At 42.4% G+C, this 144,179-nt stretch overlaps 7 protein-coding genes across 9 annotated transcripts in view; 1 reads left to right on the top strand and 6 right to left on the bottom strand.

The window, feature by feature from the left end:
• Positions 1-2,366, bottom strand: part of slc2a9l1 (solute carrier family 2 member 9, like 1) — a 6,980-nt gene extending 4,614 nt beyond the window's left edge. Inside the window, exons 1-7 of one of the 3 annotated variants that reach the window (XM_036950561.1) lie at positions 2,254-2,355; positions 2,100-2,159; positions 1,419-1,514; positions 987-1,147; positions 778-902; positions 508-637; positions 220-368 (exon numbers count right to left, since the gene is read on the bottom strand). In XM_036950561.1, coding sequence (XP_036806456.1) covers positions 220-368; positions 508-637; positions 778-902; positions 987-1,021 — 439 coding nt within the window. In that variant the 5' untranslated portion in view covers positions 1,022-1,147; positions 1,419-1,514; positions 2,100-2,159; positions 2,254-2,355. Of the gene's footprint in view, positions 1-219; positions 369-507; positions 638-777; positions 903-986; positions 1,148-1,418; positions 1,515-1,970; positions 2,160-2,253 lie in introns of those variants that run through there. The other 2 variants (XM_036950562.1, XM_021569612.2) reach the window with 2 other exon arrangements.
• Positions 2,312-10,117, top strand: LOC110494497 (26S proteasome non-ATPase regulatory subunit 6). Its single transcript, XM_021569613.2, has 8 exons — positions 2,312-2,612; positions 4,503-4,708; positions 4,984-5,129; positions 5,373-5,592; positions 5,877-5,985; positions 6,137-6,305; positions 6,521-6,598; positions 9,858-10,117. Exons 1-8 carry the CDS (start codon positions 2,468-2,470, stop codon positions 9,952-9,954), a joined length of 1,170 nt encoding a protein of 389 aa, XP_021425288.1. The 5' UTR covers positions 2,312-2,467; the 3' UTR covers positions 9,955-10,117.
• Positions 10,118-10,123: 6 nt separating this feature from the next.
• On the bottom strand, positions 10,124-47,543 carry LOC110494494 (ataxin-7). The gene is made up of 13 exons (XM_036950559.1): positions 47,315-47,543; positions 41,156-41,255; positions 37,233-37,442; positions 37,002-37,070; positions 31,265-31,369; positions 17,771-18,020; positions 16,821-17,104; positions 16,526-16,608; positions 16,105-16,376; positions 15,782-15,980; positions 15,446-15,567; positions 13,334-14,342; positions 10,124-13,130 (listed from the first exon to the last, which is right to left on the bottom strand). Exons 3-13 carry the CDS (start codon positions 37,432-37,434, stop codon positions 13,113-13,115), a joined length of 2,613 nt encoding a protein of 870 aa, XP_036806454.1. The 5' UTR covers positions 37,435-37,442; positions 41,156-41,255; positions 47,315-47,543; the 3' UTR covers positions 10,124-13,112.
• Positions 47,544-55,895: 8,352 nt separating this feature from the next.
• Positions 55,896-63,899, bottom strand: mx (interferon-induced GTP-binding protein Mx). The gene is given in 12 exon segments (NM_001171901.1): positions 55,896-56,627; positions 56,956-57,195; positions 57,346-57,422; positions 57,613-57,771; positions 57,947-58,088; positions 58,309-58,431; positions 58,531-58,609; positions 58,750-58,948; positions 59,045-59,183; positions 59,308-59,462; positions 59,668-59,805; positions 63,553-63,899. Coding segments are annotated over 12 exon segments (1,866 nt in total). The 5' UTR covers positions 63,743-63,899; the 3' UTR covers positions 55,896-56,402.
• Positions 63,900-74,402: 10,503 nt separating this feature from the next.
• On the bottom strand, positions 74,403-80,062 carry LOC110494493 (interferon-induced GTP-binding protein Mx3). Its single transcript, XM_021569609.2, has 12 exons — positions 79,756-80,062; positions 78,823-78,960; positions 78,471-78,625; positions 78,223-78,361; positions 77,928-78,126; positions 77,674-77,752; positions 77,452-77,574; positions 77,104-77,245; positions 76,759-76,917; positions 76,482-76,558; positions 76,084-76,329; positions 74,403-75,843 (listed from the first exon to the last, which is right to left on the bottom strand). Exons 1-12 carry the CDS (start codon positions 79,943-79,945, stop codon positions 75,619-75,621), a joined length of 1,872 nt encoding a protein of 623 aa, XP_021425284.2. The 5' UTR covers positions 79,946-80,062; the 3' UTR covers positions 74,403-75,618.
• A 17,546-nt stretch (positions 80,063-97,608) lies between these two features.
• On the bottom strand, positions 97,609-109,677 carry LOC110494492 (interferon-induced GTP-binding protein Mx2-like). Its single transcript, XM_021569608.2, has 12 exons — positions 109,376-109,677; positions 105,868-106,005; positions 105,537-105,691; positions 105,259-105,397; positions 104,945-105,143; positions 100,142-100,220; positions 99,901-100,023; positions 99,678-99,816; positions 99,207-99,365; positions 98,480-98,556; positions 98,063-98,347; positions 97,609-97,963 (listed from the first exon to the last, which is right to left on the bottom strand). Exons 1-12 carry the CDS (start codon positions 109,563-109,565, stop codon positions 97,739-97,741), a joined length of 1,908 nt encoding a protein of 635 aa, XP_021425283.2. The 5' UTR covers positions 109,566-109,677; the 3' UTR covers positions 97,609-97,738.
• Positions 109,678-119,287: 9,610 nt separating this feature from the next.
• mx2 (Mx2 protein) lies at positions 119,288-129,932 on the bottom strand (the record flags this gene model as incomplete). Its single annotated transcript, NM_001124751.1, is given in 12 exon segments — positions 119,288-119,636; positions 119,737-120,021; positions 120,154-120,230; positions 120,878-121,036; positions 121,350-121,488; positions 121,573-121,695; positions 121,814-121,892; positions 125,296-125,494; positions 125,594-125,732; positions 125,872-126,026; positions 126,218-126,355; positions 129,691-129,932. Coding segments are annotated over 12 exon segments (1,908 nt in total). The 5' UTR covers positions 129,881-129,932.
• Between the last annotated feature and the right edge of the window lie 14,247 nt (positions 129,933-144,179).

Below are 144,179 nucleotides of genomic sequence, written 5' to 3'. Positions count from 1 at the left end.
AGACTTTGCACACAGCTATATAGGCCTTGGCCAATCAGTCAGCTATGTGTAATAATATACGTTTATGTATTTAGATGCAGTGTAATATAGTACTGTACATCATTTCTACATTTGCACAGACAGTACTCAATGTTCTGAGTACGATTGTTGCTACTTAGGATGGATCCCTTTGGACATCAAGAATTTAAATCTTGGTGCCTATGAGGAAACACAAACTACCTTTTTTGCATGCCTCTGCATTGCCCTTTTCTATCAATAAGTATCTTGGGGCCTCAGGGAAGAAGGGAAGTGTTAGCAGCTGTACCACTGAGAAACATGTTGAAACACACAGTAGGATGTTCCAGCTATCCTCACGACCAAGAATCTCCCTGAGAAAGTTGAGATAAAGAATCAAGTCAGAGCATATTTCAGGATATCCAATTTGGCACACATTGATAACCATCAGTTTAATGTGATACTTGATGTTTTTGTCTTTTGAAATGTTGAAATTCAGAATGAGCACTGTACCTTAGTCCAAAAAATTGTCCTGACAGTTTACCAATGGAGAGGAAGGTAGCAGATGTTAGTGTTACCATGCCCCTTATCTTTTTGGGTGAACTTTCACCCAGGTATATTGCATGGATATTCACTCCTAAACCTGAGATTCACAAACAAGAATAAAACAAATCAATGCTATCCCATGCCATTCCATGATTTTATTTTACCATGGCTAAATGATCCATAGATTAAACTAATCTGCATGAAATGAAAGGTGCAACATCATCACATTGGTAGGACCTGCAGTGAATCCAAACAGAAACCGAGCAATCAGGATCATCTCAAAGGAGTTTGCCCCCCTACTGGTGAACATGATCACTGCAGCAACAATGTTGACAACATTGTTCCATATCATGGCTCTCTTCCTGAAGAAGAAATGAAGAAAAGTTTGAATGAAAAAGTAACTTAAATTGAGATAAATACAGATGATAAAAATCAGTGCAACTCACCTGCCAAACCTCCCAGCAATGCACCTGACACTCATCGAGCCCAGGAGACCCCCCACAGCGTACAGAGACACTATAGCTGACCAGAGGAGTTTGACTGTCTGTGCCGGTGGGGTTTCTTCATATCGCCCAATCCAACTGCTATTGATGAAGCTCCAGATGTACTGCAAGCAGACCGACATGGTTATGGAAACAGACAGTCTACAACCCTGGTGAAGTAGGCTAGGTGTTCATTTGAGCAGGGTTGAATATGCAGATTTAACTTGTGTGAGATGAAAACAAGATATTCATAAACCTTGAACACCATGTTATATTTCCTAGGTATTTCTTGCCATAGGAAAAGTAGTGGCAATTCCAGACTCATCCAAACATATTTAGTATCATGCTTTTAATAAAAATGAGTGTGTGGGGAATCAATGTGTTGATGTCTCTTACTGGTGAAGGGGAACTGATGACAGTAACATGGAAACCATTTTGAAAAGATCCGCCAATACCCAAAATGATTATGAAGACTAGAGCATTACCACGGGTCTGGAATGGAGATCAGAAATGGGTAAACATTTTACAATGAAAGTTATAGGTCGACACATATTTAATGTCAATGAGGTATATAACCTCAATCAATAATGTATCTTAAAAGTATTCTTAAAACGCTTTTAAAAAACATTGACACAGAGATGGCATGGATAGACTACTAATCTCTCGTCAACATTGCTTCTCTTCCCTGTTTAGCTGAGTCATTGTGCTCATAGATTTGTCTAATTTGTACCTATTGTGATTTTAGAACCCTTTCATACAGCAATTAATTATGTTATAGCTATAAACCTAATTTCGTAATAGATTTTTAACATTTTCAACAGTAACATTTTTGCTTATGTTACCTTTGGATAAAATAACAGGAAACTTACTAATACTTACTCATTCAGATATGAAAAAGTATATCCCGTTTCAATAATAATAACAATAATAATAATAAAGTTTGCCTACCAGGTGCCTCAACAAAGTCTCCATTCTGTATATCTTGAGAGTTCCATGTGACACAATTATGTCTAACGTTACATGTCCACCTGACAGTTGCTCTGTTAGACATTTTCAGGAATAAGATTAATATTTTACATCTCAGAGGGAGCTTAACTTTCAACCACTGCGTCGCTGTCACATTAGTCCTACTCGTCTCTGTAGAAAGTAAGAAAGCCTATAAACCATTTGTTAACATGTGTTTAATCTGAGTGAAAAGTTGTGTACTTTGACGTGAGATAAATTGGCATACTTCGTGTGCTCGGCGGACATTCCCTTATTAGCCAGACGAGGGCAGCACCATCTGATCTTGCCTGACGTTCTCGCTGTAGCGGAAGTAGCAGACCAGTGTTATCCGTAGTCATTGTTAGCTAGCTAGCCGAATATATCTCCCCCTTACCCTTGTTGTCCCAGAGAAGATATATCTGCTATTTAGCCAAGTCATTACTAATTTTATATTTGCCAAAATGCCGTTGGAAAATCTGGAAGAAGAGGGTCTGCCTAAAAACCCTGATCTTAGGATAGCACAGCTGAAATTTTTGCTCACGATGGATGGTCACCGACAAGATGCTAAAGTGAAAACCGAGCTCATGGACTCAATCAAAGAAAACGGTGAGTAGCTAACGTTAGCCAGAAAGTACCGGTACTGTAACTAGCTTCTGCCAAGCTAATAAACCGAAAATAGGAACGTTAGCTATCTGTTGTAAACCAAATATATAGCAAAGTGGCCTAGCAAGTCATGCTAGCTAGTGTTCTCCTATCTTAAAGTGTTGAAATTGCTAACGTTAGCTTGCTCCGGTAGATGGCTAACTCGCCTGGCACATTTGTCGCTAGCGAGTAGACTTGCTAACTAACGCGTTGACACGGGTAGCTAACTAGTTACACTACGCTGAACAAACATTTAAACGCAACATGTTAAGTGTTGGTGTCATGAATTGAAAATAAAATGTCCTAGAAATGTTCAATATACACAACATTTATGAATCTACAATTTTGTGCACAACATTGCATTTCTCATTTGCCAAGATAATCCACCCACTTGACAGGTGTGGCATATCAAGAAGCTAATTAAATAGCATGATCATTACACAGGTGCACCTTGTGCTGGGGACAATAAAAAGCCACTCTAAAAATGTCCTGTTTTGTCACACTTCCACAGATGTCTCATGTTTGAGGGCGCGCGATTGGCATGCTGACTGCAGGAATGTTAAAATTTTATGGCAACAGCTCTGGTTTATGTTAATTTCTCTACCATAACCCCGTCCTACGTCGCGTTAGAGAATTTGGAAGTAAGTCCAACTGGCCTCACAACCGCAGACGACCCCAGCCCAGAACTTCCACATCCGGCTTCTTCACCTGCGGGATCGTCTGAAACCAACCACCCGGACAGCTGATGAACCTGGGTTTGCACAACCAAAGAATTTCTTCACAAACTGTCAGAAACCATCTCAAGGAAGTGCATTTAAATGCTTGTTGTCCTCAACAGGGTCTTGAACTAACTGCAGTTTGGCTTCGTAACAGACTTCACTAGGCAAATGCACACCTTCGATGGCCACTGGCAGAAAGAAATGTCTTTCTTCCATGGCCTGCATACTTGTCAGACACGCTCAATGGGTGGTGACATGTTTGGGATGTTCTGGGTTGCTGTGTACGACAGCGCGTTCCAGTTTCCGCCAATGTCTAACTTCGCACAGCCATTGAAGAGGAGTGGGACAACAGGCCACAGTCAATAGCCTGATCAACTCTATGCAAATGAGATGTCACATTGGATGAGGCAAATAGTGGTCACAGATTGTTTTAAAGTATCTGTGAACAACAGATCTGTATTCCCAGTTGTGAAGTCCATAGATGGGGCCTAATGAATTTATTTCAATTCACTGATTGCCTTATATGGACTGGAAATCAGTGAAATTGTTGCATGTTATATTTCTGTTCAGTGTCGTTAGCATCACTGTCAGACATAAACCTTGCCAGAAGATACCGACCCTACCATTACGCTTGTTTCCACTGAGCTGCACTGGGGTTGGAACGCAGTCATGGTTACATTAAGACATCGTGGAGTCGGTGCAAGATATGGGTCGTAAAACGTACCTCAATGCAGGGATGTGATATGCCACTGTACTTTAGATTTGATCTTTATCCACACTGCTCCATCAAATGGAATACTGATAGTAATATGGAGAAAGGTACATTTGGAGTACAGTGCTATATCACATCTCTGCATTGAGGTACGTTTTCTGAACTGACCCCAGTGCAGCTCAGTGTAAACAAGCCTAACTGTAGAGTCGGTATCTTCTGGCAAACATAAACCTATCCATATCAAACTGCTACTTAGTCAGTTAGCTAGTAGCTAACTAGTTAGATACTCCAATGAAATTAGCTAGCTAACCAGACACATATGGAATAAAAATAGCTAGCTAGCTAGAATGTTGCGAAAGGTTACAACTGTCAGGTTAGCTAGCTAGTCACTAACGTGATAGCTGATGAATTGTCTTGTTACAGATATGGCACCTTACTACGAGAGCCTGTGTAAAGACCTGAAGTGGCAGCTTGACACAGACCTAATGAGTAAGATGAAGAAGGCCAACGAGGACGAGCTGAAACGTCTGGATGATGTCCTAGAAGATGCTGAGAAGAACCTCGGGGAGAGTGAAATTCGAGATGCAATGATGGCTAGAGCTGAATATCTCATCAGAATTGGGAATAAGGTGCTTTTGCATTCATAAGCTGTTACATTCAGAGCAGAGGCCAAAGAATCAGAAGTCATGTTAAATGTTATCAGTCATAGTGCCACGGTTGCACAGTGGACCTTATACAATATACACACAGTATCATGCTATACATACACATAAACCTCAAGAATCTACCCCAGAAAACCCCATTCTAACTTAGCCATGCATGTAGGTCATTAGCTTAACCAAATAACCCATCAACTTCACATCACCAGTATCTTAACGGTTTTTCTTGCTGTGTAATTCCACAGGAGGAAGCGTTGACTGCCTTCAGGAAGACCTTTGATAAGACTGTGGCCCTGGGACATCGGCTAGACATTGTGTTCTACCTGCTAAGGATTGGACTGTTCTACATGGACAGTGACCTCATCACGCGCAACACTGAGAAAGCCAAAAGGTAGTTTGGCTAAAAGGCACTGCTTCTCTCTGCATTCACTATTCTATGATGACATGTCATTAAGGGCCTTCACTAACTATTCTAAGTCTCATGTGTTAACTGGAACAGTTTAGATTTCATAGCAGCCAGCAACATTTTGCCTGCCGTGGCATTGTATTGACTTTATTGTAAGCTGTTGTTTTTTCTATATTCTCGTATTTTGTAAGCATCATCATTTCAATGTCCTTGTTTGTGTCTGCACAGCCTTATTGAGGAGGGGGGTGACTGGGACAGGAGGAACCGTCTGAAGGTGTACCAGGGCCTGTACTGTGTGGCCATCCGTGACTTTAAACAGGCTGCTGAGCTCTTCCTGGACACGGTGTCCACCTTCACCTCCTACGAGCTCATGGACTACAAGACTTTTGTCACATACACCGTCTACGTCTGCATGATTGCCCAGAAGAGGCCCGACCTCAGAGAAAAGGTTGGTAGCAGGAGAGGAAGATTCTGGAGCCACGGTGGTTGTGTTGTCAACAGGGCATCAATGTGCTTACATAATTCTAGAGGTGGTAGTTTTGCAGACTTCGTACTTACCCTGACAGACACTAAGACAAGTATGGTTGCAGAAAACCTGAATATGTTTATACAATACTTTCTACATGTCAGAACAGGTATATTTAAACTTGTTTTGATAAGGATAAATGTTTTAGACAACTGGCAGATTTCCAGTTCTGTCATGACTTTATCCTGTTGACTGTTCTCTTTCAGGTGATAAAGGGAGCAGAGATTCTGGAGGTGCTGCACAGTCTCCCTGCTGTCCGCCAGTACCTCTTCTCACTATACGAGTGTCGCTACTCTGTTTTCTTCCAGTCACTGGGTGAGACACCCCTTTTGCTCTCCCCTCATTTAGGCTTGTAAATAGTAAAGCTGAAGAGAATGAATGTCCGCAGACAGTGAGTGGACATGCATGTTTCACTATCCCCCATTCCTTAGTTGTAAACCTGTTTGTCTCTGTCCCCTCTTTGCAGCCACAGTGGAGCAGGATATGAAGAAGGACTGGCTGTTTGCCCCTCATTACCGTTACTATGTGAGAGAGATGCGTATCCATGCCTACAGCCAGCTCCTGGAGTCCTACCGCTCACTCACCCTGGGTTACATGGCTGAGGCCTTTGGAGTCAGCACAGAGTTCATTGACCAGTGAGTCTCACTAGCTCTTGTTCCATACCCACAATGCCGATTAGTGTTCCATTGTCTTACGTCAGACAGCGCAACGACTTAATCTGCACTGATGGTTGAGGACTGCGAGTCGCATAGGAATGATGCCACCCGTCAGAAGACAATTGGTGCTCTTGATTACACTGATACAGAAAAGGTACTGTGATAACTTAAATTGGTTTTTTCTTCACTCTCAGGGAACTCTCACGATTCATAGCTGCTGGTCGCCTCCATTGCAAAATCGACAAAGTAAACGAGATAGTGGAAACAAACAGGTAAGAATTACTATTCATTCAAGGGTTTTTCTTTATTTTTATTATTTTCTACATTGTAGAATAATAGTGAAGACAAACTATAAAATAACACATGGAATCATGTTAACCAAAAATATATTTTAGATTCTTCAAAATAACCACCCTTTGCCTTTGACAGCTTTGCATTCTCTCAACCAGCCTCACCTGGAATGCTTTTCCAATGCTTTACACAGTTGAAAAACCAATGATAGCGCAAACCAGATTAGATGGTGTATCGCTGCAGAATGCTGATTAAGTGTGCCTTGAATTCTAAATAAATCAGTCACCAACCAAGCACCATCACACCACCTCTTCCATGCTTCATGGTGTGAACCACATGCAGAGATCCGTTCACCTACTCTGCGTCACAAAGACACGGCAGGTTGGAACCAAAAATCTGGACAGACCAAAGGACAGGTTTCCATTGCTCGTGTTTCTTGGCCCAAGCAAATCTTATAATTGGTGTCCTCGCAGCAATTTGACCATGAAGGCCTGATTCACACAGTCTCCTCTGAACAGTTCATGTTGAAATGTGTCCGTTACATTTATTTGGGCTGGTAACTCTAATGAGCTTATCCTCTGCAGCGGTTTTCGCGACTGCACTCGAAGAAACTATTGAAGTTCTTTAAATTTTCCGTATTGACCATAGGGCTATCTCCTGTATACAATCACTACCTTGTCACAAATGCATTAATTTATGGAATTTCTTTCCTTAACTTCTTATGGCTGCAATCCTGTTAACGGGAGCGATTTGACAACAGCCAGTCAAAGTGTAGGGTGCCATTTTCAAAACATCAAATCTCATAATTAACATTCCTCAAACGTACATGTCTCATACCATTTTAAAGCTATTCTCGTTAATCCCACCAAAGTGTCCGATTTCAAATATGCTTTTCAGCAAAAGCACTACAAACAATTGTTTGGTCTCCACCACACCACAATAAGCACAGCCATTTTCCAGCAAAATAGCATTCAAAAAGCAGAAAGAGAGAAAATGAATCACTAACCTTGAATTATCTTCAGATGACACTCATAGGACTTCATGTTACACAATACATGCATGTTTTGTTTGATAAAGTTCATATTTATCAAAAAATCTGAGTTTACATTGGCGTATTAGATTCACTAGTTCCAAAAACATCAAGTGATTTTGCATAGCCACATCGTTTCAACAGAAACTCATAATACAAGTTATACACATGGAATTATAGATATACCTCTCCTTAACCTCTTGAACCTCTGTGGGCAGTATTTCATTTTTGGATGAAAAACGTTCACGTTTTAAACAAGATATTTTGTCACGAAAAGATGCTCGACTATGCATATAATTGACAGCTTTGGAAAGAAAACGCTGACGTTTCCAAAACTGCTAAGATATTGTCTGAGTGCCACAGAACTAATGCTACAGGCGAAACCAAGATGACATTTCATACAGGAAGTGAGCCAGATTTCGAATGCGCTGTGTTCCAATGTCTCCTTATATGGCTGTGAATGCGCAAGGAATGAGCCTACACTTTACACTTTCTGTCGTTTCCAGCATTGTGACGTATTTGTAGGCATATCATTGGAAAATTGACCAGAGACTACATTTACCAGGTGTCCGCTCGGTGTCCTCCATCGAAACTATTGCGTAATCTCCAGGTGCGTGCATTTTTCCATTTTGAACAGAGAAACAAAACTGCCACGAGTGATTTATCATCGAATAGATATGTGAAAAACACCTTGAGGATTGATTCTAAACAACATTTGCCATGTTTGTCGATATTATGGAGTTAATTTGGAAAAAAGTTGTAATGACTGGGTTTTTTTCTTAGCCAAACGTGATGAACAAAACGGAGCGATTTCTCCTACACAAATAATCTTTTTGGAAAAACTGAACATTTACTATCTAACTGAGTCTCCTCATTGAAAACATCCAAAGTTCTTCAAAGGTAAATGATTTTATTTGAATGCTTTTCTTGTTTTTGTGAAAATGTTGCCTGCTGAATGCTAGGCTTAATGCTATGCTAGCTATCAATAATGTTACACAAATGCTTGTGTAGCTATGGTTGAAAAGCATTTAATTTTTTATCTGAGATGAGTGTTAACAAAAGGCTAAGCTTGAGCGCCAATATATTTATTTCATTTGCGATTTTCATGAATAGTTAACGTTGCGTTATGGTAATGAGCTTGAGGCTATAATTACGCTCCCGGATACGGGATTGCTCGTCGCAACAGGTTAATGTAACCGCTGTGTCAGATTTCAAAAAAAGTTTACGGAAAAATCAACCCATGCAATAATCTGAGACGGAGCTCAGAACAGTAGCCAAATTAGCCGCCAGGTTGTAGTCAGAAACCAGAAAATGATATGTTTCCTTACCTTGGATGAACTTCATCGGAATCCCAGTCCACAATAAATGCTTGATTTGTTCGAAAATGTCAGTTATGTCCAATTAGCTACTTTAGTTAGCGCGTTTGGTAAACAATTCCAAAGTCCCGTAACAGTCTGTAGAAACATGTCAAACAATGTACTGAATCAATCTTTAGAATGTTGTTTACATATCTTGAATAACGTTCCAACCGGAGAATTAGAATGACTTCAGATGACCGGTGGAACGCAGGTCCTTCCCATGTGAACGTGCATGGTGAAAGCATGGCAGTGGTGACTATTTCCTGTCTCATTCGACCCCCCTTCACATTAGTCAGACAAAGTTCTGTTGACATCTAGTGGAAGGCGTAGGAAGTGAACTCATCCATATCTCGCTGTAATTTCAGTGAAAGCTTGGTTAAATCTGCCACCCCCAGAAAAAATAAACAGGAAGTGGAATTTCTCAGGTTTTGGCCTGTAATATTCAAACAGTTTTAGAAACTGTTTTCTATCCAATAATAATATGCATATATTAGCAACTGAGACTGAGGAGCTGGCCGTTTACAATGGGGACCTTTCATCCAAGCTACTCAATACTGCCCCTGCAGCCATAAAGTTAAAGGCACACATGTTAATTGAAATGCATTCCAGGTGACTACCTCATGAAGCTGGTTAAGAGAAATGCCAAGTGTGGCTACTTTGAAGAATCTAAAATATTTTAATTTTACTTTTGGTCGTGTGATTCTATAGTTGATATCTTCACTATTCTACAATGAAAAACAGTCAAACCCTTGAATGAGTAGGTGTCCAAACTTGACTGGTACCCTACATGTAAGACAATTTGTTTCTATATTAGAAGTGGCAGAGCTCAGTGTTGTATTTTCTTTCTTCCAGACCTGATAGTAAGAACTGGCAGTACCAGGAGACCATCAAGAAAGGGGACTTGTTGCTCAACCGTGTCCAGAAGTTGTCTCGAGTTATCAACATGTAAAATGGATGGCCGTGTTCTTTGGGAGGGAGAGCTGGATTTTGTACCAGTATCCAAACCAATAGTTTGAAGAATTGACCCTCATTGTGTATATAAAATTCTTTTTGGTGACTTCTTCGTTTTCCTTTGATACAGATTGAGTTAAATAAAATCAGTAAAGAAGCGAGTCAAGTTTTCTGTATAAATAGCTGTATAAATTATTTATTTACAGAAACCTGTTACAAAACAAATAGAATATACAATCTTCTTTAAATATTAAGTAAATCTAACCTACCATGTTTGTTCATGAATTACATAGCAGCCAATACAAGTCCAGCTGATCAAATGATTCTGATAATGTATAGAAAAACTGCACGCTCTTACTGAGGATATTTTCCTCCCACAAGCTGTGTTTCACATTCCAAGTCTGTGGTACTTGATAAAAACAAGGTTAGCGTTTTCAGTGGAGGTTGAGGGTAAACAAAACACTTTACTGAACCTGCTACAAGCAATTCATAATTGACCAGGAAGCTTCAACACCCCCTGGTCTGCACCTCATCTGGAAAACATAAATCAAAAGAAGAGTTAACACCAAGGTTTCATACCAGCTCGCTGACAAGCCTCTTTTTTTACACCACATTTAGGGTTCATAGGCAGATTTTAAAAGCAAGCTCCTAAAACACTGAACATTCAAGTAAGGTAAAACTAAAAAAACAACTGTCCTCAGTCAGTGTGAAACAAATTCAGGCACTTTCTTAATTTCAGCATTTTGAAATGCTGAAAACTAAATTTTCTTAATGCTGAGTTTCAAATTATGTTTGGCAACAATGATGCAAGCAGTTGCACTGTTTGAAGTGTTTATCATGATTGCTTAAGTCCCTTCAGCCTTAAAAGGAAAGTGTCAATTATGAAATGTTATATAGTCTACAGCGGTCGTGTTTACACAGGAAGCCCAATTCTTTTCACTAGATCAGCTCTGAAAAAGATCTGTTATTCGTCAAAAGACCAATTATTGGAGAAAAATCTAATCAGAATTGGGCTGCCGGTGTAAACACGAATGCAGCCAAATTAGTTGAGTGGATCCATAGAAATCGCTTAGACAACTGGCACAGCTTTCAGCCTGCGGGGCATTTCAGAATCAGGCTATTTGGGTCACAAAATGATAATTCTTTTTTTGATTGAGGCAACTTGAAAATAGTAAAAAGCCCAAGTAAGACCTTGGTGAGTTCAAACAAAACATATTGTCTATCACACAAACACATGCTACAGTGGAAACACTTCACCTTTTAAAGGATCCCAGTACATGATTCATGAGATGCTTCAACCTCTAGTTATAGGCCTATTGCGTTAGACTTGGCAGTGAACCACTTCAAATAAGTTTAGTTCTTAAACGTATTATTTCAATTACTAAATAAATAATCTCAATTGTACCAAAACATTTTGTATAAGAAAATGCCTGTGCAAAAATACATATTTCAATATGTACAATTCGTTAACAAAATATGTATTCTGAAATAGGGATACTTCGATGTTTGTTCAATACATACAAGAAAAAGCTAAAGTAAGATACAAAACACTCAACTTCTCTGCTGCCTGACATCAGGTGAGTTTACGAAATTTACAGGGGTTACAAAAAAGTAGTAACTTACTCTGAAGCCATCTCCATGAATCTCACACCCCCCAAAAACCACCACTTACTCCAAAGAGGCATCATCTCAGACAGAGGGAAGTATTGCCAGTTTAAGACTTCATGCTTGATGAAAGACTTACAAGTTTGATGTCAATCATTACAAACCCCTCTACTCACAAACAGTATTGTGACATTACTAAAGGTACCGGAATGGAAACAATAGCCATAGCTGGGATAGTGGTTACAGACTATGGTGGGAGAAACAGATGGCTGCCTTTGGCTAGCTTTTGGGGCAAATAAGCACAACTTAAATGTCCTAAAGCAAGTAGTGGGTCTGTGTTTGTTTAGTGCTGTTCACAGTTAGGGCTAGGTCTACTGTGGCTGTTCATTAGTAAAATGTTATTATAGGAATTACGACTTCAAGCTTGGGACTAAGGTAAATCTGCATTTTTGTTCAAATGTAGTTAGTTATTGACAGCCTTATTCTGTTCAATGTTCCCTACCTATATAGTACTCGAAATAACACAATTCATGTTGTTCAAAAGAATACAATATAAAAACTGCTTAACTTTAAAGCTAATTATCTCAGAATCATCTTTTTTCAGCTAGAACCTTATAGTCCCAAGCACTCAGCTGGTCTTTCGTGAGCATTAGTGCCTCTTTCATTACCATTCAATCAAATTGTCACATCAGGCATCCTTTTTCACATATGCATGCACAATTGACCCCCCCCCCCATCTGCTGTAGTTAAATTCAGTGAAAACATGATAAGAAACATAAAGTAACACTTGCATAATTGTTTGGGTCATGTATGGAACTCATATAGAATTGACTGGATCTGCTCATATCATTCATCTCTGGATACTGTACATAACATGGCGGTATCTACACACACCAACCAACCAACAAAATGTAGTGAAAGGATAAAAACAAAACAATGTGATTGAAGTTATGTAAGTGACAGTTTGTCTTCCTGCCCTCTCCATTCAAGGCTTCTGAGTTCAGGCCTGCAGGTGTAAGTTTGAATTTCCAGTAGTCCAGTAGAATCTGACGTGACAAAGTCAAACACTCTCTCTCACACACACACACACACACACGGAAGAGATCGTCAGATACCAACAGATTGCGGCTTGTTGGCTCTCCAGTCACTCCCAGTGGCTCTGCATCATGATGGTGGGTGGGCGGTGGCATGGCTGTTGTGCCAGCCCTTCACCCTCCCTCCATACCCCTGGAACTTCAACATGGAGGTCAAAGGGCAGGAAGGCTGCAACTCCCTCCTCTCCATAGGAAGACCTACCTCAGGACAACACTGACTGACAGGGGGACAGGTGAGACCCACCCCAGGTGCTAACGCCTGCCACCTCCACATGGCTTTAGGAGAAATAGTTCCACTATAGATGACATCACAGGGTTGTCCAGATCACCTCCACCCTGAGGATCATGGGAAGCTGAGAGTAAGGCATTAGAAGGCCTCGTGCAGTCCAGAGCAGTGTACAGGTTGCCCCCTTATCATCCGCCCCTCAGTTCCATACAGAGGACACAGCCACTGCTGTCAGGGGCGGGCCTTTGGCTGAGGGGAGAGAGAGAGAGTGGCAGGGTTTTTAAATTATGAGATTTTTAGTTTGTGTTTTGTCTAACGTCAATATATGTACATATGTTGAAGCCAGATAAGTCCTAACTGCACAGTAAATTTCTCAACAGATAAAGAGATTGACTGGTTGATGATAGGAAGCGTTAGCAGCCAGTGTGTGAGGCTGTAGGGGTCCAACCCACCTGATGGATGAGGGAGTTGTTGGGGAGCCCTGGGCCTCCTGGGATTGTGCGTCCATGTTTGCCGTGGATGTTGTTGATTGCTGGAGACTTGGCCACTTTGGGCCTGCCTGGTCCACCTCCACTGTTGACGGAGCTGGCAGCGGGGGAGCCCTTGCGTTTCTTCCCCTCCAGGCGGCCGTCAGTGTGGGCATGGCTGAACCTGCTGTGGTGCTCTGAGGCCTGGTGGACAAAAGGCCCCAAGGAGAGGGTGGAGTCACTGCTGTTCATCACCACACTCATCCTTTTGATGGACTCGGCCGGGCTGCCCGAGGGGGGGCCTCTGACCCCAGGCCCCGACACCCCCGCTGGCCCCGAGGGCTCTGCCTTCAGACTGAGGGAGTTGGTCCTGGCATTGGGGCCACAGTTAAGTCCCACACTGTGGACGCCGCTGTGAGATGAGGGGACTAGTGGGGCGTGGTGGGACGTGCTCCCTGAGCTGCCACTGTTTACCGTGCAGTTCTTCTTGAAGGAGGAAGAGGTGGGGTTGGAGGAGGACTCTGAGGAGTAGGTGGTAGCGTGAGACAATGTGAGGGAGCTGTTCTTCTTCTTCTTCCCCGAGCTGAGGCTAGTGCTGCCCCCACTGGTGGAGTTGGTTATGACGGCTGTGGAGGAAGACTCCCGGGGTCTGAAGGACTTGCCGCTGGATCTGGACTTGAGCGGTCGTCCTGACGCCAGGGTGGTGACCGAGGAGTGGGCTGAAGGCATCTGGGGCGACGAAGACACTTGTCTGGCCTGTGTTGCGCTGTAGGCAGGGTGGTCGGCCGTGCCCTGGGAGGCACGAGCGTTTAAGGTGGTCCCGTACGAGAGCACAGACTTGCTGTCGTAGGACTGGGTGTAGGGGGGCGGAGGGGGCGCAGAGGGGCTGAGGAAGCCTGAGGCAGGTGTGCTACCGTGGGATGAGGACAGGGAGTTTGTGCTTGTCCTGTGGGCCGGCGCAGAAGAGGAATTCTCCAAGGCCAAAGGGATTTTCCTATAACACAAACAGGCCACAATGAACATTCCCATCAGTAACATTTACACATAGAAGAGGAGTCAGCACAGGACAGTCCTGGATAGAAACTGGAACTGCTTTACACAGAGAGGAGTCAGCACAGGACAGTTCTGGATAGAAACTGGAACTGCTTTACACAGAGAGGAGTCAGCACAGGACAGTCCTAGATAGAAACTGGAACTGCTTTACACAGAGAGAGGATTCAGCACAGGACAGTCCTGGATAGAAACTGGAACTGCTTTATACATAAGAGAGGAGTCAGCACAGGACAGTCCTAGATAGAAACTGGAACTGCTTTACACAGAGAGAGGAGTCAGCACGGGGTAGTCCTGGATAGAAACTGAAACTGCTTTACACAGAGAGGAGTCAGCACAGGACAGTTCTGGATAGAAACTGAAACTGCTTTACACAGAGAGGAGTCAGCACAGGACAGTCCTAGAGACACAGGATATAATACAAAGCAGGATCAATGTCAGCTAACTTGCCTAAATGTTCTGAAATATCTTTGAAACAAATAAAAGTTCAGCTTGAAATGGGCACGGTCTCATTGACTCAACAACCAAAAACAAATATCTAAGTTTAGCTTTCTTTATTAACCAGAAATCAATAGTCATTTATGGTTGTTCATCAAAATTAGCAGGCCAACTCATTGATCCTGCTTTATGGTATACCCCTCTGGTGTCCCAGGTCTGAATCAGTCCCTAACTAGGAAAGTATGAAAACCAGAAGTGTTCTGGCCCTCCAGGACCAGAGATAAATAGCCTAATGGTGTCCCATACAGCACTAGATCTCCCTTCACCACCCGGTGTCGTGGAAATATTCATTCAATAATATTTCTCAAATACCGGAGCCTGTGAGTTCAATTAGACTTTCTTACAAAGTGGTTCATGAACCAGCTCAGCTTTTTTACCTTGTTATAAAGTATAATTGAACTCACAGGCTCCAATATTTGAGAAATATTCTTGACTGAATATTTCCATGACACTGGCAACGCTATTGCTCCCTGCCTCAGTGATTTTGCAATAGGTTTGTGGATTAGGTAGGTATTATGGAACGCAGGTCTAATGAATGTACAGACTTACTTCCACATCTGAGTGTTGACGTGCTTGTCCATCATGGCGGTAAGAGCACATCGCATTCGATCCCAGCGCCGGTCAAACGAGTAGCAGCTTCTCCCAAATAGTCGACTTCCAAAGGTGCAGTACTGAGCAGCAAGGAGGGAAACAGTTAACACACACTGCACGGTAAAAGCTGCCACTCAATGGAGGTTGGTACTGTTTATACAGCCTGTAAAAACAGGTTGAAGACTTTTTCGTGCATCTGGCTAAGCTGTTGTTTCATTGTTTCTGTGGTGTGAATTTAAGGGCTCAATAAATGTAGAGCATATTCCTGTAAGAGTTAAATATAAAGTGACTTACAGCTGCCGGCCGTGGTTGGTAACCTGAATAGTGACAGTCCAGTTTGTCTGTGCCTTCCTCCCTTTCGTCGTTCTCCCCCTCGTCACTGGACAGGCAGGAGACCCCGTCGGGGGTGGGCGTAGAATGGTGGGGCGACTCGTGGACCAACGAGGGGTCTTCCAGGAAACCGCCACCTCCTTGAGAGATACTGCTGTTCAGTCTTAGAGCAGAGGAAACAGTGATTTACGAACACACATCAGGGATGCAGGTACTGGCTGTACCACATTGTAAAAAGTATTTGTTGGATGTTGGGTACCCAGAAAAGAGTACATGGAGTGACTCACCGTGGAAGACCAGGATTTTGAGGTTTGGGTTTGCCGAGCACCAAAGGCTTGGTGGCGGCGTCGGCGGCTCCGTTGCCTTGAGCGACCTGGTGGGCGTCGTGGTGGGGGGCGAGCCGGGAGGGGGAGGGGTGGGGGTCCCTGAGAGGGGGGATCTGCTGGGGGTGGGTGTGCTGCAGCTCCCGTTCCCGGGCTTTGCTCTTGTGCTCAGTCAACAGTGTGTCAAAGCGCTTCCTCCGGCCCAGCACTGCCCTCCGCTGGCTTAGGGAATGTGTCTGAGGGAGGAAGAAGGCCAAAGGGTATGTTAGGTCAGGATGAGCTGCACTCAGTCTGGAGGCTGCTGAAAGACCTAGGAAATGTGACAATGAATATTTCCTAACCAAACAGAACAGAGAGAAGGGGGGCAGAAGAGTGGGCTTGGTACCTTGCATGTTAGGGATCGTGTGCATGGCTTCCGAGCTGTCATATCCAGGACCCCACAGTGGATATCTGGATTAAACTCACGTTCTGATGGAAGAGAGAACAGGAGCGATCGAGCGAGAGAACAAGAAAGGAAGAGAGAGCGGTAGCAGAAAAACAGTATTCAGTGGCATTTCTGGGATAAAATCAGCAGAGATTTTACTGTTTGGCAATGACATGTCAGTACTTGGATAAATGACAGGTTCTAAATCTATTGCAGCAAACCATATTACAGACAATCCCTTATCATCTCCTCTCACCTGACAGTCTCTTGTGGAGGTGTTGTCTGTTACTGGCACTGTTGTCCTGCTTCTTGTCCAGGGCAGAGAGGGAGATGTGGCCCTTGCCATTGGGGATCTGGCCAGGGGCCAGCAAGGGAGCCTTTGGTATGGAGGGACAGTTAAGGCCTGGCTTCAGGGGTGATGAGGAGCTCACAGTGCTGCTGGAGGAGGACGATGTCGTGGCGGCCAAGGGAGCCTGCACCAGCTTGGCCCACACATCCACCTTCAGACGCATCTTCTCCACTTTGACCGCAGGGGTCAGGCTGGAAGAGAGAGATGGACAGATGGAGGAGAAAGTGAAGGATGGCAGGAGGAGGGAGTTAATTTATCTATAGCAGCAAAGCAAAGATCTCAGAGAAATCACTTCATTTCAACAGAACAGGTTTAGGTAGAGTTTGAAATGTGTTTAAATCCCCAAGTAGAAAGCCAACATGTGTTGAGTGGTTGCAAATGGAGTTTGATAAAGGATCTCTTTAACACTCTTTAAGGGGCTCATTCAGATAGAGGGTAGTACGGGGAGATGTCAGTCAGAGCTAGACTTCTTAGGAGCAGGGAGAGGAGGACTTGAAGAGAGAGAAGTAAACATAAAGCAGGGCTATCAGAGGCGGGGGGATGAAGTTCAACATGACAACACGTTTTTCTTGGGTTCAGCATGGGCTCCCGAGTGGCGCAGCTGTCTAAGGCACTGCATCTGCAAGAGGCGTCACTACAGTCCCTGGTTCGAATCCAGGCTGTATCACATCCGGTCGTGATTGAGAGTCCCATAGGGCGGCACACAATTGGCCCAGTGTCATCCGGGTTTGGCCGGGGTAGGCTGTCATTGTAAATAAGAACTTGTTCCTCACAGACTGCCTAGTTAAATAAAAATGAACTTAAAAAATAATAAAAGCTAATGGTTCAGCAGCTAGGCATGGCTAGGCATGGCTTACATTTTGTCATTGAGCTCCCTGAAGGGAGGGAAGTGAGGTCTCTGCTGAAAGCCTGGCAGCTTCTCTTTGGCTGGTTTGAGGATTTTGGAGTTGGACAAGGCGCTGGTCCCACTGGAGGAGCGGCCCATGGCCCCTCCACTGACACCCCCGGCCCCCGCCCCAGTCCCACTGCCCCTGCTCCAAGACAGAGGGCAGGCTGACGAGGGGGCCGAGGTGGAGGGGGGCATGCTGGCCGAGCTGTGTCTTCTCTCTAGGGGTCAGGGGAAAAGCAGGTTAGGGACGAACTACAGTCCACACAGAGACATGACCAACCTGCATCGACACAGGCACATAAATCAGAAGGTAGTAACTAGTGTTCCATTTCTTCTTGAAACAGGCCTTTGGACAGGTACATTTTTCCAATAAATGTGCATGGAATCAATATGTGAATAAACAGTGGGTAAAAATGTACTAAACACAAAGTCAAAAACAGGTAGTTTTAAAAACAAAAAGACTAGAAAGCCTTGCTGATCCAGACCAATTCACCTGAAATAAAAATACGGGTCATGAGCTTGATTTCCTGTCTGAAACAGAATGGAACGGTTAGGCTTAAAATAACTGATACAAGAAAATACTAATACCAGAAGAAAAAAATACAACTAGGAAAAAACAAGAGCTGCTGAACAGGACAAAAGGGAATATCTGCATTGCAGTATTTAGCCTAAACAGTTATTTCTAATGTTATTGAGCACTCACTCCACAAACTAACACAATCTGAACAAGCACACTACATGACAATTGAAAGTAAAACAGACAAAGAGAAAATGAAAGTTATACAGCAAGAGCAGAAGAAAGCATGTGAGAGAATGCGAGAGAATGCGAGAGGTTTCGCTCTTCATGCCGAAGCAACTGAAGGCCGTTCCAGTCCTGAGGGTTAATCTGACCATTTTACAGCCAGATAAGACACTGACTGCACTACCTCCTCCCAACCAGCAGAGCAGCACAACAAACATGTTTCATCTTCTATCCATGGAGAAAAGTGTGTCAGAAAGAAGAGACATAAGCCTACAGACATAGACAGAAACAGAAAATCAGTGAATGAGAGGGCAGATAACAAGAGAATGGAGCGAGAGGATGAGAGCGATAGATAGAGCAGATCAGAGCAGGATTAGTGGGAAATAGTCTGCCTGGCTGGCTCGTGGTGGCGTGGCGAGTTAAAACGAAACTCCAACTAACCTTCTGCTAAGCCCATGCAGGTCTGGGCTGCATGCCGAGGCTGTCTCAGTGGGAGAGCAGCAGTAGAGCAGGACAGAATGCACAGCTGCCACTCCCAGCTCCACACCACCCCAGCTAACTAACAGAGCAACAGCTCCAGGCCGTTCTTCTCCCTCCCTGAGCCAAGCTGGAGCTTCACACCTCTTCCATCCTGCTACCCATGACCCACTGCCTTCCTGCTAACAGGATAGCACCCAACAGCCTCTCGCCAACCTCCCCCAACCCATAGCTGCCACTCAGTCAAAGCCAGACGTCGCTGCATAACCCACACAAGCGCGAACAGGCTTCCCCAGCATGACGTTCCCACAACGCCTGCCAAATGCTGAGAGCCAGCCAGCCAGCGAGAGGTCCTGGCAGACCAATAGAACAGGAAAACAGAGACCGAGGAGAGGAGCAGCATTGCGGTCTATTCTCACACAGGCAAATAACAGTAGTCTCTCTAGAGGGCCGGGGAATCCCTGACGATGGAGGAGACAGGCTTGCTGGGGTACATTTTGGAAAGTGGGCCACAGCATAGGCCTACAGCACTCAGTGTAGGCTACACATAAAGCAGCTAGGGCCAATCAAAATTATTTACATGGTCCTGTCAACAGTGCAGGCCTGCCCTCCTCAGAGCATACTATAGCTCTGCTTGTGCTGATCCCAGATCTGTAGTCTCACAGTCACTGCTGAGTACTCACATATAGCTGTGAGGAGAGGGTCTTTGTTCAGCGACCGGATTAATAAATGGATGAATAAGAGGAGCGGAGCTGCCTGCCTAGTGCCTGTTTAAACTCCAGAGTGTCACTCCTGCCCACAGCGCCAGGCTAGCTGCTCCCTGTACTATACCTAGGGGCCCCACTGTTCAAACACAGCATATGGATGAGCTTCAAGCAATACAGGAGAATGAGGTGAGACAGTATAGATGGGAGAATCACAGTGCATTGACCTTCAGCAGACTCTCTCAGCTAATGGCCTTCCTACCAGCAGCAACACTGTGGCTTCATGGAGTGAAAGTCATGTAAAACTACACAGACTACATCCAGGGCAGAAAGGGAGGGTCCCTACACAGACCACATCCAGGGCAGAAAAAGGAGGGTCCCTACACAGACCACATCCAGGGCAGAAAGGGAGGGTCCCTCTGTGGTACCTTGCAGAGATGCGCTCATTATTTTAATAGAAATTCACTAGTGTTTCACTGACCAGACAAGTTCAGTCAGCTTCAGATAGAAACAGTTGAGTCCTGCATTAACACACGGTACACTGGAAAACCAATGAATGAACAGGCCTATTATGGAACTTCATAATGCCGAGCCTATCAAATCACAGAGATTATGCAGATGAGACTGACAGGCAGTCTGTGGTACCAGCGTGTGAGCGATCTGAATCAACATTATTGCACAACATTTAAGTAGAAAGTCCTGTTAATGAACTACACTGTAGTAGTCAGGTGCAACCACACCAGCACTAGGTTAACCTCAATTTATGTGGAAAGTACAAACTTCTGCATTTGCTCCTCTATTCACATTTGCTATTAGTCGATGATTGCTGTGACTCTTGCCACAGGACCAATGAGTGTCACCAATGACACTTGTCTCCCTCTTGTGGTCAATCCTGATCACTGTATTAACAGCAATAATCAGATGAAATATTACAGGCTTAGCTGTTTGTTTCTTTCTCAAAGGAAATGTTGAATAAACACTGCATTGTAAAGAGAGAGTAGTGATTCCACTGAAACCCATGGCCTTGACTGGTCAATTTAAATAGTATGGATCCCAATGTCCACACTAACATATATCTCATTTTATTTGACACATGCACTGAATACAACAGGTGTAGTAAACCTTACAGTGAATTCTTACAAGCCCTTAACCAACATTGCAGTTTAGAAAAATACGTTTTAAAAAAAAGAATAAAAACTTTAAAAATGCAAATAAATAATTCAAGAGCAGCAGTAAAATAACAATAGCGAGGCTATACAGGGGCTACCGGTACAGAGTCAATGTGAAGGGGGCACAGGTTGGTTGAGGTAATTTAGGAAATATGTACACGTAGGTAGAGTTAAAGTGACTATGCATAGATAATAAACAGGCAACGCAAATAGTCAGATGGGTAACCATTTGATTAGTTGTTCAGGAGTCTCATGGCTTGGGGGTAGAAGCCTTTTTGTACCTAGACTAAGCTCTCCGGTTCCGCTTGCCATCCATGTGGTAGCAGAGAACAGTCTATGACTAGGGTGGCTGGATGACAGGACACTTAGCCCCAGGGATGTACTGGGCCGAACGCACTACCCTCTGTAGAGCCTTGCGGTCGGAGGCCGAGCAGTTGCCATACCAGGCAGTGATGCACTCAATGGCGTAGCTGTAGAACTTTGAGGACCCATGCCAAACCTTTGCAGTCTCCTGAGGAGAAATAGGCTTTGTCAGGCCCTCGTCACGACTGTCTTGGTGTGTTTGGACATGATAGTTTGTTGGTGATGTGGACACCAAGGAACTTGGTGCTCTCAACCTGCTCCACTACAGCCCCGTCGTTGAGAATGGGGGCGTGCTCATTCCTCCTCTCCCTGTAGTCCACAATCATCTTCCTTTGTCTTGACCATGTTGAGGGAGAGGTTGTTATCCTGGTACCACATGGCCAGGTCTCTGACCTCCTCCTTATAGGCTATCACATCGTTGTCGGTGATCAGGCTTACCACTGTTGTGTCATCGGCAAACTTAATGATGGTGGAGTCATTCAGTCATAAGTGAACTGGGAGTACAGGAAGGGCCCCTGTGTTGTGGATCAGCGTGGCTGATGTGTTGTTATCTACCCTTACCACCTGGGGGCGACCCGTCAGGAAGTCCAGGGTCCAGTTGCAGAGGGAGGTGTTTAGTCCCAGGGTCCTTAGCTTAGTGATGAGCTTTGAGGGCACTATGGTGTTATTGTGTGAAGTAATGTGTGCATTAGTGTTGTCACGATACCATCATTTTACTAACTATACCAGGCCAAGCATCATGACACCAAGTAATATTGGTGATATTGGTGTCAACAAAACAAAAAGGAGATGATTGTGGACTTCAGGAAATAGCAGAGGGAGCACGCCCCTGTCCACATCGACTGGACAGTAGTGGAGAGGGTAGTAAGTTAAGTTCCTCGGCGTACACATCACGGACAAACTGAATTGGTCCACCCACACAGACAGCGTGGTGAAGAAGGCGCAGCAGCGCCTCAACCTCAGGAGGCTGAAGAAATTTGGCTTGTCACCAAAAGCACTCACAAACTTCTACAGATGCACAATGGAGAGCGTCCTGTCGGGCTGTAACGCCGCCTGGTACGGCAACTGCTCCGCCCACAACCGTAAGGCTGTGCAGAGGGTAGTGAGGTCAGTACAACGCATCACCGGGGACAAACTACCTGCCCTCCAGGACACCTACACCACCCGATGTCACAGGAAGGCCATAAAGATCATCAAGGACAACAATCACCCGAGCCACTGCCTGTTCACCCTGCTATCATCCAGAAGGCGAGGTCAGTACAGGTGCATCAAAGCAGGGACCGAGAGACTGAAAAACAGCTTCTCAAGGCCATCAGACTGTTAAACAGCCACCACTAACATTGAGTGGCTGCTGCCAACATACAGACTCAGCTCCAGCCACTTTAATAATGTAAATTGATGTAAAAAATGTATCACTAACCACTTTAAACAATGCCACTGTATACATACCCTACATTACTCATCTCATACGTATATACTGTAATCGATACCATCTACTGCATCTTGCCAATGCCGTTCTGTACCATCACGCATTCATTTTTTTTATGTACATATTCTTTATCCCTTTACACTTGTAGTAAGGTAGTAGTTGTGGAATTGTTAGGTTAGATTACTCGTTGGTTATTACTGCAATGTCAGAACTAGAAGCACAAGCAGTTCGCTACACTCGCATTAACATCTGCTAACCATGTTCATGTGACAAATCAAATTTGATTAGATTTTTATTGCAATACCACAGTGTAAAATTTTTTGGGGTGGCCTAATTAACTGTTGACCCCGACGCTTGTTGTAGTTTTTTCTAAATGTTATGCGCATGTGCTAAAACCTGTCACTGATATTCACACTTCTACTCAATACAACAAATTGCATTTAACTTCACACTGTACAGTTGTGGCCAAAAGTTGAGAATGACAAATATACATTTTCACAAAGTCTGCTGCCTCAGTTTGTATGATGGCAATTTGCATATACTCCAGAATGTTATGAAGAGTGATCAGATGAATTGCAATTAATTGCAAAGTCCCTCTTTGCCATGCAAATGGCATTTCCACTGCATTTCAGCCCTGCCACAAAAGGACCAGCTGACATGTCAGTGATTCTCTCGTTAACACAGGTGTGAGTGTTGACGAGGACAAGGCTGGAGATCACTCTGTCATGTTGATTGAGTTCAAATAACAGACTGGAAGCTTCAAAAGGAGGGTGGTGCTTGAAATCATTGTTCATCCTTTACCATTGGCTCATTAATCCCATTCTCCCCTGTAACTATTCCCCTGGTCTTTGCTGCAAATGAGAACGTGTTCAGTCAACTTACTTGGTAAAATAACAGATAAATAAATCTACTGTCTCTACTAAATCCTCTGTCAACCATGGTTACCTGCAAGGAAACACGTGCAGTCATCATTGCTTTGCACAGAAAGGGCATCACAGGTAAGGATATTGCTGCCAGTAAGATTGCACCTAAATCAACCATTTATCGGATCATCAAGAACTTCAAGGAGAGCGGTTCAATTGTTGTGAAGAAGGCTTCAGCATGCCCAAGAAAATCCAGCAAGCGCCAGGACCGTCTCCTAAAGTTGATTCAGCTGCGGGATCGGGGCACCACCAGTACAGAGCTTGCTCAGGAATGGCAGCAGGCAGGTGTGAGTGCATCTGCAAGCACTGTGAGGCAAAGACTTTGAGGGCCTGGTGTCCAGAAGAGCAGCAAAGAAGCCACTTCTCTCCAGGAAAAACATCAGGGACATGCGGCTATTCTGCAAAAGGTACAGGGATTGGACTGCTGAGGACTGGGGTAAAGTCATTTTCTCTGATGAATCCCCTTTCCGATTGTTTGGGGCATCCGGAAAAAAGCTTGCCTTGAGAAGACAAGGTGAGCGCTACCATCAGTCCTGTGTCATGCCAACAGTAAAGCATACCGAGACCATTCATGTGTGGGGTTGCTTCTCAGCCAAGGAGGTGGACTCACTCACAATTTTTCCCAAGAACACAGCCGTGAATCAAGAATGGTACCAACATCCTCCAAGAACTTCTCCCAACCATCCAGGAACAGTTTGGTGATAGACAATGCCTTTTCCAGCATGATGGAGCACCTTGCCATAAGGTAAAAGTGATAACTAAGTGGCTTGGGGAACAAGACATCGATATTTTGGGTCCATGGCCAAGAAACTCCCCAGACCTTAATCACATTGAAAACTTGGTCAATCATCAAGAGGCGGGTGGGACAAACAAAAACCCACAAATTCTGACAAACTCCAAGCATTGATTATGCAAGAATGGGCTGCCATCAGTCAGGATGTGGCCCAGAAGTTAATTGACAGCATGCCAGGGCGGATTGCAGAGGTCTTGAAAAAGAACGGTCAACACTGAAAATATTGACTCTTTGCATCAACTTCACATAATTGTCAATAAAAGCCTTTGACACTTATGAAATGCTTGTAATTATACTTCAGTATTTCATAGTAACATCTGACAAAAATATCTAAAGACACTGAAGCAGCAGACTGTGGAAATTAATATTTGTGCCATTCAATACTTTTGGCCACGACTGTATAATAGAACGTGGCATAAAATGGCAACTTTGCTCATATTTGCAAAGGCCTAGCTGTGATTTGGCTAGAGGAATGGGAGGAAGGAATATACATGCATAATGATCTGCATGTCATTGTGGCAGTAAAGGGAAAACAGGATGAAAGCTCTGCAGTTAACACACAGACCAAACACATGCACGCTGCCCCCAAATGTAAAAACGTTAGGCACCAAACAGAATGTAAAGAAAACCAGAAAGTAGTGATGCACCGATGACATTTTTGGCCGATAAGGATATCCTATATTTTCCTTGCCAAAAAAAACAACAAACAATACCGATAACTTATGTTTAAAATTTTGCGGCCTTTTAAGCATTCTGATACAATTAAATAGTTAACACACACACAGCATTCTAAGGCACTGCATCTCAGTGCAAGAGGAGTCACTACAGTCCCAGGTTCGAATCCAGGATGTATCACATCCGGCCGTAATTGGGAGTCCCATAGGGCGGGGCACAATTGGCCCAGTGTCGTCCGGGTTTGGCGTCATTATAAATAAGAATTTGTTCTTAACTGACTTGCCTAGTTAAATAATGGTTACACACACACACACAAAAAAAGTTTTTTTTGGGGGGGGCAATTACATGTGTCCCCATTACCAGTAAAACAAATCAAAACCTATTTCTTACTTGCTGTGCTGTTTCATGGGTTCATTTGTTCAGTCAATTCTCAACAGTGAAGTTTCAGCTCAGTCTGTGGCGCCTCTTCGTCACGGTGTCCGTTTCCATCTTGTCCAGCTGTGTATGTAACATTTCACGTAAACCTTGTTTGTCTGCATCGAAGTAGCGGTCCTTGTACATAGTATCAAGCACGGTGGCAACACAGTGAAGAGAGAACACCACCGAATCAATTTGTTGAGCAGGTGTTTCAATGCCATGACAGAGGTATCACGTCTGCTGCAGGCTAAGTTGATGAGCTTATTTCTCGAGTCGAGTTGTTCGAATGGAGCTAGCTAGTATGTTCATATTTCCAAGTTTCAAACATGTTCTCAAACAAATGCCATTGAAATGGCAGCAGCGGTATGACAACCAGCACATTCATAAGCATGCAATATAACCTTCCTCAGTACGAAATCCTCGACAATCCACTGTGCTGTCAGACTCAGCATGCTCATGGGGTTGATATCGGTGGTCCAATTGTCAGTCTTGAAGCTAATAGCAGTGACGCAATGTTTAAATATTTTTTTTTAGCAGTGACTTGATTACTGTGCAACTCCGGTAGGGCAACATCTGAAAAATAGCGCACTTGGCAGTGTACCAGTGCTCAACCAGTCAGTGAAAGCCAACATCACCCACGACAGAGAACTGTTGATTGTCAAGGGCAATAAAGTCCATTATCTTGGCGTTAATGGACTTTGCTATGGAGTTGTCTCACTGAAATGTTCTTACTCTTTCAAATGACTGCTGGACTTGTTGACTGCTCGATCCACACAGCAGACATTGTGGGCTAGGTTAGGAATGCTGTCTTGCACGTGTAGCGCTAAATTTTAAAGTGCCGCCATTACGTCATGTAACTATGCACATCAGCTTTGACATCAGTTTTGCCAATCAGTGTTAAACTAGACATTGGGCCGATGCCGATGTTAGCATTTTTAGATATACACTGAACAAAAATATAAACATGTAAAGTGTTGGTCCCATTTTCATGAACTGAAATAAAAGATCCCAGAAATGTTCCATATGCAAAGAAAGCAAAGTCCTCTCAAATTTTGTGCACACATTTGTTTACATCCCTTTTAGTGAGCATTTCTCCTCTGCCAAGATAATCCGTCCACCTGACAGCTGTGGCATAGCAAGCTAATTTAACAGCTTGATCATTACACAGGTGGACCTTGTGCTGGGGACAATAAAAGGTCACTAAAATGTGTTGTCACACAGCACAATGCCACAGACTTCGTGTTTTGAAGGAGTGTGCAATTGGCATGCTGACTGCAGGAATGTCCATGAGAGCTTTTGCCAGAGAATTTAATTTCTCTACCATAAGCCATCTCCAACATCATTTTAGAGAAGTATGTCCAACTGGTCTTACAACCGCAGAACACGTGTATGGTGTCGTGTGGGTGAGAGGTTTGCTGATGTCAAATTTGTCAACAAAGTGCCCCATGGTGGCGATGTGGTTATGGTATGGGCAGGCATAAACTACGGACAATGAACACAATTACATTTTATTGATGGTAATTTGAATGCACAGAAACACCACGACGAGACCCTGAGGTCCATTTTTTAAGGCATCTGTGACCAGATGTGCATCTGTATTCCCAGTCATGGGAAATCCATAGGTTAGTGCCTAATGAATTTATTTCAATTGACTGATTTCCATATGAACTGGAACTCAGTAAAATCTTTTAAATTGTTGCATGTTGGGTTTATATTTTTGTTCAGTATAGTTTAGGCTTACATTAGGCCTATATAAATGATACCTTTGAAGCACATCTCATGACAAGCAGACCCTTTTCCTTTCTACTGTGCCAATCAAATTAGCCGAGAATTACTGTCAAGTTACTAGGTTACTAGCTAGGTAACATGACTTCACAACATTGTTTGTCATCAAACCAATTATTAGTGGCCCAGGGTTAGTTTAAAACAGCAAGTGGCATAGTGTTTGAAATTTTATCAACAATTTTTTTCCCCGTTTGAGCTAGAGACAAGTTGTTTTCTTTGCTGTAAAGTTGCAAGCATGCCTGTCGCGAAGCTGTTTTTCCTCTTTAGCACTGCTGGGTGACATCGAACTTGCAAAGCCTACTTCAACTGCCTTGTGCAGGTGAGTGATGGCTGGAAGGGGATGCGCCTGGCGGGTTAGCGCTGCCACACATCAGCGGGTTAGCGCTGCCACACATCAGGGGGTTAGCGCTGCCACACATGATATGCGCATGAAAGTGAAGTGGACAGTATTGGACCAGCGCAAAAAAGAGACTAGTTTCTGTTTCTTACATTTTTTATTATTACATTTATAAGCCAAACTGAATTTATAGAAATGTTATAATATGTGCTAGCCAGTGGGTTCTTTAGATTGCTATGGCCAAAAAAATGTGATAGTATAATATGAAACGGTACTATACAGTATTCAAAAATGTTGGTATCATAAGTATCATGACATTTTGGTACCGTGACATATCAGTATACAGCGCAACACTAATGTGGAACTTAAGTGACCAGCCCAGAGTAGAAATTGAAGGAAGTGCCATTTTTTTTCAGACACCTAAAGGAAGAGAATACAGGCCAGAGGCTCACCTGGTTTACACTATAAAACTGGAGATATCAAATCTAATTTTATTTGCCACATGTGCCGAATACAACAGGTGTAGTAGACCTTACAGTGAAATGCTTACTTACGAGCCCCTAACCAACAATGCAGTTAAAGAAGAAAATAAATAAAAGTACCAAATAATTAAACAGCAGCAGTAAAATAACAATAACGAGACTATATACAGGGGGTACCGGTACAGAGTCAATGTGTGGGGGCACCGGTTAGTTCAGGTAATATGTACATTTAGGTAGAGTTATTAAAGTGACTATGCACAGATAATAACAGAGTAACAGCAGCGTAAAGGGGTGCAAATAGTCTGAGTAGCCATTTGATTAGATGTTCAGGAGTCTCATGGCTTGGGGGTAGAAGTTGTTTAGAAGCCTCTTGGGACCTAGACTTGGCGTTCAGGTACTGCTTGCCATGCAGTAGCAGAGAGAACAGTCTACGACTAGGGTGGCTGGAGTCTGACAAAATCTTAGGGCCTTCCTTTGACACCGCCTGGTATAGAGGTCCTGGATGGCAGGACCTCTATACCAGGTAGATCAAGTGAATATTCCAATTAAAGTTTAAAAAGCAAATTGCTTGCATGACATTTTACAAACTAATTTGCTCTAAAGACTGAAAGATCCATACTAAAGCTACTAAAAGCACGCCATTCACACCGTTCCTCTGCGTGAAGACATTGACATGTCCAACATAAAGTGCCTTCAGAAAGTATTCCCACCCCTTGACTTTTTCCACATTTTGCTGTGGTATAGTTTGAACTTAAAATTGAGATTTGCTGGGCACTGGCCTACACACAAAAAAACAATGTCAACGTGGAACTAGGTTTTTTGATTAAAATTAAAAACGAAAAGCTGAAATGTCTTGAGTTAATAAGTATTCAACCCCTTTATGGCGAGCCTAAATAAGTTCAGGAGTAGGAATTGGCTTAACAGGTCACATAATAAGTGGCATGGACTCTCACTGTGTGCAATAGTGCTTTAGTGATTTTTTAGATGGCTACCTTATCTCTTTACCCCACACATACAATTCTCTGTCCCTCAGTCAAGAAGTGAATTTCAAGCAAAGATTCAACCACAAAGACCAAGGAGGTTTTCCAATGCCTCGCAAAGAAAAGCACCTATTGGTAAGATGGGTAAAAAAACACACAAAAAAAACAGCATGATTAAGATATTAATTACTCTTTGGCTGGAGTATCAATACACTCAGTCACTACAAAGATACAGGAATCTTTCCTAACTCAGTTGCCGGAGAGGAAGGAAACTGCTCAGGGATTTCACCATGAGAACAGTGGTGACTAAAACAGTCAGAGTTATATGGCTGTGATAGGAGAAAACTGAGGAAGGATCAACAACATTGTAGTTACTGCACAATACTAATCTAATTGACAGATTGAAAACAAGGAAGCCTGTACAGAATAAAAATATCCCAAAACATGCATAGTTTTCAACAAGGCCCTAAAGTAATACTGCATAAAAATGTGGCAAAGCAATCAACTTTGTGTCCTGAATACAAAGCATTGTGTTTGGGGCAAATCCAATACAACACTTTACGAAGTACCACTCTTCATATTTTTAAGCATAGTGTTGGCTGCATCATGTTATGGGTATTCTTGTAATCGTCAAGGGCTGGGGAGTTTAAAGGTTTTAAAAAAAAAATTAAAATTTTAAAAAATGAATGGAGCTCAGCACCGGCAGAATCATAGAGGAAAACCTGGTTCAGTCTGCTTTCCACAAGATACTGGGAGATTAATTCACCTTTCATAAGGACAATATTCTAAAATACAAGGCCAAATCTACACTGGAGTTGATAACCAAGAAGACAGTGAATGTTTGAGTGGCCGAGTTACAGTTTTTACTTAAATCTACGATAAAACCTGAAAATTGTTGTCTAGCAATGATCTACAACCAATTTGACAGAGCTTGAAGAATTTTGAAAATAATAAAATGGGCAAATGTTTCACAATCCAGGAGTGGAAAGCTTAGAGATTTACCCAGAAAGACTCACAGCTGTAATCTCTGCCAAAGGAGCTTCTACAAAGTATTGACTCTGGGGTGTGAACTTATGTAAATAAGATATTTCTGTAGATCATTTTCAATAAATTAGAAAAACATGTTGTTTTCACGGAGTATTGTGTGTAGATGGGTGAGAAAATACATCTATTTAATCCATTTTGAATTCAGGCAAGGGTTATGAATACTTTCTGAAGGCACTGTATGCGTTATTAAACACATGGAAATTCTTCAAGAATTACACAAGATAGTGTTATCTGTCAGTTTAGACTAGGCCATTTCACAAAAAAAGTAATCTTTCAATGAAACAGCTCAATGAACAGATAATACCTTGCTCTTCTTTACTAGAGGTGTCAATGATAACTGTAGGGGAAGGTAGGACTATACATTTTACAGACTAAAATCTATTTTAAAAGGTCTCCAAACTTTAACCTAAAGCACCTATCATGGAGACAAATTAGCCAGAGAGGGAGAGAGAGTTTACACCACATTATCTAACCCTCTGCCTCACAGGTGCTCACTGTGTCTGCGGAGAGAGCAGTTCACTTAATAATTGCACTGCAGCACATGGGTGTATGTGTGCGTGTGAGACCACAGAGGGTTCACCAAGCTGGATTTAACGAGATACACAGCAAAGCGATCTCTTGATTCTAAAATCCATAATTCATCAATTCTTCCCGGCCAAAAAGCCAGTTTAAGAACTCACACAGCGGAGGGGGAAAAAATATACTCCTTTACTCTTTGTAGTACTTTTAAGACCTCTTCAGACATCTCAGGGACAGCTTAACATGCTAAAACAATACATTTGACTTCACTCACAGAGGCGTGGACTCGGAGGAGCACATCAAATATTAACAGGAGAATTGTAAACAAGTCTTATACGGTGGAAATCAAAAGCCTGAGCGCTCCTTTCTCATGTTACGTTATAGAGAGTGGAGAGGTGAATGGGAGGGGTGCTTTAATCCTTTTGAATGGGATAGTGTCTGAACATGCATGCACACGCACTCTATAGTTGTGTCATCCTGACAGAGATTAGTGCCGAGCAGGTTTCCCCAATGCACAAATCTAGAATATGCTCTCCCTGCCCAAACCCTTCAGAAGAGCTATAAAACAAAAAGCTATTAAACCCGACCCTGGATCAGCGGTTTGTGTGTGTGAGACTTACCGTAGTGTGCTTGGAAGGCCTGGGGCTTCACCACCTGACTGCAGTGGCTGCACATCACCAGGTAGAAGTCATCCTGTGCTGGACACTGGCCAAATATGGGCATGTCTGTGGTTCCATGGAGGGGGGGGACACAGATGAACAGGATAAAGACAACCAGTATCTATTGTAAACTGTAGGGAGGTAGACACAGGAAGTTTCTGAATGAAACATTTTGAAACCATGTAGTGTTATGGACAGAGGGAGATAAAGGCTAGGCAACTAAGCATTCAATACTCTAGGATAATTATGGTTAATACAGGTGTGAGAATCATTCCAGACAAAAACTGATTGTGTGTGTAATCTATACAAGTGTACAAAGAGGGTACCAGCCCAATTTCACAGTACAGGAAACAACCTAGTGATAAGAACAAGATGACCGAGTCAGCACTCCAAAGGTTAACTGCTGCAGAAACACACTGACAGGCTACCCACACGCTACACACCTAAGGGGTGAAGCAGGCAGGATAACTACAGCCAGTGGCAGAGCCTGTGAATGATCTGTGACTTCAAATAAACCAGAGAGGATGGAGAGCAAATGAGGCACAGACTGTCACTTGGGCCGTACCTGCAAATATTCAAATAAACTAAATCATCCAGGCAAAAAAAGAACACCTTCATTCACAGGAATGCATATGGCATATTATTATCTTATGTGACCAGAAAACTGCAATCCACTGTTAAAGTTAAAATGTTCAACCTCGGTCAGTTGTTGCGTTAGTTAAATGCTTAACAGAGGTAATTGGTTGGTTGGTGGATTCATTCATGTGCTCAACACCACCAGTCACAAATCAAATTTTATTTGCCACATGTGCCGAATCCAACAGGTGTAGTAGACCTTAGTGAAATGCTTACTAACGAGCCCCTAACCAACAATGCAGTTAAAAAAATATATATGGATAAGAAAAATAAAAGTAATAAGTAATTAAAGAGCAACAGTAAAATAACAATAACGAGACTATTAACAAGGGGGTACCGGTACAGAGTCAATGTGCGGGGGCACAGGTTAGTTTAGGTAATATGTACATGTAAGTAAAGTTATTAAAGTGACTATGCATAGATGAGAGAGTAGCAGTGGTGTAAATAAATAAAACAAATAATTTAAAAGGTAAAACTATGCAAATAGTTTGGGTAGCCGTTTGATTAGCTGTTCAGGAGTCTTCTTGCTTGGGGGTAGAAGCTGTTAAGGCCTTTGGACCTAGACTTGGCGCTCCGGTACCGCTTGCAGTGCGGTAGCATAGAGAACAGTCTTATGACTAGGGTGGCTGGAGTCTTTGGCAATCCCTCCAACACCGCATGGTCCTTCTATTCCCTTTCTCGCTCTCTAGGTGGCTGGAGTCTGACAATCATTAGGGCCTTTCTCTGACCACAAATATTGTTGTATGGTGGTATTATACACTTTTTTTCTTGTAGATATGTTGTGGTGTAATAATATTATATGATCTACTGTTTTATCTTTTGTTGTATGTGTGATGTAAGTGCCTTAATGTGTTTGGACCCCAGGAGGAGTAGCTGCTGCCAAGGGGGATCCATAATTAACACAAATACAAGACTCGCTCCTTTTTTGGTGAAAGCGCCATCATGGAAATCAGAGTGGCACACTGGGAGACAAGGAGAGCTCAACATTTACCCTCACAAGGAGAACAACAAAGAGCTAATGAAGGGGCTAATTAAGAGATCACCCAGAGTGCCCGCCCACACGCCTTAGCAGACAAGGCCCTCCAACACACGGCTGAGGACACTTGAAATGTCACCAACGTTTCCGAGGCTCTGGCTATTCAAGTCCACACAAAAGCCTACCTGTGCTCTTAGAAAAGTAATGTGCTGCTGTGTATGGGGGAATTAACAAGCTGACCTGTACTAAACACAGGGTTAGTGACTGGTCTAACTGGTCTCTTAAATGAGCACCATCTGACTCACCAGTCCACTCTGCATTCAGGACATTGGCAGTGGCACTGCACTATTGAAGCATCCAACATTAAAAAATTGGTGAAACTCCATGTGCCATTTCATTCCCCATTTTCTTGTGTGGTATGGAGATGAGAGAGAAGGAGAGAAAGAGTAGAATGCAGTTAATTTCACCTTCCTCTTCAATGGCAGTGATGAATGATCTAGGTAGAGTAGTAGCAGATTTGGATGCTCAGAGCACAGAGGCTGGCTGCACACAGACACAGGGCAGCAAGAACCTTGCTGATCTTTGATCCCATGTACCATCTCCTGCCGTGGAGCCCTTGGGCAAGGGACTTAAATCCCCACAATTTTTCTCCATCCATGGGCGCTGCATTGCAGCTGACCCTGTGCCTCGCGACATGTATGTGTGTACCTCAAGGGTGCTGGGAAAGGCAGAAGATACATTTCTGTTCTAACCAAAGGACAACACAGTTGTATTCTATTGATGTTTTAAGGACACGATCAGCTCTCCCATTTTCTTACATCTAGTCAGCAGTTTGTTGCACTTACAGTGCATTCAGACCCCTTCCCCATATTTTGTTACAGCCTTATTCTAAAATGTATTAAAAAAAAGTCTTCACACAATACCCCATAATGACAAAGCGAAAACATGTTTTTAGAAACATTTTAAAATTTATTAAAAATATAAATCAGAAATGCCTTATTTACGTAAGTATTCAGACTCTTTGCTAGGAGACTCAACATTGAGCTCAGGTGCATCCTGTTTCCATTTATCATCCTTGAGATGTTTCTACAACTTGGGAGTCCACCTGTGGTAAATTAATTTAGATTGGACATGATTTGGAAAGGCACACACCTGTCTATAAAGGTCACACAGTTGACGTGCATGTCAGAGTAAAAATCAAGCCATAAGGTTGAGGCCCATATCTGGGGAAGGGTACCAAAAAATGTCTGCAGCATTGAAGGTCCCCAAGAACACAGTGGCTTCCATCATTCTCAAACGGAAGCAGTTTGGAACCACCAAGAATCTTCCTAGAGCTGGCCCGCCCAGCCAAACTGAGCAATTGGGGGAGAAGGGCCTGGGTTAGGCTGGTGACCAAGAACCTGATGGTCACTCTGACAGATCTCCAGAGTTCCTCTTGGGAGATGGGAGAAGCTTCCAGAAGCCACTCCTCAGTAAAAGGCACAAGACAGTCCACTTGGAGTTAGCCAAAAGACACCTAAAGGACCCAAGATTCTCTGGTCTGATGAAACCAAGAATGAACTCTTTGGCCTGAATGCCAAGCATCACTTCTGGAGTAAACTAGGCACCATCCCTACGGTGAAGCATGGTGGTGGCAGCATCATGCTGTGGGGATGTTTTTCAGCAGCAGGGACTGGGAGACTAGTCAGGATCGAAGGAAAGATGAACGGAGCAAAGTGCAGAGAGATCCTTGAAGAAAAACTTGCTCCGGAGTCTCAGGACCTCAGACTAGGGAAAAGGTTCACCTTCAACAGGAAAACGACCCTAAGCACACAGCCAAGACAACGCAGGAGTGGCTTTGGAACAAGTCTCTGAATGTCCTTGAGTGGCCTAGCCAGTGCCCGGACTTGAAACCGGTCGAACATCTCTGGAGAGACCTGAAAATAGCTGTGCAGCAACACTCCCCATCCAACCTGACAGAGCTTGAGGATCTGCAGAGGATCCTCAAATACAGGTGTGCCAAGCTTGTAGCGTCACATCCAAGGAGACTCAAGGCTGTAATTGCTGCCAAAGGTGCTTCAATAAAGTAAAGGGTCTGAATGTGATATCAGTTTATTAATACATTTTCAAAAATATATAAATCCTGTTTTTTCTTTGTCATTATGGGGTATTGTGTGTACATTGATGAGGGAGGAAGAAAAACAATTTAATACATTTTAAAATAAGGCCTTAACGTAACAAAATGTGGAAAAAGTCAAGGGGTTTTAATCATTTCTGAATGCACTTTATATAATCCCATTGGATCCTGCAGGTCACACCAGCAGCATACCACCCTGCATCCCACTGCTGGCGTGCCTCTGAGGCTAAGCAGGGTCGGTCATGGATGGGAGACCAGATTCAGCTGGATGTAGTGTTGGAGGGCTAGCAGGGGGCACTCTGGTCTTGAGATAGAATTCAAATGCCCCGGGACAGTGAAGGGGACATATCCCTGCATAGGGTACCGTTAGGGATGAGATGTTAAACTGCTGTCCTGGCTCTCTGTGGTCATTAAAAATCTCATGGCACGAGTAGGGGTTTTAACACCGGTGTCCTGGCTAAATTCCCAAATTGGCCCCCCATTTCCATCATGGCTACCTAATCACCCCCTTCATTCCTAAATGGCATATATCAGTCCTCATCATGCTAGCTGATGTGTCGTTAGCATTCTGGCACAAAATGGTTCACCCAGGTGGGTGCCACACATTGGTGGTGGATGGGGTGAGTTTCCCCATTACTTGATAAATGCTTTGAGAACCTCAGTTGGTAGAAAGGTGCTAAATAAATCCAATACATTATTATTACACAAACAACTAGAAAAACTGAACATCTGGGTATTGTTCATGTCACATTCTCCTGTTCCTAACAAATATTTCCATTTTCAAAAATAAGTGACATGTCTGTTTAGGTTCATTTCAAATTGTTCCGGAACCTTAACTGCCTGACAAACAGGGCCCAGATTGAGGCCTTCAGAAGTTCAGACATGTAGCTGGTGCTGTTTCAGTGTCGACACCTTACTGTGAGACACTGCCACATTTCACTTCTGCAGAGTCAGCTGTCGGTGGCATTCATTATCAGTAGTGTGTAGATATTTGTATTTCATTTGTATGTTTAATCCCAGCCCCGTCCCCACAGGAGGCTTTTTTACTCTTGGTAGGCCGTCATTGTAAATAATAATTTGTTCTTAACTTGTCTAGTTAAATAACGGTTCAATAAAATAAATACAGATCGACTTAACTCTCACATTGGCACCAAACGTATCAAAACCATTTGAATTTGCATTCTCACTAATATGTAATTGTCTTCCAACCTTTGTCTTCGCCATTTGTATAGCATGGTAATTAAACATTTCATGACAGTCTTTATCAAATCACTGACACCAACCCATGTAATAATTCAATTATAAATCCAAACAAAAAAACAGTAAGGCCATTCTGTGGTTAATATTGTAAATATAGAGCACGTTGAATGTGCTTATAAAACTGATCTCAACAAATGTGAGTGTGTAGTAGTTTAGAAGCACTATAAATATTCAACTGACATAGGAAAGTCATTGGAGGTTTCAAGCAATTTCCATCAAGAGTAGCAGTTATTCTTAATGACAGACTCGTTGCTCCCATTTTAACTGTGAAACTGCTGTCACCACACTGAGTGTGCCCCTCCCCTAACGGTGCACATCAGGGCTTTTCAGGTGGGCACAATGATACAGAACAGCCAGACAGAAATGATAGTGTAAAACAGACAAAATAATTATCTGTTGTGTATAATAAACAATCATGTCAGCTTTATCACATTACATTTCTGTCTTTCTACCCCACTGAATAAGCCCTGGCTGGTTGTTAGCTGTGGTGTGCACCTATTTAGGAACAGAGGATAGAAGTCCCCTCTTCAAGATGTCAACTAGTGGCCATAGATTCCAGGGCTATATCATTGATTGATCAGACTTACGTTGTCACAGGTCAATCTGGTGCACTTGCTCAACAGAACAACCAGATTTCAGCTGGTGCATGTGAAGTGTGTGTGCAACCCACCAAAACACTCATTGGCTCTGACAAAAGAGAGAACACTCACCATCTCTGCACAATCGCATGGCTTCTCGATTTTTCCCGAACTCCTTCAAACTTTCCTCCGATTCAGCACCTAAAATGAGGCAATCGAATACAGACACAAATAGTTGCACTTGCTTGCTTCTGCTGTTGCTACCAGTAGCGTGTCTTCATATTCCCAAAACTGCACGCAATCGGAAAAAAGCTAACGATCATATCTCGACTACACACACATCCAGTACGCACGAGCACTCACCGTCGTTGCCTTTGGGTATGGCAGCATCGACCCAGTTGCTCCAAGACTGTCCCAACATCATTTCTGGACTAGGCAGGGATCTGCGCTCCGCAACAGTCGCCATTGCTGTGGAGCCTTCTCCCCGCTGGATCTGCTGCTGCTTTAGCTGCCTGGCCGCTCTGCGCTGCTCCCCCCTGACGTCATCATCGGCCCTTTCCGACATTCTTTCCGCTACAATGTAACACAACAGCAGTCAGCGTTGAGGTGGTGTTCTCAGGATTCCTTCATTGATCGACTCAGGCAAACGCATGTTTCGATAACACTAATCCCTTTGACGTTTTCAGAAGCTATAGAGAGTCACACTCCAATTAAATCGCTTTTTTTTTTTTAGACGGGAGCATGTGTGTGCGAGGCCACATACCGTCTGGGCAATCACAGAGACAACTTTAAAGGAGGGACATAACTTCACCTCCCTGAGCGCAAGAAACGTGGGAAATCCAGGTCACTTACAAGGGGTGTTAAAACGTAACTTCTTATCAATTCAAAAATCATGCAGTACCACATAAACTTCTTAAATGTAGCCTACGCCAAATTGATACATTTCACATTGTAGGCATTCGTTTGTTGTTGTTGGGTTTTTTTTATCGAAAAAGCGGCTTTGTGAAAGAGAACTAACCAAATTATAGGGACCCAAAAATGTGTTAAAATGCCCTAATATTGAGAAAATAAATGTGTCACTTCATGACAGCCAGAATATCACTCGCTCTCAACTTCAGAAACGAAGGTGTGTAGCATAGGGCTGAACAGTTCGTTTATATAAAAAAGTGCAACAATTATGACCGGGATTTTGTTTTATCGTCGACGGATGGGGGAAGAAATATACATTAATGTTATACTAAACTTCCTTAAAGCGCGACTGCTTTCCAGTAAATCGATTCATATTTCTCACAACATTTTGCGTCAGTGTCATGTGGCGCAATGACGATCTAGGAACTTGGAACACTTATTCACAAAACAAGCAGAAAGAAAGCTATAGTCCTTCCGTTAGAAAACAGTGATGGGATTATTACGTTCTAAAAAACTTCATTCCGATCTACAGTACTATAAGAGTTAAATAAAGCCTAACAAAAATGAAAGTTTAATGTCTCCAAGTTTGTAGAAATGAAACATTTCCTAAAGGAATTATCCCTTACATTCAAATGGGATTCTGAATTACATGGCGTGAGATATTCTCTAATGTTTGCAACTCAGCACTACATCACAACATAAAATACTGTTGGGCAGAATCAATATGTAACAGATAGTTAATAAGTGGCAAAATCCTACACAACCATTATCAGTTTTCAATATTGCTTACCAGTAGTAACCAGAAATTACCAAATGCATTTTCAGTGCATCCACCAAAATTCAAGCGCCATACCTCTACTGCCATTACAATAGGCATACAATGGGTCAACTAACAAGGGGGCAGAGACTAGCAATATAAATGACAACTAATCAGTTCACAAAATACTAGGTTATGACAGAGCAAAAACCCTCCACTCAAGATAACTTGTGGGCATGTTAAGAGTCTAGACCACATGTCATACTCATTCCATGGAGAGCCGAGTGTCTGCCAGTTTTCACTCCTCCTTGTACTTGATCGATGAATTAAGGTCACTAATTAGTAAGAAACTCACCTCACCTGGTTGTCTAGGTCTTAATTGAAATTGTGGGGGACAGCAGACACTCAGCCCTCTATGGAATTACTTTAACACCCCTGGTCTAGAGTTGTTGTTGAAATGTTAACATTTCTTGGCATATTAATTTCCAGACACATTTTCTAAAATATAAAAACTTTGCATCTTGTTGTTATGGTTATAGGGATGCTTGTGGATCCAAAAACCAAAAATGTCATACAAGACACACATTAATGCAGCTATCAAAGCATACATAGATAAGGATACTAAGCCTAACTAAATACATCACCCTGGTTCTATACCATATACACTCACCTTCCTCTGTATCATGGTACAGTGCAACTTTTCTTTTTAAAAGGAGAACGAACTTCTGAACCTCTTCCGCATTTGTATTTATGTGTGAATGGATAGGAGCAGAGGTATGGAGACAGAGGGATCTGGTTTTGGGTGAATGTATATGGTTCCGAAGGCGAGAGTGCTACCACTAAGCCAGACTCAGTGCAGCGTATTACAAAAACGAAGTCATTGTTTACATGTGTGTGCATACTAATCAATTATAAAATCAACATATTACTTGGCAAATTTTCTGCATCTAACAGACTGACATAATAAGAATAAGGTTGGGATTCTTTAAAAATGACAAATTATAAATATTACACTTCCATGGTGGTCTACGCAGCTGTTATACCATATGTATTTAGGCCTCCTGCTTATCTGACCAACAGGTCTTCTGTGCTTCAAAAGGCCTTGGGCTCGTTTGAGGGCTAAGGCAACTGACTGTAGACAAAAGTCGAGGAGTGAAGTCGGGGGAGGTGATGTGCATCTGCGATAGCTGAAAGTCTGACACTGATGTGGTTTTCCAACAGCAAGGCTCAAGGCAACATGGTAGTGTTGCCATTGTTTATAATTGTTCTTCTTTATAAGGTTGTCATAAACATGTCTCCGACCCCCATATCACACACTCACAAACCGAAAATATACACCGGGTGTACAAAACACCATGACAGACTGACCAGGTGAAAGCTATGCTCCCTTACTGATGTCACTTGTTAAAGCCACTTCAAATCAGTGTAGATGAAGGGGAGGAGACATGTTAAAGAAGGATTTTTAAACCTTGAGACAATTGAGACTTGGATTGTGTAGGTGTGAATGGGCAAGACAAAAGATTTCAGTGCCTTTGAACGGGGTATGGTAGCAGGTGCCAGGCGCAACGATTTGAGTGTGTCAAGAACTGCAAAGCTGCTGGGTATTTCACACTCAACAGTTTCCCATGTGTATCAAAAATGTGCCACCAACCAAAGGACATCCAGCTAACTTGACACAACTGTTGGAAGCATTGGAGTCAACATAGACCAGCATCCCTGTGAAACGCTTGACACCTTGTAGAGTCCATGCCGCGACTAAGGCTGTTCTGAGGGCAAAAAGGGGTGCAACTCAATATTAGGAAAGTATACAGTGTGTGTACATTGTACAATGAATTGGTGAGACAGCCTCAAATATCACATTAATTTGTACATATCCACTGCATAGACAAATAGTGGCAAAGTTGGTTCCTGTCAATCAGGTCTTTGGTTATGTTCCTGTTGGTAAAATAACAGCTTAATGATTGGTTGACAATAGCGCCTCCCACAATGCAGGTGATGGCTGTTTGTGAAGCTCAACTGCAGAAACTTGCAGTCGACAGCAGTCAAAACTTCATGACCTTTGATAGCATGGTTTTTGTAAAGTTCATGCAGTTGACATGTAGGAGCAAGTTGGACCATTTTTTAATCCCCACAATGCAACACACTTTGATGACTTGACAGAAGTGATCCACTCAAACAGACCAACTGACTCGGGGAGCCAACGCAGCTCTTTAGGTATCAAACATACCTCCATTACATTTCACCCCACTTTGACTTCTTCCTCCTTCTCACAGAGACCTATTGGGGTCACTGAACTAATGTGACCCACAGGGTTCAAACCCAGGTCTATGGTGCAGCAGAAGAGCGCATTAGCCAACTAAGTCAAAGCCCAACTCTTCAGGACTCAGGCTAGGTTACTCATATGTAAGTTTGGTCATCAAAACACTTCCGTTACACTTATTAATGAAGTATCAATATCTTAGAGATTTTGTAATGCAATGTCAGCTGAAAAACTGCAGTCCTGAGAGAAGAGTCTGACTGCAGCCATGTCTGTGGACTGTGGAGAGAGCCTCAAAACTGGAACCAGTGATGGTTAGAATTTCAGTAGAAAAACAGATCATTGTGCTCACTGAACCCTTACCTTGTCAAATGTGGAAAAGGGAACTCAATCGTAACTGGATCAGTAGAACCTCATCAGTTTGGGTGATCGCTGGTCGCCCCACACAAGTTGTGGAAGGAATCTGGGTGAGAGAAAGAGACGGGAGGAAAACATTTGTATCAGCTTCATTGTTTTCCTTGTCTTGATACCGTAATCACGGTTTAGGGAATTATGGGGTTGTTGGTCTGGAAGATAACACCGCCTCGCATTCTCCTGGTGGATCTGGAGCCGCAGCTTTCACGCTAGCACGAGCTACTTATGGAGCTCCTCCCGCAGCAGAGTAATCCAATCCAATAAGCACTATCCCTGGTTAACCACTCCAGATCCCTGCAGTTTGCAGCCCAATCATCCCTTTAAAGATTATATTTTTGTTTTAAAGAACTTTAAACCGTTGGTTTTACCATTGTAGGCTTCTCATCAATTCAACACAATGTGAATAATGACAACAGTATCACAAAGATAGATTATATAGGTGAATATGAAGCCCTTTATGAGATGTATTGCCCCGTTTGCTACAGTGACAAGAATGTGGAGGAATTTCTACAACAGGCGTTGGAATGAGGGGATCAGATTGTCTTGTGCCAGAGTTGCATACAGTATAGAGTAGCTTATGCCTAGGCTATCATACAACAAAACTGTTGCTTGCTAATAGAGAGTTGCATTTCGATGAAGCTTAGCTTAATCAAAAGGATGTACACGTTAGAGCTGGGACGATAACAGAAGTATCCATACCGAGCACTTCATGCAGGCATTTTTGCTGATATCATTCATTATGATAAGTAGCCTATACTAGAGAAATGTGAAGTTTGAAATGAAATAAGTTTGATAATATGGGTGATTGTTGCCATCAATTGCCCCATTAACAATCAAACTAGTAGTAGTAGTTTAAAGGGTAATAAAAAAACAGTGGCGCACATTAACGTTAAAAATCATTATTTATCGTTATGGCATCAATCCAGGCAATTTATCACAATATGGATTTTTGTCCATTTGGTCCAGCTCTAGTATACATCCATACATCACTAAACACAATAGGCCTAGGCTACATATACCACTGATGAGTCATGTCTTCAACTAGCCTAGGCCTACAAGGCAACATAATGTAGACTACATTAGAGGACTTAAGCCTAGTTAATGCAAAAGTCACATTTCCAAATTGAACAACTACCAAGTAATCTACTGAAATTCTGACACCAACAATGTGTCGGTTACTTTATTTACCAATCAGCTAGCATTAGCTGCATTATATGCAAACTAATAGTGAAAGAGTTACTTGTTAATTTGCTAAAACAATTACTAATCAAGAGCATTAGCTAGGTTAAATGTATTATTTGAGTGAACTACACGTGTTAAAATAATCTAAACGATTTACATAAGCAGATAAAAAAAAGGATTAGGCCAATTGTATACAATGTCTTTATGCTACATTTGGTTTTCAGTTACTCAAAATCCAATGCACTTTGGTCATGCAAATGATTGTTCATATGAATAACATTGTGGCACATACACACTCTTGCATGGTTCTTTGGAGGGTATTTCACTGCTCCACACCAATGTTCTCCGCACAAAATACATTTAACATTGTAAATATAATAAATGCATAGTTTAGACTCCATTGAGACACACCCAGAAGTAACACCATACTTATTTGAATATAATTTTATTTGTCACATGCGCCAAACACTGGGCCGTACGCACAAACCTCTATTGCTCCTTACGGTCAGATGCCAAGAAGTTGCCATACCAGAAAATGATGCAACCGGTCAGGATGCTCTCGATGGCACAGCTGTATAACTTTGAAGATCTGGGGACCCATGCCAAATCTTTTCAGTCTCCTGAAGGGGAAACGGTGTTGTCGTGCCCTCTTCACGACTGTCTTGGTGTGTTTGGATGATGATAGTTTGTTGGTGATATGGACACCAAGGAACTTGAAATTCTTGACCCGCTCGACTACAGCCCCCTCGATGTTAATGGGGGCCTGTTCGGCCCTCCTTTTCCTGTAGTCCAATGTGTCTTGCTCACATTGAGGGAAAGGTTGTTGTCCTGGCACCACACTGCCAGGTCTCTGACCTCCTCCCTATAGGCAGTCTCATCGTTGTTGGTGATCAGACCTACGACTGTTGTGTCGTCAGCAAACTTAATGGTGTTGGAGTCGTGCTTGGCCACACAGATGTGGGTGAGCAGGGAGTACAGGAGGGAACTAAACACGCACCCCTGAGGGGCCCTAGTGTTGAGGATCAGTGTGTGTTGTTGCCTAACCTTACCACCTGGGGGTGGCCCGTCAGAAAGCCCAGGATCCAGCTGCAGAGGGAGGTGATTAGTCCCTGGGTCCTTAGCTTAGTGATGAGCTTTGTGGGCACTATGGCGCTGAACACTGAGCTGTAGTCAATGAACAGCATTCTCACATTTGTGTGTTCCTTTTGTCCAGGTGTGAAAGGGTAGTGTGGGGTGCGATTGAGATTTAATCATCTGTGGATCTGTTGGGGTGGTATGCGAATTGTAGTGGGTCTAGGATTTCTGGGATGATGGTGTTGATGTGAGCCATGACAAGCCTTTCAAAGCACTTCATGGCTACAGATTTGAGTGCTACAGGCGGTAGTCATTTAGGCAAGTTACCGTTGCTTTCTTGGGCACAGGGACTATGGTGGTCTGCTTGAAACTAGAGGTTGACCGACTAAATCGGAATGGCCGATTAATTAGGGCCGATTTCAAGTTGTTTTCATAACAATTGGACATCGGTAATTTTGGACACCGATTTCGCCATTTTTTAAATTTATTTTTTACACCTTTATTTAATCTTTATTTAACTAGGCAAGTCAGTTAAGAACACATTCTTATTTTCAATGACAGCCTAGGAATGGTGGGTTAACTGCCTTGTTCAAGGGCAGAACGACAGATTTTTACCTTGTCAGCTCAGGGATTCAATCCTGCAACCTTTCGGTTAACTAGTCCTACGCTCTAACCACCTGCCTCACGAGGAGCCCGCCTGTTACGCGAATGCAGTAAGAAGCCAAGGTAAGTTAAGCTAGCATTAAACTTAATCATAATCACTAGTTATTACTACACATGGTTGATATTACTAGTTTATCTAGAGTGTCCTGCGTTGCATATAATCGATGCAGTGCGCATTCTTGAAAAAGGACTTTCGTTGCTCCAACGTGTACCTAACCATAAAATCAATACACAGAAGTATACATTTTTAAACCTGCATATTTAGCTAAAAGAAATCCAGGTTAGCAGGCAATATTAACCAGGTGAAATTGTGTCACTTCTCGTGTTCATTGCACGCAGTCAGGATATATGCAACAGTTTGGGCCGCCTGGCTCATTGCAAACTAATTTGCCAGAATTTTATGTAATTATGACATAACATTGAAGGTTGTGCAATGTAACAGCAATATTTAGACTTATGGATGCCACCCGTTAGATAAAATACGGAACGGTTCCGTATTTCAATGAAAGAATAAACGTTTTGTTTTCGAGATGATAGTTTCCGGATTCTACCATATTAATGACTTAAGGCTTGCATTTCTGTGTGTTATTATGTTATAATTAAGTCTATGATTTGATAGAGCAGTCTGAGCGGTGGTAGGCACCAGCAGGCTCGTAAGCATTCATTCAAACAGCACTTGTGCGTTTTGCCAGCAGCTCTGCTGTTTATGACTTCAAGACTATCAACTATCGAGATTAGGCTGGTATAACGATGTGAAATGGCTAGCTAGTTAGCGGGGTGCGCGCTAATAGCGTTTCAAACGTCACTCGCTCTGAGACTTGGAGTGGTTGTTTCCCTTGCTCTGCAAGGGCAGCGGCTTTTGTGGAGCGATGGGTAACGCTGCTTCGAGGGTGGCTGTTGTCGATATGTTCCTGGTTCAAGCCCAGGTAGGAGCGAGGAGAGGTACGGAAGCTATACTGTTACACTGGCAATACTAAAGTGCCTATAAGAACATCCAATAGTCAAAGGTATATGAAATACAAATGGTATAGAGAAATAGTCCTATAATAACTAACCTAAAACTTCTTACCTGGGAATATTGAAGACTCATGTTAAAAGGAACCACCAGCTTTCATATGTTCTCATGTTCTGAGCAAGGTACTTAAACGTTAGCTTTCTTACATGGCACATATTGCACTTTTACTTTCTTCTCCAACACTTTGTTGTTGCATTATTTAAACCAAATTGAACGTTTCATTATTTATTTGAGGCTAAAATGATTTTATTTATATATTATATTAAGTTAAAATAAGTGTTCATACAGTATTGTCGTAATTGTCATTATTACAAATACATTTTTAAAATCGTCCGATTAATCGGCAACGGCTTTTTTTTTGTCCTCCAATAATCGGTATTGGCGTTGAAAAATCATAATCGGTCTACCTCTACTTGAAACATGTACATTTTACACACTCGGTCAGGAAGAGGTTGAAAATATCAGTGAAGACACTTGCCAGTTGGTCCGCACATGCTCCGAGTAGACGTCCTGGTAATCCGTCTGGCCCCACGGTCTTGTGAAAGTAGGTCTTGCTCACATCAGCTACGGAGAGCGTGATCACAGTCGTCCAGCCAGCTTTGTGCTCTCATGCACGCTTCAGTGTTGTTTGCTTCAAAGCGAGCATAAAAAGGCATCTGGTAGGCTCGTGTCACTGGGCAGCTCGCGGCTGTGCTTCCCGTTGTAGTCTGTAATCGTTTGCAAGCCCTGCCACAGCCGTCAAGCATCAGAGCTGGGGTAGTAGGATTCAATCTTAGTCCTGTATTGACGCTTTCCTGTTTGATGGTTCGTTGAGGGCATAGCATGATTTCTCCAAATTAGTGACCCACTCCTTGAAAAAGTGGCAGCTCTCGCCTTTAGCTCGGTGCGGATGTTGCCTGTAATCCATGGTTTCTTGTTGGGATATGTACATACGGTCACAGTGGGGACGACGTCTTCGATGCACGTATTGATGAAGCCGGTGACTGGTGGTATACTCCTCAATGCCATTGGATGAATCCCGGAAGATATTCCAGTCTGTGCTAGTAAAATAGTACTGTAGTCTCTGTGTGGTGTAAAGATGGTCTAGAGTTTTTTTTCTCCTTTAGGCCGTTATTGTAAATAAGAATTAGTTCTTAACTGATTTGGCTAGTTAAATAAAAATAAAACCTCATTAGGGATCCTTGGGATGTTCCTCCCCATTGAATTTGAAATTTAAAAAGATTAAGGCACGGTTTCTCAAACTCGGTCTTCAGGGACCACGTTTTGGTTGTTGCCCTACCACTACACAGCTGATTCAAATAATCATCAAGCTTTGAGATATATATATATATATATATATATATATATATATATATATATATATATATTTATTTAACTAGGCAAGAACAAAATCTTATTTACAATGACGACCTACCCTGGCCAAATCCTAACAACGCTGGGCCAATTGTGCGCCGCCCTATGGGACTCCCAATTCGGGCCATTTGTGATACAGCCTGGAATTGAACCAGAGTCTCTAGTAACACCTCTATCACCGAGATGCAGTACCTTATCACCGAGATGCGGGAGCCCAAGTGATCATTTGAATCAACTGTGTAGTGTTAAGGGTAGTGTCAAGGGAAAAACCAAAACGTGCACCCCTTGGGGTCCCGAGGACCGAGTTGGGGAAACACTGGATTAAGGTTGGGTTAGGGACGTCCCAAGGATTCCGAGTAGCACTGACCATCTCACGCAAGAGGTAGGCCGTCAAAGACTATATAAAGACGAGATGTTTTTGACTAAGATGAAAACGTGTCAGTTTATCACTTTTACGAGGTTGGCGTAATAACATGTTCAACTACTTAAGACATTGTCTCGAATATTTGCCTTTAGATTTCGAGAAAAATAAACAACTAAGGACATTTTCTCTCAGTTTTTCACTCAAACACCAAACCCCGGCATGGTCTGCTTGGTGTTTCGCAAGCGTTCCCGGAAGTCTCGCGATGTTGCGTCTCTGGTTTAGAAACTCTGTGCCCATATCACCAAACTAGATAATTTCGCAGTCAATCGAGGAGTGGCTAGCTAGCTATCATTAGCGCTAACTCAAGTAAGCTAGCTTGCTGGCCAGCCATATATTCCAATGAACCTGGCAGAAGTCATTAACAGCCGACATAGAAACATGATGAATTTGCACTTACCAAGGTCCTGGACGTTGGGGATGCAAATGTGACGGCAGACAGATACAAATCTGTTGAATGTAGCGGATATTAAAGTATGGAGATCGTGCAGAAAGAACGAATGCAATGCTCACTGACTGTGGAGGTCTTTACCAGGTGCTTCCATGTCTGTTTACCAAACTGCATTCTGGGATGCAGACGTCACATTTTTTTTACAATCTATACCTCACGCACGCACGTCGCTGCCGTGCCAGCTAACTGTTTTACCCGTTATTTTATTCCGCAATGGGTTTCAAAGAGCTGAAACTGGTAGCATTTGGTGTCTTGTCATAGGGGCCAAGTAACAATTTTCAGCAAAATACATGCACCGTAATCGTGATCGAAGAGGAGTAGTTTCACGAGATTCTCATGCTGTCAAAATTAACACGAGCTGGTCTTTTGACCAATCCGTGCCCTTTTTTTCCCCAGAGGCGGGGTATTTCCAGTAGGCTGGGGTGCGTTCAGTCAGAGATACTTTTAAGGAGATGGGAAACTCCATTGGAATTGTATTAACGCCCTTGTATACGTTGCCCATACAGCATCAATGGGCCGCGCGGTGCATTATGGGTGATTATGGTACAGCGCTAGTACCACAGAGTTTCTAAACCCAAAGACGCAACACTGCGAGACTTCCGGGAACATTTTGACCATGGAGACCAGGTCAGGGTTTGGGGTTTGAGAAATCAATGAGGGAAGTGAACATTTTCTTCCTTAGCTGTTCATTTTCTCGAAATCTAATGGCACAACCTAGATTTGAGACAATGTCTTAGGTAGTTGAGGATGTTAAAAACAACTTTATATTGAATGAGTGGGTTTGAGTTGATAGAATGCACATGCGCAGTTCGACGCAAAACGACCGGTAGAGCTGAGTACGTATTTATGTGCATGCGCTTAGCTAACTAACGTCGCCATGATATCGCCTACAAGCGTGACTCGGGATTTCCATTGGAGAAGCAGTTTCTGCCTATCTTTATACTGAACTCTTTGATAGTACTACCACATAAATGAAGAAAGGATTAGGGACAACTGTGCCAAAAATCTGTCTTCTCCAGCAGGTGGTGTTGTTTCGTTTCTTTCGCTCACTAAGCGAGGAGTTTTTGTATGGAGGTCAATGAGAGAGTTGAATTTGGTGCTCTAAAAATTTAATGGCTTATTTTCTATGTGAGGTTTATTTGATCAAATATATATATAGGTTTTGTAATGCTTAGGTTGTTAGGAGTGTACTGGTGTAAGTAGGACACGTGACACCCCGGCAAGAAAAACACTATATTGGAGTTTCGAGATGGCTATGCATATTCATGACATGTGGCTAGTAGCATAGCATCTCTCTCGATTCAATACAGGCGGTTGACGTCAACACCCTCATCGAATATAAAATAACGAAATGTATCCACCAATCCAAAGAGAGCAATAGGTGGGAGCTTGTCTTGTCATTATATCCAAATCTCTGATTACTTCAAGGAATGAATGTGAGCACAGAGATCCAACACGAGCACGAATTTCATGAACAAGAAGCTCAAGATTAAAAAACTTTTCCAGGATTTGAGATAATTAACGTGTCCTCTGTAATATTGTATAGCTTTGAAATCGTGACATGACGTACTTTCGAGGAAAATAGACAGGTTTGAGGGCTGCACATGCGGCGTTTGGAGCAAGATGTCCGTTAGACCTGATGACGTTTCTACGCATTAGCTTTGCTGGAATCGCCTACAAGTGAGATCGGGGATTTCTATTGGAATATAAGTTTTAGCCTCGCAATCTTCATACTTTACTTTGGTTCTACTAGGTTTTTATCAAAGATTTGTATAACTTACCCTTAGCTCATTGTTCTGTACTTTTATGTTCTGAATGCAGACCTTTTTATTTCCTTTAACAATAAAGTTAAATTAAAAGAAGAGTAAATTTACCTGGACAAATGGGTGCTGTAACTGATATAGATTGTTCATTGTTTGATATTACCCAATTAGCTAGCAAACTAATGTGTTATTGAGATTGGTCTCTTAATCATACTACCTGCCTAAATAGTTCTGTGTATTTGAAGTGGCCACTTCAATCTAATTTTGAAGGCATCAGCTACATTGAATAACTGGATACAGAACATGTATTGTTAACTATGCTAGCTAGCTAAAATGCTAGCCTGTGGTGTGTTAGTGTTCAAAAACTGGAGAGTTGAGACCGAATCACAGACGCTGGACAGAGTGGATTTCAGTTGTAACAAAAGACAGTTTTAATGAGTCAGAGATATCTTGTCCCGCAGTTTTACGTGCACGGACCTAGTTCACATAACTCGGCAAGGAGCCAGGTGAAAAAGAGAGCCTATACAACGGTTACATTATACATAGAATAAAGTAGGTGGAGTCTTGTCGTTTCGGTCTTCTTGACTGGTCGGAGGGTTGGAGGCGGGCCTTGCTCTAGCCAGAGCAGAAGCCCCATTGGTGCACAGCAGAGCCTTATCCTGAGCATCCGACCAATAGAGGGGGTCAGTCTTGTGGCTGGGTGTATGTGTTCTTACGACGGAATGTCTTTGTTTATATGAGCTATGTGTATGAATACTTATATAACAAATGCCATTTAGCCAACTTAGTTTACTAGCTTGCTAGTGAACTATTGTGTACATTATTTATTCATGAGTGATTATAGTTGCTAGCTACATCTCTTGTGTTTAGCGACAATTTTACACAAGCATGACAGATCTTTTGAGTTCATCATCATGAACAACCGGTGTGAATGTGTTATCTAGCAGATCAAGCTTTGATTATTTGATTCTGCTGTGTAGTGCAAGGGCAAAAACCAAAATGTGTACCTAGGGAGGGTCCCAGGACTGCGTCTGGGAAACCCTCCTCTAGGAGGTGGTCAAAGTGCTCATTGGTAACGTTGCTTACTCATCCATTACAGGCAAAGTTATTTGGAAACGTCTTCTCATTGATGGAGATGGAGCTGTAGACAACCAAAGTATTAATGTTCTTTTGAAGAACTTTACTAAATGGTGCAATTCAACTGGGTTTCCTGAAGAAGGCTACATGTGACTGCTCTGCCCTGTGTGATAAGCCGTGGTTGCTACTAGCTAACTAGCTACCGCCAATCATTGCCTATTGTAGCTACATCAAAACCAGAGAGATTGATTTGACTAATGAAACATTTTCTCTTGGTCTTGACAAGCCTATATATGGCTAATACTGTTTCATTTAAGTTTACATGAGAGTTGATGTAAACTATCTTAATGTAAAATGATAATTATTCCTCTTTGCAGATTTACACAGTACCAGAGGATGTTGGGTACATCGGCATAATGTTAATTCTCAATGGGGAAGACCTTGCTGGTGTATGACATGAACCTCTGGGAAATGGAAAACTATGAGAAAATGTACACTGACATAAGTGAGAGAAATAAGACTGGCGTATCAGTCCATTACACTACATTCTACTGTCAACCCATACTTTAGTCAAAACTTGTAGTCACACGTATGATATACCATTTTCTAGCTCGGAGTCGCTACTTTTATCCAATGTTAAAAACACCATTTAAAATGTTGCTACATAAGACTGAATCGAGCCGGTCGGTCACATATACTATACCTGATATCTCCTTCAGCTTATTGACTGCAGGTTCCTCCAGTTTGATCTGATCCTTCACCATCACCTCAAAGGTCTTGTAGTTGATGAACCCTGGCAGCTCCCTTCCACGGTACGTCTTCTCATAATCAGCTAACTGCAATTTACAAAATGATGTCATTGTGTTGCATTACACTAAATAAGCAAGTGTGTGAGCCTTCCATGTCAAATAAAAATGATCAATGCAAATAGCAATTCCTTGTTATCTACCTCGCCCAAATTAGCCATTGTTTTCGATGGGTGCATGAAAATGGTGACTCACAGTTTTCTTTCAGAGCGATCCAGGTGTAACTTCCATTTCCCAAACCCTGTTCTGCGTAGAGAAGACATTGAGATGAACTACGCTCTTCAGCTCCTCCCTGATGGCATCCTGGGTGAATGCAGTCACTTTCTGAGATACAGAAAGAGACGTTATTAGATACATGGGAGGGATATGTGTAGATGTGTAAAGAGAAACAGCTATGGATAAGATTAACAACTTTCAAATTCTTTCCTGAATTGACAAATTTAGCTAACAAAGGATCAAATGGCTGTTGTGAGTTTGGGTTAAGGGTCAAGGCCAGAGCGTAGTTAAAGAGTGGGTAATTAAATAATCTGGGGGTTATAGGTTGGGGGACTCACATCGATCATGAACTACAACTTCAGGGGTCTGGTACCATATTTCTCCAGCTCGGCGTGTGTCTCTGCAAGTGGCTATTTTGGCATGTCAATCTTAGTGGGGCAACAACAACAAAAAACATTTGGGGGTGTAAAGTGACTGACTACACAACACTAAACAACACATTGCACTATAACGGTGACAAACGGTGCCCACAAACTGTTAAGGACTACATAAAGCTGTCCCAACAGAAGTCCCAACACCTTACCACTGCCATACCTGGCTATCAGCGGAGCCTTGTCTGGCAGTGAAACAGTTCATTTGTCACGCCCTGACTTTAGAGATCCTTTTAATTCTCTATTTGGTTAGGTCAGGGTGTGACTAGGGTGGGCAATCTATGTTTTCTATTTCTTTGTTGGCCGGGTATGGTTCCCAATCAGAGGCAGCTGTCTATCGTTGTCTCTGATTGGGGATCATACTTAGGCAGCCTTTTTCCACCTGTAGTTTGTGGGATCTTGGTTTTGGTACTGTGCTGTTTAGCCCTACTAGATGTTACGTTTAGGTTTGTATTTATTGTTTTTTTGGCGTTCATTTAATAAATTAAAATGTACGCCTACCACGCTGCACTTTGGTCCGATCCTTCCATCAACGAACGTAACATCATTTAGCCTAATTTACTGCCTTTAATTTTATTTAACTAGGCAAGTCAGTTAAGAAGATATGGCTGACTTCGTTAAACAAATATGGTTTCTACTGACAATTCAGATGTACAAGCTATGGCATAAGTGGACAACAAGCGGATCAGAGGCAATCCATAATAACTCACTCATTAAAGTCAACACAAGTCCACATGGTTTATAAGCACCATTACACAAGAGATTGCTTCATAATATTTCAGAACAACACAATGAGATGCAACAAATCTATTTTTTCTGTCAATGAAGTTTAGATTTTTTTGAGAGCAAAACGTCATTGACATAACTTTTTTTCATTACCATTGTAGGTTAGCCCCTCCTGTTGTGTTGTTGTTGTCCTCCGGTGGATGTGATTGATGTGAAGCAAAATCCAACTTGGCTTCCCTTGACACTTTCTCTTGGTGCGCAAGGACCATTCACAGTAAAACTGCAAAAAGACTAGAAATCATGGTGAATGACAATCTAACACAGGATGCTGTCGAAATAGCAATAGCCTTCAATTCCTACTTTGTTGACTCTGTCAGGGTACTGACACAGAACCCCTCCACTGGTTTCTTGGGCTCAGTGCTAGTGAAGGACACTCAACCTGTCTTCATCATAAGGAAGGTTTCTGAGTCAGAGGTGAACAAGGTGATTAGATCACTAAATAACTCTAAAGCCAAAGATTTGTTTGAGCTGGACCTTTCTTAAAAACCACAAAGCGTCATCTCATTGGCCCCATTACTAAGGTAACTAACATAATAACGGCCATCTTTAAATCAGGTGACCCCGCTGACATGAGTAACTACAGGCCCATTAGTATACCACTTGTGGTTGCGAATGTTGCTGAAAAGTGTGTAGCAGAGCAACTGATTGCCCACCTCAACAACAGCCCTTTCACATTACACTCCATGCAATTTGTCTTCAGAGCATAAGACTCCACAGAAACGGCCAACTGCTTTCTTCTGGAAGATGTGAAGTCCAAGACTAACAAAGACGGCGTTGTTGGGGCTTTATTTCTAGACCCGATGGAAAGCTTTTGAAACTGTTAACCATGAGGTACTCGTCACAAAATTCAACTTTTCCCCCGATGCCTTGAGATGGATGAAATCATACTTTGAAGGCAGAACCCAGTGTGTCAGAGTGGGCAATGAGCTCAGCTATGATGTGGGCGTGCCCCAATGTTCAATACTGGGCCCCCTCCTGATCAGCCTGTACATTAATGATCTGCCTTCTGTCTGTGCTGGGTCTGAAGTTCAAATGTATGCAGATATACTCTACAGTACTGTTCAAAAGTTTGGGGTCACTTAGAAATGTCCTTGTTTTTGAAAGAAAAACACATTTTTGTCCATTAAAATAACATCACATTGATAATAAATATAGTGTAGAGATTGTTAATGTTGTAAATGACTATTGTAGCTGGGAAACAGCTGATTTTTAATGGAACATCTACATTGGCGTACAGAGGCCCATTATCAGCAACAATCACTCCTGTGTTCCAATGGCACGTTGTGTTAGCTAATCCAAGTTACCAATTTTACAAGGCTAATTGATCATTAGAAAACACCTTTGCAATTATGTTAGCACAGTTGAAAACTGTTGTTCTGATTAAAGCAGCAATAAAACTGGCCTTCTTTAAAACTAGTTGAGTATCTGGAGCGTCAGCATTTGTGGGTTCGATTACAGGCTCAAAATGGCCAGAAACAAAGAACTTTCTTCTGAAACTCGTCAGTCTATTCTTGTTCTGAGACATGAAGGATATTCCATGCAGGAAATTGCCAAGAAACTAAAGATCTCGTACAACGCTGTGTACTACTCCCTTCACAGAACAGCGCAAACTGGATCTAACCAGAATAGAAAAAGGAGTGGGAGGCCCCGGTGCACAACTGAGAAAGAGAACAACTACATTAGAGTGTCTAGTTTGAGAAACAGACGCCTCACAAGTCCTCAACTGGCAGCTTCATTAAATAGTACCCGCAAAACACCAGTCTCAACGTCAACAGTGAAGATGCGACTCCTGGATGCTGGCCTACTAGGCAGAGTTCCTCTGTCCAGTGTCTGTGTTCTTTTGCCCATCTTAATCTTTTATTTTTATTGGCCAGTCAGATGTGGCTTTTTCTTTGCCCCACCTCTGGATTACCGACCTCTGCCTGACCTGACCCTGAGCCTGCCTGCCATCCTGTTCCTTTGCCCCTGTTGCTGTAATAAACGTTGTTACTTCGACATGGTCTGGTTCTGGGTCTTACCTTGATTCCTGATACATCCATGCTTCACGGTGGGAACCAGAGAGCGCAGATCATCCATTCACCTACTCTGCATCTCACAAAGAAAGAGGTTGGAACCAAAAATCTCTCATTTGGACTCCACAGACCAAAGGACAGATTTACACCAGTCTAATGTCCATTGTTCGTGTTTCTTGGCCCAATCAAGTGTCTTCTTCTTATTGCTGTCCTTTAGTAGTGGTTTCTTTGCAGCAATTTGACCATGAAGGCCTGATTTACTCAGTCTCCTCTGAACAGTTGATGTTGAGATGTGTTTGTTACTTGAACTCTGTGAAGCATTTATTTGGGCTGCAATATGAGGCTGGTAACTCTAATGAATTTATTCTCTGCAGCAGAGGTAACTCTGGGTCTACCTTTCCTGTGGAGGTATGAGAGCCAGTTACATCATAGCGTTTGATGGGTTTTGCGACTGCACTTGAAGAAACTTGAAAAGTTATTGAAATGTTCCATATTTACTGACCTTCATGTCTTAAAGTAATGATGGACTGTCTCTTTGCTTTTTTGAGCTGTTCTTGCCAAAATGGAGACTTGGTATTTTACCAAATAGGGCTATCTTCTGTATACCAGCCCTACCTTGTCACAACACAACTGATTGTCTCCAAGAAATAAAACAATTCCACAATTTAAGTTTTAACAAAGCACACCTGTTGATTGAAATGCATTCCAGGTGAAGACCTCTTGAAGCTGGTTGAGAGAATGCCAAGAGTGTGCAAAGCTGTCATCAACGCAAAGGGTGGCTACTTTGAAGAATCTCAAATAAACTTATCAAAATATATTTTATAAGTTATTTGGTTACTACATGATTTCATATTTGTTATTTCATAGTTACGATGTATTCACTATTATTCTACAATGTAGATAATAGTACAAATAAAGAAAAACCATTGAATGAGTAGGTGTATTCAAACTTTTGTCTGGTACTGTACATGTGTATTGCAGTTTTGAGGAGAGCATTTCGCTACAACGTTTGCTTCCTGTATTCAGGGCATGTGACCAATGAACTTTGATTTGATTTGATGACAGCCAGGGATAATTTTGAAAATGTACTGGGCAGGGGCGCAGCCTTGGGTGGGCCTCCACCCACTGGGGAGCCAGTCCCAGTCAATCAGAATGTGTTTTTCCGCACAAAAGAGCTTTATTACAGACATAAACACTCCTCAGCACTCGACTCATTTTCCTTTAATGGGTACAAAACCGCCATTGTCATTCCTGGAAATCGTATCTTACACAGTATGTTTCACTTTCATTTCTTCATTGAAAGTTAGTGCGACGGGTGAGTCATGGCATCATTCCCAGGCTAGACCAGTAGATGGACCTGTTTCACCATAACATTTCTACTTCAGATTGAGAGGTCTCATCTAGAGTGCAATAAAATTTGACAGTTCAACGTGTTTTTTTTTCTTCACACATTTTTTATTTGGCTTAAATGTTTTTAAAGAAATTATAAGAAATATACAACTTGGTTTAACATAGATAAACCCTAATTGTGAGGCCATTAGTTGATGCTCAGTGGTCCACAGGCCCACCATCCAGACATGATAAAAAGGAGACACAATAACAATAAAATGTATGTCAGCAGAAATATAAACCACAAGTTATACATTGCCTTTCAATAAAATGATTGCACTTCCTTCTCTGTTCCCAAATGTTATCAGGCAGGTTCCCACTCCACCTGGTAGACTAGCTGCTTGCGTTCATCAGACATTTTAGTTTAATATTCAACAAAAAAGGATAACAAAGGACTTGATTGCATAGTAACTTCTATTACATTTACTATGCAATGAACTGAGATCACAGAATCTACGCCAAACCCCACTGCAACACACCTGTAGGTCTACTTCCATTGACCAATCCATCTGGCATTAGTCAAGACCATCCTAAATGTTAACAAGCAGCTGTCCATACTAGAACTCAACTAGGTAGCTGCGTGCCTTCATCAGGCGTTTGAGCTTGCTCTGCAGTGCAGCCCTTTTGCTGCCGATGTCGATGTCCTCCTTCAGCAGCTGCTCGATGTTGTCCTTCTCCTGCAGAGTCTGAAGCATCTCCCTCTGCAGCTGGGAAGCAAACTCCTGCAGCACCAGGTAGCGGATCACCATGGGAATCTGATCAGCCAGACGCTGACTGGATATCTGTCAAAGATAAAGAGACAGACAAGACAAAACACCTATTAATAAAATAGATAGATATAGTGATCTAACATCACTTTTGTCCCATTCAAGTTTTAGTCCCCTCACAATGGTTGGTTCACACACACTCTGAATTGTATAATGTTATAGCACATTTGGTGAATGTGCACATTTGGTGAAGAAATGAGTTTAAGAATCAGCAGTTCCATTCAATCTCTGAGTTAGTGCCCTCTTATCCCTAGTCTGAAGAGCTGGTGGAAATACAGGTAGGTTCTTGTTTAGGGTTCTTGTTTAGGCCAGCATCTAAGATAGTGATTTACACAGTGCTTACCCAGTAGTAGGACTTGAGGTGCAGCATCATCTCCTGTAGGGTGGCATGGTTGTCTGTGCTAAAGATCGTACTCCTTATCTCAGTTAAGGGTTGGTCTTCGTCCTCCTCCCTCTTCCTCTCACACAGACTGTGGCTGTAGGTGCTGTCCTGTGTGTACACTATCAGCTCCATCTTGAACTGAGTCCTCAACATGGACTCAGCTGTAGACTCATTCACCTGCTTAATGGCCTCAATCTTTGTCTGTAGTTAACAAAACACAACTCAGTCAATCAACAGGAGATAAATGTAGTTGGTGCATGTCAGCCATCTCATTCACATACAGGTTGATGACCAACTGTGGGAATATCAGAGATAAATGGTGACATTAATATTGCATGGTGTGAGATAAACCTTCGCTGATTTCAGGAGGTTAGGAAATCCAGTGAAGCTGCTCTGAGCCAGCAGTAAGAACACCTTCCTAACGGCATCTAGAGAAGGGAAGAAACACCATAACATCACTCTGACACAGGACTCACAGATAGATTACATTCTTGGATGGAAAATATACATAAAGAATCTTGGCTTTATAGTTTGGCAAATAGGGCCCCCATATTAAATAAAATCACAAACTGGGTTTCAGTATATGTATAAAATAAAATGATCAAACATATACTATACCTGAAATCTCCTTCAGTTTCTTGACTGCTGGTTCCTCCAGTTGTTTGATCTGGTCTTTCACCATCACCTCAAATGTCTTGTAGTTGATGAACCCTGGGAGCTCCCTTCCACGGTACGTCTTCTCATAATCATCCACTTCTCCCTCAATCCTCTGGTTAACTGTAATATACAAAGGATGTCACTGTTGCATTAAATTAAATAAGCACGTGTATAAGCCTTCCTTGTTGAATACAAATTTGGTACAGAAATCTAAATTCACATAGCTATTATTTGTTATCTAGCACACTGAAATGAGCCATTGTTTTCGATGGGTGTGTGATAATAGTACACTCACAGATTTCTCCAGAGCGTTCCAGGTGTAACTTCCATTTCCCAAACTCTTTTCTGAGTGTGGAGAAGACGTTGAGACGAACTCCGCTTTTCATCTCCTCCCCAGTGCTCAGGTTGATGGCATCTTGGGTGAATGCAGTCACTTTCTGGGACACAGAAAAATAAGTTGTTGGATACATGGAGAGGGATAGACGGATAGAAAGAGAAAAAGCTATGGATATAAAATGTTATCAACTTTCAAATTATTTCCCGAATTTTCCAATTTTGCTAACAAAGACTAACATGACTGGGTCAAGAGTCAAGGTCAAAGCAGAGTGAAAAAGACTGTAACTAAATAATCTGGGGATTGCAGGCTGGGGGACTCACATCGATCAGGAAATACAGCCTCTCTGCCGAGTCCTCAGGGGGTCCGGTACCATATCTTTCCAGCTCGGCATGTGTCTCTGACAGCTTTGCCTCAATCTGCTCTTCTAGACGAGGCAGGGATTTCTAAAGGGCACAACGCAGAGTCATGGCTTATGGCAACAGTCACTCAGTAACAAATGTATAGGATTTTGTGCAGTGAAATGTAATGGAAGAAGAATTTACCTCGATATGATGCACCAATTCAAGAGTTAATTTCTCTGCCAGTTTAGGGATGGTGGCATGGCCCTCATCATAAAGTGTGCTGCACAAATGATAGGATTTTTTTTTCTCACAACTTCACAAATAGTTTGGTTACCACACAGGTACAAACTTTATTTAAAAAGCTATAAAATAGATTGTATTGTATAAAATCTGAGGTACACATCAGCCTAGAGGACCAACCTGAGATGAGCGTGCTCTTTGAAGAAAGCCTTCTCCCTCTCTGTGGCCTCGGTCAGTGAGACTCGCTCCATGATTTCCTTCTGGCCCCTGCACTTGACTATCATGTAGCCCTTAGTCAGGTGGATAACCTCATTATGAACTATGTCCACCACCGTCTCCTCTGTGCCTTTGTCTACCAGGTCAGGCTTGGTCAGGATGCCTGTTCAATGGGAAACGCACACAAGTCTAACTCATTAAAGTCAACATAAGTCAACATGGTTCATAATATTTGAGTAAATCATAAAAGGGGGATTACCTAATGTCCTTTCCCCTTCAGGGTCCACCTCTTGTGCCATCTTCAAAGCCTCTGTGGTTGCAATGTCAACGTTGCATGGCACAACCACCAAGCTGATTGTTTCTTGCTTCATGATGAATTTCCGTATCAGTCTCTTAATCTGAAAATGTCGAACATTATCATACATAACATGTTGTGGGGGGACTTGGTTTCTGTTCTAAAACTGGGGTTAAAAATGCACAGTGTTTTCCCACTAACATTGTGGGTGGGGTGGAAGGGTGTACCTGTTCACCAATGTTCTCAGGTTGACCTTTGACAGCTACCCGGGCGATGCCTGGCAGGTCGATGAGTGTGAGGTCTGGGACGTCAGGGGAGCCAATCTCTAGGCTGATGAGGTCATCACTGATACCCACCCCCACACCTGCCATTTCATCCTGGGCTGGAGGGAGGAATAAGAATACAGAACACCGTTGCTAGAAACCACCAGGGTTCCAACAGCACAATAGTAAAGTGGATCAAGTTATCTTTTTTATTGGCATTTAGGTATTTAATACTTATGGGTGTGCTGTCTTATGGAGTAGAGAACATAGATAAGACTTTAGAGACTTTCATCTTTGCCATGATCAGCAGACCAATGACCACACCTTCACGAATTTTCTTCTCCACATCAGAGGGATCCTCAATCTCCTCCTCATGGTCTTGGTAGCTGATTTTTCCGTGCCATTCCTCTCCTTCTTTCTTCCTTTTCATCTTCAGCTCGAGAGGGCATCGTGTTACAATACCTGTCAGAGTTGACAGAGGAGGAGGAATTAGAGAGAGTGGGATCAAATGAAACTGTACAAAAGCCCATACATCAACTAAAGCAACCAGAAATAAATTACTTTTAATGAATTAAATTGTCCAATGCTTAATTACCAAGTGAAATTAGAGATCAAATGATAATCAAATCAATATAGGCAATATAGGCTTCTTCAACCTATTTGAGACTGATATTGATAAATAAACAAGGCTACAGTAAACATGTCGTCCCCCACAAATGATGCAACCATACAGATACGAACCCTGTTTAGGGTAAGGATACAAACATGGTTTAGGGTAAGGGTTTGGGTTAGGTGGTCAAGTGGCATCTCTAACAATGAAAATAAATGTCTTCAAAAATGGAAAGCAGTTAGCCTGGGTACCAGTATCTTTAGGTAATCCACTCCCTGTTCTCCATGTCATGCACTGAGGCATAATAAGAATTAGAGACTGCCTCCACGATGACCAAGCTTTGTTTTCAATGTAATCTACTCACATTCACTTTTTCGTGGTTGCTGCCATCTTTCTTACTGGGATTAAGAAGCCTGCGCACTAGCACTCAGTGCACACTGAACAGACAGCAGTATCGAGCAAACATTCTCCAGCAACTCTGTCAGATCATATGGACAGCTAAACAAGCCGACCAGCACTTCCCCGGGCTAACTGGGATCATGATCTCAGAGCATGAATATAAAATGTTCATATCCTAATAACCACTTTAGTCAGCGTTGCTGCGCGCCCTGCACCCTGTATGAACTGAGTGCTAGTGCGCATGTGATGTTGGTCCATATAAACTGGATGCAACCCGGGTATAGAGGGTCCATGAATCTGCCTATGCAAACATGAATAGATTACCTTGAAAACAACAAGCGGACGCAGTCTCCAGTTCTTATTATACCTCAGTGGAGGAGGCAAGATCAGTGGGACCAATGATGTGTATAAACCCACAATGACTGACAGAGGGTGCTGTATTGATGTTACCACGCAGCCATCTTGCTACTTCTCCTCCATGGTAAAAAAAAGATTTAGGAAACTATAGAAATTAATTTATTCATGTCTACATTCATTTTTCACACGTTTATTCTATTACAGACACCTTAATGTATACTTTAAGTTATATTATGTGAGATAAACATACAAATCTATTTATATGTTTTGCTCACGTGATATAATTTAAAAGTTTGAAGGTCAGTCAATCCAGATAATTTCAAGATCTTTGAAAGTTTCTTCAAGTGCAGTCACAAAAACCATCAAGCGCTATAATGAAATTGGCTCTCATGAGGACCGGCACAGGAAAGAAAGACGCATAGTTACCTCTGCTGCAGAGGATAAATTCATTAGAAATTGCAGCCCAAATAAATGCTTCACAGAGTTCAAGTAACAGACACATCTCAACATCAACTGTTCAGAGGAGCCTGTGTGGAACAGGCCTTCATGGTCGAATTGCTGCAAAGAAACCACTACTTAAGGACACCAATAAAAAGAAGGGCCAAGAAACACGAGCAATGGACATTAGACCGGTGGAAATCTGTCTTTTGGTCTGATAAGTCCAAATTTGAGACACAGAGTAGGCGAACGGATGACCTCCGCTTATGTGGTTCCCACCGTGAAGCATGGAGGAAGAGGTGTGATGGTGTGGGGGTCCTTTGCTAGTGACAATGTCTGCGATTTATTTTGAATTCAAGGCACACTTAACCAGCCTGGCTACCACAGCATTCTACAGCCATCCCATCTGTTTTGCGCTTAGTAGGACTATCATTTGTTTTTCAACAGGAAAATGACCCAACACACCTCCAGGCTGTGTAAGGGCTATTTGAACAAGAAGGAGAGTGATGGAGTGCTGCATCAGAAGACCTGGCCTCCACAATCACTCTACCTCAACCCAATTGAGATGGTTTTGGATGAGTTGGACCGCAGAGTGAAGGAAAAGCAGCCAACAAGTGCCCAGCATATGTGAGAACTCCTTCAAGACTGTTGGAAAAGTATTACAGGTGAAGCTGGTTGAGAGAATGCCAAGAGTGTGCAAAGCTGTCATCAAGGCAAAGGGTGGCTACTTTCATTTGAATCTCAAATATAAAATATATTTTGATTTGTTTAACACTTTTTTGGTTACTACATGATTACTATGTGTGATTTCATAGTTTTGATATCTTCACTATTATTCTACAATGTTGAAAATAGTATAAAGTAAGAAAAACCCTTGAATGAGTTTGTGTGACCAAACTTCTGACTGGTACTCTATTATTTATTTTTTTACTAACGCTACGGTCCCACTACTATTGTTTTTTATTAAACATGTAATTGAAATACTGGAAATACTGTAGAATTCCATTCATTCCTATGGAGGAGTGCCAATTTGGCTGACTGACCAGTGGCTTCAAGCCTCTCAATGGCCAATAGGCTACATGGCATCAGCAATCCAAAGTTTATATACATCATTGGGTGGGACCATTTTCAATTTGTATTTATTATGGACCCAATGTGACCAGCAAAATTAAGGCAGTTACTTCTAGCTAAGAGGATAGATATGCGTGTGAACAATGGGTGCAACTCCAAAATAAGTTGCCGGGATGTCACACTCCTAACAATCTATGCACACACAAAAAAAAATATATTCAATCAAATAAGCCACACATACTGAATAAGCCATTCCATTTTTGTTAACCACATTTCAACACTTTCTCATTGACCTCTATATTAAAACGCCACCTGCTGGAGAAGACAGATTTCAGGCCTAGATATGCCTCTTGCTTCGCCTCTTCCTCTCTGGTGACTCACACATTTCAATTAATTATTATAGTAATAATTATACATATAATAATATAATAATAATAATATAGAATATAATAAATATAATTACAACTTTCGAACGGACACCGTTCCACAAAATCAAACAGACAACAATCTACAGTCCCCTCCTTATCATAGAGAACAATAATCATGATCTGTTTCATGAATTATCCAGCATGGTCTCATATTTAAATTTTAGCAGACGCTCTTATCCATAGCAATTTACAGTAGCATATTCAGGTCCTGATTGGTCAACAAGCTTATTTGACACGTCAAATAGTGTTATTTGACACATCAAATAGTGGTAAATAGTACATTTTTTGACACGCAAAGACCCAAATTGCGTCCCATAGCAAAGATCCAGCCCCAAAAAATAGCTAGCAAGCTAACTGGCTAAATTGCCGTATATGTCTAAGGCTTTTCGACCTGTCCCCAAATTAATGTGAATGGTTCAGAGTTTGTTTTGATATTTTAACTTGCGTGTCGTGATAGCGTTTGGTGTAGGGGGACAAACTAAATGAATGACATGCATGACTAATGTTACAGAACTCCGCCCAGTTTCCCTGATGTTGCTACGGCAATCAAACTGTTAAATCTGTCGCTTCTACTAAGATCGTTTTCTCTTCTAAAACTAAGAAGAATTAGGCTAAGTAAGCTCCACTCATTGCACTGGCGTCTGGCGCCATCTTAGCCTTGATCACAGCATTTATTCAAGGATATACCCATATACTTTCAATCAGTAATATATTTTTTAGTCACATTCCTGAAGCACAAGAACGTAGCTTCCTAGTACATAAGGTTATTAATGACTTTTTGGAGTGTTACTGTATAAATGATTTATTAAATACATTTAAAAAAAAACACATTGATAAGCTGGGGCTGCGGGGGTGTCAGGTACGCCAGTGCGTCTATCCATGAGTCCAGGTCTAATTATCACTCACCGCTACCCCTTGGCAAAGCCACCCCAGACAGCGCCTCCAACACGGAGCTCTTCCCCGAACTCTGGTCCCCTATCACGGCGATGGCTGGCAGCGCAAGGTCCTTCTCTACGCCAAGGGAGCGCAGGGAGTCGATGAGGTCGATACAGGGCCGCACCTTCTCTTCGTAATGTTGGTTGAGCGTATTATTCATGGTGTATTATTATTTAGTGATACAACTTAAATAAAAAGCAAGATTTTCTGCTATCTGATGCCCACTGCGGATGTTGAAAGGTTATGAAATGATTGGCAATGCATATATTTCAAAAGTAGTCTATTCCCTCCTCAAGCTCCAGTCCCTTCTACGAGAGGGAGAGTTTTTACTCTCGACTCGTTTTTATAACAACCGGTTTTGTAAAACGGAGGGAGTATCATTCCTGGGAATCGAATCTTACACGGTATGTTTCACTTTCATGTCTCAATTGAAAGTTAGTGCTGAAGCTGGATGCTGCCATGGGATGGGGTAAGGCTATATGGCAGGGTTCCCCAACAACGTCGCCTATGGGCACAAACCCACCGTCGCTGGACCAGACAGGACTGGCAAAAAGTGCTCTTCACCGACGAGTCGCGGTTTTGTCTCACCAGGGGTGATGGTCTGATTCGCGTTTATCGTCGAAGGAATGAGCGTTACACCGAGGCCTGTACTCTGGAGCGGGATCGATTTGGAGGTGGAGGGTCCGTCTTGGTCTGGGGCGGTGCGTCACAGCATCATCGGACTGAGCTTGTTGTCATTGCAGGCAATCTCAACACTGTGCGTTACAGGGAAGACATCCTCCTTCCTCATGTGGTACCCTTCCTGCAGGCTCATCCTGACATCAACCTCTAGCATTACAATGCCACCAGCCATGCTGCTCGTTCTGTGCAGGATTTCCTGCAAGACAGGAATGTCAGTGTTTTGCCATTGCCAGCGAAAAGCCCAGATCTCAATCCCATTGAGCACGTCTGGGACCTGTTGGATCGGAGGGCGAGGGCTAGGGCCATTCCCCCCAGAAATGTCCGGGAACTTGCAGGTGCCTTGGTGGAAGAGTGGGGTAACATCTCACAGCAAGAACTGGCTAATCTGGTGCAGTCCTTGTGGAGGAGATGCAAAGCAGTACTTAATGCAGCTGGCGGCAACACCAGATACTGACTGTTACTTTAGATTTTGACTCCCCCCTTTGTTCAGGGACACATTATTCAATTTTTGCTAGTCACATGTATGTGGAACTTGTTCAGTTTGTAAAACAAATGTTTAGAAATGTTTGCAAATTCATTGAAAATGAAATACAGAAATATCTAATTTACATAGGTATTCACAAGCTCTGTCAAATTGGTTGTTGATCATTGCTAGACAACCATTTTCAAATCTTGCCGTAGAGTTACATTACCAGTCAAAAGTTTGGACACATTCAAGGGTTTTTCTTTATTTTAACTATTTTCTACATTGTAAAATAATAATGAAGACATCAAAACTATAAAATATCACATGTGGTAACCAACACTTTTTTCAACAAGCTTGAGAGCTTTACATACTTTTTTAACTAGGCAAGTCAGTTAAGAACAAGTTATTAACTGCCTTGTTCAGGGGCAGAATGACAGATTTTTTACCTTGTCTGCTCGGGGATTCTATCTAGCAACCTAACCGATCTACCTGCCGCCCCTCTTGGCATTCTCTCAACTAGCTTCACCCTGAATGCTTTTCCAACAGTCTTGAAGGAAAAGGTTAAGTGTGCCTTGAATTCTAAATACATCACCGACAGTGTGACCAGCAAAGCACCATCACACCTCCTCCATGCTTCATGGTGGGAACCACACATGCGGAGATCGTCCGTTCACTTACACTGCTTCTCACAAAGACACGGCAATTTGAACCAAAAATCTCAAATTTGGACTCATCAGACCAAATTACAGATTTCCACCAGTCTAATGTCCATTGCTTGTGTTTCTTGGCCCAAGCAAGTCTCTTCTTATTATTGGTGTCCTTTAGTAGTGGTTTCTTTGCACCAATTTGACCATGAAGGCCTGATTCACACAGTCTCCTCTGAACAGTTGATGTTGAGATGTCTGTTACATGAACTCTGAAGCATTTATTTGGGCTGCAGTTTCTAAGGCTGGTAACTCTAATAAACGTATCCTCTGCAGCAGAGGTAACTCTTTCCTTTGGCGGTCCTCATGAAAGCCAGTTTCATCATAACGCTTGATGGTTTTTGCGATTGCACTTGAAGAAAATTTCAAAGATCTTGACATTTTCTGGATTGACTGACCTTCATGTCTTGAAGTAATGATGGTGTAACACTTTTTTTGGTTACTATATGATTCCATATGTGTTATTTCATAGTTATGATGTCTTATTCTACAATGTAGAAAATAGTAAAAATAATAAACCCTTGAATGAGTAGGTGGTACAGTAAGTCAACCCTTTAACTAGGCCACTCAGGAACATTCACTGTCTTCTTGGTAAGCAACTGCAGTGTAGATTTAGCCTTGTGTTTTAGGTTTTTGTCCCGCTGATTAATTAACCCTCCTGTTGTGTTTGTTTCATGTTAATTAATTCTGTGTTCCCGGTACAAAATGACCTCTTAATTATAGCTGATTATAAATCCATAATAATATATTATCACCTAATGTTGTGTTAGATCTTTTTATCAACTTAAGTTCTTGTGAACATTACACGTTTTGAACTTCTATTTGCTATTTATGGCCAGTATGACCTGAGCTCGTACAACCCGTTTTTGAGTTTAAAAAAACAATGTATGGATTATTTTGACTAACAAATACTCAGATGAAACATATTGTGCTATTTATCACAGATTACTTTGTGTCAAAGTTTAACAAGGACTCTCTCCTCCTCACCAGTGTCATGATCAAAGATATGATCAAGAGCCTCACATACAGTATATCGTTTGGTTATTGTACTGCCACAGAACGAATTGTTAGCAAGGCCTCAAAAAAGCTTTATATACCAGAGCTGCGAGAATTTCTATATATTATTGAAACAATATTGCGATTGTTTGTGAGAATGCCAATAGGTGTGATTCCCGTTTGGGTTGCCTTTCTAGCCAAGAAGGGGAGTGAGGTGTGTGTTTGTTTGATCAAACTCACATGCATGTGGGGGTCTGGGAGAGGAAGTATGTCCATCTGATGAATGGGCATGTGCCTGAACTCTATTTTATACACTAATTGTAGTCTCACCCATTCATTTCTAATGACCGGTCATTTTTGACCGGGAACACCAGAGGTGTATAAAAGTTATATTAAACACCCAAAATGTCATGAAAATCCTCAATGTATTTTGTGTGTTCAGATGACCTGTGTGGACAGTCATGGAACCTTATGACAATCAGATTCAATTAACTACAGAGAGAACTTGTAAATAGGTCTAATTCGACCGGAAGACAACAGGAGGGTTAATCTCTGTGTCTGGTGGAAAGCAGACAGAACCAGGTTGTCCTCTAGGATTTTTGCCTATTTTATTTGATTTAATCTTTATTTAACTAGGCAAGTCAGTTAAGAACAGATTCTTATTTACATTGACGGCCTACACGGCCTGTGCTTAGCTCCATTCCGTGAATGTTTTTTTATCCTGAAAAATTCCCCAGTCCTTAACAATTACAAGCGTACCCATAACATGATGCAGCCACCACTATGCTTGAAAATATGGACAGTGGTAATCAGTAATGTGTTGTATTGGATTTCCCCCAGAAATAACACTTCATATTCAGGACAAAAAGTTAATTGCTTGGCCACATTTTTTTGCAGTATTACTTTAGTGCCTTGTTGCAAACAGGATGCATATTTTGGAATAGTTGTATTTTGTACAAGCTTCCTTCTTTTCACTCTGTCAATTAGGTTAGTATTGATGAGTAACTACAATGTTGTTTATCCATCTTCAGTTTTCTCCTATCACAGCCATTAAACTCTGTAACTGTTTCAATGTCACCATTGGCCTCATGTTGTAATCCCAGAGCGGTTTCGTAACTCTAGGGCAACTGTGTTAGGAATGACGCCTGTAGTGATTGGGTGTATTGATACATCATCCAAAGTGTAATTAATAACTAACTACACCATGCTCAAAGGGCTATTCAATGACTGCTTTTTAAATGTATTTTTACCCATCTGCCAATAGGTGCCCTTATTTACAAGGCATTGGAAAACCTCCTTGGTCTTTGTGGTTGAATCTGTGTTTTAAATTAACTGGTCGACTAAGGGACCCTACAGATAATTGTATGTGTGGGGTACAGAGATGAGGTAGTCATTCAAAAATCATGTTAAATACTATTATTTCACAGTCAGTCCATGCAACTTATTATGTGACTTGTTACATATATAGGCTTGCCATAACAAAGGGGTTAAATACTTATTCACACAAGACATTTCAGCTTTAAATTTTTTGTAAATTTGTGAAAATGTCAACAAAAAGATAATTCCACTTTGACATTACTATGCATTGTGTGCAGGCCAGTGACAAATATCAATTGAATTCATTTTCAATTCAGGCTGTAACACAACAAAATGGGGGAAAGGTCTAGGGGTGTGAGTACTTTCTGAAGGCACTGTATTAGAACCAATCGTAACCTATTAAGCATTTAAATCTAATTTTATTTGTCACATACACATGTTTAGCAGATGTTAATGCGAGTGTAGCGAAATGCTTGTGCTTCTAGTTCCGACCATGCAGTAATATCTAATAAGTAATCTAACCTAACAATTTCACAACTACCTTACACGCAAGTGTAAAGGAATGAATAAGAATATGTACATAAAAATATATGAATGAGTGATGGCCGAACGGCATAGGCAAGATAATTTATTCAGTAGGTTTTCTAATAAATGTGTTAATTAATTAACAACTAGGATGTTGCTGGGCTCAGTAAAGGACAGTGTTGTTCCCCTGGTGTTCTGGTACCAGTGCCATGAGAAAGGATGCTAGGCTTAGGCAGTGGAGAGACACACAGATGTACTGCCAGTTCCTTAATATGTAATAGTAATTAGCACTAGGGTAGGGAGGCACAAATATGACACAATCCTAATTATGTCTACTAATACACACTTAAACTGCTAATTAGTTTAATGTCCCTATAATTGACTAAGTGTTTTTATTCATTGACAACTACGATGATGCAAGGCCTAGCCCAGATAATGATGATGCCCAGGTCCATCATAAAGCTGAAGAAAGAGAACAAGAGAAGCAAATGGGGTGGTGTAGCAAAAATGTCAGGGAAGAATTTTCGTCCCAGTTTGCCAAGGCAGTGCAGGGAGTTAATTAAAAAAAAAATATGTATTTAACCTTTACTTAACTAGGCAAGTCAGTTAAGAACAAATTCTTATTTCCAATGACGGACTACTCCGGCCAAACCCAGACAACGTTGGGCCAATTGTGTGCCGCCCTATGGGACACCCAATCACGGTCAGATGTGATACAGCCTGGATTCAAACCAGGTACATAGTGATGCCTCTAGTACTGAGATGCAGTGCCTTAGCCCGCTGCACCACTCAGGAGCCCAAAAGTTCTATACAGGAATGCACCTTCTCATAATGTTGGTTCAGTGTGAATTATTATTTAGTGATAAAACTGAAATAAAAAGCAAGATGTTCTGTTATCTGATGCCCACTGCAGATGTTGAAAGGTTATGAAATTATTGGCAAAGCATTTATTTTAACACTGTTCACCTTACAAAAATGATTGCAGTCAGAGTGTATTATAACTGCGGTATGCAGCAAATACTGCCTCCAAAATAAAACATTTTTACTGCTGTAATTTTACAGTGTAATTCTCCAATTACTGCATCTAAAATACCACAGTCTACTACAGTCTTTTTTGTAAGGGTCCCTCATGCAGCTCCAGTCGAGCACTATAAATGACACCACATTTTACACTCGACTCGTTTCTATAAATGGCTAAAAACAGCCGGTGTCATCCCTGGGAATCGAGTCTTACATGATATGTTTCAGTTCTGTGGACCATAGGCCCACCATCCAGACATGGTAAAAAAGGAGACACCATAACAATAAAAAGTGTCATTGCAGAAATATAAACCTATCAATAAAAATATAGCATTTGGGAACAGAGAAGGAAGTGCAATTAGGCAGCCACCAGGTAGACTAGCTGCTTGCCTTCATCAGGCATTTGAGTTTAATATTATAAACAAGAAAGGATAGCAAAGAACTTGATTGCATAGTAACTTATATTACAGTTGCTCTGCAATGAACTGAGATTACAGAATCTACCCCAAACCCCACTGCAATGCTGCCGGAGGCTTACTTCCATTGACCAACTATCTGGCATTAGTCACAGAAACGGAAACAGAAACTGAAACGGTGGCAGCGTGTGCGTTTTTACTAGGAACGATGTGCATTTTAACCTTCGTTCAGATCTGAAAACGGATGGTCTTGAGGTTGCATGGGTAGATATTCTTCTTCCTATATGTCGTCCTATACTTGTTGGTGTGTGCTATCGGCCTCCTAAGCAGAATAATTTATATGGTATATTATATACTTGAATCGAATTGCTGTGATCACAATGTATTTGCTGATAGGGAATATTTTCTGCTTGGGGATTTTAATACAAATGTGCAGTTATCACCCAAGAAAAGTACACTAGTAAATGCCCTGTATAACTTTAATCAATTATTTGGACTAAAACAACTGATTGAGCCAACCCGGGTGTGTATTGACAGTAAATCAACTTTGGATTTGATTATTGTATCAGACCAAGAGAATGTCTGCCAGTCAGGAGTCTTAAATATTGGTTTTAGTGATCATATGGTAACCTACTGTACCCGTAAGACATCCAAAATGCTACTAGAGCCAGGTAATAACTACATAAAGGTCTATGAAACAATAATCAAAGGAACGTTTTGTAGAAGTACTTGGCATTATGGATTGGTCTCATGCACTAAACTGGGATGCTGCTCAAGCTTGGTATCCTTTTAAAGATCGGTTTCTGTCTGCACTCGACTCTCTGGCTCCTACTAAACAAACTCTAAACAGTGGTCAGGGAAATGGATCACTTCCCGAGATCTTATACCTCAAAACGAAAATGGATCACAACCTGGCCAGATTCAGAAGGACAAATCTGTAACAAGATTATGATGGTTATATTAACAGTAGAAACCAGGCAAGATACAAAATGGAAAAGGGCAAATCCCAGCATTACATAGACGCTGTTAATGAAAACTTACATCAGCCTCGTAAACTGTGGAACATTTTTAAGGACATTGGCTCAACTCCCCATAAGGTAAAATCCTGTACTATTGGCCTGGATATTGATTATGTTTTATGCTATGACCAGGAAAAGGTTGCAAATTATTATTTATTTTTTTACTACTATAGCCTCATCTCTGGTAAAGAAGTTACCGACCTGCTCTGGACACTATGGCCAGTCTTTCATTAAGAACGTTTACCATAGCAAAGCTATCACAAATTATTTGTTTGAGCTGTGAATTGTAACAGAGGACAAAGTTTCAAATCTAGTATGCTTAATGAGCAAAAACAAAGCAACTGGGCTGGATAATCTTCCTGCAAGATTCATCAAGTATAGTGTTTGTGTCACTGCTAAAATGATAACGCATATTGTACATTTTTATTAGTAGTGGTACATTTCCCAATGATCTCAAAACAGCTGGGGTGGATCCGCTCCACAAGAAGAGCAGTAACATTTTAATCCACTTGAGGGATACCTTCTCGAGCACAAACTTCTTTATGAACTACCATCTGGCTTTAGAACAGCTCATTCCACTGATACTTGCCTTATCCACCATTTAGACCACATTAAGCAGGAAAGTGAGAAGAACGAACTATACAGGTATGGTCATGTTAGACTTACAGAAAGCTTTTGACACTGTGGACCATGATATTCTCCTGATGAAACTGAAATGCATGGGTCTAAATGATGTAGCAGTGAATTGGTTGAGGTCTTTTCTGACCAACAGAACACAAGTATGTAATGTTGGTGATGTTCTGTAAGAGGCCAAAGAAATATCCTGTGGAGTACCGCAGGGATCAATTTTAGGGCCTCTCTTATATACGTTAATGATATGCCAGATACAGTAAAGCGCAAACTCCTTCATTATGCTGATGATTCAGCAATGCTGGTATCAGCGAAGGATACAGTTTACATAGAGGAGACCCTGAGTAAGGATTTGCATTTTGTTAGAGATTGGTTGACTGACAACAAATTGTCTCTACATTTGGGAAAAACTTAATTATATTTTGTTTGGAACAAAATGTAGATTGCTTAGGGCTGACCAGATATAGGTAAACTGTGCAGGCAAGGAGATTGAATCTAAAACAAGTGTAGCTTATCTTTTGTGTGTCCCTAGATCAATCCCTTTCTGGAGACCTGATTGCTGCTAAATTTCTTTCTACAACGGCAAATAAACTGAAATGTTTATATCGTAACTGTCACGTTCGTGAGGAGAGACGGGCCAAAGCTTGATATGGGTTCCACATCTTTTAATTCGTGAAATGCACAAAAACAATAAATAGCAAACGACACGTGAAGCTATGGAGTGCTCACAGGCAACTACACATAAACAAGATCCCACAAAAACCAGTGGGGAAATGGTCCCCAATCAGAGACAACGATAAACAGCTGCCTCTGATTGGGAACTATACCTGGCCAACATAGATATAAACAACCTAGATTACCCACCCTAGTCATACCCCGAACTAAACAAAATAGAGACTAAAAAGGCGCGACAGTACCCCCCCCCCCCCCCCCCCCCCCCCTCCCCCCCAAAGGTGCGGACTCTGGCCTCAAAACCTGACTCGATAGGGGAGGGTCCGGGTGGGCATCTAGCGTCGGTGGCAGCTCTGGTGCGAGATGAAGAACCCGCTCATCCCGCGGATCCAGCCTTTGACCCGGGCTGAACACTGGGCCTGGACTGGACCTCGGTGCAGAGGAAGGCTCCTGCCATGGAGCGGGACTGGACGCCGTGCCTGGACTGGGCACCGGCGCAGAGGAAGGCTCCCACTATGGAGCGTAACTGGACGCCGTGCCTGGACTGGGCACCGGCGCAGAGGACGGCTCGGCCTTTGAGCGGGACTGGACGCCGTGCCTGGACTGGGCACCGGCGCAGAGGAAGGCTCCTGCCATGGAGCGGGACTGGACGCCGTGCCTGGACTGGGCACCGGCGCAGAGGAAGGCTCGGCCTTTGAGCGGGACTGGACGCCGTGCCTGGACTGGGCACCGGCGCAGAGGGAGGCTCCTGCCCTGGAGCGGGACTGGCCACCGTGCCTGGACCGGGCATCGGCACAGAGGAAGGCACCGGCCTTGGAGCGGGACTGAACACCGTGCCTGGACTGGGCACCGGCGCAGAGAAAGGTTCCTGCCCTGGAGATCGACTGGACACCGATGCTGGACTGGACACCGCCGCTGGACTGGACACCGTGCCTGGACTGGGCACCGGCGCAAAGGAGGACTCCAGCCATGGGGCTGGGCTGGACACCGGGCCTGGACTGGACCTCGGTGCAGAGGAAGGCTCCTGCCATGGAGCGGGACTGGACGCCGTGCCTGGACTGGGCACCGGCGCAGAGGAAGGCTCCTACTATGGAGCGTAACTGGACGCCGTGCCTGGACTGGGCACCGGCGCAGAGGACGGCTCGGCCTTTGAGCGGGACTGGACGCCGTGCCTGGACTGGGCACCGGCGCAGAGGGAAGCTCTGCCTTTGAGCGGGACTGGATGCCGTGCCTGGACTGGGCACCGGCGCAGAGGAAGGCTCCTGCCATGGAGCGGGACTGGACGCCGTGCCTGGACTGGGCACCGGCGCAGAGGAAGGCTCCTACTATGGAGCGGAACTGGACGCCGTGCCTGGACTGGGCACCGGCGCAGAGGAAGGCTCGGCCTTTGAGCGGGACTGAACACCGTGACTGGACTGGGCACCGGCGCAGAGGAAGGTTCCTGCCCTGGAGATCGTCTGGACACCGATGCTGGACTGGACACCGGCGCTGGACTGGACACCGTGCCTGGACTGGGCACCGGCGCAAAGGAGGACTCCAGCCATGGGGCTGGGCTGGACACCGGGCCTGGACTGCAGACCGTCACTGGAGGCTCTGGACTGCAGACCGCGGCTGGAGGCTCTGGGCTGCAGACCGCCGCTGGAAGCCTGGTGCGTGGAGCTGGCACAGGACGTACTGGGCTGTGGAGGCGTACTGGAGGTCTGGTGCGTAGAGCCTGCACAAATTGTCCCGGACAGATGACACACTCCGCACGGCGAGTGCGGGGAGCTGGCACAGGACGTACCGGACTGAGAAAGCGCACTGGAGGCCTGGTGCCTGAAGCCGGCACAAGTGACACCGGACTGGTGACACGCACTTCAGGGCGAGTGCGAGGAGCAGGCACAGGACGTACCGGACTGGGGAGGCACACTGGAGGCCTAGTGCGTGGAGCCGGCCATAGGTGGTACCGGACTGGTGACACACACCTCAAGGTGAGTGCGGAGAGCTGGCACAGGACGTACAGGGCTGGGGAGGCGTACTGGAGACCTGGTGCGTGGAGCCGGCACAGATTTTACCAGACTGATAGCACGCTCCTCAGGACGAGTACGGAGAGCTGACTCGCCGACCACCCCTTGTCCCCCCCAAAAAACAATTTTGGGCTGGTTTTTGTGCTTTCTTTGTGGCCGTGAACCCCGGCATCGTAGCTGTCCTCCCTTCTTTCCTTGCATCTGCCGCCAAGGAAGGCTATCCTGTCCTGCCAGGATCCCTTCCCATCCAAGAGCTCCTCCCAAGTCCAGGATCCCTTCTCCTCCTGGGCACGCTGCTTGGTCCTGTTGTGGTGGGATCTTCTGTCACGATCGTCATAAGAACATGAGGACCAAAGCGCAGCGTGATATGGGTTCCACATCTTTTAATTCGTGAAACACACAAAAACAATAAAGAGCAAACAACACGTGAAGCTATGGAGTGTTCACAGGCAACTACACATAAACAAAATCCCACAAAAACCAAAATGGCTGCCTAAATATGATCCCCAATCAGAGACAACGATAAACAGCTGCCTCTGGTTGGGAACCATACCCGGCCAACATAGATATAAACAACCTAGATTACCCACCCTAGTCACACCCCGACCTAACCAAAATAGGTAATAAAAAGGCTCTCTATATGGTCAGTAACACTAGATATTTTAACATCAAAGTTTAGAACTGCTTGTTTCAACCTTGATTCAGTGTCATTATGATTATGCCTGCTCTGCTTGGTATATTGGGCTATCAAAAACGCTGAAAAAGACGCATGCAAAATAATGCTATCAGGTATATGCTGAATGTCCTCCCTAGGATCCACATAGGGAGGTGGGCTTGTTGCCTTTGGAGTACAGAGTGGACCAACTTAAAATGGATCATATGTTTGACATCTTAAATGATCATGCCCCAGGTTATATGAAAAAACACATTGATATGATCTATAACCAGCACAGTTACAATACCATAGCTAGTGTTATGTCTTGTAAAATCCCAAGAGTAAACGTACTGCGAGGAGCACATTTTTTTTATAAAGGCATTTGTCTCTTTGGAGTAGCCTCCCCTTCGAGATCAAGCAAAGAAAAAGTAAAAAATAGGTTTAAAAAGCAGGCAAATGTTTTCATTTGGAGAAGGTTGTCTGAGTAAGAGAAACCACTCCACTGCCCCGTGTGCCCCCTACTGCTGGTCAGGTGTATTTATTTGAAGGATCGGTATGATGTCCAATTAATAGTTTGTTTGAATGTGAAATGAATATAGTTGATTTAAGGTAAGTTAAGACCCCATGAAATGGACAAACAGGTAAGGGAAAAGTGCAGTGAATAGTGCCACTTTTTAGGACGTCAATATAAATGAATGTATTTATGGTTTGTAATTTTGTCTTGCCTTTTAATCATTTATATGTGTTATTGTTTTTACCATTGAGGACCACTTTGGAAACAAGCATTTTAATTCATACTTTCAAGTGATATCCTCTGGGTCCACATTGTACATTTAGTTGAATATGTCTGTTATCCTCCCAAAAAATACATTCAATTTAAAAGAAAAAAAACCAAGACCATCCTAAATGTTAACAAGCAGCTGTCCATGCTAGAACTCAACTAGGTAGCTGCGTGCCTTCATCAGGCGTTTGAGCTTGTTCTGCAGTGCAGCCCTCTTGCTGCCGATGTCAAAGTCCTCCTTCAGCAGCTGCTCGATGTTGTCCTTCTCCTGCAGAGTCTGAAGCATCTCCCTCTGCAGCTGGGAAGCAAACTCCTGCAGGACCAGGTAGCGGATCACCATGGGAATCTGATCAGCCAGACGCTGACTGGATATCTGTCAAAGATAAAGAGACAGACAAGACAAAACACCTATTAATAAAATAGACATAGCACATTTACATATAACAATATAATCTAGCTTTCAGGGAATTGGTGAAGAAATTAGTTTAAGTTCCATTCAATCTCTGAGTTAGTGCCCTCTTATCCCTAGTCTAAAGAGCTGGTGGAAATACAGGTAGGTTCTTGTTTAGGGTGTTAGGCCAGCATCTAAGATAGTGATTTACACAGTGCTTACCCTGTAATAGGACTTGAGGTGCAGCATCATCTCCTGTAGGGTGGCATGGTTGTCTGTGCTAAAGATCGTACTCCTTATCTTAGGGGTTGGTAAGGGTCGGTCGTCTTCCTCCTCCCTCTTCCTCTCACTCAGACTGTGGCTGTAGGTGCTGTCCTGTGTGTACACTATCATCTCCATCTTGAACTGAGTCCTCAACATGGACTCAGCTGTAGACTCATTCACCTGCTTAATGGCCTCAATCTTTGTCTGTAGTTGAAACAAAACACAACTCAGTCAATCAACAGGAGATAAATGTAGTTGGTGCATGTCAGCCATCTCATTCACATACAGGTTGATGACCAACTGTGGGAATATCAAAGATAAATGGTGACATTAATATTGCATGGTGTGAGATAAACCTTTGCTGATTTCAGGAGGTTAGGAAATCCAGTGAAGCTGCTCTGAGCCAGCAGTAAGAACACCTTCCTAACGGCATCTAGAGAAGGGAAGAAACACCATAACATCACTCTGACACAGGACTCACAGATAGATTACATTCTTGGATGGAAAATATACATAAAGCATCTTGGCTTTATAGTTTGGCAAATAGGCTCCCATATTAAATAATATACTTGGTTTTAGTATATGGATAAAAAAGTGGGAAAAAATAAGAACCTTCTCAAACATATACTATACCTGAAATCTCCTTCAGTTTCTTGACTGCTGGTTCCTCGAGTTGTTTGATCTGGTCTTTCACCATCACCTCAAAGGTCTTGTAGTTGATGAACCCTGGGAGCTCCCTTCCACGGTACGTCTTCTCATAATTAGACACTTCTCCCTCGATCCTCTGGTTAACTGCAATATACAAAAGGATGTCATTATGTTGCATTACACTAAATAAGCAAGTGTGTGAGCCTTCCATGTCAAATACAAATTCTGTACATCAATCTCAATTCAAATAGCAATTCTTTGTTATCTAGCTCGCTGAAGTAAGCCATTGTTTTTGATGGGTGCATCGGAGCATGATAATGGTGAACTCACAGTTTTCTCCAGAGCGATCCAGGTGTAGCTTCCATTTCCCAAACTCTTGTCTGAGTGTGGAAAAGACATTGAGACGAACTCCACTCTTCAGCTCCTCCCCAGTGCTCAGGTTGATGGCATCCTGGGTGAACGCAGTCACTTTCTGAGACACAGAAAGAGAAGTTATTAGATACTTGGGAGGGGTAGATGTGTAAAGAGAAACAGCTATGGATAAGATTTCATCAACTTTCAAATGCTTTCCTGAATTGATAAGTTTTGCTAACAAAGACTGTTGTGAGTTTGGATCAAGGCCAGAGCTGAGTGAAGGAGAGGGTAACTAAATCATCTGTTGCAGGCTGGGGAGCTCACATCGATCAGGAAGTATATCCTTTCTGCCGAGTCCTCAGGGGGTCCGGTACCATATCTTTCCAGCTCGGCATGTGTCTCTGACAGCTTTGCCTCAATCTGCTCTTCTAGACGAGGCAGGGATTTCTAAAGGGCACAACGCAGAGTCATGGCTTATAGCAACAGTCACTCAGTAACAAATGTATAGGATTTTGTGCAGTAACATCTAATGGAAGAAGAATTTACCTCGATATGATGCACCAGTTCAAGAGTTAATTTCTCTGCCAGTTTAGGGATGGTGGCATGGCCCTCATCATAAAGTGTGCTGCAGAAAGGTTAGAAAAACAGGTTTTCACAACATACCAAGTAGTTTGGTTACCACACAGGTACACAATTCAATTAAAAACTAACACACTTTGAGTGTTTAAAATGGGCACTGGATCAAATTTGCTTCATGCTTTCCAAGACAGCTTTTAAAATCTTCAACCCAGAGGACCAACCTGAGATGAGCGTGCTCTTTGAAGAAAGCCTTCTCCCTCTCTGTGGCCTCGGTCAGTGAGACTCGCTCCATGATCTCTTTCTGGCCCCTGCACTTGACTATCATGTAGCCCTTAGTCAGGTGGATAACCTCATTATGAACTATGTCCACCACCGTCTCCTCTGTGCCTTTGTCTACCAGGTCAGGCTTGGTCAGGATGCCTGTTCAATGGGAAACGCACACAAGTCTAACTCATTAAAGTCAACATAAGTCAACATGGTTCATAATAGTTGAGTAAATCATAAAAGGGGGATTACCTAATGTCCTTTCCCCTTCAGGGTCCACCTCTTGTGCCATCTGCAAAGCTTCTGTGGTTGCAATGTCAACATTGCATGGCACAACCACCAAGTTGATTGTTTCTTGCTTCATGATGAACTTCCGTATCAGTCTCTTAATCTGAAAATGTCATATATATTATACATAACATGTCGTGGGGGGACTTGGTTTCTGGGTTAAAAATGCAGTGTATTCCCACAAACATTGTGTGTGGGGTGGAAGGGTGTACCTGTTCACCAATGTTCTCAGGTTGACCTTTGACAGCTACCCGGGCGATGCCTGGCAGGTCGATGAGTGTGAGGTCTGGGACGTCAGGGGAGCCAATCTCTAGGCTGATGAGGTCATCACTGATACCCACCCCCACACCTGCCATTTCATCCTGGGCTGAAGGGAGGAATAAGAATACAGAACACCGTTGCTAGAAACCACCAGGGTTCCAACAGCACAATAGTAAAGTGGATCAAGTTATCTTTTTTTTTGTATTTAATACTTTATAGGTGTGCTCTCTTATGGATTGGAGAACATAGTTTAGACTTTAGAGACTTTCATCTTTGCCATGATCAGCAGACCAATGACCACACCTTCACGAATTTTCTTCTCCACATCAGAGGGATCCTCAATCTCCTCCTCATGGTCTTGGTAGCTGATTTTTCCGTGCCATTCTTCTCCTTCTCTCTTCCTCTTCATCTTCAGCTCGAGAGGGCATCGTGTTACAATACCTGTCAGAGTTGACAGAGGAATTAGAAAGCATGAAAGAGATTAAATTAAACTGTAAGAAACACAGAAAAAACAGTCCATATACAACATTTTCCCAGTACAATCAAATTAAATTGTGAAATATTCCATCTTTCTGTGCTTGTAGTTGATCCCCAAAAACATTTGACATCTTGTTTTAAAGAAAATTGATAGTCACATTTTGCTCAGTCATCAATCATTGATCATAATGCATTATGAAAATGTATCGAAAGCATGTTAGAAAACGCTCCAAACCAATTCTGAATGATGTCTCGGCACAAAAAATATATATACTGTATAATGTTCCACTGTCCCATAAATCCGTGTTGCTGTTGTAAAGAGCATCATTCAAACATGGATTCATGGCACAGTTGATTTATTTTGTATTTTTATGAGTGCAGAGACATCATTCAGAGTCAGAATGGGATTTTGATGTAATAATTGGTGTGGAGTGTTTTAGTGTTTTCTAATATGCGTTACACATATTTGCATATTGCAATACAGTCAATGGCAAGTGATGACTCAGCAAAATGGGAAGTATAATTCTCTGCAATGAAAAAATAAATATATATAATACAAAAAAAACATTGGGGAATCAATTACAATCACAGAAAAAGTGAAAATAAAGCCGCATATAAAATGGGTGAACTTCCTCTTTAACATATTAAACTAAGAGATCAAATGATAACCAAATGAATACAGATTCACTTGTTAAACCTCTCTGAGACATTGATAGATGATAAATATTTGTTACCTCAATTTATCAAACTATCACTCACCACTCCCCCTTGGCAAAGCCACCCCAGACAGCGCCTCCAGCACCGAGCTCTTTCCCGAACTCTGGTCGCCTATCACGGCGATGGCAGGCAGCGCAAGGTCCTTCTCCACACCAAGGGAGCGCAGGGAGTCAATAAGGTCTATACAGGGACGCACCTTCTCCTCATAATGTTGGTTTAGAGTGTTATTCATGGTGTATTATTATTTAGTGATAAAACTTAAATAAAAAGCTAAGTGTCCTGCTCTCTGATAACCACTGCGTGTCCCTTTTCTCCGATACAGGAGATTTTACGTCTCGATACGTTTTATAATGGGTAAAACAACCGGTTCCGTGTGTTCAGTGTCATCCCTGGGAATCGAATCTTAAGCGTTTGTTCCCACTTTCATTTCTTCATCGAAAGTTAGTGCCGAACCTGGAAGCTGCATCCAACTGAACCAAACGACGTGAGACATGGCGTCATTTCTAGGCTACACCACTAGATGGACCTGTCTCACTAGATAAGTTATAGACTACTTTAGGTTTCTTGTGTGGCCTGCCTGACGTGGACTGATAAAGAGCGCAATGCATTTGACAGCTCAAAACGGTTTTTAATTTTCACATATTTTTAATTTTGACAATAGATTTAAAAAACAATTGGTTTAACACTCCAACTAAATCCAAATAGGTCAACCTAAACTGGGAGGCCATTCCCACTGGGCACAGACGTAATTTCAACGTCTAGTTTTGATTTACTTTTGGTTGCGTTGTCAACTAACGTGAATTCAACTTGGAATCAACAAAAATTATCACCCCTTCATTGGATTTAAGCTATTTTTCACCATAGAACTTTATAATAAAGGATTGCATGCCTCTATCATCACATTTGTAGGCTAATGCAAGCCTACTATTCCTAATGTGATTATTAGATTGGATAGTGGTAATTTAGGCTATTAATAAACGTGTAGTGGGATAGGTTTATAAGCTACAGTTGAAGTCGGAGGTTTACATAAACTTAGGTTGGAGTCATTAAAACTTGTTTTTCAACCAGTCCACACATTTCTTGTTAACAAAATATAGTTTTGGCAAGTCGGTTAGGACGTCTACTTTGTGTGTTACGGTGCGTGAATGAGGACCCAAAAGCGAATTAACGTAAACAGAGCTTCTTTAATAACAAAACAAAACGTAGGCTCAGATGGACCGGCAGGTTCCGACAGGACAGGACAAGGTTGCAGCAAACATGACGATAGTCTGGTTCAGGCATGAACAACACAAACAAGAATCCGACAAAGACAGGAGCAGAAACAGAGAGAGATATAGAGGACTAATCAGAGGGAAAAAGGGAACAGGTGGGAAAAGGGGTGACGAGGTAGTTAGGAGGAGACAAGGCACAGCTGGGGGAAAGAGGGGGAGAAAAGGTAACCTAACAACGACCAGCAGAGGGAGACAGGGTGAAGGGAAAGGACAGAAACAAGACACAACATGACAATACATGACAGTACCCCCCCACTCACCGAGCGCCTCCTGGCGCACTCGAGGAGGAAACCTGGCGGCAACGGAGGAAATCATCGATCAGCGCACGGTCCAGCACGTCCCGAGAGGGAACCCAACTCCTCTCCTCAGGACCGTACCCCTCCCAATCTACTAGGTACTGATGACCACGGCCCCGAGGACGCATGTCCAAAATCCTACGGACCCTGTAGATGGGTGCGCCCTCGACAAGGATGGGGGGGGGGGGGGGGAAGACGAGCGGGGGCGCGAAGAACGGGCTTGACACAGGAGACATGGAAGACCGGGTGGACGCGACGAAGATATCGCGGAAGAAGAAGTCGAACTGCGACAGGATTAATGATCCGAGAAATACGGAACGGACCAATGAACCGCGGGGTCAACTTGCGAGAAGTGGTCTTAAGGGGAAGGTTCTGAGTGGAGAGCCAAACTCTCTGACCGCGACAATATCTAGGACTCTTAGTTCTACGCTTATTAGCAGCCCTCACAGTCTGCGCCCTATAACGGCAAAGTGCAGACCTGACCCTCTTCCAGGTGCGCTCGCAACGTTGGACAAAAGCCTGAGCGGAGGGGACGCTGGACTCGGCGAACTGAGATGAGAACAGCGGAGGCTGGTACCCGAGGCTACTCTGAAAAGGAGATAGCCCGGTCGCAGACGAAGGAAGCGAGTTGTGGGCGTATTCTGCCCAGGGGAGCTGTTCTGACCAAGACGCAGGGTTGCGAAAAGAAAGACTGCGTAAGATGCGACCAATAGTCTGATTGGCCCGTTCTGCTTGACCGTTAGACTGGGGGTGAAAGCCGGAAGAGAGACTGACGGAAGCCCCAATCAAACGGCAAAACTCCCTCCAAAATTGAGACGTGAATTGCGGACCTCTGTCCGAAACGATGTCTGACGGAAGGCCATGAATTCTGAAAACATTCTCGATGATGATTTGTGCCGTCTCTTTAGCAGAAGGAAGCTTAGCAAGGGGAATAAAATGAGCCGCCTTAGAGAACCTGTCGACAACCGTAAGAATAACAGTCTTCCCCGCTGACGAAGGCAGTCCGGTGACAAAATCTAAGGCGATGTCTGCGCGCAGACCGAACAAGCAGCCACGAAGCGACGCGTGTCATGCTCCCGGGTGGGCCACCAAAAGCGCTGGCGAATGGAAGCAAGCGTACCCCGAACGCCAGGGTGGCCGGCTAACTTGGCAGAGTGAGCCCACTGAAGAACGGCCAGACGAGTAGGAACGGGAACGAAAAGAAGGTTCCTGGGACAAGCGCGCGGCGACGGAGTTTGAGTGAGTGCTTGCTTTACCTGCCTCTCAATTCCCCAGACAGTCAACCCGACAACACGCCCCTCAGGGAGAATCCCCTCGGGGTCAGTGGAGGCTACTGAAGAACTGAAGAGACGAGATAAAGCATCAGGCTTGGTGTTCTTAGAGCCCGGACGATAAGAAATCACGAACTCGAAACGAGCGAAAAACAGCGCCCAGCGCGCCTGACGCGCATTAAGTCGTTTGGCAGAACGGATGTACTCAAGGTTCCTATGGTCAGTCCAAACGACAAAAGGAACGGTCGCCCCCTCCAACCACTGTCGCCATTCGCCTAGGGCTAAGCGGATGGCGAGCAGTTCGCGGTTTCCCACATCATAGTTACGTTCCGACGGCGACAGGCGATGAGAAAAATACGCGCAAGGGTGGACCTTGTCGTCAGAGAAGGAGCGCTGAGAAAGAATGGCTCCCACGCCCACCTCTGACGCGTCAACCTCGACAATGAACTGTCTAGAGACGTCAGGTGTAACAAGGATAGGTGCGGATGTAAAACGATTCTTGAGGAGATCAAAAGCTCCCTGGGCGGAAACGGACCACTTAAAGCACGTCTTGACAGAAGTAAGGGCTGTGAGAGGGGCTGCCACCTGACCGAAATTACGGATGAAACGACGATAGAAGTTCGCGAAGCCGAGAAAGCGCTGCAACTCGACGCGTGACTTAGGGACGGGCCAATCAATGACAGCTTGGACCTTAGCGGGATCCATCTTAATGCCTTCAGCGGAAATAACAGAACCGAGAAATGTGACGGAGGAGGCATGAAAAGAGCACTTCTCAGCCTTCACAAAAAGACAATTCTCTAAAAGGCGCTGGAGGACACGTCGAACGTGCTGAACATGAATATGGAGTGACGGTGAAAAAATCAGGATATCGTCAAGGTAAACGAAAACAAAGATGTTCAGCATGTCTCTCAGGACATCATTGACTAATGCCTGAAAGACAGCTGGAGCGTTAGCGAGGCCGAAAGGAAGAACCCGGTATTCAAAGTGCCCTAACGGAGTGTTAAACGCCGTCTTCCACTCGTCCCCCTCCCTGATGCGCACGAGATGGTAAGCGTTACGAAGGTCCAACTTAGTGAAAAACCTGGCTCCCTGCAGGATCTCGAAGGCTGAAGACATAAGAGGAAGCGGATAACGATTCTTCACTGTTATGTCATTCAGCCCTCGATAATCTATGCAGGGGCGCAGGGACCCGTCATTCTTCTTAACAAAAAAAACCCCCGCTCCGGCGGGAGAGGAGGAGGGGACTATGGTACCGGCGGCAAGAGCTACAGACAAATAATCTTCGAGAGCCTTACGTTCGGGAGCCGACAGAGAGTATAGTCTACCCCGGGGGGGAGTGGCATACGACCGGTGTGGAGGAAGAGAGGTGGCCCTGGACCGACTGAACACCGTGCGCAGATCGTGATATTCCTCCGGCACCCCTGTCAAATCACCAGGCTCCTCCTGTGAAGAAGAGACAGAGGAAACAGGAGGGATAGCAGACATTAAACATTTCACATGACAAGAGACGTTCCAGGAGAGGATAGAATTACTAGACCAATTAATGGAAGGATTATGACAAACTAGCCAGGGATGGCCCAAAACAACAGGTGTAAAAGGTGAACGAAAAATAAAAAAATAAATGGTTTCGCTGTGATTACCAGAAACAGTGAGGGTTAAAGGTAGCGTCTCACGCTGAATCCTGGGGAGAGGACTACCATCCAGGGCGAACAAGGCCGTGGACTCCCTTAACTGTCTGAGAGGAATGTCATGTTCCCGAGCCCAGGTCTCGTCCATAAAACAGCCCTCCGCCCCAGAGTCTATTAAGGCACTGCAGGAAGCTGACGAACCGGTCCAGCGTAGATGGACCGACAAGGTAGTGCAGGATCTTGAAGGAGAGACAGGAGTAGTAGCGCTCACCAGTAGCCCTCCGCTTACTGATGAGCTCTGGCTTTTACTGGACATGAAGTGACAAAATGACCAGCAGAACCGCAATAGAGACAGAGGCGGTTGGTGATTCTCCGTTCCCTCTCCTTAGTCGAGATGCGGATACCTCCCAGCTGCATAGGCTCAGCACCCGAGCCGGCAGAGGAAGATGGTAGTGATGCGGAGAGGGGGGCAACGGAGAACGCGAGCTCCTTTCCACGAGCTCGGTGACGAAGATCAACCCGTCGCTCAATGCGAATAGCGAGTTCAATCAAGGAATCCACGCTGGAAGGAACCTCCCGGGAGAGAATCTCATCCTTTACCTCTGCGCGGAGACCCTCCAGAAAACGAGCGAGCAAAGCCGGCTCGTTCCAGCCACTGGAGGCAGCAAGAGTGCGAAACTCAATAGAGTAGTCTGTTATGGATCGATTACCCTGACATAGGGAAGACAGGGCCCTGGAAGCCTCCTCCCCAAAAACAGATCGATCAAAAACCCGTATCATCTCCTCCTTAAAGTCCTGATACTGGTTAGTACACTCAGCCCTTGCCTCCCAGATTGCCGTGCCCCACTCACGAGCCCGTCCAGTAAGGAGAGATATGACGTAGGCGACACGAGCAGTGCTCCTGGAGTAAGTGTTGGGCTGGAGAGAAAACACAATATCACACTGGGTGAGGAACGAGCGGCATTCAGTGGGCTCCCCAGAGTAACACGGCGGGTTATTGATTCTGGGCTCCGGAGATTCGAAAGCCCTGGAAGTGGCCGGTGGATCGAGGCGGAGATGGTGAACCTGTTCTGTGAGGTTGGAGACTTGGGTGGCCAGGGTCTCAACGGCATGTCGAGCAGCAGACAATTCCTGCTTGTGTCTGCCTAGCATCGCTCCCTGGATCTCGACGGCTGAGTGGAGAGGATCCGAAGTCGCTGGGTCCATTCTTGGTCGGATTCTTCTGTTACGGTGCGTGAATGAGGACCCAAAAGCGAATTAACGTAAACAGAGCTTCTTTAATAACAAAACAAAACGTAGGCTCAGATGGACCGGCAGGTTCCGACAGGACAGGACAAGGTTGCAGCAAACGTGACGATAGTCTGGTTCAGGCATGAACAACACAAACAAGAATCCGACAAAGACAGGAGCAGAAACAGAGAGAGATATAGAGGACCAATCAGAGGGAAAAAGGGAACAGGTGGGAAAAGGGGTGACGAGGTAGTTAGGAGGAGACAAGGCACAGCTGGGGGAAAGAGGGGGAGAAAAGGTAACCTAACAACGACCAGCAGAGGGAGACAGGGTGAAGGGAAAGGACAGAAACAAGACACAACATGACAATACATGACATTGTGCATGACACAATACATTTTTTTCCAACAATTGTTTACAGACAGATTATTTCACTTATAATTCACTGTATCGCCTACCTTCAAACTCAGTGCCTCTTTGCTTGACATCATTGTAAAATCAAAATAAATAAGCCAAGACCTAAAAAAAAAAAATTGTAGACCTCCACAAGTCTGGTTCATCCTTCGGAGCAATTTCCAAACGCCTGAAGGTACCACCATCATCTGTACAAACAATAGTACGAAAGTATAAACACCATGGCCGTAATACTGCTCAGGAAGGAGACGCGTTTTTTTCTCCTAGAGATGAACATACTTTGGTGCGAAAAGTGAAAATCAATCCCAGAACAACAGCAAAGTCCTTGTGAAGATGCTGGAGGAAACAGATACAAAAGTATCTATATCCACAGTAAAACGAGTCCTATATCAACATAACCTGAAAGGCTGCTCAGCAAGGAAGAAGCAACTGCTCCAAAACCGCCATAAAAAAGCCAGACTACGGATTGCAACTGCACATGGGGACAAGATTGTACTTTTTGGAGAAATGTCCTCTGACCATCGTTATGTTTGGAAGGTAAAGGGTGAGGCTTGCAAGCCGAAGAACACCATCCCAACCGTGAAGCATGGGGTTGGCAGCATCATGTTGTGGGGGTGCTTTGCTGCAGGAGGGACTAGTGCACTTCCCAAAATAGATGACATCATGAGGAAGGAAAATTATGTGGATGTATTGAAGTAACATCTCAAGACATCAGTCAGGAAGTTAAAGCTTGGTTGCAAATGGGTCTTCCAAATGGACAATGACCCCAAGCATACTTCCAAAGTTGGCGCAAAATGGCTTAAGGACAACAAAGTCACGGTATTGGAGTAGCCATCACAAAGCCCTTTGAGGGCAGAACTGAAAAAGCGTGTGCGAGCAAGGAGACCTACAAACCTGACTCAGTTACAACAGCTCTGTCAGGAGGAATGGACCAAAATTCACCCAAGTTATTGTGGGAAGCTTGTGGAAGGCTACCCGAAACGTTTGACCCAAGTTAAACAATTTAAAGGCAATGCTACCAAATACTAATTGAGTGTATGTAAACTTCTGACTCACTGGGAATGTGATGAGAGAAATAAAAGCTGAAATAAATCACTCTCTCTACTATTATTCTGACATTTCAGTCTTTAAATAAAGTGGTGATCCTAACTGACCTAAGACAGGGAATTTTTACTAGGATTAAATGTCAGGAATTGTGAAACTGAGTTTAAATCTATTTGGCTAAGGTGTATGTAAACTTCCGACTTCAACTGTATATCAGAGACGTTTCCTTTGAGCGTGAAAAATATGTCCCTTGATAAACATTTCATGCAATTCTAATACACTTTATATGACAGAATAATGGTAGCCTAGGCCTTCTCTACTGACAACAGATCAATTAAAAAAAAACTTGTATTGAATGCAACCATGTAATCTAGGTCTATGAAAAAGGGCTTGGCTAAAAGGGATCCAGCTTTTGTCAAATTGTCAGAAGTAAAATAATAATAATAATAATTGCGTTTTAGCTAACCCTAACTCCTTTCCTAACTTTAACACAATTCTCCTAACCTGCTACGAAATGTCAAATATGACGTTAATTTAACAAAAGCTGGATTCCTTCTAGGCATGACCATGAAAAGGGGGAAACGCAACATTGTTGTCCAAAAAAACTCCAGTGGTATCATATTGTATGGCTAGATCATAAATGAACAAATGTCCAGACAGAGGTTTGAGTTTACGAATTCCCGGTTTATAAACAGCCTACTGTTTGGCCGTAGCCCACGCCAAATAAATCAAGGATCACAGTATAAAATAACAGTGACCATCTCTTCATAAGACAAAACCTAAGAGAGAGAACAATAGCTAAGCATGGTCTTAAACTTGCGGCAAAGATGTTCTAAGATTAGATGTGGTCTATCGTTTCCAATGGAGGCAAGTGAGAGTCGGTGGGATCGTGTGTCGAGATGGGTTCTTCAAAGTCACGTGTATTAGTCTATGAGATGTCAGTCAGTTGGCTTAGTGACGTCAATAAAAATATTGTCATCATCATATTAACATATATATCATCATATTCGAATTAGGTTAAAAATGAGATGCAGACGTTGGACTGGAGATTTGGAGAAGAGGGACTTCAACATATGTTTTGATGTATCTAACGTTAAGTAGCTATTCGTTGTTGAGCCTTGTATAATGCCACCAAGATAGAAAAGTAAGTTACAAATATATAGTTTAATGTTATACATGTTATATAAATGATTACTTAAACGTTTTGTAGTGGGCGTTAACTGTTTGGCTAGCTATTTTCCGGTAACATGCTGAGGGACAGTAACGGTAAATTAGCTAACAGTTAATAACGTTAAATTAGCTGGGCTCCGAACATGCAAGAAACTAGCTGAGGACTAGTTAACAGTTGTCATTTTGCTAACCAATACTGAAGATTATTGGTAAAATATAATTGAGTGAGGTTATTAATAGCTAACCTGTTACTCTTCTCTTAAAACTTGTTGAGGATAGGGGGCAGTATTTTCACTTTGGATGAATTGCGTGCCCATAGTGAACTGCATCAAACTCTGTCCTATATTGCTAATATATGCATATTATTATTACTATTGGATCGAAAACACTCCCGAAGTTTCAAAAACTGTTTGAATTATGTCTGTGAGTATAACAGAACTCATAGGGCAGGCAATCTTCCAAACAAGGAGTGAAATTCTGAAAGTTGTAGCAACTTTGACGTCATTGCCCCCTCCTTTCCCAACAAGATATGGATCTGGAAGCACTTCCTACGCCTTCCACTAGATGTCCTCATTCAGTAGAAAGTGTAATGGAGCACTTGCTGTGAACTTTGACTTAATGGGAGGGAAAATAGTCAGTGTCGCAACAGAATGCCATTTTGCTGTGGCGCATTTCTCTGTGGCTGCTACGGCTGTTCCATTCGGCCCCAGATGAAAACGTATGATCCGGTTGGAACGTTATTGGATATATATGATAATAACATCCTGAAGATTGATTCTCTACTTAGTTTGACCAGTTTATTTGACCTGGAATATATCTTTTGGAAGTTTTCGTGCAAGTTATCTTGGACCAGCAGTCAGTTTTTGGGCACGTGAGCTGAAAGTGATAGCAAATGCAGCTACTTGGACACTAGTATTGGACATTATGGAACAAAACAACGATTTATTGTGGAACTAGGACTCCTTGCACTACATTCTGATGAAAGATCATCAAAGGTAAGGGAATATTTATGTTGTAATTTCGTATTTCTGTTGACTCCAACATGGCGGTTACGTCTGAGCGCCGTCTCAGATTATTGCAATGGTAGGCTTTTTCCGTAACGTTTAAAAAAAATCTGACACAGCGGTTGAATTAGAACCAGTGTATCTTTAATTATATGTAGAACATGTATCTTTAGTCAAAGTTTATGATGAGTATTTCGGTTATCTGGCGTAGCTTTCTATAATTCCTCCGGATATTTTGGAGGAATTTCTGAACATGGCGTCAATGTAAACCAAGATTTGTGGATGTAAAAATGCATATTATCGAACAAAACATAAATGTACTGTGTAACATGTCATATGACTGTCATCTGATGAAGATTTTCAAGAGGTTAGTGATTTTATTTCTAATCCTGCTTTTGTGATTTTATCTTTGGCTGGAAAAAATGGCTGCGTTTTTTCTTTGGTTTGGTGGTGGTCTAACATAAATATATGTTGTGTTTTCGCTGTAAAACATTTTAAAAATCTGACATGATGGGTAGATGAACAAGGTGTTTATCTTTCATTTGAGGTATTGGACTTGTTAATGTGTGAAAGTTAAATATTTCGAAATAATATTTTTGAATTCCCTGCGCCACCTTTTCAGCTGAACGGGGGGGTGAAGTTCCCTGAGGGGAACTCCTTGCCCCAACAGGTTTTAATATATGTTATAATTTCACATTGGCAAGAAGAGAGAAATAGTAGATAGCTTGATATACAATATTGTAATGAAACAGCAGGGAGCAGGTCTCGAACCCTCGACCTTCTTGCCCGAAGTCCAGCGCGCTATCAACTGTGCCGCAAAACCCAGGGTCGCTACACTACTCCCTTCTTTCAAGAGTCTTATAGGAACGCGCAAAACATTTAAACGTGTTAACCCTCGCAAGACTGCAGGCCCAGACGGCATCCCAAGCCGCGTCCTCAGAGCATGCGCAGACCAGCTTACAGACATATTCAATCAATCCTTATCCCAGTCTACTGTTCCCACATGCTTCAAGAGGGCCACCATTGTCCCTGTTCCCAAGAAAGCTAAGGTAACTGAGCTAAACGACTACCGCCCCGTAGCACTCACTTCCGTCATCATGAAGTGCTTTGAGAGACTAGTCAAGGACCATATCACCTCCACCCTACCTGACACCCTAGACCCACTCCAATTTGCCTACCGCCCAAATAGATCCACAGACGATGCAATCTCAACCACACTGTACACTGCCCTAACCCATCTGGACAAGAGGAATACCTATGTGAGAATGCTGTTCATCGACTACAGCTCAGCATTTAACACCATAGTGCCCTCCAAACTCGTCATCAGGGGTCCCTGGGTCTCGATCCCGCCCTGTGCAACTGGGTACTGGACTTCCTGACAGGCCGCCCCCAGGTGGTGAGGGTAGGTAACAACATCTCCACCCCGCTGATCCTCAACACTGGGGACCCACAAGGGTGCGTTCTGAGCCCTCTCCTGTACTCCCTGTTCACCCACGACTACGTGGCCATGCACGCCTCCAACTCAATCATCAAGTTTGCGGACGACACTACAGTGGTAGGCTTGATTACCAACAACGACGAGACGGCCTACAGGGAGGAGGTGAGGGCCCTCGGAGTGTTGTGTCAGGAAAATAACCTCACACTCAACGTCAACAAAACATAGGAGATGATCGTGGACTTCAGGAAACTGCTGAGGGAGCACCCCCCTATCCACATTGATGGGACAGTAGTGGAGAGGGTAGTAAGTTTTAAGTTCCTCATAGTGGAGAGGGTAGTAAGTTTTAAGTTCCTCGGCGTACACATCACGGACAAACTGAATTGGTCCACCCACACAGACAGCGTCATGAAGAAGGCGCAGCAGCGCCTCTTCAACCTCAGGAGGCTGAAGAAATTCGGCTTGTCACCAAAAGCACTCACAAACTTCTACAGATGCACAATCGAGAGCATCCTGTCGGGCTGTATCACCGCCTGGTACGGCAACTGCTCCGCCCACAACCGTAAGGCTCTCCAGAGGGTAGTGAGGTCAGCACAACGCATCACCGGGGGCAAACTACCTGTCCTCCAAGACACCACCCGATGTCACAGGAAGGCCATAAAGATCATCAAGGACATTAACCACCCGAGCCGCTGCCTGTTCACCCCGCTATCATCCAGAAGGCGAGGTCAGTACAGGTGCATCAAAGCAGGGACCGAGAGACTGAAAAACAGCTTCTATCTCAAGGCCATCAGACTGTTAAACAGCCACCACTAACATTGAGTGGCTGCTGCCAACACACTGACTCAACTCCAGCCACTTTAATAATGGGAATTGATGGAAATGCATGTAAAATATATCACTAGCCACTTTAAACAATGCTACTTAATATAATGTTTACATACCCTACATTACTCATCTCATATGTATATGTATATACTGTACTCGATACCATCTACTGCATCTTGCCTATGCCGTTCTGTACCATCACTCATTCATATATCTTTATGTACATATTCTTTATCCCTTTACACTTGTGTGTATAAGGTAAAAGTTTTGGGATTGTTAGGTTAGATTACTTGTTGGTTATTACTGCATTGTTGGAACTAGAAGCACAAGTATTTCGTTACACTCGCATTAACATCTGCTAACCATGTGTATGTGACAAATACATTTGATTTGATTTGATTTAATGTACAATGTTACACCTCCATAAGAGACAAAGTTTTGTCAATTATGTCCTCCATTTTTGTTATTCCAATCTATAAGATGACGACGAAGTTGGTTTTGGTGGCTTTTAGTCTTGTGGCATGCCTACTTTGCATTTGCCTGTTGTGAATTTGACAACTTCCTTTCCAGGAGCTGTATTCTCTTAAAGTAACATCTGTATGAGATTAACTTTGTGATTGTTTTGTTTCAATGTGTGTGCAATTAATCACTGTGGGTGCATTATTATTATTATTATACTATAGACATTCAATTGGATGATGGCCTCCTCCTGCATGACACCTGAGCTACATTCTGCTTCCTTTCAAGCCTGAGCTTCCTCTATCCTCCTGAGGAGGACTCCTTCCGCTACCTCGGTCACCTGAGCTTCCTCCTGTATGCATGTGAGGAAGCCTCCTGCCACCTCTGTCACTCGACAAACCACCTCCTGCAGACCACCTGAACTAAATTCAGCATCTGCTGCTTCCTCTGCTGGGTCTATGCTCTCCTTCACTCTCTTGTTCTCTCTGACTTTCTCACCTAAAACTCCTACATCTGCTTCCCTGTCCTCTCCTTCAAAAATAGACAATTCAAGACTTGAAACCTGTTGATAAAACAATAATGATCCATCTTTAATTGCTACGAACTTTGTGGTTGGCTTACTACTTTTTGTACTACGCTGTGCATCTGCTGCAGATTGAGGGGGTGAATGCAATTTATTCTGGTAGGTACTGCCTCGGAAGACAGTGTTTTCCATGAACCCTGTTGAAAGACATTTTTATCAGAAAAGTATAATATGACTGAAATGTATTTTTATTGACCAAGATAATAATCAGAATAAATCACTCTTCAAAGTGCGCCTCACACACAGAGTAACCCCCTTTCTTCAGGTCCTCAAAGGACTTCTGCAGACTGATGTCCCTACGCCTGGTTTAATCTCACATTTGATTGAATTCAGCTAGATGTTGGTCTATGTTTAAGGTCTCCTGTTTTATAGTTAACTTAAGAGTGTAGTGGTTGCTATAACATCTGTGGTAGTATATTGTAGATAATAGGTAATGTCCTCTATCCCTGTTATTCACCCTGATTTTTACTTTTTAATAGTACTCTACAGTTAATTATACAGCTGCCGGGTTGTTTTTCTCTCTGTATGTGTAAGAGGAGTGCGACATACACTCCAAAACTGACACTCCTCTGTGAGACACCACCTTAACAACCATCGCCTGATTAGCAACACCTCCAAAAGTACATATTATAGAATAAAGACCCACACATTATCCTGTCCTATGAAACTTTAGAATAAAGACCCACACTTTATCCTATGAAGCATTTTCAATTGCTGCCCTCTTAAAACTGATTGATCTTTTGAAGCTCTGCTCTAATGGAACCTGTTCAGTTTGTCTCAGTTGTTGAAACTTATTATGTCCATACAAATATTTACACGTGTTAAGTTTGAAAATAAACGCAGTTGACAGTGACGGGACGTTTCTTATTTTTCTTTGCTGAGTTTATATAGCTATATCCTATTATAATCTATATTTTGTTTTCTCCTATTGCAACTGAAAATACAAGGATAAAGTTCACATTATCATAGGAGAGTTCGATGGTTACAAGCTCGGTGACAGAGGGTACCCCTGCCAGCCCTATTTGCTGACCCCTTACCCTGAGCCCGGCCTGCAGCAAAGTTATAACTTGGCTCACCGCAGGACACGAGCCAGGGTAGAGGACCATTGGGATGCTCAAGGCCCTGTTCCAGTGCCTTCATAGGCTCTGGGTCACCCCAGAAAGGGCATGTGACATTATTGTGGCATGTGTGATTCGCCACAACATTGCCACAATTAGAGGAGAACAATGTCCTACTCAACCAGTGAACGGTCTTGATAACGATCCTGACCACCCCGCTGACACACGAGATGAAGAGCATTAAGAGATACAATATGCTACCATAATTTTTGATTGATCCATCACCTCCCCAGTGTCAAATAAAGACAATATGCTTTCCTTTTTATGAAGTCTTTATTTCCTGCTAGTACAAATGCAGTACAGTAGTTCATATTTTTGTTGTTCAAACAAGTAAAATAATTTACCTGTGGGCACCTCACTCACCTTTAACTGATGTTCTACCTGTGGGCACCTCACCCACCTTTAACTGATGTTCTACCTGTGGGCACCTCACTCACCTTTAACTGATGTTCTACCTGTGGGCACCTCACTCACCTTTAACTGATGTTCTACCTGTGGGCACCTCACTCACCTTTAACTGATGTTCTACCTGTGGGCACCTCACCCACCTTTAACTGATGTTCTACCTGTGGGCACCTCACTCACCTTTAACTGATGTTCTACCTGTGGGCACCTCACTCACCTTTAACTGATGTTCTACCTGTGGGCACCTCACTCACCTTTAACTGATGTTCTACCTGTGGGCACCTCACCCACCTTTAACTGATGTTCTACCTGTGGGCACCTCACTCACCTTTAACTGATGTTCTACCTGTGGGCACCTCACTCACCTTTAACTGATGTTCTACCTGTGGGCACCTCACTCACCTTTAACTGATGTTCTACCTGTGGGCACCTCACCCACCTTTAACTGATGTTCTACCTGTGGGCACCTCACTCACCTTTAACTGATGTTCTACCTGTGGGCACCTCACTCACCTTTAACTGATGTTCTACCTGTGGGCACCTCACTCACCTTTAACTGATGTTCTACCTGTGGGCACCTCACCCACCTTTAACTGATGTTCTACCTGTGGGCACCTCACTCACCTTTAACTGATGTTCTACCTGTGGGCACCTCACTCACCTTTAACTGATGTTCTACCTGTGGGCACCTCACTCACCTTTAACTGATGTTCTACCTGTGGGCACCTCACTCACCTTTAACTGATGTTCTACCTGTGGGCACCTCACCCACCTTTAACTGATGTTCTACCTGTGGGCACCTCACCCACCTTTAACTGATGTTCTACCTGTGGGCACCTCACTCACCTTTAACTGATGTTCTACCTGTGGGCACCTCACCCACCTTTAACTGATGTTCTACCTGTGGGCACCTCACCCACCTTTAACTGATGTTCTACCTGTGGGCACCTCACTCACCTTTAACTGATGTTCTACCTGTGGGCACCTCACCCACCTTTAACTGATGTTCTACCTGTGGGCACCTCACTCACCTTTAACTGATGTTCTACCTGTGGGCACCTCACTCACCTTTAACTGATGTTCTACCTGTGGGCACCTCACCCACCTTTAACTGATGTTCTACCTGTGGGCACCTCACCCACCTTTAACTGATGTTCTACCTGTGGGCACCTCACTCACCTTTAACTGATGTTCTACCTGTGGGCACCTCACTCACCTTTAACTGATGTTCTACCTGTGGGCACCTCACTCACCTTTAACTGATGTTCTACCTGTGGGCACCTCACTCACCTTTAACTGATGTTCTACCTGTGGGCACCTCACCCACCTTTAACTGATGTTCTACCTGTGGGCACCTCACCCACCTTTAACTGATGTTCTACCTGTGGGCACCTCACCCACCTTTAACTGATGTTCTACCTGTGGGCACCTCACCCACCTTTAACTGATGTTCTACCTGTGGGCACCTCACCCACCTTTAACTGATGTTCTACCTGTGGGCACCTCACTCACCTTTAACTGATGTTCTACCTGTGGGCACCTCACCCACCTTTAACTGATGTTCTACCTGTGGGCACCTCACTCACCTTTAACTGATGTTCTACCTGTGGGCACCTCACCCACCTTTAACTGATGTTCTACCTGTGGGCACCTCACCCACCTTTAACTGATGTTCTACCTGTGGGCACCTCACTCACCTTTAACTGATGTTCTACCTGTGGGCACCTCACCCACCTTTAACTGATGTTCTACCTGTGGGCACCTCACTCACCTTTAACTGATGTTCTACCTGTGGGCACCTCACTCACCTTTAACTGATGTTCTACCTGTGGGCACCTCACCCACCTTTAACTGATGTTCTACCTGTGGGCACCTCACCCACCTTTAACTGATGTTCTACCTGTGGGCACCTCACCCACCTTTAACTGATGTTCTACCTGTGGGCACCTCACCCACCTTTAACTGATGTTCTACCTGTGGGCACCTCACCCACCTTTAACTGATGTTCTACCTGTGGGCACCTCACTCACCTTTAACTGATGTTCTACCTGTGGGCACCTCACTCACCTTTAACTGATGTTCTACCTGTGGGCACCTCACCCACCTTTAACTGATGTTCTACCTGTGGGCACCTCACTCACCTTTAACTGATGTTCTACCTGTGGGCACCTCACTCACCTTTAACTGATGTTCTACCTGTGGGCACCTCACCCACCTTTAACTGATGTTCTACCTGTGGGCACCTCACCCACCTTTAACTGATGTTCTACCTGTGGGCACCTCACTCACCTTTAACTGATGTTCTACCTGTGGGCACCTCACTCACCTTTAACTGATGTTCTACCTGTGGGCACCTCACCCACCTTTAACTGATGTTCTACCTGTGGGCACCTCACCCACCTTTAACTGATGTTCTAGCAGTTGTATTTCTATTTTTATATTTTGCATCTGCAACCTCATGTGGTCAATTTCTAAATTACATTTTCCAATTTGTTCCTCTAAGTACAACTTGTACAGCTGTTTCACAGGGAGCTATAGTAACACAAAAAAATACATTGAATTTCACAGTGCCAGGTCTACTTAGTTTCATTGTAAGTCATGAGCCAATGCTGAACAACATCTTAATGAGGTTCTGCTGTGGAGCTGGATGGACCCTCTTCCTCATTGTAATTTCCAGCATTGCGCTGTTAGAGAAAAAGAAGGTGCAAGTTTTATCATGGTACAACACTATCATCAACTGTTAGATGTGATTTTTAATTTTTAAGGCATAACCCTCAATAGGCCTCTCTCCACTTTAATAATGGGAATTGATGGGAAATGATGTAAATATATCACTAGCCACTTTAAACAATGCTACGTTATATAATGTTACTTACCCTACATTATTCATCTCATATGCATACGTATATACTGTACTCTATATCATCGACTGTATCCTTATGTAATACATGCATCACTAGCCACTTTAACTATGCCACTTTGTTTACATACTCATCTCATATGTATATACTGTACTCGATACCATCTACTGTATCTTGCCTATGCTGCTCTGTACCATCACTCATTCATATATCCTTATGTACATATTCTTTATCCCCTTACACTGTGTACAAGACAGTAGTTTTGGAATTGTTAGTTAGATTACTTGTTATTACTGCATTGTCGGAACTAGAAGCACAAGCATTTCGCTACACTCGCATTAACATCTGCTAACCATGTGTATGTGACAAATAAAATTTGATTTGATTTGATTTGATATAATACAGGTGACACAAAATCCTATAGGACTGTGAGAATCCTATAGAATCCAATATGATTACTTTTTTTTATTTCCAATAGATTCTAATAGGATTCCAAAAGGATTCTGATAGAGGTGACGAGATTCTATTGAAAAAAATCCCTAATCCTATGGGATTTTTTCACAAGGGCTGAAATGATGTAGAAACAATGTTGATTCAACCAGTTTTTGCCCAGTGGGTAAGTTGATGTTCTGTGGTCCCCACAGGCCCATCCAAACATGATAAAGAGGAAGCATGTAAAAAAATGAAATATATTTTTTCAGAAATATAAACTATAAAACACAAGTGAAAATATCAGAAATAAATTATACATTGCCTATTAATAAAACGATTGCATTTCCTTCTCTGTTCCCAAATGCTATCAGGCAGCTTCCACTCCACCAGGTAGGCTAGCTGCATTTGAGTTTAATATTATAAACAAAAAAACGATAACAAAGAACTTGACAGCATAGTAACTTTATTATAACTTAGATAACAGAATCTACCCCAAACCTCAATGCCTACTTCCATTAACCAACCTATCTGAAGTTAGACAAGACCATCCTAAATGTTAACAAGCAGCTGTCCATACTAGAACTCCACTAGATAGTCGCGTGCCTTCATCAGGCGTTTGAGCTTGCTCTGCAGTGCAGCCCTCTTGCTGCCGATGTCGATGTCCTCTTTCAGCAGCTGCTCGATGTTGTCCTTCTCCTGCAGCATCTGAAGCATCTCCCTCTGCAGCTGGGAAGCAAACTCCTGCAGCACCAGGTAGCGGATCACCATGGGAATCTGATCAGCCAGACGCTGACTGGCAATCTGGCAAAGAAAAAAAAACGAAGAGGAGTGTATCAGCTCTTGGGCATGAGACAATGAACTTCTTTTAACAGTAGCCTGCTGTAAATACTCCTGACTTACATGATAATAGGACTTGAGGTGCAGCATCATCTCCCGTAGGGTAGCATGGGTGTCAAGGCCATTGACAGTACTCCTTACAGAGACAACAGAGAACCCTTTCTGACTCCCTAAAGTATTTTTAACTAACTCTCCCTCCTCCAACTCTTCCTCCTCCCTCTTCCTCTTCTTCAGGCTAGAGCTGTAGGTGCTGTCCTGTGTGTACACTATCAGCTCCATCTTGAACTGAGTCCTCAACGTGGACTCAGCCGTAGACTCCTTCTCCTGCTTGATGGTCTCGATCTTAGTCTGAAGGCCAAAAGACAAGTTTTTCAATGTGTTATCTCCGCATCTTGTTTAGGTTGAACTTGATGGCCAGCTGTGGCAATATATATGGAAAAGTATGGGAAAGTATATAGAAACAGTTATGAAAACAGTTACCTTTGCTGTTTTCAGAAGGATAGGGAAACCTGTGAAGCTGTTCTGAGCCAGCAGTATGAACGCCTTCCTAGCAGCATCTAGAAAAGGGAAGAAACACCACTGTGATACATACAGATGTCTTAATTTGATTACTCTTTTGTTGCTAAGAATTATTTTGTTGCTAATAAATGCAGATGAGCTTCATGATTTACATAAATCCACTGAAAACACACAATAACACAAGGTTATATTAACGGAATTGCACACACACACACATAATTGTTTATTTGTATTGTTTGTATATTGTTGTATTTAACATTTCTGTGACTGTCCTTGTTTATCAGTGTATCACTATTTTGTTACTTGTCATATTATGTGTTTCTTGTGGACCCCAGGAAGAGTAGCTGCTGCTTCTACAAAAGTTAATGGGGATACAAATAAACAAATAGGCATTTTGCATATAGCCTAATTTTGGCCGGCTGATAGCCTAACCACCAATCAAGCAACATTATGGACTAAATGTTAAAATCCTGTTGCTGCAGGAACATTTTGCTGCGACAATACTGGTCAAACTAAGATCTGACATCGGTAGGACTCAAAACTACTACCAAACTCAAAGATAGACTACATTCTTGGATGTAAATCATTTTGGTGGCTTCATAGTTGAATCAAACCCAATGACTGGGTTTCAGGATAAGTAAAAAAATATATATATATTTTTTAAAGATCTATGTACTCAATACTGTACCTGATAACTCTTTCAGCTTCTTGACTGCTGGTTCTTCCAGTTGTTTGATCTGGTCCTTCACAATCACCTCAAAGGTCTTGTAGTTGATGAACCCTGGGAGCTCCCTTCCACGGTACCGCTTCTCATAATCATCCACTTCTTTTTCAATCTTCTTATTAACTGCAATATGAGGCATCCACATTATCCTGTTGTTAACCTAAATGTGTGAGTGTAAGCATTCAATGTGATTTTAGATTCACAAGAAAGATGCTATGAGGCTACATTAATTGTATATATCTATGTTAACAATCTACAACTTTGATATGATATTTTGTTTGTCTTGAAATATCTGGGCCTACATTTGACATTTTGATGATGGATGACACAGGAAAAGAAAACATTTTGACATAAATGGCAACTCTCGGTTACCAAACTTCCTGACCCAGTATTTATGGCCAATGTTTGATTGGTGTATGAGAATTGTGTACTCACAGTTCTTTCCAGAGCGATCCACGTGTGCCTTCCATTTCCCGAACTCTGTTCTGAGTGTGGAGAAAACATTGATGTCTCCACTTTTCAGCTCCTCCCCAGTGCTCAGGTTAATGGCATCCTGGGTGAACAAAGTCACTTTCTGCCACACGGAAAGAGGAAGCATCACGTGTCAGTGTATCCTAAGAATGAGGGACTATGATTGCTTTGAGCTTCAGGGACTCACATCGATCAGAAAATACAGCCGTTCTTTTGGGTCTTCAGGGGGTCCGGTACCACATTTCTCCAGAGCGGTGCGTGTCTCCTCCAGCTTTTCCTCAATCTGCTCTTTTAGACGAGGCATGGATTTCTAAACACAAAGAAAGACATTCAAACAAGGCATATAACAATACACCCTGCAAATAATCCCGGTATATTCACATGAAGCCAGAGAGGTACAGGGACATCATAATGTAAGAGGAATTCACCTCGATATGTTGCACTAGTTCAAGAGTTAATTTCTCCGCCAGTTTAGGGATGGTGGCATGCCCCTCATCATAAAGTGTGCTACATAAAGGATAGAGAAAATGTGAAAACACAATGCAAACCTTTCAGAAAATGTTGATGCATTTGTCAGACAATAAGACAACAACAACAACAACACAGATCTGAAAATTATAGGGGAGACAGCCTAACAACTCAAACACACCGGTAGGATTATCAGACGTTTTCCGTCAACAATACTTAGCAACTCTGAACAGAATGTCACAGTCAATCTCTTTTGTGCTCACACACGAAAGACCTTGAAGTCATTAACCAGTCAGAATTGTTCAAATAACTCAAACCAGAAGGTGGCAATAGTGTTGCTTGGAAATGTATGTCTGTGTGTGTTGCTTTATGGTCTAGTCCAGGTATTCCCAAACTGGGGTACGCACAATGCCGTTGGGGGTACGCCAAATAAAAATGATTGATAAAAAATAAAATATATATTATTCTTCACATTTTTAAACAGTTCTATTTCCAACAGGGCTATATATTTGGGCAAGGTTTTTTTCTCGCCTGAGTAGCCTCGTTTCACTGCCAAAAATAAAATTAAACCATCTAGTAAACCATCTAGTTTAACTTTGTTAAAGCAAGGCCCCTGAACTCTCATGTGTTTTCTGCACAATACAATGATATGGGCAGCGACCATGTAACGCTTTTACAACATACAGAAGTGCGCTGGTTATCAAGGGGCAAAGTATTGACACGTTCTTTTGAATTGAGAGACGAGCTTAAAGTTTTCTTTACTGACCGCTTGCATGATGACGAGTTTCTCACACGACTGGTCTATCTGGGTGATATTTTTTCTCGCCTCAATGATCTGAATCTAGGATTACAGGGACTCTCCGCAACTATATTCAATGTGCGGGACAAAATTGAGGCTATGATTAAGAAGTTGGAGCTCTTCTCAGTCTGCATTAACAAGGACAACACACAGGTCTTTCCATCATTCTATGATTTGTTTGTGTGCAAATGATCTCAAGCTTACGGACAATGTCAAATGTGATATAGAGAAACACCTGAGTGAGTTTACGCAGTTTACGCAGCGCAATTACGCAGGTACTTTCCCGAAACGGATGACACAAAAAACTGGACTCGTTATCCCTTTTATGCCCTGCATCCAGTCTACTTAACATGCTCCAAACACTAGTATGTACATACATAAATAAACATGAGTACGAGGACCCGTCGCGCACCTATACAACCATAAAACAACACTGACATAAAACAATCTCTGACAAAGACATGAGGGGAAACAGAGGGTTAAATACACAACAGGTAATGAATTGGATTGAAACTAGGTGTGTGGGAAGACAAGACAAAACCAATGGAAAATGATACGTGAACAAGAGAGCCTCATCGAAATTTCAACATGCGGTTCTGTGAAAATTTAATTTAATCAGAAGCCACCACCAGATTTCTGGATTGGGCTGCGCTCAGAGTATCCTGCCTTGGCAAATCGTGCTGTTAAGACACTGGTGCCCTTTGCAACCACATACCTATGTGAGAGTGGATTCTCGGCCCTCACTAGCATGAAAACTAAATACAGGCACAGACTGTGTGTGGAAGATTATTTAAGACGGAGACTCTCTCCAATACAACCCAACATTGCAGAGTTATGTGTTCCTTACAAGCACACCTGTCTCATTAACCTGTGGTGAGTTATTCACAATTTTCGATTAACAAATAAGGTTTTATATGTAAGATGGTTAAATAAAGAGAATTTTTTTTGATTATTATTATATTATTATTTGTGCCCTGGTCCTATAAGAGCTCTTTGTCACTTCCCACGAGCCGAGTTGTGACAAAAACTCACACTCATTATTATGTTTAATAAATGTATAACATAGTGTGTGTGTGGCAGGCTTACAATGATGGCAAAAAACAACATTTGAGAGTGCGCTGACCCTGGTGCTAGAGGGGGTACGTAGCCGGAGGTTGAATGTTTGAAGGGGTACAGGACTATAAAAAGTTTGGGAACCACTGGTCTAGTCAATAGCTAGCTGCGCTAATGTTGCTATTGTTGTAGAAAGCCCTTGTTGATACTAGCCAGATGGCACCAGATAGATAACTAGCTAGCAATATTTTAATTCACTCTCCATAATTGCATACTGCCCATAGATACATTTTTAGCTACCTGGCTAACGTTAGCTAAATTGTTAGCATGATTCGCTCGCTACCTGTTGTGCTAGCTAGGTAAAGTAATGACACTGCTTTGATACTCGGCATCCAGCTACAGGCAGCTGCTTCATGGAAACATATCCATTGTGATTTACAGTGGGGCAAAAAAGTATTTAGTCAGCCAACAATTGTGCAAGTTCTCCCACTTAAAAAGATGAGAGAGGCCTGTAATGTTCATCATAGGTACACTTCAACTATGACAGACAAAATGAGAAAAAAAAATCCAGAAAATCACATTGTAGAATTTTTTATTTATTTATTTGCAAATTATGGTGGAAAATAAGTATTTGGTCAATAACAAAAGTTTATCTCAATACTTTGTTATTTACCCTTTGTTGGCAATGACAGAAGTCACACGTTTTCTGTAGGTCTTCACAAGGTTTTCACACACTGTTGCTGGTATTTTGGCCCATTCCTCCATACAGATCTCCTCTTGAGCAGTGATGTTTTGGGGCTGTTGCTGGGCAACACGGACTTTCAACTCCCTCCAAAGATTTTCTATGGGGGGTGAGATCTGGAGACTGGCTAGGCCACTCTAGGACCTTGAAATGCTTCTTACGAAGCCACTCCTTCATTGCCCGGGCGGTGTGTTTGGGATCATTGTCATGCTGAAAGACCCAGCCACGTTTCATTTTCAATGCCCTTGCTGATGGAAGGAGGTTTTCACTCAAAATCTCACGATAAATGGCCCCATTCATTCTTTCCTTTACACGGATCAGTCGTCCTGGTCCCTTTGCAGAAAAACAGCCCCAAAGCGTGATGTTTCCACCCCCATGCTTCACAGTAGGTATGGTGTTCTCTGGATGCAACTCAGTATTCTTTGTCCTCCAAACACGACGAGTTGAGTTTTTACCAAAATGTTCTATTTTGGTTTCATCTGACCATATGACATTCTCCCAATCTTCTTCTGGATCATCCAAATGCTCTCTAGCAAACTTCAGACGGGCCTGGACATGTACTGGCTTAAGCAGTGGGACAAGTCTGGCACAGCAGGATTTGAGTCCCTGGCGGTGTAGTGTGTTACTGATGGTAGGCTTTGTTACTTTGGTCCCAGCTCTCTGCAGGCCATTCACTTGGTCCCCCAGTGTGGTTCTGGGATTTTTGCTCACCATTCTTGTGATCATTTTGACCCCACGGGGTGAGATCTTGCTTGGAGTCCCAGATCGAGGGAGATTATCAGTGGTCTTGTATGTCTTCCATTTCCTAATAATTGCTTCCACAGTTGATTTCTTCAAACCAAGATGCTTACCTATTGCAGATTCAGTCTTCCCAGCCTGGTGCAGGTCTACAATTTTGTTTCTGGTGTCCTTTGACAGCTCTTTGGTCTTGGCAATAGTGGAGTTTGGAGTGTGACTGTTTGAGGTTGTGGACTGGTGTCTTTTATACTGATAACAAGTTCAAACAGGTGCCATTAATACAGGTAACGAGTGGGGGACAGAGGAGCCTCTTAAAGAAGAAGTTACAGGTCTGTGAGAGCCAGAAATCTTGCTTGTTTGTAGGTGACCAAATACTTATTTTCCACCATAATTGGCATATAAATTCATTAAAAATCCTACAATGTGATTTTCTGGATTTTTTTTCTAATTTTGTCTGTCATAGTTGAAGTCTACCTATGATGAAATTACAGGCCTCTCTCGTCTTTTTAAGTGGGAGAACTTGCACAATTGGTGGCTGACTAAATACTTTTTTGCCCCACTGTAATTATAATGTTACTGACTATAGTGGCCAGATAGCTAGCTTGGTAAATCATTTATGTTGTGCGCATTGTGCTGCACTTATTACCACTCCCTTCATTTCATATGAGGTGTGTGTGACTGCCTTGCTCAGTTAGGAAGCTAACTAATAAGCTAGTGCACATTGTCAAACCTAACAACAACAACAAAACTCCTTTGTTTTTTATGCTTGAAGAACAATTCTCATGAAAAGGGTGGATGAGACTGGAAAAAGTGCCCTATTTTTTATTTTTTCTTGTCACTCCCCTCACAAAACACTATAGCAGTTTTGAAACGGCAGTAAAAGTGCAGTAACTGCAGTATTTTGGACGCAGTCGTTACAGAATAACTGCTGTGTACTGCACTGTAACTGCAGCTGCACTGAAAAATTACTGCAGTAAAGAAAACAGGGTTATTTTGAACGCTGTATTTGCAGCATACTGCAGTTATACTGCACTCTGACTACAATCGTTCTTCGTAAGGGTCCAGTCGTCTCCCCCACGTGGAGATCTGTGCTCTCTGATTGGCTCAAAGTCAAGTTGTTGGCCACAGCTGAGCGTTGCAATTCTACAAGTAGAAACTGCAGTTTTCATCGGTACCAGGTCAGTACACAGCAGGTACGTATTTTATTCTAGCAAGAGAAGGAACGGCATCATACTGTGATCAGTACCTATCGGCAGTCTCAGATTCTCAGTGTGTTTCATGCTTAAGATGGTCTGGCTTGATGACTGGAATCTTTGGTAAATCTTGTTATCTCGTGGGATAAAGAGCAATAATTGGCTGCAGAATGTTCATGACTAATTGTCAACCCTCTGTGTACCAGACTTAAAGCACACTTCAATCCAGAGGACCAACCTGAGATGAGCGTGCTCTTTGAAGAAAGCCTTCTCCCTCTCTGTGGCCTCGGTCAGTGAGACTCGCTCCATGATCTCTTTCTGGCCCCTGCACTTGACTATCATGTAGCCCTTAGTCAGCTGGATAACCTCATTATGAACTATGTCCACCACAGTCTCCTCTGTGCCTTTGTCTACCAAGTCAGGCTTAGTCAGGATGCCTGTTCAATGGGAAACACACACAAGTCTCACTCATGAAAGTCAACATGGTTTATAATCACCATTACACAAGAGCTTGCTTCATAACAGTTTAGTAAATAATAAAGGGTGGAATACCTAATGTCCTTTCCCCATCAGGGTCCACCTCTTGTGCCATCTTCAAAGCCTCTGTGGTTGCAATGTCAACGTTGCATGGCACAACCACGAAGTTGATTGTTTCTTGCTTTGTGATGAACTTCCGTATCAGTCTCTTAATCTGGAAATGCCAAAGATTATTATACTGTACATAACGTGTGGTGGGGGGATACGTGTCATTTTGGCTTCTGCTCTAAAGCTGGGGTGACAAATGAACAGTGGTTCCCCACTAATATTGGGGGTGGGGTGGAGGTATGTACCTGTTCACCAATGTTCTCAGGTTGACCCTTGACAGCTACACGGGCGATGCCTGGCAAGTCGATGAGTGTGAGGTCTGGGACGTCAGGGGAGCCAATCTCCAAGCTGATGAGGTCATCACTGATACCCACCCCCACACCTGCCATTTCATCCTGGGCTGGAGGGGGGGGGAATAAGAATACAGGTGCCTTAGAACTAGTTAACTGTACCAACAGTTAATGATATTTTTAATGGTTTTAGGTCTATATGAAAATAGTATGTTAGTGAAGAATAGTGACTCAGTTTAGACGCTTGAGCCAATGACAGTGGGTCAATGACAGTGACCATACCCACCTTTCCGAATTTTGTTCTCCACATCAGAGGGATCCTCAATCTCCTCCTCACGGTCCTGGTAGCTGATTTTTCCGTGCCATTCCTCTCCTTCTTTCTTCCTCTTCATCTTCAGCTCGAGAGGGCATCGTGTTACAATACCTGTCAGAGTTGACAGAGGAGGAGTTAGAGAGTGTAAAAGAGATTAGATGACTCTGCAAGAAACCCAGAGAAAAACAGCCCATATACATCACCCTGTCAGAGAGTTCATTGGAAGAAGAGGAGTGAGAGAGAGAAGAAAAAAAGAATATCAACTTACAGTGCTTTCGGTGTTGATATGTTACAGCCTTACACTAAAATGAATTACATTTTTTTTTTAAATCCTCAGAAATCTACACACAATAACCCAAATGACAAAGCGAAAACAGGTTTTTAGACATTTTTGCAAATGCATAAAAATAAAAAAAAACATAAATACCTTATTTACATAAGTATTCAGACCCTTTGCTATGAGGCTCGAAATTGAGCTCAGGTTCATCCTGTTTCCATTGATCATCCTGGAGATGTTTCTACAACTTGATTGGAGTCCACCTGTGGTAAATTTGATTGATTGGACATGATTTGGAAAGGCACACACCTGTCTATATAAAGTCCCACAGTTGACAGTGCATGTCAGAGCAAAAACCAAACCATCAGGTCGAAGGAATTGTCCGTAGAGCCTCGAGACTGTATTGTGTCGTAGGCACAGGTCTGGGGAAGGGTACCAAAAAGTGTCTGAGCATTGAAGGTCCCCAAGAACACAGTGGCCTCCATCATTCTTAAAATGGTAGAAGTTTGGAACCACCCAGACTCTTCCTAGAGCTGGCCGCCCGGCCAAACTGAGCAATCGGGGGAGAAGGGCCCCCGATCAGGCCTTTATAGTAGAGTGGCCAGACGGAAGCCACTCCTCAGTAAGGCACATGACAGCACTCTTGGAGTTTGCCAAAAGGCACCTACAGACTCTCAGACCATGATAAAAAAGATTCTATGGTATTACGAAACCGAGATTGAACTCTTTGGCCTGAATGCAAAGCGTCACATCTGGGGGAAACCTGGCACTATCCCTAAGGTTAAGCATGGTGGTGGCAGCATCATGATGTGAGGATGTTTTTCAGTGGCAGGGACTGGGAGACTAGTCAAGATCAAGGCAATGATGAACGGAACAAAATACAGAGAGATCCTCGATGAAAACCTGCTCCAGAGCACTCAGGACCTCAGACTGGGGAGAAGGTTCACCTTCCAACAGGACAATGACCCTAAGCACACAGCCAAGACAATGCAGGAGTGGCTTCGGGACAAGTCCCTGAATGACATTGAGTGGCCCAGCCAGAGCCCAGACTTGAACCTGATCTAACATTTTTGGAGAGACCTGAAAATAGCTGTGCAGCGACGCTCCCCATCCAACTTGACAGAGCTTGAGAGGATCTGCAGAGAAGAATGGCAGAAACTCCCCAAATACAGGTGTGCCAAACTTGTAGCATTATACCCAAGAAGACTCGAGGCTGTAATCACTGCCAAAGGTGCTTCAACCAAGTACTGACTAAAGGGTCAGGATACTTATGTAAATGTGATACTTCAGTTTTTATTTTTAATACATTAGCAAACATTTATAAAAACCTGTTTTTGCTTTGTCATTATGGGGTAATGTGTGTAGATTGATGAGGGGGAAAAAAACAATTTAATCAATTTTATAATATGGCTGTAATCTAACAAAATGTGGAAAAAGTCTAGGGGTCTGAATACTTTCCAAAGGCACTGTACATATCAACTATAACATCAGAAACGAAACATAGAAACTAGCAAACACAATTGCATTTTATCGATGGCAAATTTAATGCACAAAAATACCGTGATGAGATCCTGTATCTGTGACCAACAGATGCATATCTTTATTCCTAGTCATGTGAAATCCATAGATTTGGACCTAATTTATTTATTTCAATTGACTGATTTCCTCATTTGAACTGTAACTCAGTAAAATCAATTAAATTGTTGCATGTTGCATTTATATTTTGGTTCAGTAAAGTTGATTGCAACATACTGGCTGCGTACTCATATTATTTATTGGATTACATGTCATTTAGGGACCTACTTTCCCACTGCCCTCATCTCTTTTTTAAAACATTTTGATTTTTATTTATTAACAACAATAACAATACAGAGTGTACATGAGGGAACACAAGTATATATAGATTATATACAATGGACAATTGAGCTAGGGGGTACAATATCACACTACACAAAGACCTTAATCAGGGACATACATACACTTATAATTCTAACAGTTTTTTTGTTAGTAGAGTATTTAATTGTCTTAAAATACAGTTAAATTTCTTTTTGTAGGGTAAGAAAATGTGTTTTTTTGTTTGTAAATTGACATTTGTGAATATGAAATTTGGCCAAAAGAATAATGAAATGAATATGTTTCAATAATGAACATAACAATGTTTCAGTTTATTCCCATCGTAGGTAAAGATTCCAAGCAGTTCATCTCTCCACAATAGTGTAAGACCTTCATAAACGTGTTCAATTATAAATCTACTGATGTCTTGCCACAGTTTTCGTACATGAATACAATGACAAAAAAGATGCAACACTGTTTCTGGGTGGTTACTACAAAAGGAGCAATTTGAGAAAATCTTCATATAGTAGTTGGTAGGATAATATTTATGAATAATTTTAAAGGAAACTTCCTAAATTCTGTTAACAACTAGGTATGTGTGTGGCAACATCCAAACTTTTTTCCAACAGATACTATCAATAAATCCATTCCAATAAGGCATGACATAAGGTCCTGACATACAACATCGCTCTGTTGTTGAATGGACCAAAAGAGAAACAAATCTTTCCTACTGATGAGTCAACAGGGACAATAGAAGGCAGGCTCTGAGGTTCAGGTCTTGACACGTTCCTGAATAATAGAGCAACACCTGAGGGAATGGCATCTAAAACAATTGCAAGATCTTTAGGTGTTACAGGGACCTTGTAAAGTGATATGAATTCCTTATAACTGAGTGCATTTACCAGTTGGCTCACCAATATGATATTATTTCGGAACCAATATTCTAAAAACCACTGCCCTCATCTCACCTGTTTCATCAGAATCTAAGTCACTTTTATTCGCCAAGTACATTTACATGGGGCGGCAGGGTAGCCTAGTGGTTAGAGCGTTGGAGGTTGCTATATCAAATTCCCGAGCTGACAAGGTTAAGAAAAATCTGTCTTCTGCCACTGAACAAGGCAGTTAACCCACTGTGCCTAGACGTCATTGAAAATAAGAATTTGTTCGTAACTGACTTGCCTAGTTAAATAAAGGTACAAAAAAATAAACATGTACCTACCAGGAATTTGACATGATGAAGCCACATTAAACACATAATTTACACTATCAACATGTACACTATGTAGAAAAACAACAACTACAGACACTGTGAACACTATAAACTACACGATAAATTATGCACGTACAGAATGTTCATTAATTATCACTCACCGCTACCCCTTGGCAAAGCCACCCCAGACAGCGCCTCCAGCACGGAGCTCTTTCCCGAACTCTGGTCCCCTATCACGGCGATGGCTGGCAGCGCAAGGTCCTTCTCTACGCCAAGGGAGCGTAGAGAGTCGATGAGGTCAATACTAGGACGCACCTTCTCCTCATAATGTTGGTTCAGCGTATAATTCATGATTTGCGATAAAAAAATTAAAAAAAACGGTTAATACATTGCAATTGACTACACTGCAACTGACTACTGGCTGTACAGGATCTGTAGAAATAGTAATCCCTGGGAAACGATTCTTAACCATAATAGAGTTTCACTTTCAGTTCTTCGACAGCGAGGTAACCTGTGTTTCATCTCACTCGATGTTACATACATTTTTCAAATGTTCAAATTTCAATAGCTCAACCATCCTGAGGCCAGAGAGTAATTCATTGACTTGCAGCCTGTACGTGTTGATGTGAAATATTAAGTATGTCTTAAACTGTAAACCACGGACAAAGTGGCAGAGACTCAACAATATTCAGATTAACATCATGTCAATTTAAACATCATAATAGACAGGTCGGAACTAACATGGCTGAGGGACCTCGAACTGATGCTAAAGTTCGCACCGGACAGACGCGGGAGTCTATCCAAATATTGTGTCATTAGTAAGCCTTTGAAATAATCAATCATATTTTTTAAAAGTTTTGATGGAAAAGTAGGTAAAAAAGTGTCTTTTATGGTCGTCACAACTGTGACCAGTGGGATAATGTGATGTATACTGAATTAACATATTTATCCTATGGAGTCATGAAAATGCTTATATATCCCAGCTGTCACGCCCTTGCCATAGAGAGGCTTTTTATTCTCTATTTTGGTTAGGCCAGGGTGTGACTAGGGTGGGCATTCTATGTTCTTTTTTCTATGTTTTGTATTTCTAGGTCTTGGCTTGGTATGGTTCTCAATCAGGAACAGCTGTCTATCGTTGTCTCTGATTGAGAACCATACTTAGGTACCCCTTTCCCCCACCTGTTTTGTGGGAAGTTAACGTAGTCTTTGTTCAGGGCACATAGCGTCACGGTTTGGTTTATGGTCTTCAATTGTCGGCGGCATTTTGAATAAAGAAAAAATATATGCTTACCATGCTGCACCTTGATCCAGTCCTTCAGCCAGCTGTGACACCAGCCCAGTTATTAACACATTTAAAACTGTCACTGGCAGTCCCCAACATTGCTACTGGAATGCCCCATCACATTTTAGTGTGACTATTTTACATATCTAAAACCCTTTTATATCACCGATATGAATACTGAGAGCAAAAACAAAAATCAACAACCATCAAGGTATTTCAACATTGTTACTTTAGTGCAACATGTATTGAAACATTCATTTTGTAACTTTATTGTAACATTTGAACTTGTACATTAGTGCAATATTCATTGTAACATTGTTTATTGTGACATTTTAGTGCAACATTCACTAACAACTGTATAGCAGTTGTGTCATTCATTCACATTGAACATAAAGGTAACATTTAGGATAGAGGTAGCCTATAGAACACATTCAAGTAGAGGCCTACACTGAACAAAATATATATATATATATATATATATATATATATATATATATTATACACGTACATGTGTGTGTATGTATGTGTATATATGTATGTGTATAATATATATATATATATATATATATTTTTAAGTGTTTGTATTACAGTAGGCTTCAGAACCAAGTGCACGATTAGTTTGTGCATCCCTTCTTTTTTGTTGAACTACGATCAGTCAGATACTGTAATACAGTATGTCTTGAATCAATTGATTCTCTTTTCAGTCAGATACTGTAATACAGTATGTCTTGAATCAATTGATTCTCTTTTCAGTCAGATACTGTAATACAGTATGTCTTGAATCAATTGATTCTCTTTTCAGTCAGATACTGTAATACAGTATGTCTTGAATCAATTGATTCTCTTTTCAGTCAGATACTGTAATACAGTATGTCTTGAATCAATTGATTCTCTTTTCAGTCAGATACTGTAATACAGTATGTCTTGAATCAATTGATTCTCTTTTCAGTCAGATACTGTAATACAGTATGTCTTGAATCAATTGATTCTCTTTTCAGTCAGATACTGTAATACAGTATGTCTTGAATCAATTGATTCTCTTTTCAGTCAGATACTGTAATACAGTATGTCTTGAATCAATTGATTCTCTTTTCAGTCAGATACTGTAATACAGTATGTCTTGAATCAATTGATTCTCTTTTCAGTCAGATACTGTAATACAGTATGTCTTGAATCAATTGATTCTCTTTTCAGTCAAATACTGTAATACAGTATGTCTTGAATCAATTGATTCTCTTTTCAGTCAGATACTGTAATACAGTATGTCTTGAATCAATTGATTCTCTTTTCAGTCAGATACTGTAATACAGTATGTCTTGAATCAATTGATTCTCTTTTCAGTCAGATACTGTAATACAGTATGTCTTGAATCAATTGATTCTCTTTTCAGTCAGATACTGTAATACAGTATGTCTTGAATCAATTGATTCTCTTTTCAGTCAGATACTGTAATACAGTATGTCTTGAATCAATTGATTCTCTTTTCAGTCAGATACTGTAATACAGTATGTCTTGAATCAATTGATTCTCTTTTCAGTCAGATACTGTAATACAGTATGTCTTGAATCAATTGATTCTCTTTTCAGTCAGATACTGTAATACAGTATGTCTTGAATCAATTGATTCTCTTTTCCAAAAACATTCCAGTCATTTTCAATTTTTCGTTGACTTTTCTTTTCTTCCTAGAGTCCGTTGTACTGCTTCTCCTCACCCTTTATTGACTTTTCTATTTTTCTTATATTGGCTTTTTCAGACCTTTTTCATTCGCTCTTATCTCCTTTTCTACTGTCCACGGTATATCTTGAAGCACTCAATGTGCAGTGGCGCTTTGCATTTCTCACATGCATATGCAGTGCGTTTGTCACAATGATGACATCTATGGAACCGGTGCATCGTGTTGATTGGCCAGTGAGAAGCTTTGTCATATCTTGACTGATCTTCAATAGTAGCAGCCAGTAGAGATCTCCTTCCGTGACTCAGTGGTTTCCTGCCAAACGTTTGCATAAGAGACTGGCCCACTATCCATGAGAAGGTGAGCAGGTTGATGGTCCCTCCAATAACATCTCTGTAAAATAAATGGCTGTTTACGAGTGCACTGTTGAGAGACCATGCAAAGATGGCCCACCACCACTTCTTATACCTGATGGAGATATGGTATCTTGAAACCTGTAGGTTATGAAGTTGTATCGGTTGATGCATTTTGGTTGTGGGACTTTGTCAAAGGCACGTCACTCCTTGTTCCATCTCTTGACGGAGGTCTCACTGTATTTCTCCTCCATGTTTGTTGCCACTGTGACAATGTTATTATCTTTCCAACGGACCAGCAACTTGTCTCCTTCATATTGTAACCTGCAATAGGCTCGATGTGAGTGCATTATACTGAAAAGACTGGCTCCTACTACACTGACCTAGGGCTTTTGGTCTTGCTGGCAAAGGCTAATTACCTTTCAGTAAGATCAAAAGGATGGAAGGCTCTTGTTCACAGCGCAACAGTTTGTAATGACAACTGGGCTTGTCGGAGAATTTGGTCTTTCCTTTGCAGGTAAAGTACTATTGAAAAAAATATTAAAAGTGGACAATACGGTTGCTGTGTTTCTTGTTTTCCTATGCATATTTACCATAAATTCCAATAATAATAATAATAATTAGGTGGGCGCTTATACTTGTCGTATATTGTGTCATTCTGCACCATGTTATTTTAATTGTTCATAGGTATAAACACAACTGGACCACAGGAGGGTGGGAGGAGCCCAGCAGATCTAGTTCACGCGGTTAAAGACGTCTTCAATTCTAAAAGTAATATGTTTATGTTTAAAGTGATTTCCTTTCTGACAATAGCAAACAGCAGATTCATTTAGTCACATCAATACATTATAGATTCATTTAGTCACATCAATAGATTATAGATACATTTTGTCACATCAATAGATACCAGATACATTTGGTCACATCAATTATTGCAGACTAAATGTAATTGTATTGTTTAGTGGTACCAATAATGTAGTATGTAACATTTGATGTTTGATATCTACTGTATGTATGTATGTATGTTATCCATGTCAAGTTCTCTGTGTCTTCCCTGTTAGATGAATGTGGTGGAAAAGGTCGGTTCCCGTACCGCTCTTTTGAGGGGACCATCGTCATGTCTGGGGCATGAGTTTACCATCAAGAGACCGTGATCTTTTGGAAAGAAGCAGCTGGAAGACATACTGGCAAAGGGCAGGGGACTTCAAATTTGAAATTAGTAGGTGTAAATTAGTTATAATAAAACATTTATTATAACACGAAGAGAGTGGTATGAGATCTCTCTCTCAACAATGGACAACAGAGTGCAGCAGGAAATGTCAAGGTAACAGACGCCAAACCCCTTCACCGCCTGGGTTCCTATCTGGTGTATTTGGAATGGTATGCGTGTGTGCGTACTTTTCCCAAATCTTCCCGTACCTTCCTAACATTCCCTTTCCCTCACAATTTCCTGTACAAAGTCGACAACATGTAGATACATGTCTCTGCCAAATGACTCAGAATGGACTTTAGGGTTTATAGCAGCAGTCATCATTTCGTTGTCACTTAGGTTACAGGCAAGTGCTGGAACTTGCACCCCAGTGCTGACGTCTAATGGAAGCTCTCTGCTCGCACAGTTGAAGTCAGTGCCCTGTAATGAAGCAGGTTGATTGAATAAAAAACAAAATGTATGTATTAAAAAATTATTTGTGTTTTTGATGAATTACCTCCATATCGCGCAATGCCAATTTCCCACAACTGGTTGGGAGTGCAGTTCTGCTCAGTGCTCTGTGGATAGTAGTTCCATCCCTCTGTGAATGAGTACAGGTCTGTCTGAAGGCGTGACAAGTACACATACTCTTCGTGTTATAATAAAAGTTTTAACCAAGCATGTTTTTATTGAAATGACACATTGAATAACATTGCAATCAATCAAAGCTGTTGTTGTCAACATATTTTCCACTCCATTGTTATGTTTTGCAATTTCGCAAAGCCTAACATAACACATTTATGTAACGGCCGTTGTCGGTGGAAGAAGGTGAGGACCAATGCGCAGTGTGTTCATCTTTTTAATAAAGTAAACTGAACACTGAATAACAAAACAACAAAGAACCAACCGGAACAGTTCTGTCTGGTGTAAACACACAAAGACTGAAAACAACCACCCACAAAACACAATCGAAAACAGGCTATCTAAATATGGTTCTCAATCAGGGACAACGATTGACAGCTGCCTCTGATTGAGAACCATACCAGACCAAACACAGAAATAGAAAATCATAGACAAACTAACATAGACAACCCACCTAACTCACGCCCTGACCATATTAAAACAAAAGGCAAAACAAAGGAACTAAGGTCAGAACGTGACAATTTATCACAGCCTTCAACATGTAACATTGTAATTGTTTACAACCAGCAAATTATACAACAAGTATTCACATACAAATGCAACAACAATAATTAAAAGCTCAAGAACAGTCTCATGGTGTCTTCATTGATAACTCACAATGCCAGCTGTCAATTTCCATTGCATGGCATTGACTACCTTTGTGGTGAGCTTTAACCCTGATTTAATAGATTGTACTACAAAACTGACTCCTAGTTTAGTCTCTTAACTTCTTCAAAAAAATAATTAACCACACAGGACACCCACTTCGACATTGGACCCTTTCAGCCTTGATGAAAATTGGCGTTCTGCGATCAAGGAACATTTTCTGAAAATGTAAAAGATATTAGGTGGGTTTTGGTGAGAGAAACCAAAATCGCATTGGCCAGCACACAAACAGTAAGTGTGTATCATATACTAACAATTACTTGTTTCCATCACAGACTCTCAGAGCTCTTTGGCTGTGGCAGGATCTGGTGCCAAGACAGCCTGCTGTTGATAGGGAGGCTGTGAAGGCTGGGCCTGCTGGATGGCAGTCAGCAGAGAGGGAAACCAGATAAGTGTGTCCATCTTCACATAAAATGAATGACCTTAAGTGACTGATTAGATAGAGGACTACTAAGGATGATCTGAAAGGTGCTAAGGCCTTTTGCAACAGGAACAGGGACGTAAGGGTAATAGAATGCCACAGCTGGGAGAGAGGAGTGTTGGCAGCTGTGTAAACAATTAAAACAATTACATTTCTACACTAAACTTGAGAAGAAAATCAACACTTTCATGTAATTTCAAAGTGTACAAGTAAGCTAACTCATATGTTAAGGCTAGATGTCTTAGTAAAAAGTAGGATATTATTACTAAAGCATCATTTCAGGTGAACAAAAAAAAAAGTAGATCCTGATCTGCTGGTTTAGCAGACTTCTGTTCCAGACCAGCAATAGCACCCTTGATTATTAACTAATTAGGTTTGATACATTGAATCAGGTGTGTTAGTGCTGGGCCGGAAAATAAATGTGCACACCCAGCAGGGTTGGCCTGCCCCAGTTGTAATAAGTTAATACATTGTGTGACTATTAAACTATAATATAGGTACACATACAGTGGGGCAAAAAAGTATTCAGTCAGCCACCAATTGTGAAAGTTCTCCCACTTAAAAAGATGAGAGAGGCCTGTAATTTTCATCATAGGTACACTTCAACTATGAGAGATAAAATGAGATTTTTTTTCTCCAGAAAATCACATTGTAGGATTTTTTATGAATTTATTTTCAAATTATGGTGGAAAATAAGTATTTGGTCACCTACAAACAAGAAAGATTTCTGGCTCTCACAGACCTGTAACTTCTTCTTTAAGAGGCTCCTCTGTCCTCCACTCGTTGTCCTCCACTTGTATTAATGGCACCTGTTTGAACTTGTTATCAGTATAAAAGACACCTGTCCACAACCTCAAACAGTCACACTCCAAACTCCACTATGACCAAGACCAAAGAGCTGTCAAAGGACACCAGAAACAAAATTGTAGACCTGCACCAGGCTGGGAAGACTGAATCTGCAATAGGTAAGCAGCTTGGTTTGAAGAAATCAACTGTGGGAGCAATTATTAGGAAATGGAAGACATACAAGACCAAAATGATCACAAGAACGGTGAGCAAAAATCCCAGAACCACACGGGAGGACCTAGTGAATGACTTGCAGAGAGCTGGGACCAAAGTAACAAAGCCTACCATCAGTAACACACTACGCCGCCAGGGACTCAAATCCTGCAGTGCCAGACGTGTCCCCATGCTTAAGCCAGTACATGTTCAGGCCCGTCTGAAGTTTGCTAGAGAGCATTTGGATGATCCAGAAGAAGATTGGGAGAATGTCATACGGTCAGATGAAACCAAAATATAACTTTTTGGTAAAAAGTCAACTCGTCGTGTTTGGAGGACAAAGAATGCTGAGTTGCATCCAAAGAACACCATACCTACTGTGAAGCATGGGGGTAGAAACATCATGCTTTGGGGCTGTTTTTCTGCAAAGGGACCAGGACGACTGATCCGTGTAAAGGAAAGAATGAATGGGGCCATGTATCGTGAGATTTTGAATGAAAACCTCCTTCCATCAGCAAGGGCATTGAAGATGAAACGTGGCTGGGTCTTTCAGCCTGACAATGATCCCGAACAACGAAGGAGTGGCTTCGTAAAAAGCATTTCAAGGTCCTGGAGTGGCCTAGCCAGTCTCCAGATCTCAACCCCATTGAAAATCTTTGGAGGGAGTTGAAAGTCCATGTTAGCCAGCAACAGCCCCAAAACATCACTGCTCTAGAGGAGATCTGCATGGAGGAATGGGCCAAAATACCAGCAACAGTGTGTGAAAACCTTGTGAAGACTTACAGAAAACGTTTGACCTCTGTCATTGCAAACAAAGGGTATATAACAAAGTATGGAGATAAACTTTTGTTATTGACCAAATACTTATTTTCCACCATAATTTGCAAATAAATTCATTAAAAATCCTACAATGTGATTTTCTGGATTTTTTTTCTCATTTTGTCTGTCATAGTTGAAGTGTACCTATGATGAAAATTACAGGCCTCTCTCATCTTTTTAAGAGGGAGCACTTTCATGAGGCCCTAATCTATGGATTTCACATGACTGGGCAGGGTTTGGGCAGCCCCCTCCTACACCCAGCAGACAATCATGCAGATTAAGAAGCAAAAATGTACATTCAATTCTCTGGCAACAGCTCTGGTGGGCATTCCTGCAGTCAGCATGCCTATTGCACACTCCCTCAAAACTTGAGACATCTGTGGCAATGTGCTGTGTGACAAAACTGCTAATTTTAGAGTGGTCTTTTATTTTCCCCAGCACAAGGTGCACCCGTGTAATGATCATGCTTTTTAATCAGCTTCTTGATATGCCACAACTGTCTGGTGAATAGATTATCTTGGCAAAGGAAAAATGATCACTAACAGGATGGAAACCAATTTGTGCACAACATTTGAGAGACAAGCTTTTAGTGCGTATTGAACATTTCTGGGATCTTTTATTTCAGCTCATGGAACCAACACTTTACATGTTGCGTTTATATTTTTGTTCAGTGTATAATCCATGGTATACAATGATGTACCCTTATTCTCTTGGGCCATTCGTTGGGACCTCTTCATCTGCAGACAGGGTTTGAAAAAAATATCCGTCTGTCTCCATATTTCAAGAGATGGCATATGATGTTTGTGAGATACCCGATTGGTTGGATGATGCTGTTCTTGTCAATTATCCTGAAAAAACAATCAATCCTGCATATTTAACACTATGGAAAGGTCAAATGCTTTATTATCTAATCAAATCAAATTGTATTTGTCACGTGTTTAGCAGATGTGTAGCTAAATAAACGTTGAAAGAGTGTGGGCGACGGAGAGAAACAAAAGGGTGCCATTTGAGGTGGGCGCTGGAGATGGTGTGAGTAGGTGAGTGGGGTGATGTGAATGTTTGTGTGTGAATATTTGTGTGCGTCTGTATGTTTTTGTTTGTTTGTGGATGTTTTGTATTGTTAAAAAAACAATAGGAAAAAAAACTAGTCCAATATAGGATTCCAATAGAATTCTGGTAGAGGTGATACAAAATCCTATAGGACTGCAAGAATTGTATAGAATCCTGTCACGGTTGTCACCAGTGGTAAGTGTCATTTTAATGGAAAAACTGAACACTACAAAACAACAACTGTGATGCTAATTAAACACTGTGCATACAAGCAACTTAACATAGACAATCACCCACAACCCACAATGACAAAACAGGCTACCTAAATATGGTTCCCAATCAGAGACAATGACTAACACCTGCCTCTGATTGAGAACCATATCAGGCCAAACACAGAAACAGACAAACTAGACATACATCATAGAACACCCACTCAGATCACACCCTGACCAAACAAAACATAAAAACAAACAAAGCAAACTATGGTAAGGGCATGACAAATCCAATATGATTACTTTTTATTTCCAATAGATTCTAATAGGATTCCAAAAGGATTCTGATAGAGGTGACGAGATTCTATTGAAAAAAATCACTAATCCTATAGGATTTTTTCACAAGGACTGAAATGATGTGGAAACAATGTTGATTCAACCAGTTTTTGCCCAGTGGGTAAGTTGATGTTATGTGGTCCCCACAGGCCCATCCAAACATGATAAAGAGGAAGCATGTTAAAATAACAATAAAAAATATTTTTTCAGAAATATAAACTATAAACCACAAGTGAAAATATCAGAAATAAATTATACATTGCCTATTAATAAAAATATAGCATTTGGGAACAGAGAAGGAAGTGCAATCAGGCAGCTTCCACTCCACCAGGTAGGCTAGCTGCATTTGAGTTTAATATTATGAACAAAAAAACGATAACAAAGAACTTGACTGCATAGTAACTTTATTATAACTTAGATAACAGAATCTACCCCAAACCTCAATGCCTACTTCCATTAACCAACCTATCTGAAGTTAGACAAGACCATCCTAAATGTTAACAAGCAGCTGTCCATACTAGAACTCCACTAGGTAGTTGTGTGCCTTCATCAGGCGTTTGAGCTTGCTCTGCAGTGCAGCCCTCTTGCTGCCGATGTCGATGTCCTCTTTCAGCAGCTGCTCGATGTTGTCCTTCTCCTGCAGAGTCTGAAGCATCTCCCTCTGCAGCTGGGAAGCAAACTCCTGCAGCACCAGGTAGCGGATCACCATGGGAATCTGATCAGCCAGACGCTGACTGGCAATCTGGCAAAGAAAAAAAAAACGAAGAGGAGTGTATCAGCTCTTGGGCATGAGACAATGATCTTCTTTTAACAGTAGCCTGCTGTAAATACTCCTGACTTACATGATAATAGGACTTGAGGTGCAGCATCATCTCCCGTAGGGTAGCATGGGTGTCAAGGCCATTGACAGTACTCCTTACAGAAACAACAGGTAACCCTTTCCAACTCCCTAAATTATTTTTAACTAACTCTCCCTCCTCCAACTCTTCCTCCTCCCTCTTCCTCTTCTTCAGGCTAGAGCTGTAGGTGCTGTCCTGTGTGTACACTATCAGCTCCATCTTGAACTGAGTCCTCAACGTGGACTCAGCCGTAGACTCCTTCTCCTGCTTGATGGTCTCGATCTTAGTCTGAAGGCCAAAAGACAAGTTATTCAATGTGTTATCTCCGCATCTTGTTTAGGTTGAACTTGATGGCCTGCTGTGGCAATATATATGGAAAAGTATGGGAAAGTATATAGAAACAGTTATGAAAACAGTTACCTTTGCTGTTTTCAGAAGGATAGGGAAACCTGTGAAGCTGTTCTGAGCCAGCAGTATGAACGCCTTCCTAGCAGCATCTAGAAAAGGGAAGAAACACCACTGTGATACATACAGATGTCTTAATTTGATCACTCTTTTGTTGCTAAGAATTATTTTGTTGCTAATGAATGCAGATGAGCTTCATGATTTACATAAATCCACTGAAAACACACAATAACACAAGGTTATATTAACGGAATTGCACACACACACACATAATTGTTTATTTGTATTGTTTGTATATTGTTGTATTTAACATTTCTGTGACTGTCCTTGTTTATCAGTGTATCACTATTTTGTTACTTGTCATATTATGTGTTTCTTGTGGACCCCAGGAAGAGTAGCTGCTGCTTCTGCAAAAGTTAATGGGGATACAAATAAACAAATAGGCATTTTGCATATAGCCTAATCTTGGCCAGCTGATAGCCTAACCACCAATCAAGCAACATTATGGACTAAATGTTAAAATCCTGTTGCTGCAGGAACATTTTGCTGCGACAATACTGGTCAAACTAAGATCTGACATCGGTAGGACTCAAAACTACTACCAAACTCAAAAGATAGACTACATTCTTGGATGTAAATCTGTAAATGGTTGAATCAAACCCAATGACTGGGTTTCAGGATAAGTAAAAATATATATATATATATATATATTTAAAGATCTATGTACTCAATACTGTACCTGATAACTCTTTCAGCTTCTTGACTGCTGGTTCTTCCAGTTGTTTGATCTGGTCCTTCACAATCACCTCAAAGGTCTTGTAGTTGATGAACCCTGGGAGCTCCCTTCCACGGTACCGCTTCTCATAATCAGCCACTTCTTTTTCAATCTTCTTATTAACTGCAATATGAGGCATCCACATTATCCTGTTGTTTAACCTAAACGTGTGAGTGTAAGCATTCAATGTGATTTTAGATTCACAAGAAAGATGCTATGAGGCTTCATTAATTTTATACATCTATGTTAACAATCTACAACTTTGATATGATATTTTGTTTGTCTTGAAATATCTGGGCCTACATTTGACATTTTGATGATGGATGACACAGGAAAAGAAAACATTTTGACATAAATGGCAACTCTCGGTTACCAAACTTCCTGACTCAGTGTTTATGGCCAATGTTTGATTGGTGTATGAGAATTGTGTACTCACAGTTCTTTCCAGAGCGATCCACGTATGCCTTCCATTTCCCGAACTCTGTTCTGAGTGTGGAGAAGACATTGATGTCTCCACTTTTCAGCTCCTCCCCAGTGCTCAGGTTAATGGCATCCTGGGTGAACAAAGTCACTTTCTGCCACACGGAAAGAGGAAGTATCACATGTCAGTGTATCCTAAGAATGAGGGACTATGATTGCTTTGAGCTTCAGGGACTCACATCGATCAGAAAATACAGCCGTTCTTTTGGGTCTTCAGGGGGTCCGGTACCACATTTCTCCAGAGCGGTGCGTGTCTCCTCCAGCTTTTCCTCAATCTGCTCTTTTAGACGAGGCATGGATTTCTAAACACAAAGAAAGACATTCAAACAAGGCATATAACAATACACTCTGCAAATAATCCCGGTATATTCACATAAAGCCAGAGAGGTACAGGGACATCATAATGTAAGAGGAATTCACCTCGATATGTTGCACTAGTTCAAGAGTTAATTTCTCCGCCAGTTTGGGGATGGTGGCATGCCCCTCATCATAAAGTGTGCTACATAAAGGATAGAGAAAATGTGAAAACACAATGCAAACCTTTCAGAAAATGTTGATGCATTTGTCAGACAATAAGACAACAACAACAACAACACAGATCTGAAAATAATAGGGGAGACAGCCTAAAAACACACCGGTAGGATTGTCAGACGTTTTCCGTCAACAATACTTAGCAACTCTGAACAGAATGTCACAGTCAATCTCTTTTGTGCTCACACAGCAAAGACCTTGAAGTCATTAGCCAGTCAGAATTGTTCAAATAACTCAAACCAGAAGGTGGCAATAGTGTTGCTTGGAAATTCATGTCTGTGTGTGTTGCTTTATGGTCTAGTCCAGGTATTCCCAAACTGGGGTACGCGCAATGCCGTTGGGGGTACGCCAAATAAAAATGATTGATAAAAAATAAAATATATATTATTCTTCACATTTTTAAACAGTTCTATTTCCAACAGGGCTATATATTTGGGTAAGGTTTTTTTCTCGCCTGAGTAGCCTCGTTTCACTGCCAAAAATAAAATTAAACCATCTAGTAAACCATCTAGTTTAACTTTGTTAAAGCAAGGCCCCTGAACTCTCATGTGTTTTCTGCACAATACAATGATATGGGCAGCGACTATGTAACGCTTTTACAACATACAGAAGTGCGCTGGTTATCAAGGGGCAAAGTATTGACACGTTCTTTTGAATTGAGAGACGAGCTTAAAGTTTTCTTTACTGACCGCTTGCATGATGACGAGTTTCTCACACGACTGGTCTATCTGGGTGATATTTTTTCTCGCCTCAATGATCTGAATCTAGGATTATAGGGACTCTCCGCAACTATATTCAATGTGCGGAACAAACTTGAATCAATGATTAAGAAGTTGGAGCTCTTGGAGTCTGCATTAACAAGGGACAACACACAGGTCTTTCCATCATTGTATGATTTGTTTGTGTGCATATGAACTCAAGCTTACGGACAATGTCAAATGTGATATAGAGAAACACCTGAGTGAGTTGGGTGCGCAATTACGCAGGTACTTTCCTGAAACGGATGACACAAACAACTGGATTCATTATCCCTTTCATGCCCTGCATCCAGTCTACTTAACATGCTCCAAACACTAGTATGTACATACATAAATAAACATGGGTACGAGGACCCGCCGCGCACCTATACAACCATAAAACAACACTGACATAAAACAATCTCTGACAAAGACATGAGGGGAAACAGAGGGTTAAATACACAACAGGTAATGAATTGGATTGAAACCAGGTGTGTGGGAAGACAAGACAAAACCAATGGAAAATGATACGTGAACAAGAGAGCCTCATCGAAATTTCAACATGCGGTTCTGTGAAAATTGAATTTAATCAGAAGCCACTGCCAGATTTCTGGATTGGGCTGCGCTCAGAGTATCCTGCCTTGGCAAGTCTTGCTGTTAAGACACTGATGCCCGTTGCAACCACATACCTATGTGAGAATGGATTCTCAGCCCTCACTAGCATGAACACTAAATACAGGCACAGACTGTGTGTGGAAAATTATTTAAGACTGAGACTCTCTCCAATACAACCCAACATTGCAGAGTTATGTGCATCCTTTCAAGCACACCCTTCTCATTAACCTGTGGTGAGTTATTCACAATTTTCGATGAAAAAATAAGGTTTTATATGTAAGGTGGTTAAATAAAGAGAAAAATGATTGATTATTATTATATTATTATTTGTGCCCTGGTCCTATAAGAGCTCTTTGTCACTTCCCATAAGCCGGGTTGTGACAAAAACTCACACTCATTCTTATGTTTAATAAATGTATCGTATAGTGTGTGTGTGGCAGGCTTACAATGATGGCAAAAAAAAACAACATTTGAGAGTGCGCTGACCCTGGTGCTAGAGGGGGTACATAGCTGGAGGTTGAATGTTTGAAGGGGTTGTCACGACTTCTGCCGAAGTCGTTGCCTCTCCTTGTTCGGGCGATGCTCGGCGGTCGACGTCACCGGTCTTCTAGCCATCATTGATCCATTTTTCATTTTCCATTGGTTTTGTCTTGTCTTCCCACACACCTCGTTTCAATCCAATTCATTACCTGTTGTGTATTTAACCCTCTGTTTCATGTCAGTGTTGTTTTATGGTTGTATAGGTGTGCAACGGGTCCTCGTACCCATGTTTATTTATGTATGTACATACAGTACTAGTGTTTGGAGCATGTTAAGTGGTTATTTATTGAAAGACTCCATTTACACTCCATTGACTCTCCTGCGCCTGACTTCCCTGCCACCTATACACACGATTCTGACAGTGGTACAGGACTATAAAAAGTTTGGGAACCACTGGTCTAGTCAATAGCTAGCTGCGCTAATGTTGCTACTGTTGTAGAAAGCCCTTGTTGATACTAGCCAGATGGCACCAGCTAGATAACTAGCTAGCATTATTTTAATTCACTCTCCATAATTGCATACGTTAGCTAAATTGTTAGCATGATTCAATAGCTACCCGTTGTGCTAGCTAAAGTAATGATACTGCATTTATACTAGGCATCCAGCTACAGGCAGCTGCTACATGGAAACGTATCCATTGTGATATAACTATGTTACTGGCTATAGTGGCCAGATAGCTAGCTTGGTAAAGCATTTAGTGTTATGCGCATTGTGCTGCATTGTGCTGCACTTATTGCCACTCCCTTCATTTCATATGAGGTGTGTGTGACTGCCTTGCTCAGTTAGGAAGCTAACTAATAAGCTAGTGCACATTGTCAAACCTAACAAAAACAAAAAAAACGTATTCAAGCACAAAACTCCTTTGTTTTGTGCTTGAAGAACAATTCTCATAAGTGCCCTATTTTTTCTTTTTTCTTGTCACTCCCCTCACAAAACATTATAGCAGTTTTGAAACTGCAGTAAAAGTGCAGTAACTGCAGTAACTGTAGTATTTTGGACGCAGTCGTTACAGAATAACTGCAGTGTACTGCACTGTAACTGGTTATTTTGAACGCTGTATTTGCAGCATACTGCAGTTATACTGCACTCTGACTACAATCGTTCTTAAGGGTCCAGTCGCCTCCCCCCGTGGAGGTCTGTGCTCTCTGATTGGCTCAAAGTCAAGTTGTTGGCCACAGCTGAGTGTTGCAATTCTACAAGTAGAAACTGCAGTTTCATAGGTACCAGGTCAGTACACAGCAGGTACGTATTTTATTCTAGCAAGAGAAGGAACGGCATCATACTGTGATCAGTACCTATCGGCAGTCTCAGATTCTCAGTGTGTTTCATGCTTAAGATGGTCTGGCTTGATGGCTGGAATCTTTGGTAAATCTTGTTATCTCGTGGGGTAAAAGCAATAATTGGCTGCAGAATGTTCATGACTAATTGTCAACCCTCTGTGTACCAGACTTAAAGCACACTTCAAACCAGAGGACCAACCTGAGATGAGCGTGCTCTTTGAAGAAAGCCTTCTCCCTCTCTGTGGCCTCGGTCAGTGAGACTCGCTCCATGATCTCTTTCTGGCCCCTGCACTTGACTATCATGTAGCCCTTTGTCAGCTGGATAACCTCATTATGAACTATGTCCACCACAGTCTCCTCTGTGCCTTTGTCTACCAAGTCAGGCTTAGTCAGGATGCCTGTTCAATGGGAAACACACACAAGTCTCACTCATGAAAGTCAACATTACACAAGAGCTTGCTTCATAATAGTTTAGTAAATAATAAAGGGTGGAATACCTAATGTCCTTTCCCCATCAGGGTCCACCTCTTGTGCCATCTTCAAAGCCTCTGTGGTTGCAATGTCAACGTTGCATGGCACAACCACCAAGTTGATTGTTTCTTGCTTTGTGATGAACTTCCGTATCAGTCTCTTAATCTGGAAATGCCAAAGATTATTATACTGTACATAACGTGTGGTGGGGGGATACGTGTCATTTTGGCTTCTGCTCTAAAGCTGGGGTGACAAATGAACAGTGGTTCCCCACTAATATTGGGGGTGGGGTGGAGGTATGTACCTGTTCCCCAATGTTCTCAGGTTGACCCTTGACAGCTACACGGGCGATGCCTGGCAAGTCGATGAGTGTGAGGTCTGGGACGTCAGGGGAGCCAATCTCCAAGCTGATGAGGTCATCACTGATACCCACCCCCACACCTGCCATTTCATCCTGGGCTGGAGGGGGGGGGGGGGGGGGGGGGGGGGATAAGAATACAGGTGCCTTAGAACTAGTTAACTGTACCAACAGTTAATGATATTTTTAATGGTTTTAGGTATATATGAAAATAGTATGTTAGTGAAGAATAGTGACTCAGTTTAGACGCTTGAGGTAATGAGAGTGGGTCAATGACAGTGACCACACCCACCTTTCCGAATTTTGTTCTCCACATCAGAGGGATCCTCAATCTCCTCCTCACGGTCCTGGTAGCTGATTTTTCCGTGCCATTCCTCTCCTTCTTTCTTCCTCTTCATCTTCAGCTCGAGAGGGCATCGTGTTACAATACCTGTCAGAGTTGACAGAGGAGGAGTTAGAGAGTGTAAAAGAGATTAGATGACTCTGCAAGAAACCCAGAGAAAAACAGCCCATATACATCACCCTGTCAGAGAGTTCATTGGAAGAAGAGGAGTGAGAGAGAGAAGAAAAAAAGAATATCAACTTACAGTGCCTTCGGTGTTGATATGTTACAGCCTTACACTAAAATGAATTACATTTCAAAAAAAAATCCTCAGAAATCTACACACAATAACCCAAATGACAAAGCGAAAACAGGTTTTTAGACATTTTTGCAAATGCATAAAAATAAAAAAAAACAGAAATACCTTATTTACATAAGTATTCAGACCCTTTGCTATGAGGCTCGAAATTGAGCTCAGGTTCATCCTGTTTCCATTGATCATCCTGGAGATGTTTCTACAACTTGATTGGAGTCCACCTGTGGTAAATTTGATTGATTGGACATGATTTGGAAAGGCACACACCTGTCTATATAAAGTCCCACAGTTGACAGTGCATGTCAGAGCAAAAACCAAACCATCAGGTCGAAGGAATTGTCCGTAGAGCCTCGAGACTGTATTGTGTCGTAGGCACAGGTCTGGGGAAGGGTACCAAAAAGTGTCTGAGCATTGAAGGTCCCCAAGAACACAGTGGCCTCCATCATTCTTAAAATGGTAGAAGTTTGGAACCACCCAGACTCTTCCTAGAGCTGGCCGCCCGGCCAAACTGAGCAATCGGGGGAGAAGGGCCCCCGATCAGGCCTTTATAGTAGAGTGGCCAGACGGAAGCCACTCCTCAGTAAGGCACATGACAGCACTCTTGGAGTTTGCCAAAAGGCACCTACAGACTCTCAGACCATGATAAAAAAGATTCTATGGTATTACGAAACCGAGATTGAACTCTTTGGCCTGAATGCAAAGCGTCACATCTGGGGGAAACCTGGCACCATCCCTAAGGTTAAGCATGGTGGTGGCAGCAACATGCTGTGAGGATGTTTTTCAGTGGTAGGGACTGGGAGACTAGTCAGGATCAAGGCAAAGATGAACGGAACAAAATACAGAGAGATCCTCGATGAAAACCTGCTCCAGAGCACTCAGGACCTCAGACTGGGGAGAAGGTTCACCTTCCAACAGGACAATGACCCTAAACACACAGCCAAGACAATGCAGGAGTGGCTTCGGGACAAGTCCCTGAATGACATTGAGTGGCCCAGCCAGAGCCCAGACTTGAACCTGATCTAACATTTTTGGAGAGACCTGAAAATAGCTGTGCAGCGACGCTCCCCATCCAACTTGACAGAGCTTGAGAGGATCTGCAGAGAAGAATGGCAGAAACTCCCCAAATACAGGTGTGCCAAACTTGTAGCATTATACCCAAGAAGACTCGAGGCTGTAATCACTGCCAAAGGTGCTTCAACCAAGTACTGACTAAAGGGTCAGGATACTTATGTAAATGTGATACTTCAGTTTTTATTTTTAATACATTAGCAAACATTTATAAAAACCTGTTTTTGCTTTGTCATTATGGGGTAATGTGTGTAGATTGATGAGGGGGAAAAAAACAATTTTATCAATTTTATAATATGGCTGTAATCTAACAAAATGTGGAAAAAGTCTAGGGGTCTGAATACTTTCCAAAGGCACTGTACATATCAACTATAACATCAGAAACGAAACATAGAAACAAGCAAACACAATTGCATTTTATCGATGGCAAATTTAATGCACAAAAATACCGTGATGAGATCCTGTATCTGTGACCAACAGATGCATATCTTTATTCCTAGTCATGTGAAATCCATAGATTTGGACCTAATTTATTTATTTCAATTGACTGATTTCCTCATTTGAACTGTAACTCAGTAAAATCAATTAAATTGTTGCATGTTGCATTTATATTTTTTGTTCAGTAAAGTTGATTGCAACATACTGGCTGCGTACTCATATTATTTATTGGATTACATGTCATTTAGGGACCTACTTTCCCACTGCCCTCATCTCTTTTTTAAAACATTTAGATTTTTATTTATTAACAACAATAACAATACAGAGTGTACATGAGGGAACACAAGTATATATAGATTATATACAATGGACAATTGAGCTAGGGGGTACAATATCACATTACACAAAGACCTTAATCAGGGACATACATACACTTATAATTCTAACAGTTTTTTTGTTAGTAGAGTATTTAATTGTCTTAAAATACAGTTCAATTTCTTTTTGTAGGGTAAGAAAATGTGTTTTTTTGTTTGTAAATTGACATTTGTGAATATGAAATTTGGCCAAAAGAATAATGAAATGAATATGTTTCAATAATGAACATAAAAATGTTTCAGCTTATTCCCATCGTAGGTAAAGATTCCAAGCAGTTCATCTCTTCAATTAGAAATCTACTGTTGTCTTGCGACAGTTTTCTTACATGAATACAATGACAAAAAAGATGCAACACTGTTTCTGGGTGGTTACTACAAAAGGAGCAATTTGAGAAAATCTTCATATAGTAGTTGGTAGGATAATATTTATGAATAATTTTAAAGGAAACTTCCTTAATTCTGTTAACAAGTAGGTATGTGTGTGGCAACATCCAAACTTTTTTCCAACAGATACTATCAATAAATCCATTCCAATAAGGCATGACATAAGGTCCTGACATACAACATCGCTCTGTTGTTGAATGGACCAAAAGAGAAACAAATCTTTCCTACGGATGAGTCAACAGGGACAATAGAAGGCAGGCTCTGAGGTTCATGTCTTGACACGTTCCTGAATAATAGAGCAACACCTGAGGGAATGGCATCCAAAACAATTGCAAGATCTTTAGGTGTTACAGGGACCTTGTAAAGTGATATGAATTCCTTATAACTGAGTGCATTTACCAGTTGGCTCACCAATATGATATTATTTCGGAACCAATATTCTAAAAACCACTGCCCTCATCTCACCTGTTTCATCAGAATAAGTCACTTTTATTCGCCAAGTACATTTACATGGGGCGGCAGGGTAGCCTAGTGGTTAGAGCATTGGACGTTGCTATATCAAATTCCCGAGCTGACAAGGTTAAGAAAAATATCTTCTGCCACTGAACAAGGCAGTTAACCCACTGTGCCTAGACGTCATTGAAAATAGAATTTGTTCGTAACTGACTTGCCTAGTTAAATAAAGGTAAAAAAATAAATAAACATGTACCTACCAGGAATTTGACATGATGAAGCCACAATAAACACATAATTTACACTATCAACATGTACACTATGTAGAAAAACAACAACTACAGACACTGTGAACACTAAACTACACGATAAATTATGCACGTACAGAATGTTCATTAATTATCACTCACCGCTACCCCTTGGCAAAGCCACCCCAGACAGCGCCTCCAGCACGGAGCTCTTTCCCGAACTCTGGTCCCCTATCACGGCGATGGCAGGCAGCGCAAGGTCCTTCTCTACGCCAAGGGAGCGTAGAGAGTCGATGAGGTCAATACTAGGACGCACCTTCTCCTCATAATGTTGGTTCAGCGTATAATTCATGATTTGCGATAAAAAAAAAAATACGGTTAATACACTGCAACTGCAACTGACTACACTGCAACTGACTACTGGCTGTACAGGATCTGTAGAAATAGTAATCCCCGGGAAACGATTCTTAACCATAATAGAGTTTCACTTTCAGTTCTTCAACAGCGAGGTAACCTGTGTTTCATCTCACTCGATGTTACATACATTTTTCAAATGTTCAAATTTCAATAGCTCAACCATCCTGAGGCCAGAGAGTAATTCATTGACTTGCAGCCTGCACGTGTTGATGTGAAATATTAAGTATGTCTTAAACTGTAAACCACGGACAAAGTGTCAGAGACTCAACAATATTCAGATTAACATCATGTCAATTTAAACATCATAATAGACAGGTCGGAACTAACATGGCTGAGGGACCTCGAACTGATGCTAAAGTTCGCACCGGACAGACGCGGGAGTCTATCCAAATATTGTGTCATTAGTAAGTCTTTGAAATAATCAATCATATTTTTTTTAAGTTTTGATGGAAAAGTAGGTAAAAAAGTGTATTTTATGGTCGTCACAATTGTGACCAGTGGGATAATGTGATGTATACTGAATTAACATATTTCTCCTATGCAGTCATGAAAATGCTTATATATCCCAGCTGTCACGCCCTTGCCATAGAGATGCTTTTTATTCTCTATTTTGGTTAGGCCAGGGTGTGACTAGGGTGGGCATTCTATGTCCTTTTTTCTATGTTTTGTATTTCTAGGTCTTGGCTTGGTATGGTTCTCAATCAGGGACAGCTGTCTATCGTTGTCTCTGATTGAGAACCATACTTAGGTACCCCTTCCCCCCCTGCTTTGTGGGAAGTTAACGTAGTCTTTGTTCAGGGCACATAGCATCACGGTTTGGTTTATGGTCTTCATTTTTCGGCGTCATTTTGAATAAAGAAAAAATGTATGCTTACCATGCTGCACCTTGATCCAGTCCTTCAGCCAGCTGTGACACCAGCCCAGTTATTAACACATTTAAAACTGTCACTGGCAGTCCCCAACATTGCTACTGGAATGCCCCATCACATTTTAGTGTGACTATTTTACATATCTAAAACCCTTTTATATCACCGATATGAATACTGAGAGCAAAAACAAAAATCAACAACCATCAAGGTATTTCAACATTGTTACTTTAGTGCAACATGTATTGAAACATTAATATTGTAACTTTATTGTAACATTTGAACACAAGAATTTGAAAACAAACCCAATTTTGTTAAACTCCCATATCTACTGAGTGAAACTCCACAGTGTGCCATCACAGCAGCAAGATTTGTGACCTGTTGCCACAAGAAAAGGGCAACCAGTGAAGAACAAACACCATTGAAAATACAACCCATATTTATGGTTGGAGGCCACAGAAGGAGTGTTGTAAGGCATTGAAGCTCGTTTGGAGGTTAGTTTGCACAGTGTCCAAGGAAGGGCCAGAAGTATACAGAATGGTGTCGTCTGCGTAGAGGTGGATCAGGGAATCGCCCGCAGCAAGAGCGACATCATTGATATATACAGAGAAAAGAGTCGGCCCAAGAATTGAACCCCGTGGTACCCCCATAGAGACTGCCAGAGGTCCGGACAACATGCCCTCCGATTTGACACACTGAACTCAGTCTGCAAAGTAGTTGGTGAACCAGGCGAGGCAGTCAATAGAAAAACCAAGGCTATTGAGTCTGTGTAACGGATGTGAAACGGCTAGCTTAGTTAGCGGTGTGTGCTAAATAGCGTTTCAATCGGTGACGTCACTTGCTCTGAGACCTTGAAGTAGTAGTTCCCCTTGCTCTGCAAGGGCCGCGGCTTTTGTGGAGCGATGGGTAACGATGCTTCGAGGGTGACTGTTGATGTGTGCAGAGGGTCCCTGGTTCGCGCCCGGGTATGGGCGAGGGGACGGTCTAAATTTATACTGTTACATTGATGCTGTTGACCCGGATTACTGGTTGCTGCGGAAAAAGGAGGAAGGTCAAAAGGGGGGTGAGTGTAACGGATGTGAAACGGCTAGCTTAGTTAGCGTGGGCGCTAAATAGCGTTTCAATCAGTGACGTCACTTGCTCTGAGACTTTGAAGTAGTAGTTCCCCTTGCTCTGCAAGGGCCGCGGCTGTTGTGGAGCGATGGGTAACGATGCTTCGTAGGTGTCAGTTGTTGATGTGTGCAGAGGCTCCCTGGTTCGCGCTCGGGTATGGGCGAGGGGACTGTTTAAAGTAATACTGTTACATCTGCGATAAGAATACGGTGATTGACAGAGTCAAAAGCCTTGGCCAGGTCGATGAAGGCGGCTGCACAGTACTGTCTTTTATCGATCAAGGTTATGATATCGTTTAGTACCTTGAGCGTGGCTGAGGTGCACCCGTGACCGGCTCAGAAGCCGGATTGCACAGCGGAGAAGGTACGGTGGGATTTGAAATGGTCAGTGATCTGTTTATTAACTTGGCTTTCGAATACTTTAGATAGGCAGGGCAGGATGGATATAGGTCTGTAACAGTTTGGGTCTAGGGTGTCACCCCCTTTGAAGAGGGGGATGACCGCAGCGGCTTTCCAATCTTTAGGGATCTTGGACAATACGAAAGAGAGGTTGAACAGGCTGGTAATAGGGGTTGCAACAATGGCGGTGGATAGTTTTAGAAAGAGAGGGTCCAGATTGTCTAGCCCAGCTGATTTGTACTTATCCAGGTTTTGCAGCTCTTTCAGAACATCTGCTGTCTGGATTTGGGTGAAGGAGAAGCTGGGGAGGCTTGGGCGAGTAGCTGCGGGGGGCGGGGTTGGAGTAGCCAGGGGGAAGGCATGGCCAGCCGTTGAGAAATGCTTATTGAAATTTTCGATTATCATGGATTTATCAGTGGTGACCGTGTTACCTATCCTCAGTGCAGTGGGCAGCTGGGAGGAGGTGCTCTTGTTCTCCATGGACTTTACAGTGTCCAAAAACATTTTGGAGTAAGAGCTACAGGATGCGAATTTCTGCTTGAAAAAGCTAGCCTTTGCTTTCCTGACTGACTGCGTGTATTGGTTTCTGACTTCCCTGAACAGTTGCATATCGTCGGGACTATTCAATACTATTGCAGTCTGCCACAGGATGTTTTTGTGCTAGTCAAGGGCAGTCAGGTCTGGAGTGAACCAAGGACTATATCTGTTCTTAGTTCTGCATTTTTTGAACGGGGCATGCTTATCTAAGATGGTGAGGAAATTACTTTTAAAGAATGACCAGGCATCCTCGACTGACGGGATGAGGTCAATATCCTTCCAGGATACCCGGGCCAGGTCGATTAGAAAGGCCTGCTCGCAGAAGTGTTTAGGGAACGTTTGACAGTGATGAGGGGTGTTCATTTGACCACGGACCCATAGCGCATACAGGCAATGAGGCAGTGATCGCTGAGATCCTGATTGAAAACAGCGGAGGTGTATTTGGAGGGCAAGTTGGCCAGGATAATGTCAATGAGGGTGCCCATGTTAATGAGTAAAACTATAAATCATTTCAAATTCCTTATACTAAACCAGACGCAACAATCTTCATTTATTCATTTTATTGATGGCTAGCCAGGGGCACATTCCAACACTCAGACATAATTTACAAACAAAGCATTTGTGTTTAGTGAGTTTTGAGATCAGATGCAGTAGGGATGACCAGGAATGTTCTCCTGATAATTGTGTGAATTGGACAATTTTCCTGTCAAAATGTAACGACTACTTTTGTGTGTCGGGGAAAATGTATGGAGTAAAAACTACATTATTTTCTTTCGGAATGTAGTAAAAGTAAAAGTTGCCAAAAATATTAATTCTAACATAATGATGTGGGAAATGGGTCCGTGGGGAGATGTAGAAAACGAATGTCATATTGTTTTTCATTTTGTGATGTTATTACAAACTGTATGGACCAAATACTGTAACTTGGAAAGGATACCCCCTTTATTTGTCAAGTTTTCATCCAATATGTCGGGCATAGTTATCTCTTATGACTCCTAAAATCACATTCCTATCTTGACAAAAATACCTCCTTCATTTACCATAATGGTTTGTCGCAGGGCATAGCAGGATTTCTTGTAAGCTTCCGGGTTAGAGTCCCGCACCTTGAATGTGGAAGCTCTACCCTTTAGCTCAGTGCCAATGTTGCCTATAATCCATGGCTTCTGGCTGGGGTATGCACGTACAGTCACTGTGGGGACGACGTCCTCGATGCACTTATTGAGAAAGCCAGTGACTGATGTGGTGTACTCCTCAATGCCATCGGAAGAATCCCGGAATATGTTCCAGTCTGTGATAGCACAACAGTCCTGTAGTTTAGCATCTGCTTCATCTGACCCCTTTTTTATAGACCGAGTCACTGGTGCTTCCTGCTTTAATTTTTGCTTGCAAGCAGGAATCAGGAGGATAGAGTTGTGGTCGGATTTACGAAATGGAGGGCGAGGGAGAGCTTTGTACTTGTCTCTGTGTGTGGAGTACAGGTGATCTAGAATTGTTTTCCCTCTGGTTGCACATTTAACAAATTGATAGAAATTTGGTAGAACTGATTTAAGTTTCCTTGCAATTAAAGTCTCCGGCCACTAGGAGCGTCGCTTCTGGGTGAGTGGTTTCTTGTTTGCTTATTTCCTTATACAGCTGACTGAGTGTGGTCTTAGTGCCAGAATCTGGCAAAAATGGACATACCCCCCCCCCCCCCCCCCCCTCGTTTTTGATGTCCCATTGGTAGGATATTCGTGATCGTACCTTGTCTAAATTAGTGTCCAATTATTGCATGTTGGTGAGTAGTATTGACGGTAAGGGCAGCTTTCCCACTCGCCTTCTCCAGGTCCTGACCAGGCATCCGGCTTTATCCTCTGTACTTCCTCTTGCAAATAACGGGGAAATCGGCCCTTTGGGTTGTTTGGAGAATGTCTTGTGCGCCCTCCTTGTTGTAGAAAAAATATTTGTCTAATCCAAGGTGATTGATCGCTGTCCTGATATCCAGAAGCTCTTTTTTTACTGTAAGAAACGTTTGCAGAAACATTATGTACAAAATAAGTTACAAATAACGCACCCCCCCCCCCCCCCCCCCCCCCCCCCACAACTGCTCTGTTCCCCTCAATGCTCTGAAGAAGAAGGATGTGTCTTGGCTTTCGAAGACTTGAAAGAGGCCCTAACCAAAGCACCAATGCTACTGTCCCATGGCTCCTGCCTGCCCAAAGTACAAACAGATGCCAGTGACATCGGACCTGGTGCTGTTTTGACAAGAGATTGATGGCAATGAGTGAGTTATCGCCTATGGATCAAGACTGTTGAACTCTGCCGAGAATAATTACTCTTGTCTCTGAGCGAGAGTGCCTAGCAGTCATTTGGGCGGTGGAAAAGTGGCGGTCTTTTCTTGAAGGGAGGAAATTTGAGATCATTACTAACTACTCAGCCCTGGCCTGGGTGTTCCACCATCCAAAGCCCAATTCAAGACTGATAGATGGATGATCATACTACATTTTGACTTCCATGTCACCTACAGAAAAGGACAGTGCAACATTGTTCCGGATACTCTCTCCTGCACCCCGGGTTGGGAGGCAGAAGCATGCTGGGACTGGATATCATGGGCCCTTGACTATTGTAGCAAATGGGTTGAATTGTTCCCCATGCGAGAGGCGAAGACCCCGAAGATAGCCTCTATTCTCACTGATGAAATATTCACCAGATGGGGAACGCCAGCATATCTCACTCGGACAGAGGAGCACAGTTCACCTCCATCCTTCTCAAACAGGTTTGCCAGCAATGGGGTGTTGTCCTAAAGCTCACTACACTGTACCATCCAAAAACAAATCTGTCAGAACGCATCAATCGCACATTGAAGACCATGATCACAACCTTCGTGAAGGACAAGCACAACACTTGGGACAGCTGGTTGCCTGAGTTCCGCTTCTCCATCAACACTGCCTGGCAGGAGTCAACAGGTTTCACACCTGCAGAAATTGCTCTCAGGCCGAACCTGAAAGGTCCGCATGAAAGGCTCATCAGCAAGTCACCTGATCCTGGCCAGAATGCCTACTCACTGCTCGAGAGGCAACAGCTCATGCTGAAGTAGGTTAAACGCAATGTCTCTAAAGCTCAAGAAAAACAAGGGCGTTACAACGATCTAAAACTCCAACAAGTTGCTTTTGAGTGTGATGATCTGGTGTGGATCATAGTCCACCCACTGCCCAAAGCTGATGCTTGTTTCCAGCCAAGGTTCTTAAGAGGCTAAACCCGTCAACTACTTTGTAGCCCTCCTTAGCCAGCCTGTGTCGTGAATGAGCCTAGTCAATATGACCTGATGAATCATCCAGTCCTCAGACATAACTCTGGTAACACTGAAACAGGCCTCAACCACAAACAGCTGGAGAGCAGCAAAACCCAGTCAAGGGCAGAGAGGAAATGATTGGCGTGGGTAGACTGTAGGCAGATGATCCTCTGCTGGACAGCGGAGGTTCATCATATATGGTGACACCCCCGTCAAACCTCGGCCCCTGGGATGGAGCTGGTCGAGTTGCCTGATGGCGCGTGGGCCATGAACTGATGACATCACCTACGATGACATCACCTACGAAGGAACCAATGTGTTACCTGACTCTGTGTAGACAGCACATGTAAAGAAGACAATGTGTTATGTAACTTTGCTTAAATGTCATGTGTAAGGGGAGGATGTGCTGTGTTGCTCCCGAGTGGCGCAGCGGTCTAAGGCACTGCATCTCAGTGCTAGAGGTGGTACTACAGACACCCTGGTTTGAATCCAGGCTGTATCACAACCGGCCGTGTTTGGGAGTCCCATAGGGTGGCGCACAATTGGCCCAGTGCCGTCTGGGTTTGGCCGCTGTAGGGTGTCATTGTAAGTAAGAATGTGTTGATAACTGACTTGCCTCGTTAAATAAAGGTTCAATTTTTAAAAGTCAGAAGTGGCATAGGCAAAAATGGGGTAGAAAAACCAATTTAAAAGATAGGGAAAGTGCAGAAATTCTGGTGCTGATAGATGTATTAGAAGTTCTGGGGTAAGGTAAGAACAGGACTTAATTACTATTGTTAGAAGCTACTGCATTGTAATTGCTACATACAGTGCCTTGCGAAAGTATTCGGCCCCCTTGAACTTTGCGACCTTTTGCCACATTTCAGGCTTCAAACATAAAGATATAAAACTGTATTGTTTTGTGAAGAATCAACAACAAGTGGGACACAATCATGAAGTGGAACAACATTTATTGGATATTTCAAACTTTTTTAACAAATCAAAAACTGAAAAATTGGGCGTGCAAAATTATTCAGCCCCTTTACTTTCAGTGCAGCAAACTCTCTCCAGAAGTTCAGTGAGGATCTCTGAATGATCCAATGTTGACCTAAATGACTAATGATGATAAATACAATCCACCTGTGTGTAATCAAGTCTCCGTATAAATGCACCTGCACTGTGATAGTCTCAGAGGTCCGTCAAAAGCACAGAGAGCATCATGAAGAACAAGGAACACACCAGGCAGGTCCGAGATACTGTTGTGAAGAAGTTTAAAGCCGGATTTGGATACAAAAAGATTTCCCAAGCTTTAAACATCCCAAGGAGCACTGTGCAAGCGATAATATTGAAATGGAAGGAGTATCAGACCACTGCAAATCTACAAAGACCTGGCCGTCCCTCTAAACTTTCAGCTCATACAAGGAGAAGACTGATCAGAGATGCAGCCAAGAGGCCCATGATCACTCTGGATGAACTGCAGAGATCTACAGCTGAGGTGGGAGACTCTGTATATAGGACAACAATCAGTCGTATATTGCACAAATCTGGCCTTTATGGAAGAGTGGCAAGAAGAAAGCCATTTCTTAAAGATATCCATAAAAAGTGTCGGTTAAAGTTTGCCACAAGCCACCTGGGAGACACACCAAACGTGGAAGAAGGTGCTCTGGTCAGATGAAACCAAAATTGAACTTTTTGGCAACAATGCAAAATGTTATATGTGGCGTAAAAGCAACACACCATCCCCACTGTCAAACATGGTGGTGGCAGCATTATGGTTAGGGCCTGCTTTTCTTCAGCAGGGACAGGGAAGATGGTTAAAATTGATGGGAAGATGGATGGAGCCAAATACAGGTCCATTCTGGAAGAAAACCTGATGGAGTCTGCAAAAGACCTGAGACTTGGACGGAGATTTGTCTTCCAACAAGACAATGATCCAAAACATAAAGCAAAATCTACAATAGAATGGTTCAAAAATAAACATATCCAGGTGTTAGAATGGCCAAGTCAAAGTCCAGACCTGAATCCAATCGAGAATCTGTGGAAAGAACTGAAAACCGCTGTTCACAAATGCTCTCCATCCAACCTCACTGAGCTCGAGCTGTTTTGCAAGGAGGAATGGGAAAACATTTCAGTCTCTCGATGTGCAAAACTGATAGAGACATACCCCAAGCGACTTACAGCTGTAATCGCAGCAAAAGGTGGCGCTACAAAGTATTAACTTAAGGGGGCTGAATAATTTTGCACGCCCAATTTTTCAGTTTTTGATTTGTTAAAAAAGTTTGAAGTATCCAATAAATGTCGTTCCACTTCATGATTGTGTCCCACTTGTTGTTGATTCTTCACCAAAAAATACAGTTTTATATCTTTATGTTTGAAGCCTGAAATGTGGCAAAAGGTCGCAAAGTTCAAGGGGGCCGAATACTTTCGCAAGGCACTGTACATTCTTTTTTTAAATCCATAAATTGTGAAGCTGTGGAACCAAACCCAAAGTGTTACTGGTTTTCATTAGTAGTTCAATTATTTGTTGAATAATATAAAGCGCTAAAGAAGAAAAGTAGCATTATAACAACTGTAGGCTCAAGGGGTTCACCTTGGGTGGCTTGCTGCCAGACCATATAGTGGGCTCGGAACAGGAAACCACAGGGGAGCTCGAGGGTAACTGTCTAAAAAGCACACAAAAGGAGTACTAAGTATCTATAGTTTGTCTTTACTCAGACGAAGTGCCAAACCCCTGCTTTCAGCAAAGAATTTATTTCAAGAAATGTGTTTTAGCTGAAATCCTATACTCAGGACTTAACGAGTGTGTTCCGGTCAACTAGAAAGAGAGGACCAGCCGCTAGCAGGAGTGTCTGAGATTATGCTGCGCTTATAAAAAATGGTTTAACCCCGTGGCTGAACGTATCCAGCGTGAACAGCGAGATAACACGCAGTGTGAGCCAGGCCACGCCAAAATAGTACAGAGTGGAATATAAATAAATATTAGATTGCTCGTTGGTGTTGTACACAAAAATAGCCCCTGCTGACACGTAGTATACCATGTCACAAATGACCCGCAGTGTTAACAGTAGAAAGAAGTGAGCTAACCTATGTGGCAAGCAGGGATAGACGAAGAGGGGTGACCCGGGTTGATAAAGTGAGGGCTCCACTGCTAACTCAGCTTAGGATAGGAAGACAGGGAGGCCCCCTCACTGGGAAAGAGGCTCATACTGCAGGATAATCCAGGTTTACAACGTGCGATGGGAGTTGACGCACACTGTGTGGTCAAGAGAAGATCCACAGGGAAAGACAACTGGCGCATGAGTGAACCTAGTAGGACCGTCTGGGAGACGGAACGCACTAGTTGGTTTGATTTTGTATGCCATCTGTTTTATTTGTTAAATGTGCAAAAAAAATCCTTTCTTCTATTAGCGTCGTTGGATTTAGTGCTTACCAACTGTTAGAACCATACCAAACGTAACATATCATACTAATTTGAGAGTCTTTTATTTTTATTTTACTTAAACTTTATTTAAATAGGCAAGTCAGTTGAGAACAAATTCTTATTTACAATGACTGCCTACCAAAAGGCAAAAGGCCTCCTGCGGGGACGGGGGCTGGGATAAATAAAAATATAAAAATATAGGACAAAACACATATAAGAGATAAAAACACAACCCTACATAAAGAGACCTAAGACAACAACATAGCAAGGCAGCAACACATGACAACACAGCATGGTAGCAACACAAAATGACAAAAAATATGGTAGCAACACAACATGACAAAAGCACAACATGGTAGCAGCACAAAACATGGTACAAACATTATTGGGTACAGACAACAGCACAAAGGGGCCTGGATATACTTTTACTATATTACGTCTAGTCTATGAGACCAGGCTGCAATAACCAACAGGTTTTTAGGTAGACTGTCCTCCTTTTATACCTCTAGATGTCCCTATCTCAATAAATAAGGGAGGTCTGGTTTTTCTATCAGTAGAATAGCCTGGACTGGAACAGATACTATATATTTAAATGGGTGATCAAGAAAATACACAGCCTTTTATTCTTTCATTTAGGTCCTGCTGCTGAAAAGTGTAATATATTGCAATTGGATGTCTAAAGTTGTCTTGTATGTAGACAAATCAGTATAAGGATGCAAAATAGTATTTATACTTGAATGTTGTATTTTCATCAACTGTTAATTAAATACATGTCCATTGCTTTTTATGGATTTTGTGTCCATGACTCGTGAGCAAAACAAATTACCATTAAGGGCATACAGGTTTCATTAACATACATTTATTTAAAGGGATTACTTTTATGTATACTGAACTAAAATAGGGACGCAATTTGTAAAATGTTGGTCCCATGATTCATGAGCTGCAATAATAGATCTCAGAAATGTTTCATACGCCCAAAAAGCTTGTCTTTCAAATGTTGTGCACAAATGTGTTTACATCCCTGTTCGTGAGCATTTCTCATTTGCCAAGATAATCTATCCACCTCAGGTGTGACATATTAAACAACATGAACATTACACAGGTGCACCTTGTGCTGGGGACAAGAAAAGGCCACTAAAATGTGTAGTCTTGTCACACAATGCCACAGATATCTCAATTTTTGAGGGAGAATGCAATTGGCATGCTGACTGCAGGAATATCCAACAGAGCTGTTGCCAGAGAACTGAATGTTTGTTTCTCTACCATCATCGTTTTAGATAATTTGGCAGTACATCTAACCGGCCTCACAGCCGCAGACCATGTGTACCCATGCCATCACAGGACATCCACATCCCGCTTATTCACCTGCAGGATCATCTGAGGAGGGGTGCTGAGGAGTATTTTTGTCTGTAATAAAGTCCTTTTGTGGGGAAAAACTCATTCTGATTGGCTGGGCCTGGCTCCACAGTGGGTGGACCTGGCTCCCAAGTGGTGGGGTCTATAGATTAGGGCCTAATGAATTTATGTAAATTGACTGAATTCCTTCTATGAAATGTAACTCAGTAAAATCTTTGAAATTGTTATTTATGTTCAGTATATATCAGCCACCCCTGGCACTGAATATCATTATTGTCCCTGAATAGCGTTAGAATAGCATTTGCTTCTGATGAGTAAGAGAGGGGGAGAGGGTGGCTGTTTGATTCACTTGATATAAGACAGTTCCATTCAGTCACACTGGAGAGACAATTGAGAGCACCCTGCTGCCTGGAAATTGCCTGAGATGCCGTGTCTTCTAAGGAAAGAACATTGCCAAGTTAATGAGCTATAGAGATGAAGCATAATTTACTAGTGCGTGCACCACACTCCATCAACTGACTGCATATCACTGTCTTGCCTCTGTTGTGTAAAGCAGCATAGTGCTCCATAAAATGCAGTCTTTTGTCATTGTAACTTTATTTATTTTGAGGTTTGCCTGTCTTGGACCTATTGAGCAAATACTGTATGTTGTTTATACAGTAGGGTAGGTTGGTTGTGTAGTAACCTAGACTACAGTGTAGCTGTCCGGATCTCTGGCAGCAGATCTGAAGTGACAGACACGCTGATGATGAGGAGCAGAAAGTCTTTGAGTGCTATCCTCCTCTCCCTATCTTCCTCCAGTTCATCATCAATCTCTTGTACTTTGGCTTCAACTCTTGACTGTCCAAGAGATGACAAAATGCTAACATTATTGAACATGCTGGAACCCCCTCTGTCGTAAATAAATCAATGATGTACCTTGAGTGAATTTGGGAGATTAGGCCTATATGATTTGCTACGTTTCTGTCCAGTCAGTACAGTGTTTACACTGTCACAGATGTCTCTCTGGATATAATTATTTTGTCCTGAAACAGACACACCCTGACATCGGAGAATATACATGTTCTATTCTATACATATTATATTCATAATCTCGGATGTCAGGGTGTGTTGGGATAAAAGAGTGATATCCAGAGAGAGACATCAGTCTTGTGAAGAGAAGAGACTGCAGAGAGGAGTTAACGCCTCTTGGCTGGTGTGCATTGGTCCTGTTCTTAATGGCCACAGCCTATTGGATCAGGGAGACAGACACAGATACAGCACCATACTGCATTTAGGCAGAAAGGCCATGCTACTAGCTCAGTGTGCCCTTTTCCCTCCCCCAAAAACTCCAGAGATGCAGTGCACCTCCACAACCACAGCAGGGCACTCTGATGCCTTGATGATGATGGTGGTCAGAGGGTAGTCACTCGATGACAATGCTAGAATGGACCTAAGACTTAGTATAGTAGTCTGAACTGATGAGAAAACACAGGTGCTCAACTGGAGTCACATTATTTTGAGTCAATATTTTTTGTTCAGTATAGATGTACTCACACAGTTTCAGGCTTTTACCAGGGCAAGAGAAGTTACTCACAGTTTCATGCTTTTAACGGGGTAAGAAAACAGAGGGCACATGACAATAGCCCTTCACTCTCACTGCACTAAAGTGCTTTTACCAGTTTCTTGAATTTCTCTAGACACATTCTCTTTGGGAAAGCTTTTCTCCCTTCATGTCATATTCGAATCATTCAATTTCTTAACGCAACATGTAACAATTTCAACCATTTTACTGTTACATTTCATATGAGGAAATCAGTCAACTGAAATAAATAAATGACGCCTTAATCTATGGATTTCTTATGACTGGGAATACAGATATGCATTTGTTGGTCACAGATACATTAAAATATATGGGCCTCACAATGGACCTCAGGATCTCGTCACGATATTTATGTGCATTCAAATTGCCATCAATAAAATCAATTGTGTTCGTTGTCCGTAGTTTATGCCTGCTCATACCATAACCAAAACGCCACCATGGGGCACTCTGTTCACAACATCAGCAAAACATTCGCCCACATGACACCATACACATGGACTGCAGTTGTACGTACTGCCAAATTCTGTAAAATTACATTGGAGGCGGCTTATGGTGGATAAATTAACATTAAATTATTTGCCAACAGCTCTGGTGGGCATTCATGCAGTCAGCATGCCAATTGCATGCTCCCTCAAAACTTGAGACATGACAAAACTGCACATTTTAGAATGTCCTTTTATTCTCACCAGAACAAGGTGCGCCTGTGTAATGATGATGCTGTTTAATCAGCTTCTTGATATGCCATTACCTTGGCAAAAGAGAAATGCTCACTAACAGGGATGCAATCAAATGTGTGCACAACATTTGAGAGAAATTGTCCATACGATTTTTGTGTGTATGGAAAATATCAGGGATTTTTATTTCAACTCATGAAACATGAGACCAACACTTTACATGTTGTGTTTTTATTTGTGTTAAGTGTAATTACCCTGGTAAAAGCCTGAAACTGTGAGTAACTTCTCTTGCCCTGGTAAAAGCCTGAAACTTGGTGAGTAACATCTCCCTGACCACTCCTGACCACTCCTGATTTCAGATGCAGCAATAAAAACACATAAGCTTACAGTAGCTGAGTGACAACGAGGCAACGACCATACTGTACCTACCTTCAATGGAGGACAGCTGTTTGGACACTTTAACCCTATTTCAAAGAACCAGGAACAGATAGTACTCAGCAAACTGATAGCAATGGCACACTCCCACATAGTCCGACATGGACACTGGTATAGAAAGTTTAACGTAATGGTACAATAGGTTCACTTACCTGTTTGACACCTTGGAAGCTGTATTGACTAATGTTTGAAATCCTATTTTACTTGGGTTCTTTGGTTTAATGTTGAACCACCCAAATTAACAGGAAGCTTTAGTGTAGAACAGGGAATTTGGCAACAGGTGTTCTTAGGCAAACATTAGCCTTACTGTGACCAAGCCCGCTTAGGTGCTGTTTGTTAGGGCCAAAGTAATAGTCAATCTGAGCTCCAGATTGGATCATCTTAAATACGTAAGTTCTGTTCCCTGAGAATAGCAATAAGGAATCTCTGTTGTCAGGTCAGATGCTCATTGTTAGATTCCCAAGTTAAACTAATACATTCAGCCAGATACCTTTCATTCCAAAGCTTGGGGACAGATGACTGCTGGACTCATTACCCAGGGATTCCTGTCTGCTGATTCAGGTTTACTGGATACGGATCATTTTTTTTATTGAGACAAAGTCTGG

The sequence above is a fragment of the Oncorhynchus mykiss genome, chromosome 17, assembly GCF_013265735.2.
Source record: "Oncorhynchus mykiss isolate Arlee chromosome 17, USDA_OmykA_1.1, whole genome shotgun sequence".
Taxonomy (NCBI): Eukaryota; Metazoa; Chordata; class Actinopteri; order Salmoniformes; family Salmonidae; genus Oncorhynchus; species Oncorhynchus mykiss.
Note: the sequence above shows the minus strand (reverse complement) of the source record. Positions and strands in the feature narration are given on the sequence as shown.

Excerpts from the sequence above, each read along its gene's own strand:
- LOC110494497 (XM_021569613.2), top strand. The coding sequence starts at position 2,468 with ATGCCGTTGGAAAATCTGGAAGAAGAGGGTCTGCCTAAAAACCCTGAT. Across the intron at positions 2,613-4,502 it reads GGACTCAATCAAAGAAAACG|ATATGGCACCTTACTACGAG; the intron begins GTGAGTAGCTAA and ends GTCTTGTTACAG. Across the intron at positions 6,599-9,857 it reads GAGATAGTGGAAACAAACAG|ACCTGATAGTAAGAACTGGC; the intron begins GTAAGAATTACT and ends TCTTTCTTCCAG.
- LOC110494494 (XM_036950559.1), bottom strand. The coding sequence starts at position 37,434 with ATGTCGGAAAGGGCCGATGATGACGTCAGGGGGGAGCAGCGCAGAGCG. Across the intron at positions 37,071-37,232 it reads CATACCCAAAGGCAACGACG|GTGCTGAATCGGAGGAAAGT; the intron begins GTGAGTGCTCGT and ends GCCTCATTTTAG. Across the intron at positions 16,377-16,525 it reads CACGATCCCTAACATGCAAG|ACACATTCCCTAAGCCAGCG; the intron begins GTACCAAGCCCA and ends TTCCTCCCTCAG.
- LOC110494493 (XM_021569609.2), bottom strand. The coding sequence starts at position 79,945 with ATGAATAACACTCTAAACCAACATTATGAGGAGAAGGTGCGTCCCTGT. Across the intron at positions 78,127-78,222 it reads TGAAGGGGAAAGGACATTAG|GCATCCTGACCAAGCCTGAC; the intron begins GTAATCCCCCTT and ends CCCATTGAACAG. Across the intron at positions 76,918-77,103 it reads GGATCGCTCTGGAGAAAACT|TTAACCAGAGGATCGAGGGA; the intron begins GTGAGTTCACCA and ends TGTATATTGCAG.
- LOC110494492 (XM_021569608.2), bottom strand. The coding sequence starts at position 109,565 with ATGAATTATACGCTGAACCAACATTATGAGGAGAAGGTGCGTCCTAGT. Across the intron at positions 105,692-105,867 it reads GGAGAACAAAATTCGGAAAG|CCCAGGATGAAATGGCAGGT; the intron begins GTGGGTATGGTC and ends CCCCCCCTCCAG. Across the intron at positions 100,024-100,141 it reads AACTAGTGCAACATATCGAG|AAATCCATGCCTCGTCTAAA; the intron begins GTGAATTCCTCT and ends CTTTGTGTTTAG.